General features: G+C 41.7%; 1 protein-coding gene across 2 annotated transcripts; it reads right to left on the bottom strand.

The window, feature by feature from the left end:
• Positions 1–31145: 31145 nt before the first annotated feature.
• On the bottom strand, positions 31146–31988 carry LOC147896861 (protein CADMIUM TOLERANCE 3-like). Of its 2 annotated transcripts, none has more exons than XM_087382077.1 (3): positions 31830–31988; positions 31569–31683; positions 31146–31406 (listed from the first exon to the last, which is right to left on the bottom strand). In XM_087382077.1, exons 2-3 carry the CDS (start codon positions 31670–31672, stop codon positions 31322–31324), a joined length of 189 nt encoding a protein of 62 aa, XP_087238203.1. In that variant the 5' UTR covers positions 31673–31683; positions 31830–31988; the 3' UTR covers positions 31146–31321. The 2 variants fall into 2 exon arrangements, with proteins under 2 accessions (XP_087238203.1, XP_087238204.1); XM_087382078.1 differs by having other exon boundaries at positions 31569–31684; positions 31860–31988.
• Positions 31989–144179: the final 112191 nt, after the last annotated feature.

Below are 144179 nucleotides of genomic sequence, written 5' to 3'. Positions count from 1 at the left end.
TCCACAAGTGGGATATGGCTCTTGTAGAGGCAGTATGGATTGGACATGCTGTCCAAATATGGGATGATAGGCTGTAAGCCTATTTCAGTTTCTTTGGAGCAGAATGTGAAGTTGAGCGCAGATGCAAGTGAGCTTCTGGAAGACCCTACTATGTACAGACGCATAGTAGGAAGTTTGATTTATATGACTATTACCAGGCCAAATTTGAGCTATGCTGTTGGGTTGGTAAGTCAGTTTATGCAAGCTCCAAGGAAACCGCATTTGGATGCGGCTAGACACATACTGAGGTATGTGAAGTCCACATTACAGTTTATGAGACTAGGGTTCAGATACAATTCCATGGATACACTGATGCTGATTGGGCTGGTAGTATTTCTGATAGATGATCTACCAGTGGATATGTGTTCTCTTTTGGGAGTGCTGCAGTCACTTGGAGCAGCAAGAAACAGCCTACAATTGCCTTATCAAGTACAGAGGCTAAGTACAGGGGTGCGGCAATGGCTGCATGTGAGGTAGCTTGGTTGCGTAAGCTACTTTATGATATGCATCAATCTACAGATGGGCCAGTTGTCATTTATTGTGACAACATGAGCATTATACACTTGGAAAATAACCCAATCTATCATGCTAGAACAAAGAACATTGAGGTGCATTATCATGATGTGCGGGAGAAGGTTCTAGTAGGTTTTATTGATCTAGTTTATGTCAGCACAGAGGATCAGGTAGCTGACATATTCATGAAGGCATTGGGTGCACAGAAGTTGCGCAAGTTCAAAGACCTACTTGGTGTGTAGGAATTGGGATTGAGCTCGAGGGGGAGTGTTGAGATATCGAGCTCCACTCGTGATATGCCAGGGTGACTGTTGTGCATTTATGTCATCGACTTGTTAGCTACAGATGCGGTTGGTACACCGCCCATGAATAATAGCTGGATGAAAGCTATCTTTATGTACTCTAGTTAGTGGCTTAGTTAGTATGCCACCTAGGTTAGCTAAGGTTGGTTTGAGACCCACATATAGGGTTCACCTATTCCTTTTGTAATTAGAGAGAGTTCTTTTGATGGCTTTCACAACTAAGAAGAGGAAAAATCTTTTCAGCCTCCACCTTTGTGTGTATTCCCCCATTGTGTATGTGAGAAAGCTGCAAGTGAAACTCCTTACTTCTCTCCCACTCTCTTCATAGACCTAGTGTCACTTTTTGCCCTTATTAGCACTTTCTTACACTTTTGACCTGGTGCCTCATATGCAGGGGACAATAAGAGGACCTTATAGTCCTATGGGAGTTAAGAATTTCTAATAATTTTGACCCAAAACTCATCGTATGTAGGGGAAAATATGAGCACCTCGTAATTGAGCATAACCTTCTTCATAGAAACTTCTTTCAAGGCACTGGGAGAGAGAATTCAACTTGGTGGTGAGCTCAATCAAACACAACATTTGATAGTGGATAGGGAACTCAATATGGTGGTGAGCTCTAGCACTCTAATGCATGCTCTCAATGTGTTAAAGTTGATCACCAAGTTGATCACCAAGTTGAGTTCTCCTTCCCCAGTGCCGAAGGTTGTGCTCAATTACGAGAGGCTCATCACCAAGTTGAGTTCTCTCCTAGTTCCTAAAGGAACAACAATGACCCGTTTCCCTTGGCTCCCCATCCTGCAACTCCCTCGGTTATGGCTATGGCTGGTGGAGTGTTGTAGGATGGAGAGCCAAGGCAAACAATGGATCCCATGACTTGGGAAACATTATGAAGGGGCATAGAGGTTGCAATAGAAGATTCATAACAGGGGTGCCTTTATATAGCTAGACTTCCCTCCCTTCCACTATTTTTCCCTTTGCTTCTTATGTAAGTTTGTGTGACTCTAGGTGCCTATCATTGCTAAGAGCACACAATCCACCCACTGAATTTTGTTGGTAGCACAGCCTAGCATAGGTAATCATATACATCATCATCTAGCAAAATGACGTGTAATTAGATGGTTTCCATGGGAGAATTTCTCAAACATCGGAGCCAAGATCATAATAATTCAATGGGATGAGGAGGGAGGAGCAGTGGCACATGCACCTAGCTTGCTAGAGCCTAGCCTAGCATAGGCGATCATATACATCATCGTCTAGCCATGACGTTTGAGTAGATGGTTGCCATGGGAGATTTTCTCGGTCATTAGAGCCACGATCATAATAATTCAATGGGATGGGGGGGGAGAAGAAGTGGCACTTGCACCCAACTTGTTGGTAGCCCAACCTAGCATAGGTAGGCATATACATCATTGTGTAGCCATGACATATGATTAGATGGTTGGCATGGGAGCAATTCTTGGTCATCAAAAAATTCTAATAGCTTGATATGTTCTTACAGTCTACCTCTAGCTTAATGCTAATATGAGCATGCAAATTAGATGGTCCCTTGTGAAAAGTCATTGTTATTATAGCTTGACTCCGACTCAATGCTAATCTAAGGCTGTGAACTAGATGGACCCTCATGCAAATTCATTGTTATAACAACCAATTGAAGAAAGTCAAGATCAAAAGAGGACATCATATTAGCATTGAGTCAGTTCATTAGACTGTAATAACAATGGTCTCTCAATAGTCTGTGGGGGTTAAAGAAGATTGTGTCTTTACCTTGGTTATGTATAATACTCAAATGCATATATAAATGAATGAAAAAGAAGATAAGGGTGGTTCTGCATCCACCAAAACTTGTGTGGCTCTCTATTTCTCTCTCTCCCTCTTCCATTCTTGCTTCCGTTGAGAGCACTCTCAACTGGTATCAGAGCCCAGGTGATCTAGTTGAGCGTATGTGAATGCTTGGAAGCTCAGCAGCTCTATGGGAAGCATTGTGGGTGACTTTACTTGCATCTGAGTGTGTAGAGACCTTGGAGGAACCTTTGGAAAAGTCACTTTGGCTTTGTGAAGTGGTTTTGAGAGCTTGTTAAGTGTTTTCAAAGAAAAAGTCGTTTTTTGAGCTTTTCCCTATTCCGTTCGATGACAGAGACTCCATATCGACTTGTAGAGGAAATTATTGCTTGCTTTTGGTGTCCACTTCACTTCAGAAGCTTGGAAACACCTTCATTCTTGAATCTCGGATCATTTCATTGGATTTCTGACTCATTGTGTCAGTTTTTGCGTTTTTCTGCCCGAGTGTTAGAACTCAAGTTTGGAGCAACCATTTGCAGATCTGTCAGTTCCAGTGGACTCAGGAGGTCCCAAAACTTCTATGTTGCTCATCATTCACACTCTGGTGGAGTTTACAAATAGCTCTCTTTCCAAAAACGTTTTTTAGTCTGTGTGTTGGACCCAGTGATTGAGACCACGGTTTCCAAAACCGTCTATCCCATTGCATTTTGGACGCCTAAAAACCCCTACCTGTCAGTTCTTGCACGATTTGGTGAAGGATTTTCAGAGTTATAGATCTCTGTGTATTCGATTTTGTCTCTCTGTCATGCATTTTTCATTCTAAGGTTTTGAAACCTTAGATTTATGCCACATGGCAGTGGATAAGTGTTGCCTTCCATTTCTCACTTATCGGTTGGGATTTTGGAGTTCTGGCAGAAGAGAGATATTTGCAGATCTTCTTGTTGAGTTCGATTATGCAATGGCGCCCATTTTTTGAGGCATCTCAGGATCTATTTTTAGTAGTGGTCTTTTTCGTGGGACCATGACTTCTTGAGCATACCTTATGCAGATCACTCTGGTTGTAGTTTGAGCCATGTGCACTCATTCGTGGTCTGCATTGGGTTGCAGTGGATGATATATAGGCCATTTGGATGCATTGCGATCCTTATTAGATGCGCTGATAGGCCCAAATTGCCTTGTGGGATGCTATTTTTATGGACGCTTTGCACATGGATGCTATATTATGCTGAGGGACAGCTTTGACACATTGCAAGTGATGCATTGATAGTGTTATGCTCTCTTGGATGAGATGTTATTGATGCATATGCCCATGGACGGTGTTTATGCTTGAGCCATTTGGCACCTATTGGAATTTTGGATTGCCATTGCAGTTGGCATTTTCTTTTGGGCCAGATTTGCTCATATGGATGCACAGTACATGCACATGAGTTAGCTGTATCTTTTGATGCTTTGAGCTTTGAGTTTTGGTGATATTTCAGTCTATTGTGGCATACGCATTTGGGTGCACCTGGTATTTGGTGTGATTCTCTCTTACAGGCACTAGCATTTGGGATTTTGCTTTATTTGCATCATGGCATCCTCTTCCATGTCTGAAAAGGAGTTTCTCAACATTAAAAATTTTGATGGGACAAACTTTTCTTTGTGGAAAGAAGAGATAAGGGATGTGCTTATTCAAAAGAAGCAGATTAAACCCTTGGTAGGGATTGAAGCTAAGCCTACAAATATGTTTGAGGATGATTGGAATGAGTTGGATGCATTAGCAAAGTCTACTATTAGACTTCATCTTGCAGAGTCACTTTATTTCACCATAGTAAATGAGCAGACTACGGAAGATTTGTGGAAAAAACTGTGTGCCACTTATGAGAAGGAAACTGCCTCTAATAAATTTTACCTCATGAAGAGGTTTTTTGAGCTGTAGATGAAGGAAGGGGTCTCCATTGCTTCTCACTTGAATGAATTCAATATTATTTTCAGCCAACTTCAGGCTCAGAAGATGAATTTTGATGTGGAGACTCAGGCAATATTTCTCTTATGTTCATTGCCATCCTCATGGGATACCTTCCATACAGCTGTCAGTAACTCTGCACCTAGTGGAGTACTGAAATTTCATAATGTTGTGGGTAGCTTGTTGGCCGAGGAGATTAGACAGAAGTCTATGGACGGCAACAAGCAGGATGCAACCTTAAATGTGCAAAGGGGCAGATCACAGTTCAGGGGGAAGTCCCAATCAAGAGGGAAGTCTCGTAGCAAATCCAAGGCACGAAACATTGAGTGTTACCGTTGTGACAAGAAGGGCCATATGAAAAAGGATTGCTACAAGCTGAAAAGAGAGAAAAAGGATAAGAAAAAGAATGCAAATTGGGGTGCACATCAGAAGGAAGAGAGTCCAAGGGTGGACAAAGGAAAAGTGAAGATTGAGGAGATCAATGCTACACATGATAGTGACAATGACGTTCTCTTCATGTCTACTTTATCTGCAGAGTTGCTTACCACTTTAGATGATGCATATTCCCAGGATTGGATTTTGGATGCTGGTGCTTCATTCCATGTTACTCCCCATAGGGAATGGTTCTCCACCTATGATGGTGGAAAGACAGGTTGTGTGCATCTTGGAAATGACTATGCATGTGACATAGTGGGAGTAGGTGACAAAGTTTTCTTTTGCAAATGGGTCTGCATTTGTTTTGAAACATGTGAGACATGTGCCTAAGCTGACCAAGAGTCTTATTTTAGTGGGTTAGCTAGATGATGCTGGTTTTCACACCACATTTGGCTTTCAGAGTTGGAAAATTCAGAAGGGCTCTATGCTTTTGGCCAGGGGTGCCAAGTGTGGGACTTTGTATCCCTTACGTGTATCAGGGGTCTTTGATCATGTTGTTGCAATAACCGAGTAGCCAAGTACTTCTTTGTGGCATTGCAGGTTGGGGCACATGAGCCAGAATGGAATGAAACTCTTATGCCGTTTGGGTTATGTACCGCATTTGAGTTTACCTGATTTTGAATTTTGTGAGCACTGTCTCTATGGGAAGCAAACTAAATCAGCCCATAAAAGAAGGGGAAAGAAAGAGTCTCAAAAGCTTGATTTGGTGCATTCAGACGTATGTGGTTCCATGCCTACACGACGGTAATTAGGCGGGGCTGAATACTATGTGATATTCATTGATGATGTAACTAGGAAAGTGTGGGCTTATGCTATAGCTCGAAAGAGTGATGTGTTCCAAGTATTTCAGAAATGGCTAGCCTTGGTTGAGAATCAGTCAGGTAGAACACCTAAATGCCTACGGACTGACAATGGTGGAGAGTATCTCTCTCATGACTTTCAGCATTTTTGTGATACATGTGGGATTAAGAGGGAGCTCACATCCCCTCGTACTCCAGAGCAAAATCCAATTGCAGAAAAGATGAATCGTACCATTCAAAAAAGGTTGCAAAGCATGCTTTCCAATGCAAGTCTTTCTAGTGGTTTTTGGGCTGAGGCAATGAAGACTGCAGTGCATGTGATCAATAGATCACCTAGTAAGAGTTTGGATGGTGGTATTTCTGAAGAGGCATGGAGTGGCAAGAAGCCCTCTTACTCTCATTTGCGTATATTTGGGTGTGAGGCATATGCACATGTGCCAAAAGAGCTTCAAAAGAAGCTAGATCCTAAGTCTAGGAAATGCATCTTTCTGGGTTATGGTGAAAGTGGAGAGATGGCCTATCGTCTCTGGGATCCATAAGCAAAGAAGATCATATGTAGCCATGATGTAGTCTTCAATGAGAAGACGATGCATAAGGCACCCATGAGGGATGTGGAAATGAGGAGAATCACTTTCTAGGATGTGAATCCACCTGCATATGTTGATAGACAGCAAGCTGTCCATGCACCAAATGTGCAAGAAATGGTACCACCAAGTACTCCCATAGGTATACAATCAAGGGTAGATGATGGATCATCTATTGGTGGAAATGATGAGCCAAATGTGGCTGATATGCAGGTGGGAAATCAAGTTGAAATGCCCTTGAGAAGATCATCTAGAGTGTCTAGACCGCTTGATAGGTTTGTTCCAGGGGTAGACTATGTGATGCTTACTGATTGCGGGGAGCCTTCTTGCTACAGAGAGGCTATGATGCGCGAGGATCAATGCAAGTGGGAGTATGCTATGCAATCAGAGATGAGTTCACTTATGAAGAAAAAACTTGGGACTTGGTTTCTTTGCCACACGGAAAGAAAGCATTGCCATGTAAATGGGTCTACAAAATGAAGGTCATAGGTGATGTGCCTAGGTACAAGGCCCGTTTGGTCATTAAAGGTTCAAGCAAGAGAAGGGTGTGGACTTTGATGAGATATTCTCTCTGGTTGTCAAGATGACCACACTTAGATGCATGCTTGGACTAGTGGCATCAGAGGATATGGAGCTTATGCAGATGGATGTCAAGATAGCTTTCTTGCATGGGGATTTGCATGAGGAAATTTACATGGTGCAGCCGAAAAAGGGCAAAGAACATTTAGTTTGCAAATTAAAGAAGAGTCTCTATGGTCTTAAGAAAGCACCTAGAGAATGGTATCAAAAGTTTGATGCTTTCATTCAATTCCAGGGTTTTAGAAGGAGTGAAATTGATCACTGCCTCTACACTAAAAGGGCTAAGAATAATAGCCTGATAATCCTGGCACTATATGTGGATGATATGCTATTAGCTAGCAAGAATACTTATGAGCTAGATGCATTAAAGGCCAAGTTGCATGAGGCCTTTGATATGAAGGATTTGGGACTTGTAGGTCATATTCTTGGTATGCGCATCACGCGTGATCGGAGTAGGAAACTCCTTTGGCTTTCACAGAAGGAGTATGTTACAAAAGTATTGGAGCATTTCAATATGGAGGGGGGGAAGGCAGTGACTACTCCATTGGCTCCATATGTGAAACTGAGTCATACAGATAGTCCCAAATCAGATGAGGAGAGGGCCATGATGGCCAAGGTTCCTTATGCATCAGCAATTGGGAGTCTTATGTATGCTATGATAGCTACTAGACCAAACATTGTATTTGTAGTGAGAGTTGTTAGCCAATATATGGCTAATCCAAGAAAGAGGGCATTGGGAGGCAGTTAAGTGCATCATGAGGTACATGAAGGGTACCAAGGAGATGTGCATCTGCTTTGGTAAAGGAGACATTCATGTAAATGGTACACAGATTCAAACTATGCAGGGCATGTGGATAGTAGGAGATCCACTTCTGTTATGTGTTCATCTTTGCAGGTGGTGCAGTGTCGTGGATGTCTCATGCACAGAAGTGCATTGATTTGTCTACCACAGAGGCTGAGTATGTTGTAGCCACAGAGGGTTGCAAGGAGGCTATATGGCTTGATCGACTAGTGGGAGATTTGGGGACTCATACAGGTGTACCGACATTGCATAGTGATTCCATGAGTGCCACTCAGCTAGCACGGAATCCGGTCTTTCATGCAAAGACCAAACACATTGAGGTCATGTACCATTTCATCAGGGAGGTACTTGAGGACAAGCGCATAGAGCTTGTCAAGATTCATATAGATGATAACCCTACAGATATGCTGAAGAAGAGTCTACCTAGTCAGCGGTTTGAGTATTGTCATGTATTGATGGGTGTTGGATAGTATGCTCACTGGTTGTTCTCCCTTAAAGGCACATTGTCCTTTAAGTGGGAGGTTGTGGGGGTTAAAGGCCACTGTGCCTTTACCCCAATTATGTAGAATACTCAAATGCATATATAAATGAATGAAAAAGAAGATTAGGGTGGTTCTGCACCTCAGGGGGATCACTATGTATAAACCCTCTATATCACGTGCGTTCAAGGCCTATATTTAAAGTCCCTTATCTGTAAAAAATTTCATTAATAAAATGTACCCCTTTTCTATACAAATCTGTAAATTTTTTCCAAAACTATTTTAAATAGTCCCTTATGTATATTTATTTCTGTAAATTTTAGAAATAAAAAAAATCCTTCTGTTGAACTCACGTGATAGGGTTACATATGACGAGTGACCCCCCCGAGTTCTGCACCCACCAAAACTTGTGTGGCTCTCTGTTTCTCTCTCCCTCTTCCGTTCTTGCTTCCATTGAGAGCACTCTCATAGTCCTCGGTCATAAGAATGATAACTATTGTAATTATAGCCTAATGAATTGACTGAATGCTAATTTAAGCTTGTGAACTAGATGGTCTACCATGCAAAGTCATTGTTATTACAGTCTAATTCCGGCTCAATGCTAATATGAGCCTATAAATTAGATGGTCCCTCATGCACAATCATTGTTATTATAGTCTGATTCTGACTGGATCCAAATGTGAACCTATGAATTAGATGGTCCCTCATGCATAGTCATTGTCACTAAAACAAGTTTGGTGGTTGTTTGGCATTAGTATACTGTTTGGGATTTACCCTTTCCCTTGTTTGGGATTTACTAAAATAAGTGTTGTGGTTGTTTGGGATTTACTAAAGGTTATATTTTGTGAGGATTGCAATTAATCCTAGACCAACAAAAATTCATTTCCTTGCCATTGCCTACCTCCTCTAGCCTCGACTATCATACAACTAACGTGTCATGTTCATCAATGTAATGTGTGGGGAATCTATCGGTACACGGGTCATTAGAAAAAAAGGGAGCTCATTTTGGGGCCTTTTAGAAGAGAGAGAAAATAGGCTCTCAACCAATCAGGAGTGGGCCAACGTAACGTTGAAAATTCAACAAAAGAAGATGAAAATAAGAAAAAGAAATAGTACTATATGTTCGTAGAAGCATGTCACATTAATGAGGTGATCTAATTTGAATCTTTTAAAAATTTATTTTCTATGCAGAATTTGGTGATTCTGACACCGCAGACGCGTCCGGAACAGGTGCCAGATCGCGTTTTGCTGCAAATCCCACTTTTCGACCTTTTTTGGCCGTTTCTGGGCCTCCGGATGTCTGATTCCAGCGTTTCCAGTGCCGTTTTTGGGGTTTTGGGCCGTTCTGGACGCATCTGCGGTGTCAGAATCACCAAATTCTGCACAGAAAAGTGTTGCTTTTATATGAACATTGAATGTAAAGCATGTGAAAGAATATATTTATTCCTTTTCACACTGACATTTCTCACGCAAGTATCCATATTTTCTTGCTTTTGTAGAGAGAGAAAAGAGAAAATAGTGAATTTCTTACAGGGCCCCAAAATGAGCTCCCTTTTTTCCTAATGCTTTGAAGATGGAAAATATCTCACTAGATTACATCATTGAGCATGTCAAGACGGCTTGATTTGCTAGATTAAAATATGTGAACAATTACAGCTTGGATAGTAGGAGAGAAAACTAGTTTAAAAACCCAACAGGTCTCAAGTGAAGGAATAGCAGAGGTACATCGATGGAAAGCCATAGCAGCAATGACATTTTTTTTGCCACTTGTCCTGAGCTTGATGAAGCCATTTCACAAGGGGTCCCTCATCAACCCAAGGTTTTCCTAGATGAGGTTGATCTCTTGGAGGAGGAACATAGAGTTCCCAAGATCGTCATTCACAAGATGGTCATATTGCAAGAGCAACTATGGGAAGGCCTTCAATACTATAAGAAACCACAGTTTGCAAAGTATGTTGTTGAAGGCTCCCACTGTGCAAAGTGTTGAGCCCTTGTCCTGGAATCCTTGCATAAATATAAAGTCCTTCAAAGATCTCAGACTTGATCTCTTGGAATCTTTTATATATATTACACGGGACGTTTTTTAGGGACTGACCACCCCTCTAATATATTTGGCTTTTCAATATAACTTGAGTTAAGTAGTAAATTATCTTCTTTGAAAAAAAGAGAGTAGTAAATTGTCTTTGTATTTATCCATCCTTAATACAATCGTAGTCTCTTTTTGAAATGTAGAAGAGTAAAACTTGATTGTATACTACCCAAGTATATAATTTTAGGGGCCAACTATACATGTGCTTTTCTACGAGTTTTCTACACAACTTCAGTTTTAAAGTAATAATTTTTCATTTATCCATCCTTGGATATGACTGCTTTACTTAGCTGGACTTTAAAATTTGAAAATGTTGCATTTAGTTGGATTTGAAGGTTCTATTTTCTTATGATTGCATCACTCAGTTGGACTTTAGAATTTGAAAATGTTTCCCTAAGTTGGACTTTATAATTTGATGGACATTTTCCAATAATACTCGGATCGAGATGATCGAGCATTGCTTCCTCTCTGTGTGCATCTCTCAAGGTGTTGGTAGGGCTATCACTCTATGAGCTTTAGGCTGTAGGCTAAATCTTGTAAAGACTTGAGACTAGTATTTACCTAAATGGCCTGATGTCGCTTCCTCCAATGCTATCACCAATTGTGACATCACAACTTGTGTTCTTCGCTCTTATAACAATCACTGAATGTGTGCATCTGCAATTGTTTGATGTTGCTACTGCTATGCAAGGAGTCTTCTGTACCTTATGCCCTGACCAAGCTTTTCGATATTTCTATCTCGTAGCCTCTATCTACTTGTTTTGCAAGCCATGGCGAGCTGCATATTGCCATGACAACAATCAATGAAAGACGGCAATGCCAAACCAAAACAGAGAGAGGCTAGCTTGTGAGGCAAGCAAAGAATAGAAGACAACTTTCCTGAAAGACAACAATGCCAAACCAAAGATGTAACAAGGTCATGTCAAGGTGCATGCGGGTTGCAGGGCGGGGGTGGAGGCAGGTTGCAAGTACTTAGTCTTCTAATAATTGATGGGCGTGAGGTGTGGAAATTTGAAATTCATGGAAGTAGCAAAATTTTCAGCAGTCAGTTTCCCCCCCTTCAGTGATACACATCAGTAGAATTGGATGTCCCAAACAAGTGCAATGTGGCTTCAAATGCTTCAAAAAACAAATAGGAAAAAGGGCACGCTATTGGGTTTGATGCTATGTATCATGAAATGCAACGACCTTTGGCATGCTTATGAGCCATATAGCAAGCAAGTACATGGAAAAAGAAACAATTCAAAATTGTAAATAATGTTGGATTTATTAAAAGATCTTTGCACATGTACAAATTGCACATTTTCAACTTCTTTCATTTTAGGGTGAATCTAGATACCAACACCAACAACTATCAATGTTTTAAGGCCACCATGCACTAGTCCCACTATTTTGGATTCCAAAATTTTAGTAATAAATAAAAAAAAGTTATGCAACGTGCCCTCAAACGGGTGTGCATCATTTTAGCACAACCTTGGAGGCCCATTAATCCATGCCTAATGTTCTGATTTAGGTGTGTCCATGGGTTGAGGAGAATCTCACGTAGTACACTTTTGAATGATTACTTGGTTGAATGTATGTACAGAACAAAGTTTTGATGTTTTTGAATAAATTACTATATCCTATAGTTTTCAAGATGCATGCTTCACATGCAACATAGCACTTGTGATGCTTTAACGATCTCGTTTCAAATTCTTATTCCATAATTTTTTGGTTTCATGTTCAAGTTTGGAATGTGTACTATAGCTTAAAGACAAAGTTTGCCGAATTTCTTTGAGCAGTTATGGGTCATGCAAGATACCTATATACAGATAAATCCCTAAACCTCACCAAAAATGGCTACTCCCAAGCAAACAATGACCCATATATATGTATATATATATACATATAGTTTCAATTAAAAATATAGTGTACCTCTTTAATGAAAAAAGAAGTCGTTAGAATTTAAACTACATTCATGAGATCACAATAAATTTAGTGTTATATATATATAGATAGATAGATAGATGTATATACATATAGCTACACACACACACACACACAAACACACACATATAGATATAGATACATATACATATACACATATATATATATACATATACCTATAGATATAGATACATATACATATACATATACATATACATATACATATATATAGATACATATACATACATCCATATATATATATATATATATATATATATACATATATTTATGTATATATGTATATATATATATATATATTTACAGACACACACACACACACAGAAGAAGAAGCATGGCAACCTTGAGAAAATTGAACGGGTCCTATGATGGAATGTAATGTTCAGTCCTTCTTCGATTCCCTAGAATCATCATCTTGAGAGAACGCCTACTTCATGATGTTGATCGTGAGGGAAGGTGTTGAGAGTTCATGCTCAACATCTTGTGATCATATGTGAATAGCACTAACACTTATAGAGTGCTATAAAGGAAAGGGTTAGATGCCCTAACCCTAAGCCTAAATGGGTTTGTATATATTCTACATTTTCAACTAAATCTAGTGTATAGTTAGTCGTTTGTGATGTGGGCTCTATGCATGTTAAGGTGGTATAATTAGTGGTGTCTGGGACACCACTATTAGTCATGCTATTATGTGACAATCGAACAAAAATGGAAACAAATGATGTGCTTTGAAGACTCTTTGTAGTTTAACTAGTGGTCTAAGAGCTTTTAGATTTTTATGAATACCATTGGAAATGCCTTAATAGTGGAGATTTAGATGTGCTAATAGACCATAATAGTGTACCACCTTAACATGCTTTCACCCTGTGCTCTCTAGCTATGCCCTCTCTCCTCATATCCACTCTTCTCCTCTCCCCTCTTCATATTTTGTCATGGTATCAAAGCATGGTTATACCTTCTGCTGAGGCACCATCCTTGTAAGAGTGATTGAGAGATTGAGATATCCAGAGCGATTGAGAGTTCTTTCACTTACATTGAGTGGTAGAAAATTTTCGTTCATTGAGAGATTCTTTTTCTACTTCAAGCAAGAGAGGGAGAGAGATTCATGAAACATTTTCATGCCTCTTGAGTGATCGTCACTTCATTGTGAGACATTTTCATCGTTCTTCAAGGTCACGTTCTCCATCTCTAGAGCTACAAGCTCTATTGAGTTTCAAGTGGGCTTCTACAGCCCAGAATATAGCCATGGCCTCTTCTCCTACCACTTCTGAGTAGCTCGAGCTGTGAGGAGCTCCCTCACCAAGGCCTACAAACAAACAAGCAAGTGAAGCTACTACGAACTCGCTCCTTGGCGGCTACACCAGTGCTAAAGCTACCCCTATGGCTCATGGTGCCTTCAACACAAGGCCAGGCCATCCACCAGCGCCAACCACCACCAAGCTCCTGTTGATAGCATCAACACGTCTTTCTCAGCCTGCAATTCTGTCATGAGACTTCCTCCAAGCTCAAGGCATAGCTCCGCGACCAGCCGACGACGTTCGTCTCCTTCAATGCTTTAGAACAACAGATGGCACTCCTCCAAACGGTTCCCTAACGCCAGCCTTAAGACTTCTACAACAAGAAGGGCTCCTTCAGGAGCTAGCTCCCAACCGGCACCTAAGTCTCATGCGAGACTTCTCCATCCAGCAACAACGCCCGGCTCCTATGACAGCCGCTCTGCAATGATAGCTCTCCAATGAAGCCGCTCCTATGACTTAGAGCCTACGATCATAGCAGCATACGAGATGGACACTCCATCAACAGAACGACAAGCCCGCCTTAGCAAACAACTCCAGCGGCCACACCACCTTTGCAAACTGCGCCTCCAAACAGCCCATGGCCGTTGGACTCCCTCGCATGATAGCAAGCTCCAGAGCTTAAGGCTCTAGCTATAGATGGCAACGTCTTATGCAACGGAGCTCCTCAGTCCATCCTGATATACAGAAGCAAAGCTCCAACAAGCCACCAACAAGAACGTTCATGAAAGTGACCTCGAAGCCTCACCTTCGATGCTGTTTTTGGTCTCCATCGCCATCTCTCTCTCTCTCCGGATTGATCCGTGGCAGATCTGTGGCTTCTCCAAGGTTTCTAAACCTTAGAAAAAGCTACGTGGGAGGATAGGACTATACCATGGTTCATTACTATGGTTAGCCCATGTAACTCAGGTTAAGTTCAATGGCCATAGCTTAACCAAGTTCAGGTTCATACAACCATGAGTTAGGAAGGTAAATCAAGAAATAGACACGTGGCAGCTCCATTGAGTCTTATCCAACACGTCGTCAAGCTTAACACATGGCACCACCCTTCCCATACACGTGGCACCTACCTTATTCTGCCACATCACCTTATCTTGCTGACTGTTTTGCCACATCATCATCCACATTAGCATTGCCACATCATCAGTGCCCAATCAACAACCACCTTAGCAAGTGCCATGTGGCACTCACCGTCTGCAATCACACACAGTGCTCCACAGGCACTTGCATGTGCACACAGGTGCCACCTCACCACAGTGCTCAACTAGCACATCTCCTTCTAAGAATAGTGCCACATCATCACTGCATGTGACTCACAATGCCACATCATCATTGCACATTTCACTCTTTTTTGCCTCCACCTAGATCAAGCCATATCTCTTGATCCAAGAGGAATTTAAGGGTGCTATGAAAGGTAAAACGATCAATTTTTTGTGCTCTACATGCTCCTCACATCACACACACATTTTGGTGCAAGTATCACTCACATTTGAGCCTCACTGAAAATCCACTTCCTACATGTACATCAGCCTCTACATCGATGCATCTGACCTAGCACATAACTAGAACAAAAAAAATAAATTATTTGTTATTCTTTCATCGATCGACAATTAGTCTAGATCTAGATTAGAGTAGACTAGACCACCATAGAGGAGACACTTTGAATTTCTCCAAGTTGCCAATCTAAGCCATGCCCAAAATTCTCGACTAGTTCCTACTCGGAGTCACTCCCTACGCTTACATACGGTTGTGAAGAGAGTGGGAGACAAGTAAGGAGTCTCACTTGCAGCTTTCTCACATACACAATGGGGGAATACACACAAAGGTGGAGGCTGAAAACAGTTTTCCTCTTCTTAGTTGTGAAAGCCAAAAGAACTCTCTCTTAATACAAAAGGAATAGATGAGCCCTATATGTGGGTCTCAAACCAAACTCAGCTAACCTAGGTCTCATACTAACTGAGCCACTAACTAGAGTACATAAAGATAGCTATCATCCAGCTATTATTCATGGGCGGTGTACCAACCGCATCTGCAACTAACAAGTCGGTGACATAAATGCACAACGGTCACCCTGGCATATCATGAGTGGAGCTCGATATCTCAACACAAAGGGTTAGATGCCCTAACCCTAACCCTAACCCTAAATGGGTTTGTATAAATTCTACATTTTCAACTAAATCTAGTGTATAGTTAGTCATTTGTGGTGTGCTCTCTAGCTATGCCCTCTTTGCTCATCTCCACTCTTCTCCTCTCCCCTCTTCATATTTTGTCATCCTACACGGGAAAGAAGATGAAGAACTGTATAGAAACAATTCTCAGATGGTTGCTCGATCAATCTAACGAAGAAAGATGGCCAGCTACTAAAAAGTCTGATAAAAGTCCTCACTGGCTAGGGAGAAAAGAGACAAGGGAATGGGGAGAGAGCTCTAAAATGAACTTAAAACCTTAGCAAGACAAAACGGGTTGTCTCTTACCTATGAGAGAATCACATTTTCTAAAGCATGCATGATGCCAAACAATCTTCTTGGACTTTGTAAAACAAAAAAACTAGACTAGAGGTGCATGAACCAACCTTTGAAAGAGAGATGAAGAGATCCGAAAAGCAAGGAGTAAGAATCCTTCGGAAGTGGCTGAGATGAACAGCCTGACCACCAGATAGAGAGCAATGGCCAACGTGTCATTGCTCTAGAGAGCAGAGAGAAGGCCATAACAGCCACCACTATGGAGAGCAGAGAGAAGGCCAAAACAAATAAGAGATACCTAGTGAAAAAGAGCAACAACTTGACCCAAGCCTCATCGATATCCTTTGGTCTTATCCACAGTCAAGGTGCCCTCGTGGTGCTCTACAAAGGACTCTTGGTTCATCTCCAAGCTCCACTTGACTTATAAGAGATTAACAAAATAGCGAGCCTCTGACACAAAATTGAGAGCAATGGCCAATGTGCATCTCAATGTATGCCACCTCTCTAGAGAGTAGAGAGAAGGACAAAACAACCACTGCAGTGAAGAGCAAAGAGAAGGCTAGAACAAACAAGAGAAAACTAGAAAAAAAGAGCAACAACTTGAGATCCCAGGCTCATCAGTCTCCCATTCTCTCTTGTCCACAGTGGGGTGGCCTCATGTGCTCTACAAAGGCCTCTTGATTGGTCTCGAGGCTCCACTTGACCCATAAATATATGGACATTCGGTAGGCCAACCACCATATTGAGAGTAATGGCAGTCAAATGAGCACACACACAAAAGGAGAACATCATGCATGCAATGACTCAACCCTCATCTCTGCCTCCCCCCTTCCGAATATCTTAGACTACAATGCATCGTCCCTACAATGGGTTTTATTGCTAGGTTTGTGGAGGAACCTCTCATAGTTGTGGTTGTTGGTCTTTGGTTTGTGCCTCTAGGATTGCTTGTGTAGCTTCCACGATCAAATGCAAGATGTTCAAGACAAAGAAGGAGCACCCCATTGAGCACTCTCATGAAAGCTCTATCAGAGCACTCAGCACATGGAAGACCACAATGAATCATGACGGCTCCACATTCTTACTTCATTAAAGGAAGAGCCAAACATCAATAAGCTCTCTTAAATCAAAAGCTAACCTACACATAAAACACCAAGCATGAACAGTCAATGGGGACTCATATACAACCATAATAGATATATACAACAGTAAATGCAACTAAGATAATATATCTATGTATATATATATTTACATAGATATATAACATGGAAGTTTAAGTGACCAAATTGACTACTGCCACAATTGAATGTCATTAAAAATTGTAGCATCAATTGCTAATGCATCCTTTGGTATGATCCTCTCATTAGTATCTAGCTTGTAAAGCCCATTGTATAATGTGTTGTGGCTGTAATAACATCCCCATCACTATGATCATGCATGATACACCTTCCATCCTCAAAGTGAATGAATAGATGGGCATGTGCAATTGCCAGAATTGAAAAGAGTTATTCTTTATACCTAGCATATACAAGCCATCATTCAACATGATAACTCTCCCATTGGCTACACATATGAAGCATTCTTTGCACATATGACTAAATGCTTCTTGGGAAAGTAACCCTCCACATGACTCGATGTACTAAAAAACTCCACTTTTGAAATGTCATGTCTCTAGCATGATTAATTGATAGGCATACTTGTCTATGAGATGGCTAGGTTTCCTATGGTAGTTACATCTCTTTTTCCTCTTCCTTTTTTCCTTAGTTGTGACCCTAGAATCGAATAACAATGCTACCTTGCTCTAGGATTTTCACTTGACTGCTAGTGCCACCAAGAATATTTTGCAATGATTAAGCTGAGTGAATGCAAGGCAAAAACAAAATAAGCTGTGGAAATCCAATGCCCATTGATAAGAAGGCCATATATAGTTTTCCATTGTGGTAAATCCATCAAAATATGTTGAAAACCAAAAAGAAAACTGTGTAGAAGCCAAAAATCCCTACAGAACTAAGCCCAATACTAATACCTTGCCTGCTAGTGCCTGAATGCAGCCTGAATGCAAGGCAAAAACAAAATAAGCTATGGAAATCCAATGCCCATTGATAAGAAGGACATATATAGTTTTTCATGGTGGAAAATCCACCAAAATAGGTTGAAAACAAAAAAGAAAACTATGTAGAAGCCAAAAAACCCTACAGAACTAAGCCCAATACTAATACCTTGCCCAAGGCCACGCAGAAAATTCTATGAAGGGTGATCGATCGAAGATTCTGACAGGTTGAAAAGGAAGCGCAACCAACAGTAGTAGTGGAAAACTATTTCCCCAAGCAATAAATGAAAATGAGGCCATTAATTAGCCAAAGGGACCAAGGCATAATTATAATTATTTGTTAAATTTTTATAAAAATAAAATCTTTGTTTCAATATTTCAAATGTCAATAAAGATTATAACCTGCTTTTCTCGTGAAAATGGGAAAATCAATTTTGGATTCGCATGTGGCAAAACCAAAATTTTAACATACTTGTGGATGATAATAAAAACCCCAAAGGATAATAAAATCCTTATCAAATCCAAGCACTAATTAACTAGGGTGGAGGTCTAATAAGGAAGCGGGAAAATCTGAGAAATTATGGTGGTGGTGGCAAGAGGGAGAGAAACTTTGAGAAAGTATGGTGATGATGAGAGGGAGAGTCACGATGGGTGGCGAGAGAGAGAGAGAGAGAGAGAGAGAGAGAGAGAGAGAGAGAGGAGAGGGTGGTGGAGGGGGTGAGGTAGACTGCATGGCAAGAGGGGACTAGAAGGGAGAAGCTGAGGTGTTAACAAGCCAATGGGAGAGGTTACAGGAATATTAGAGAGAGATTAGAGATGCTAGGCAAATAAAAAACACCCGATAGTAAGGGTTCTCCTACTCCAGTAGATAGGCAAAAATGTTTTTTTTTCCTGCCTACATAACAAAGCACAATAGTACATTATTGCCAAGCCTCAAGACAACCGGTCCTCTAAGATCATTGAACTAGAAATGGATGTTTAAGATGGTCTTGGCTCTCTATGTGTCTAGTGGAAGCTCTACCTCATTCTTAGTTGAAGAATTAAAATTAAATTGAGGTGTTTGAAGAATATATGCCACAGGACTAGAGAAATTAGTTGGCCAAGTGAGGTGGCATAGTCGCATGCTCCAATACCTTGTGGATGTCAATCTACCACTTGTACTATGCTCCTCAATATCAAACCTCTCATATACACACATCATTGCAACTGAGCCTTCCGATTCCTCAAGCTAATGCTGGCCAAAGTCCTGGTCATTGAACCGCTTGATTGGAATCTTCCCTTCCACATCTTTGTCATGATGCCTCCGATAGAGCAATTGGCACATTCTTAATGCAAGAACATATGAAGAACTAGTTCCATCCGGTGTACTACATGAAATGCCAAAAGTCAAATGCCAAAAGCCAAAGAAAAACTACACAATGATGGAGAAGGAAGTGATGAACTACTCCACCAATAAGTTCTAGCACTACCTTCTCACAAACCACTTTTTCTTCCACATGGACCATTTGGCATTATTATTTGTCATTAGTAAGCCTAAGTTGGCAGAGGTAAGCTTGCTCAATGGATGATGATATTGCAAGAATTTGGCTTTTTTGATTGTTCATACTCTAGGAAGTTCACACATGGTGGTTGATTACCTGTCCTTGCTTGATGACAGCGAGAACCCTGATCCCTCGTCATTGATGATTTCTTGGATGCGGATGTGTTTGAGGCAATGGTCAGAGGACACACTCTAGCCAATGTACCAAATCAAAGCAAAACCAATGGTGTAGGACGAGGGAGATGTGCAAGACAGCACCCCAATTTTCATACTGACATGGTACGATTACATGTATTAGTTTTTGCAAACTAGCATATTTGGCCATCACATGTCTCGAGATAGGCGCAAGCGCCTCACATTAGGAAAAGAGGGAGCTCATTTTGGGGCCTTTTTGCAAAAATGAAAAATATATGTCAACCAATAGCCATAGGGCCAACGTAACGTGGGGAAATTTGTAAAATTTGGAAAAAATTTTGGAATGTCAAAGCAAGAAATAGTATTTTATGCATGTACAACTATCAATAACAAATAAAAAATTTGGTCGAGGTACTGACACGATTCTACTATCTGGCAATGTCTTATTACAAAAAGATCACCAATTAAAATGTTCTTTCCCTCCCAATCTACTCTCCCCTCCCAAATTACTCTTCTCTCTCTCTCTCTCTCTCTCTCTCTCTCCCTCTCCCTCTCTCTCTCTCTCTCTCTCTCTCTCTCTTGGTTGCTTCCTCATATGCGTTCCTTTGACCTCTAGATTAGGTTGCCTTCTTCACATTTTTGGTGGTGACAAAACAATACAAAGCATCCATAGTTGTGCACACAGATGCATTTCCTTAACTTTTAAAAAAACTTACGGGTGTGTCTATTTGCACATCTATTAGCGCGTCTATAGGCCCGCATCTATTAGCACATCTACAGACCCACATCTATAGGTGCATCTATGTAGCAGACAAACGTGCATATAGACGTGCCTATAGATGCGCTATTAGACGCTCTATAGAAAAACAAAAAGATGTCTTCTTAGATGCACTTATAAATGCTTTGCATATTTTTTTTAAATAAAAAAAGTAGAATTTTGTGTGGTTGAATAGAATGTTGTGTATGCTTTGTGGTTACAAAAATCCCATTTCCACAATGCGCAATTCAATTCTTACAGCCAACCACATTTTAATTAGCATGGTTGGCATTTTAATTAGCATGATTCTAAGCATGTCTATAGATGATGATTACAATTCCAAATAAAACATTATAACTCCAAAACATTTAGTTCACAAGGCATTCATTGATAGAACATTGCACAAGGAAATTGAAAGCCAAAAAGATAAAAGGAGTGTATATTAATTCATAGCCCAAAAAGTGCTTGTATGTACATATAGCACGAAGCCAAGCCACATCCTGTGGCTTCAAGTACAAAAAATAAGAGCAGTGTATATAAAAGAGAGGCCAAAAGCCAAGCCAATGGCTTCAAGTACGACTAATATAGCACTACTTCTACGACTAATCTAAGTTAGCTGCATCCTCACTTCCTTCTTCATCGCCTTCTTTCTCCTTAGTATCCTTGTCTTCTTCCTCCTAAATATCCCTAGGGGCCTGTAAACAAGGGACAACATGTATCAATGTATGAAAAATCAAATCTTTATTTAAAATATTGACAATATTTAAGTACTTTTAAATACCTAGGGGGGCACTCCAATAGCCTTGATATATTGCTCCTCGATTTCTCCCACCTGATTGTCGTAGATATGTCACCCCTTGGAATGAAGTCCCCCCATAGTCACTCATTGCATGATATTGGATGAGAATTTGGGACAGTTCTAGGACTCCTCATCCACTTGGCATGAGTCAGTAAGGCTTTGTAACTATTGTGTGCTATATTGAATGGAAATAAAGATTGCACGCTAACACCATCTTTTGATTAGATACTCCATATTTTATCGATGAGTTATCCACTACCATATTGGTCCCACCTCAAGATCAATCACCTTCTTGATCCCATGCATATCTTCAAGAATGTGGTGTCTACCATTTGGGAACATCAATGTAAATGGGTGAAGGAGGGTGACAAAATATCTATAAAAGGAGCCCTACTCTCCCTTGTTCATTATCTCTTCCACCATTAGGCCTCATGTTGCTGTAGCTCTAGTCTCCTCAAGCCTCTTCCATGAGACTTCTCTCCCTCTTGTATATATTCTCTTATGTAGACTCTTGAGTCCATCTCTCTATAGTTCATTCTCTCTCTATGAGTGGAGCTTCCGCTCCCTCTTGTATGTATGAAACCTCTTCTTCTCCCTTGTGTTTGTAGTATTTTGAGTTGCATTGGAGTGGAGTCTCACTCTATTGACAATGAAGATCTCTTCATATTCCCTCTCTTGAGTTTCTCTTCCCTTTTCTCTCTTCCAAAGTGCTCAAAAGTGTTGTCTATTCAGCTGCTCATTGCGCATACATGGTTTATCTATTTCCCAAGCCACAAAGGGAGCTCTTCCTTCCCTCCTAGGTGACCTCTATGGGACTTGGATCGTTGATGAAGTCTAAGCATGGAGAGTGTTTTGAGCTAATTGTAAAGGTATCTATGAAGGAGGTGCAATGTTTCCCCGGAACCTACCCATCCGACCCAACCTGCCCCTTCAAAGACCTCGATATATATATTAGTTCATGTCATGTTGAGTTGCAAGATCTTCTTTCAACAACGTATCACTCTTCTCTTTGGTACAGACTGGCTTGCTGAGATTATGGCCTCTGCTGGTCCTTTCCTTCTCCCTATGCTTGAGTACAACATCACTTGGGATGTTACCATCTTCATTCTCATCTAAGGGAGGAAAGTATGGTGTGGTCTCTTGGTATAAAAGCTTATTTTTAATTTCCCTTTCCAGTGAAGATAAATATCTCTATCACTCAATTCAAAAGTAGTAGTAAGTGAAGAGGTGCATGAAGTTTATTACCCCCAACTTCATGTCACAATGCCCATGCTCATTTGGCACTAAAGAATGAGCTAGCGAGATGATAGTTGTCCATAGAGCTATCTATCGAGTATTGGGGCACTCACACACTCAAGAGCTCTGGGTCATCACTCCGTTTTTCAATAATGGAAGTATGCATGATATGCTGATGTGTCTCCTGTAGTGTTGCGGGACATATGTGAGATGGGTTAAGACCACACATCCTAAAGAAGAATCTCGCTTTGACTGGAACTCTCCACTCACCATCTGTGCTAGCTGAATAGCACTCATGGAATCACTATGCAATGTCGGTACACCTGTATGAATCCCCAAATCTCCCACTAGCTGATCAAGCCATATAGCCTCCTTGCAACCCTCTGTGGCTGGAACATACTCAGCCTCTGTGGTAGACAAAGCAATGCACTTCTGTGCACGAGACATCCACGACACTGCACCACCTGCAAAGGTGAACACATAACCAGATAGCCGATCAAGCCATATAGCCTCCTTACAACCCTCTGTGGCTGCAACATACTCAGCCTCTGTGGTAGACAAAGCAATGCACTTCTGTGCACGAGACATCCACGACACTGCACCACCTGCAAAGGTGAACACATAACCAGAAGTGGATCTCCTACTATCCACATGAGCCAGAATGGAATGAAACTCTTATGCCGTTTGGGTTATGTACCACATTTGAGTTTCTCTGATTTTGAATTTTGTGAGCACTGTCTCTATGGGAAGCAGACTAAATCAGCCCATAAAAGAAGGGGAAAGAAAGAGTTTGAAATGCTTGATTTGGTGCATTCAGACGTATGTGGTCCCATGCCTACACGGTCATTAGGCGGGGCTGAATACTATGTGACATTCATTGATGCTACTAGGAAAGTGTGGGCTTATGCTATAGCTCGGAAGAGTGATGTGTTCCAGGTATTTCATAAATGGCTGGCCTTGGTTGAGAATCAGTCAGGTAGAACGCTTAAATGCCTACGGACTGACAATGGTGGAGAGTATCTCTCTCATGACTTTCAGCATTTCTGTGATACTCATGGGATTAAGAGGGAGCTCACATCCCCTCGTACTCCAGAGCAAAATCCAGTTGCAGAAAAGATGAACCGTACCATTCAAGAAAGGTTGCAATGCATGCTTTCCAATGCAAGTCTTTCTGGTGGTTTTTGGGCTGAGGCAATGAAGACTGCAGTGCATGTGATCAATAGATCACCTAGTAAGAGTTTGGATGGTGGTATTCCTGAAGAGGCATGGAGTGGCAAGAAGCCCTCTTACTCTCATTTGCGTATATTTGGGTGTGAGGCATATGCACATGTGCCAAAAGAGCTTCGAAAGAAGCTAGATCCTAAGTCTAGGAAATGCATCTTTCTGGGTTATGGTGAAAGTGGAGAGATGGGCTATCGTCTCTGGGATCCATAAGCAAAGAAGATCATACGCAGCCATGATGTGGTCTTCAATGAGAAGAAGATGCATAAGGCACCCATGAGGGATGTGGAAATGAGGAGAATCACTTTCTAGGATGTGAATCCACCTGCCTATGTTGATAGACAGCAAGCTGTCCATGCACCAAATGTGCAAGAAATGGTACCACCAAGTACTCCCACAGGTATATAATCAAGGGTAGATGATGGATCATCTATTGGTGGAAATGATGAGCCAAATGTGGCTGATATGCAAATGGGACAGCAAGCTGAAATGCCCTTGAGAAGATCATCTAGAGTGTCTAGACCACCTGATAGGTTTGTTCCAGGGGTAGACTATGTGATGCTTACTGATTGCGGGGAGCCTTCTTGCTACAAAGAGGCTATGATGCGTGAGGATCAACGCAAGTGGGAGTATGCTATGCAATTATGAGATGAGTTCACTTATGAAGAATAAGACTTGGGACTTGGTTTCTTTGCCACATGGAAAGAAAGCATTGCCATGTAAATGGGTCTACAAGATGAAGGTCACAGGTGATTATGTGCCTAGGTACAAGGCCCGTTTGGTTGCTAAAGGGTTCAAGCAAGAGAAGGGTGTGGACTTTGATGAGATATTCTCTCCGGTTGTGAAGATGACCACACTTAGATGCATGCTTGGACTAGTGGCATCAGAGGATATGGAGCTTATGCAGATGGATGTCAAGACAGCTTTCTTGCATGGGGATTTGCATGAGGAAATTTACATGGTGCAGCCGGAAGGCTTTGAAGAAAAGGGCAAAGAGCATTTAGTTTGCAAGCTAAAGAAGAGTCTCTATGGTCTTAAGCAAGCGCCTAGAGAATGGTATCAGAATTTTGATGCTTTCATTCGGTCCCAGGGTTTTAGAAGGAGTGAAATTGATCCCTGCCTCTACACTAAAAGGGCTAAGGATAGTAGCCTGATAATCCTGGCACTATATGTGGATGATATGCTATTGGCTAGCAAGAATACTTATGAGCTAGATGCATTAAAGGCCAAGTTGCATGAGGCCTTTGATATGAAGGATTTGGGATTTGCACGTCATATTCTTGGTATGCGCATCACGCGTGATCGGAGTAGGAAACTCCTTTGGCTTTCACAAAAAGAGTATGTTACAAAAGTATTGCAACGTTTCAATATGGAGGGGGGGAAGGCAGTGAGTACTCCATTGCCTCCATATGTGAAACTGAGTCATACAGATAGTCCCAAATCAGATGAGGAAAAGGCCATGATGGCCAAGGTTCCTTATGCATCAGTAGTTGGGAGTCTTATGTATGCTATGATAGCTACTAGACCAGACATTGCATTTGCAGTGGGAGTTGTTAGCCGCTATATGGCTAATCCAGGAAAGAGGCATTGGGAGGCAGTTAAGTGCATCATGAGGTACATGAAGGGTACCAAGGAGATGTGCATTTGCTTTGGTAAAGGAGACATGCGTGTACTTGGGTACACAGATTCAGACTATGCAGGGCATGTGGATAGTAGGAGATCCACTTCTGGTTATGTGTTCACCTTTGCAGGTGGTGCAGTGTCGTGGATGTCTCGTGCACAGAAGTGCATTGCTTTGTCTACCACAGAGGCTGAGTATGTTGCAGCCACAGAGGGTTGCAAGGAGGCTATATGGCTTGATCGGCTAGTGGGAGATTTGGGGATTCATACAGGTGTACCGACATTGCATAGTGATTCCATGAGTGCTATTCAGCTAGCACGGAATCCGGTCTTTCATGCAAAGACCAAACACATTGAGGTCAGGTACCATTTCATCAGGGAGGTACTTGAGGACAAGCGCATAGAGCTTGTCAAGGTTCATACAGATGATAACCCTGCAGATATGCTGACGAAGAGTCTACCTAGTCAGCGGTTTGAGTATTGTCGTGTATTGATGGGCATTGGATAGTATGCTCACTGGTTGTTCTCCCTTAAAGGCACATTGTCCTTTAAGTGGGAGGTTGTGGGGGTTAAAGGTCAATGTGCCTTTACCCCAGTTATGTACAATACTCAAACACATATATAAATTATGAATGAAAAAGAAGATTAGGGTGGTTCTGCACCCACCAAAACTTGTGTGGCTCTCTGTCTGTCTCTCTCTCCCTCTTCTGTTCTTGCTTCCGTTGAGAGCACTCTCAGACTTTGCCTCCCAACATTCCAGAACACGCAACAAAAAGCCAATGCAACCAAGGACAGTTGGCACCACCACTTACCTCGTTGTTGCAACACTACCTGCTAACGTGGGAAGCCCAACTTCACGTGAGTGAAGTACATGCCATTTTGTTCCATCTGTGCTCATAGTTGTTATATCATACATAGTGTACTCATTATCCAAATTGTTTGTCTGTGTAGTTTCTGTGACGAATTGTTTATGAATATATGTGAAGTCATAGGAGATGAAGGTGTAGAGGGGGGTGATGGTGTAGAGGACCCTTGAGTGGTGCACTACTAAGAAACCCTATATATCACGTGCGTTTAAAGGGTATAAAAAAAACCCCTCAACTAAAATATCTTCCACAATAAAAAAACTCCTCTTTACTTATGAACTAAGTGAATTTTTTCAAAAATTGAATTAAAAAACCCCTCTTGGTATTGTAGTTCTGTTAAAATTTTCCTAAAAGTTGGATTAAAATACCCCTCCTTTTGAATGCACATCGTACACTAAATTTTTTTAGGTGAACCCCCTAGAGAGGACCCTCCATAGCCTGTGCCACAAAAGTGCATCGCAAGAAGATCTCACCTTTCCGAGCATCATAGTGCATGATGCTACGTCTGAGTATCAATGGATGATGAGTGAGAATGAACGCCTACTTGTTGCTGAAGTTAATTGCTTGAATGCAATGCTCCAACAAGCAACACAGAGGCAAGACTGAGGAGCAATGCTACATCTTTGCTACATATTCTGAGCAAGCGCGAGATGCACAAGCTGCACTCCAACAAATTGAAGACAGAGGTCACGTTCGTAACTTGGATCCTAATCTTGTGGGCATGACTACTAGAAAACCCTCCACCCTTCCGTTGCATATCAATTTATATTGGTTATTCAATTGATTTTGTCTTAGTGTAGTGTACTATATTAAATGCTATATGGTGTGAGGGCAAGCATTTTTGGACACAACCGATTGATGATAAGAGAAACACACAAGATTGTGGTGTCATTGCTAGCTTTGAGGGAGCCAATGGAGCCATGGGTGATTATTGTGGCATAATCTAAGATATTATTAAGCTTGACTTTCGGCACTTCTTTGTGTATGTTTTGGATGTAAAGTGGTTAAAGGGCGTGGTGGAAAGAGGCCCTAATGCAACAATCAAATGCAATGCAAGTGGCTTTGTAACTATTGATTCCATAAAGTTTTGGCAAGGCAAGAAGGACACACTAGTACTACCGCAACAATATGTACATGTACTATACACATATATAAAAATACTCTTTTTAATATTTGATACCTTCGATGCAAGAAAAATAACATGTTTGTATTTGTGTTTGAATTAGGTTGTCTATCAACCAATGGTGGATAATAAGAAGTGGTGGCATGTCATACCTATTACGCCACGTTCCAAAGTAATGTATAGTATATTTACTAATGTGGAGCATATGGAGGAATATCATGGACATGAAGGTCATGATGATTGTGATATGAGAGAGGAGGAGGATCATGAGATAAGATATATAGATATTCAGGCCATTACCTATGAGGACGAGCCTACCATTGGTGATGTTGATTTCGATGAGCACAGTGGCACAAGTAATAGTGGGTTGAATATATTTGTAGATCTCCACATTGGTTTGGATATTGAAGTAGATAGTTTGGCAAGGGTTGATCTCATTGAGGATGAGATCCGAACCATAGCCCATCATTGTCTCATCCAAATTTCTTACATATTGGCAAAACTATTTTATATATTGTCTCATTCTCCTTGCCTCACTTAATTTTTGTATTTGAGCATTTGGCAAAAAACATATTATCGTGTGTGACATGTGCATAGCATTGATATATTTTTTTAAATTATGTGCTTTGGTAATCATGGGCAATGTTTGGAAAGCAGTGATGCATATTTATCAACCTGCAGTAAAATTTTAAACTCTACTGTACATTTATAAACACGTCAAATATACATTGTAGATGCACTATTAGATGCATTAATAACCACACTAATAGACATCTTAATAACCATGCTAATAGACGTGCTCATATTTTCATTAGTTCTATCTGTGCTTATAGACGCACGTGTCTATCATGCATGTCTATAGTTTCTTTGTCTTGTTGTGATTGGATGTAAATGCTTATGCCCTCGAGCATCGATGTCTATTGTACAATAACTCATCAAGTGTAAATGCTCATACAATGATAAGATAAAAGTACAAGCATAGCTATTGCTATTCTTCGAAACTGCAAGAGCGAGTTTTTCGTGCTGCTACTCTATTTAAAGGTTTCTTATTTATGCATATCTTCAGTACCATTGTTCTTTACAACGAAGTTAAAGTTTGAAGAAGTCATTCTTTGTGGAAAAGAAAATGGAGGAGAAACAAAAGGATAACAGAGAAAAACATGCAATAACAGAGGATGAAAAAACAACCAATAATAGGAGAACGATAAAAAAAACAAGAATGGCAAATTATGCATGCAATCGTTACTACTTTGTTATTTATTATAAATGAAGGATTGTTACTATTGTTTTTCATGGATTTAATTAATCTAACTTATTAGATTTATTAATACCTGCATTTAGGTAAAACAAGATATGATTTAAATATCTTTTTTTAAATTAGTAGTGGAAAATTACGATGTGAGTAAAATAACTTTCTATGTGGAATGGACCATGCCAGAAACCGAACTTTCGATTTGGGAATAATCATTTTAGAAAGTAAACTTTTCATTTGGGAAGGATTTTTAAAATAGTCCAAATTAATGAAATGTGTGAACTAGAGGCCAATAGTGAAAGAGCAATGAAGATAAACAAAGGAGACAAAAACTCATCAGAGTAAAGGCAAGGACTTGCAAATAAAATAAACTCTTGTACAACGGACTAATACTTAGAACACATATTATCCTGGCTAGCAAAAACCCCTTACCATAAACTAGTAAGCAAGTATTGGCTTTGCATGAAGTGAGAGTCTTTATTACGAACTTACAACCTACACTACGTGAAAGGAAATGCATGTACACAAAAGCCCTCAACACTCAACCAGTCCATGTAGATAGTTCAAGAACATCCATTATGCAAAAAAAGCCAAAATTCTGTCCATTGTAATACTAAGACCCACTAGAAGGAACCTAGTTACGTCAAGTACATGCATGTGTAGTAAGATGGAAGTAAGAACACGCCCTTTTCTTTTTCAGAACAAATCGGCCGAATCAAATTAAAGGTTGTCTTTGGGCACCAATACTTTAGCATCGTTTATGCAGATCGTATTCGACATCATGCAGGAAAATTGATAGTGGAATGGTTAGGAAGGAGTATTAGGAACTGTTACAAAATGATGGCCAGCAGAAAAGTAGAATGTAGGCAATGTGGGAGGTCGAGGTGTCTCGCTTACAACTGTCAAGAGAACTACTGACACTTGCTTGATGTCCAATGGGAACTCAAAAAACACGACAACGAATACGCCGAAGAGCTTTAGCGATGAGCGACATGTTCGATTTCACACAACCTTGCATACTTAAGCGTAAATTAAGCACAGAAAGGAGAAGAAAGGGATGACGCAAGACATTGACGGAAGAATACCTTGAACGAGACCAGTATTAATCTCAATCGATACATATACATATAAGCCAGTATTGAAAACAGATTTGGCTAAATTGCTGTTTAGGCAGTATCGTTTCGCATCTCTAGTCCAATTGCTACTAACATATAACCTTATCTAGTTGTATATAACTAACTTATGAATGCTTAATTCCCCCATAATTAGCATCCTCCCGCAAGTCAAGCATCTGGGTATCCTATTAGAGAGCGTCTTTCCATCTAACAATCCCACAAACTGACTTTTAGAAGAGCCACAGAGAGTCTAAGTTTCAAGGTAGTAGCTGCATTAACGGATATCTCCAGCTTTCACGATAACCTTCATATGTTCTGCATTCAGGGTTTGCTGCCATTGCGCTCCCTTACTTCTAGGTCCTGGTCTTCTCTTTTTCTAGCTTTAGGTAATCTCGAGTCACGATCTTCGATAGATCCTCATCTTGGATATTCGACTTCATACATATCTTCCATTATCTCCGTTAAAGGGCTTATATTCCAAAATTTCAGAGGCATATTGTTGAAGAAGCACGATCCATGGGTCTTTTTTGATTGTCACTGGCACGGAAACTCTTGAAAATGCCAATCTTGATGACAGAACAGGATGGGCGCAGGATTAAGAACAAACTTGTTTTACGAGGGCTTCACGAATTAATGAGGCTCTAGGTTTGCAAACTCATGTTATTTCTCTTCGTTTAGTGTATACTAGTACGCTTCACCACCAACATCACCACTGTACTGGCTAGTAGTGGAATAATTCATCCTCCATGGTCAAATATCAGCATATTATATGGTATCATTTTTCGTTCACGCACCCTTTATCTAGTCTTTCTTTCAGGTCAGGGTTCAATTTCAGACCATGATGGATACTAAAGCACAAGTTAGGCACACAAGAAGGCACGCAAGAGATAAAGAGATTCTGAGAAACTGGATTTACGAACGTCGGAATTAGAAGACCCGAAAGAAGGAGACTACTACCTTATCTTTGCGCAATCAATACACACATATAGGCCAATCTTGAAAACACTAGATGTTCGCGTTACAACTGAATTGCCGCTTATAACACTGAATCCTACTAGCTTCCGGATGCTTGACTTAACATTATTCTAATTCGAAAAAGGCTTCTTGTGCTAACGCACATATCCTGAAATTGATGGAGATGGTTGGGAATGCTAGCTTCTGTTAGAGCAAGGTTTAGAAGAGGTTATATTGGATACCTTTGAATTCACACATTGAAGATATGCAGACGTAAAATTCAGGCCAAACGCAATTCTCAACTTCAAGTACGACATCCCTGCACATAGATGAGTACACCGCGAAATAACAAATAAACTCAATTTCAAACACACTCGGTGCTCAAAGAAATTTAACTCAAGATCGGGAAGCCCACGTTTTTTATTATATGTTAAGAAACACGTGAATCCCTAGAGCTGATGAATCTCTTCATGTTCAGCTTCCCGTATGTAGTCCTCTACTAAATGTAGCTAATCTTATTGACATGAGTGGACCAACTGCTACATTTTCCACACACACTCCTTCCAATCGGAAGCAAAAGCATAGACGTCCTTGCATGCCCTTTGCTCATCCTGTGCAGCAGCAATACAGGATGTCCAGGCAACATTCGCACGTCTCATAGCAGCAGAAACAGCAACAAAGAGCGAAGACGCTGCAAAAGGAAACAATAAATGACATGAGCGAAAAAGAGAATTGAAACATCAAAATCCACAACGATCTTTCGCTAGCTAGTCCCGTGGCAGTGATATGCAGAAAGATTGAGTTCGGCGTCAAGCAAGTGCTACACCAAAAATGCCGCATCATGGCCACCAACCAGGCGTAAAGACATCCTTTGTCCTCGCTGCGTTTTGAGATGAGATCCATGTATGACATGCTAATTTGCTCCACGGTAATTTGCTCCACGGTCGGCGCGTCCATGGCGTTGAATCCTGCGAGCGCGGCCAAAAACAGGTCACAAGATTCTGCTGAGATCGCAGACAAAGACGTAGCCGAATGGATGAGTGACAAGCTCAACGCCCATGAAACTAAAAATGAGAAAAAATCAATCAGGAGAAGCGATTCTGGATGCACATACGGAGCGTTAAGCAATAATCCAGAATCCCCCGAGCAGGAAGCTACTAATCAAAATGGAAGGAGAGATACAAAGTGTTGATTATGCAGAGTCGAAGGTGAAGGTTTCATGGGTGCTATCACTTTTTTTCTTCACTTTTTTCCTTGCATGCCCATGTCATTCCCTTTGTAACTTTCTTTTGCTCATTTCATTCCATTGTTTGTACCTTTTGTTGCCACATGTTTCTAACCTTTTTTGGACAACCATGTGCTAGGCAAATAAGCCCCGGCCCGCCATACTCAAAGGGACCCAACATTTTGATGGCTTCTATGAGAAGCACTTGGTCCCTTTTCAAAAACGCCATGCCTTGGTCTCATACTTGGTCCCCCATAAACTCTATGCCTTCTGCTTCCTTTGAGAGCATCCTTGCCCATTTCATTCCATTTTTTGAACCTTTTGTTGCCACCTTTTTCTAACTTTTTCTGGACAACCATGTGCTAGGCGACATTATCAAGGGGACCCAACATTCTCATGGCTTCTATGCTTGGTTCCCCTTCAAAAAAGCCATGCCTTGGTCTCATACTTGGCGCCCGGGTAGAAACTCTATACCTTAGCCTTCCTTTGAGAGCATCCTTTGAATATATATCATACTCTGTAATCAATTTGCTTACCTACATAACTATGCCTTGGGGCTTGCTTTGAATACATATAATATTCCAAAGCCAATTTGCTTAGCTACATAAATGGCTCTTGAAGCAAGTTCAATAAGCTTCTCTTATAATTCAATTATTTTCTTACCCTTAATGATGTTGAGTTAACATATGTTAATTCCCCAAACCACAATCCAAATTAGTATGGTAGGTAAGAATGGCTAACTTAGGCCACTTACGAGGTAAACGTAAGGGATGTCCACCTCTTATACTTTAACACCTTAGTGACATTTTCCCTTATCAGATTTCCCTCTAATACCTCCCTCTCCAAGGCTCCCCTTCTCCCTCTCCTGTTGAGTGCCTTCGCCCACTTCCCCTTATAACTTTTAGCCATCTCTTCGCTTAGTAAAAGAAACCATTGTATCTGCAAAGAAAATCCAATTTGAAAAGCTAAGAATTAAAAGAAATGGTTCCAAACATAGAAATACCCTTTGTCTTATGATAGGCAAAGATTATTATCAACATGTTAGGTAGATTAGTATAGCATAAATGAAGTATAGGGATGGGAAGTCTTTCTTTATGCTTCACTTACCCCCTTACATTCTATTAAATATAGCATTACCATGCTATTGGTTTTTGTCACCCAATAAATCCATTGCCCTTCTAACTTTTTCTCCAATTAAGGGCCCTATATAGTGCACATATAACAAAAAAGGCAAGGAGCTCACAATTCCATTCCTTCAACACTGTGCACTCGATAAGGACAAGCACATCAATGTACATGGATCACCAATTTCACGTGTTGTTTAAAATCATGTTTTATCAGTCCAAGCCATCCCCAAGTTTCTTAAAATACTCAACAAGTCAAATCATTTACTTCTCTAGAACCATGAAGAGAACTCATTAGTTCTAGAACATGTCAAACTTTTTTATTATTCATTATGCTATAATGTGCTAATTTCAAGAGTCCACTAATTAAGTGATATCATAGGAACCTTTAGAGGTCTAAGTTGTACAAACAAAAAATATTTATATGTAGAACATTATGGATACATTTATATGTAGAACACTTTCGGATGCTTCAAAATTTGAGATATTTTGTGAAACCTATCTTAATCCACCTTGGTGATAAATTGTGTTAATAGTATAACTTTGTGGGCACTTTGTCATCACCTGTGATGCTTTTTTATGTTCCTTATTTTTGTTGGAAATAGTCTTATGAGTCCAACTTAAGCCTAAGACAGGCAATACTAAAAAAAATATATAGATCAAGTTGTGATTTTTTTGATAGAACATCAAAAGGGAACTTTTATGTCCTATCTCACTACTAGACTAGTGTTAAAAAAACCATAACTCTCCCATAATGTCTAGATGATTCTTATTCCAATATTTTTCTTTGGTTAACAATTTTTGGTTGATATGTTCTTTTCTCCTTCTAGGCTTTTCTTTTAAAAGAACCTTTGTAGCTATAATGTCCAACATGAGCTGGAAGAGTTAAAGCTATCACACTAGACATCATTATGAATGCACTTTAGTTTTTACTTTTCTTCCATTTAGTGTGTGCATCTCTATTTTTCTTGAAAGTATATATATGTCATCTCATTAGAATTGATTCAGTCTAAAGAATAATTGGCTTGATATGTATGTATGTGTATCGATGGGTGCACTTTAACATATGTCCCTAGTGAAGTCGTTTGGAATTATTTGCTATCTTTGTAGGATGTGATATAAAGAAAGGAATGATCACATATGGAATCCTTCACGGTAAGTAGGTACATGTTTGATTTTTGACTCTTTCCAATCTTATAAAGGGTAGTCCTGATTATGTCTCAACTAGAATCAATATAGAAGCATAGACAATTTGATGAGAATAATGAGAACCTTGTAGCTTCAGAGAATTGATGTCTTATCCATAGGTATGATTGTAATTATCGGTGGAGTATCCAAACTTATTTTCATCATTGTGGGGCTGATTTGAAGTTTTTATTAGTTAAAATAAATTATGTAACTGATAGCATATTCCCAGATGATCACCCTATCTCATGTTTAGACTTCAACAAGGATAAGATGTATGGTTAAGATAACTCTTTTTATAATCACATGCACTCATTGGGTGGGGTGATTTGAACACAAGAACATTTACATGTGAATACTATTTATTGGATTCTAGATATCCCATCTATCTTTGCACATGTGCTAGCGTAGTTGGGATGCATTCATGCTTATCATTGGGCACCATGAATTCAACTTCCATGGGCTCATCTGATGTGGGATGCCAACAAGAGGGAGTGATTCCTAACTATGTGAGTGATGGGAAAAGGGGTCAAACTATTAAAAACTTAATAGTATGGTTTAATTATGTATTTGTTTTTGAAATCTCTATGGGTTACACAATACATAGGGGTCCTAGCTTGGCTAAAGGGGCTACCAATATGCACACATGGGTTTGGGGTTTTTCAAAGTATTTCACTTGCACAACACAAGTACTAAATGAGTACTTGCATAGTTCCTCACAGAGTTCTCTTGTATTTCACATGGAGCTAGCATGAGGGCATGCAATATTTCACTTACCTATTTGTGCACTATGGCCCAAGTGTCATGGGTCACTGTCATGGGTTTCTTCACATAAATATGTATACTCAGGGGGGGCGGGAGGGTCACTATGTATAAACCCTCTATATCATGTGCATTCAAGGATTATTTTTGAAATTCCTTATCTATAAATTTTTCGTTGATATAATGTACCCCTTTTTTATAGAAATCTATAAATGTTTTCCAAAACTATTTTAAATAGTCCCTTATGTATATTTATTTCCATAAATTTTAGAAATAAAAAATATCCTTCTGTTGAACTCATGTGATAGGGTTACATATGACGAGTGACCCCCTGAGTATGTATATGAGAGAGAGAGAGAGAGAGAGAGAGAGCATTAGAGAGATGACTCCATGAGGGATCCGACAGACAAATTCAAACCCTCCAAGATCTCTTAGCACAAGAGTGCGCCCTCACAGTCACCATGCAAGCAGAAACAAGACTCACATTGCACATGGTTGAGTACTTCCTTTAAAAGACATATATGTGTGTATGTGTGCACGTGCATGTGTATGTGTACGTGACACACACACATGCACACGCACACGCACACCTAGGTCAGCCATTGGAGCACACGGGCTGATTTCTCCAACTTTGGCTTGGTGATTTCGAAGAAGTCAATGCATCCCTTGCTCTTCTTCCAGTCATAGTTGCAGACCTGGCTGAGGGCTTCGTGCAACTTTTTCTTTTGGAAGTACTTTTTTTAAATGATGGGGAGGCCGAAGGCGATGCACACCATATCCACATTGAGGTGGTAGAAGTGAGGGGTTCTTGTTTTGTCGCATAGGATGCCAATGTTGGTGTTCGAGTTGTAGGCCTAGTTGCATTGAGGTGAGGGCATGTGGGAGGGTATGCTGGATCTCCTCTCAACAACAACAATGAGTTATTTCAGCTAATGTATGATTGCTCATTGCTTTGTACTCACATTTCCTTGGAACAATGGTCACAGTAGAATCTAGAGTGTATTTTTCCTTTTCATCTTACCATTGAGTCTTAATGTCCATTCAATTTACACTCAACTCAATTACATGCACTTAAATATACTCAATACACTTTTTTGTGTGCACTCATGGTGTTGATTGAAGATCCTTTTGTGGCTTGCATCATTGAGATAGTGGTTTATGATCTATGTGGGTGATACATGGGTAAATATCCATTATACAAATAATCGTATGAATATTTTATATTTTGTTATAGCTAGAGTTAGTTAGTTTCATATGGCAAGGGATGCCAACTATTGGGTGTTGTACCCTTGAGTTCTCTAATAGAAATATGAGGAAGACATTTACAAGTTAAGCACAGATGTTGTGTAAGAGAGGATTTTGCAATATTCATATTCATTGTATTTGTAACTAATATATAGATGCTTAGTGTTCTATCATTCACAATCTATCTGAAGAATATACAACAATGTGATTTCTTAACATGCACCATGAAGGAATAAGTATTGCACAAGAATCTCAAGAAGATTTATGTATACACGATAACGCAATCCAAAGACCCTATCCAAGATCCCATTTCAGAGGCACCACATGATTGAGGGAGAAGGAAATGCATTGGAAGGAAGGGGAAGAGGCTCACAATATGGCTTTGTAGTAACAGATTGAAAAATGCAACAATCCGGCAAGAAAATAGAAGAATGGCAATTGGTTACACTCATATTATGGGAACCCAGACTGTATTCTCCCCAAATGAGTGCAAAACCACAAGAGAATCTAGAGGTGAGTCCCACAACTCATGCATGAGAAAAAAAGGAAGCTCATTTTGGGGCCTTTTAGGTTTTGGGAAAAATGTCTCTCAACCAATGAGGAGAAGGCCAACATAACGTAGAAATTTCACAAAAAAAGGCAAAAATATGAAAAAGAAAATAGTACTTTATGTTGCTACACACGTGTGGCATTAATGAGAAGATTTTTTTTAAAATTCTTTTATGATTAGCTTGTCCTATCAAGAGATGTGGACCCAAAATCAAAACAAAGCTCCATTTTGAAACCTTCCAGTGTGGTGACCCAAAACAACCATCCACTTTCTCTTGTTCCCAAGTGCCATTCTCTATTCAACAAGCATTCCTCTACTTTCGCCACCATGAGCCATTCCATTCTCTCTTCGACAAGCATTCCTCATTGGATTACTATTGTTGTGATGCTCTTAAATTTTCCAAACAATAATCTCCTTTCACACCTTTTATTTGCTTGTTCTTAGTTTCATTCAATTTTGTTAATGTCTTACTATTTTGCTGTGTCTTTCTTTGACTTCATAGGTATCAGAGTGAGGATTTCAAATGGCAACCAATAACTTTGGTGGTGCCACTAGGAAATAGTCTATCACTCTACTTGGCAAAGATGTGGATGTACAAAGTATCTCTTTTCCATGAAGACCTACATGTAACACCTATTTCATTAATTTTGGACTTTTTGTGTTGTTTTTGGACGAAGCCCAAAAATCCTTCCCAAATGAAAACTTTACTTTGTGAAAATATCCTTCCCAAATCAAAATTTTACTTTCTGAAAATATTCTTCCCAAATCAAAAGTTCACTTTGTGGCACTATCATATTCACATAAAAATATTGTTTTTTCAATCTATACTTTTGCACCAACATGCAAGAATTTGAAATAATCCTATATTAGAAATTCTAGCTATATCTAAGTTATTTGTTAATTTAATTATTTTTAATATTTTTTCTTGATGTTTTTCCTTCCCAAATCAAAAGTTCACTTTGTGGCACTATCATATTCACATAAAAATATTGTTTTTTCAATCTATACTTTTGCACCAACATGCAAAAATTTGAAATAATCCTATATTAGAAATTCTAGCTATATCTAATTTATTTGTTAATTTAATTATTTTCAATATTTTTCCTTGACATTTTTCGTTGACGTGACAAATTTATAAATCCATGAAAGGAGACTTAAATATTTCATGAAAATAACATTGTCACTCGGCAATATGCACAAAATTTTTAAAACTTTTAATAAATAGAAAGAAGACATGATGCCATAAGACCCAAGTTTTGTATTGAACCAAAGAGGTATAATAGCAATTATAGCTATTATTATATGATTACATTGAGAGACGTTGCTCTCAGCTAGAGTCTTTATATCCAAAATGATATAGATTGAACATATGTTTACAATTTAAATTGTTGCTCTTAAAGAGCCTCAATTCGTGCCATCTGCATAATTTGACTCCCCATTGTCTTATTGCTCAATGTCATGACAGCCCCTTGCCAGGTGCCATCTGCATAATTTGACTCCCACTTGTCTTGCCAAGCCTTGCCCCTTGGGTGCATTGACTCCCCATTGTCTTATTGCTCAATGCGATAGTCCCTTGCCAGGTGCCATCTGCATTAACTCCCTATTGTCTTGCCAAGCCTTGACCCTTGGGTGACATCCAGTGCAAAATACAGGTGCCATCTGCATTAACTCCCACAAGTTATCTTGCCAAGCCTTGCCCCTTGGGTGCATTGACTCCCCATTGTCTTATTGCTCAATGTGATAGTCCCTTGCCAGGTGCCATCTGCATTAACTCCCTATTGTCTTGGCAAGCCTTGACCCTTGGGTGACATCCAGTGCATATTTTGACTCTCATTTGACATAGGAGGTGATGACTCTGATTATAATTGTCTTGGATTGGCTCCTTGCCTAGTACCCAAATAAAATCCTTCAATGGACTTCAATACAAAGCTTTAATCATGGACATTCTTCATTTGTGCTGTCTCCTTCTACTTCCTCCATGGTGAGCATCCTTAAAAATTCGTGTATATGCAAAATAGTTTGCTGTGGTATTTTTATTTTTCCTTCTACCTCATATCCCATGCGCTTCTTTGATTTCTTTGCCCTTGAATGCCAAGACACTATGATTGTCTCCGTCAAAACTTGAGAGACCGCTTCATCATTTGGGACCCACTCCTTCATTATACAATTAGTATATAATGTGTTCTTATCCATATTCTCCTTCCTGGCCTTTGGCTCATACCATACCACTGTAAATGTTGTAGCTCTCCCTTGGTCATCTCTTTGCACATCAACTACTTTTGCAACCCAAAACTTCACATTCTTATATTCATCATCCGATGGCCGAACCACAACAAAACAATCGACCTCTATATCTACTTGTGGCATAAACTCTCTCTTCTTCGGTCCACAATATGGACGTGGGAGTAATGATACAAATTCATTTTCAAAGACTGGAGCTGGGCACAAATCGTTATGAACATTTGGCCAAAACATATTGCATTCTTCCTTGACATCCTTTGAGCCTCGCATTCTCTCAAGGTCCTTTATTAAATTTCGTGTCTTGTTTATTACAGTGGGAGTGTGTTCTCTCCAAGTAGGCTTCGAATCAAGGTATCTCCGGAGCATTTCCTCTTTTATGTAATAAATGCTTTTAATCCTTCTATTTCACAATTAGACCTCTCATTAAATTCTTGTATAGGAGCCCATGTTGGATACCTTTCCTTGCTGGGAATTGAAGTTAAGAGACTGTAAGGTTCTTCAGGTTCCCATTTTGTATCATGAGAATACTGTTGCCATTGCATTATGGGTTTTTCATCTTTTAAAAAAAAAGAAAGTAGTGTGGATTGGTATGACCTGTCAATGCATCACCACAAATTTGTATGAAAGGTAGAATGAAGCTCTTCCAATCATACATTCTTTCGAGCCTCTCACATATTGTACTTTCCTTACGACCACCAACTTGCCTGCCACATCTTCTTACCAAGTCATCTATTGTCTCCACATCCTTGCATTTAAGCTCCCTTGAGACTGTGCTAAAAACTTGATCGATATCCTCATGTGTATGCCCAACATACAAAAATCCACATTCGATCTCATTGAAGATTCGATGAGCAACTAGCATGGAGCAGAATGCAAACATGAGTACATTCTTATTTTCTCACCAGCAATTATCAACTTGTATTCTCAAAGTCGGTGGTAGGCGACCTTTTTCTGCATGTACATTGCGAATTGCTTTCATAATAGATGTTACAACTTGATTGCTATCATGTAGATGCAAGGAATCAATCCATATATCTGCAAAGAACTTAATTCCATACACTAACACTCCACATAGATGTGTCTTTAGAAAGTTCTTTCCTTGTAATTTAGGTGGAGTAGCAACAAAACGAGGCAATGTTGCCATCTACAATAAGGCACATGTAGTCATCAAGATGCGAAATAGCTTGCTCCTTCCAAAATGCATATTTTTGTCTGGAATGTCGAATAAGGTCATGATGAGATTTTTGGTTTTTTTTGTATAATTCCCTTTGATTTGGACATGTTGCACTCTCAATCGCTCGCTTTAAATCATCACAGACATTGCACTTTGACATTTTTTACCTCCTTGGGATTTTAACATATCCAAAGTTCTTCTTCCAAAGAGTATACAAAGTATGAGAAGAAGCTACGGCATCCCCTCTTTGCCTTTGCTTTTCTGCAATAGAGTCAAATACTTCGAGCTTTGTCAAGCCCATTGGAAGGTGCATTTCAGTGATCGCGTCACCGTTAGGGAGTTTGGTAGATATATGGGGTTGAGGTAAAGCATTTTCATGTATGAAGTCTTGCAAAATTGCTGCTGCCCTGACAGTTGAGATTCTTGATTTAGACCTTCCTCTATTACCATGAATGCTAAATTTGTTGCCACCCTTTGCCTTGGTGACTAAATCCCAATATGTACCATGGGATAATCCAGTAATATTGCGATATGCCTTATTGCAAATCCTTTTTCCATTTACGAGAGGTTTTACCTTTTGTCTTGAACTTAGCCTTTTATTGCCATTCTGAAGAAAGCAAGAGAGACTTGTGAGAAGGTATTCATTTCTTTCGCTTCCTCTTCTTTGCCACATGTGTCCTCTACATTCCCTGATGTCTGCAAGGTCAATGAAGCGCATACATCTTCGCTTGCAACATAGATATCCCAATGCATTTAACATGTTCTCCTCCTTCATTACTCTCTTCCTCTTTGGTTGCTTTTGTGGATCTGCCTAGATTCGCTTTCTCTTCATGCATATGTATGACCATTTTCGTTCCTCGTGCACGTTGTTATCTGTATTTATGCACTTCTTCTCCTCACATTTGTTTGTAACCAAGCATCCATGATTGGTCGTCGCATCCTTATCCATATCACAATCAAAGTTAAATATTGAATAATCCTCTGTTGACCTTATCCTCGTTTTTAACATACTCTTAGGACCATTCAATGAATTCAATATTCTACGAGAGTATTGAGAACCTTGAAACTCTTCCACTCCTGAGAGAACATCACTCATTGGGACATCTTGCATGGCTCTCACAAATCCACAAGCTTGATTAACACCAGGTTTGTTAATATGCATGAACTCATCCACACTTGACAAGACATCGCTATTGAAACCTTTGCCCTTCTCACTGTGCAAGAATTCATCCACCCCAGATAAGGCTTCGCTTCTAAAATCATTTTGTTTCTCGGAACCAATGAACTCATCCACTCCAGATAAGATGTCACTTCTATAATTGAGTATATTAAAATCATCCACATTTGAAGTGATAGAGCTTGGCACATGGGCACGCTTTTTAGGTCCTTTGATATTGTAGTATACGTTGTCTTTATCATTGAAAACCACGTGCCTCTTTCTCATGTTTAAAAATTGCATGCTCCATCTCATATTCTTGCCTACCTCATAGTAGGGATCACATAAGGATGTTATGTTATCAACCATACCATCATCAGTGACTTTTAGAATCCTCATCTATGCAAATGACCATTGCTCCACTTGTTCAAATCCCAATACTTCACCTTCTGCTACAGTCTTATTTGCAAATGATCTCATTTGTAAAATGTCCCCTATAGTAAAATCCAAGGTGGTGCACTTTGTATTCTTGATAATGTCTGTTGCATAAGTCTCATCTTTATCCCATGCTATAAATTATTTATTGGATGTATTGTAGGGCATAACATCTCCAAGTGTTTCCATATCTCCACATTTATACTTTAGCTCAACATGTGCGCTAAGAATCTTTGATACAATAGCTGCCACCTTATCTTTGCCAAGTCTTCGAAAGTGGCAAACTGAATTGGGATCACTATCATGGATTGTAGCAAATGCAACTACTTCTCTTTTGCTACATAAAATCACATCCATCCCTGGAACAAAACCTATAGCCATCTCCTTTGTGAGAGTCCTTCGCAAGCAAGCTGCAGTAGCAACAATTACATAAATATTAGTCTCTTTTTAATAATCTACTCATTTACTATAATTTTTAATTAGTACTTAATTTATTGGTGGGAGAAGTTATCCGATCAAGTACTCATCAGATGACATGCCAAGGTATCCTTTGCATGGTCGATTGAGCATTAAATACTATTTTTGCTCTAGTGTCATGCACATCCGTAAAAAAACATGAGCCTACTAGGTATGTTATCCAATCAAGCACTAATGGGATGCACGTGCCACTTTGCATGTAAGTCAATTCCACCTAGTTGAGGGTGTGTGCAAAGTATTGTGCCCATCGGATATGCTTTGCATTGTCGATCAAGCATAAAACACCGTTTTTGCATTAGTGTCATGCACAACCATGAAAAAACACGGTCCTAAGTGTGTTAATCAAACAAGTACTTATTGGATAGGGGCTCCACTTTTCACGCAAGTTCATTTCAACTAGGTTGAGATGCATGCAAAGTATTGTCACCATCGTATATGCTTTGCATGGTCGATCACACAATATACACCATTTTTTCCCTAGTGATATGCACATCCGCAAAAAAACACACCCTTAGGTGTGTTATCTGACCAAGTACTTATCGGATGGGTGTGCCTCTTTGAGAACATTTCAATACCACCTAGGTTGAGGTGTACGAAAAGTGTTGTGCCCATTGGATATGCTTTGCATGGTTGATCGAGCATTAAATACTATTTTTGCTCGTGTCATGCACATCTGTAAAAAAAACACGTTGCTAGGTGTGTTATCCGATCAAGTACTTATGCGATGGGAATGCCACTTTGCATGTAAGTCAATTCCACCTGGTTGAAGGTGTGTGCAAAGTATTGTGCCCATCGGATATGCTTTGCATTGTTGATCAAGCATAAAACATGATTTTTGCCTCAGTGTCATGCACAACCATGAAAAAACACGGTCCTAGGTGTGTTATTCAAACTAGTACTTATTGGATGGGGGCTTTAGTTTGCACGCAAGTCCGTTTCAACTAGGTTGAGGTGTGTGCAAATTATTGTCACCATCGGATATGATTTGCATGGTTGATCACACATTATACACCGTTTTTTCCCTAGTCGTATGCACATCTGCAAAAAAACACGCCCTTAGGTATGTTATCTGACCAACTACTTATCGGATGGGTATGCCTCTTTGAGAACATTTCAATACCACCTAGGTTGAGGTATAGGAAAAGTATTATGCCCATCGGATATGCTTCGCATGGTCGATCGAGCATTAAATACCATTTTTGCCTTAGTGTCATGCACATCCGTAAAAAAACACGCTGCTAGGTGTGTTATCCAATCAAGCACTTATGCGATGGGAATTCCACTTTGCATGTAAGTCAAGTCCACATAGTTGAAGGTGTGTGCAAAGTATCGTGCCCATCGGATATGCTTTGCATTGTCGATCAAGCATAAAATACCGTTTTTGCCTTAGTTACATGCACAACCATGAAAAAACACGGTCCTAAGTGTGTTAATTCAACAAGTACTTATCAGATGGGGGCTTCACTTTGCACACAAGTCTATTTCAACTAGGTTGAGGTGCGCGCAAAGTATTGTCACCATCGGATATGATTTGCATGGTCGATCAAGCATAAGACACCGTTTTTTCCTTAGTGTCATGCACAACCATGAAAAAACATGGTCCTAGGTGTGTTATTCAAACTAGTACTTATCGGATGGGGGATCCAATTTGCACGCAAGTCTATTTCAACTAGGTTGAGATGAGTGCAAAGTATTGTCACCATCAGATATGCTTTGCATGGTCGATCACGCATTATACACCATTTTTTCCCTAGTGATATGCACATCCGCAAAAAAACACGCCCTAAAGTGTGTTATCTAACCAAGTACTTATCGGATGGGTGTGCCTCTTTGAGAACATTTCAATACCACCTAGGTTGAGGTGTACGAAAAGTGTTATTCCCATCGGATATCCTTTGAATGGTCGATCGAGCATTAAATACTATTTTTGCTCTAGTGTCATGCACATCTGTAAAAAAACACGCTGCTAGGTATGTTATTCGATCAAGAACTTATGGGATGGGCATGCCACTTTGCATGTAAGTCAATTACACCTAGTTGAAGGTGTGTGAAAAGTATTGTGCTCATCGGATATGCTTTGCATTGTCGATCAAGCATAAAACATTGTTTTTGCCTTAGTGTCATGCATAACCATGAAAAAACACGGTCCTAAGTATGTTAATCAAACAAGTACTTATCGGATGGGGGCTCCAGTTTGCACGCAAGTCCGTTTCAACTAGGTTCAGATGAGTGCAAAGTATTGTCACCATCAAATATGATTTGCATGGTCGATCACGCATTATACACCGTTTTTTCCCTAGTGGTATGCACATCCGCAAAAAAACACGCCCTTAGGTGTGTTATCTGACCAAGTACTTATCGGATGGGTGTGCCTCTTTGAGAACATTTCAATACCACCTAGGTTAAGGTGTACGAAAATTATTGTGCCCATCGAATATGCTTTGCATGGTCGATCAAGCATTAAATACCATTTTTGCCTTAGTGTCATGCACATCCGTAAAAAAACACACTGCTAAGTGTGTTATCCAATCAAGTACTTATACGATGGGAATGGCACTTTGCATGTAAGTCAATTCCACCTGGTTGAAGGTGTGTGCAAAGTATTGTGCCCATCGGATATGCTTTGCATTGTCGATCAAGCATAGAACACCGTTTTTTCCTTTGTGTCATGCACAACCATATAAAAACACGGCTGTAGCTGTGTTATTCAAATAAGTACTTATCGGATGGGGGCTACACTTTTCACGCAAGTCTGTTTCAACTACTTTGAGGTGTGTGCAAAGTATTGTCACCATCGGATATGCTTTGCATGGTCGATCACGCATTATACACCATTTTTTTCCTAGTGATATGGACATCCGCAAAAAACACGCCATTAGGTGTGTTATCTGACCAAGTACTTATCGGATGGGTATGACTCATTGAGAACATCTCAATAACACCTAGGTTGACATGTACGAGAATTTTTGTGCCCATCGGATATGCTTTGCATGGTCAATCACGCATTATACACCGTTTTTCCCCTAGTGGTATGCACATCCGCAAAAAAACACGCCCTTAGGTATGTTATCTGACCAAGTGCTTATCGGATGGGTGTGCCTCTTTGAGAACATTTCAATACCACCTAGGTTGAGGTGTACGAAAAGTTTTGTGCCCCTCGGATATGCTTTGCATGGTCGATCGAGCATTAAATACTATTTTTGCTCTAGTGTCATGCACATCCGTAAAAAAACACGCTACTAGGTGTGTTATCTGATCAAGCACTTATGCGATGGGCATGCCACTTTGCATGTAAGTCAATTCCATGTAGTTGAAGGTGTGTGCAAAGTATTGTGCCCATCGGATATGCTTTGCATTGTCGATCAAGCATAACACACCATTTTTGCCTTAGTGTCATGCACAACCATATAAAAACACGGCCATAGGTGTGTTATTCAAATAAGTACTTATAAGATGGGGGCTCCACTTTGCACACAAGTCCATTTCAACTACGTTGAGGTGCATGCAAAGTATTGTCACCATCGGATATGATTTGCATGGTCAATCACGCATTATACACCATTTTTTCCCTAACTATGTTGAGGTGTGTGCAAAGTATTGTCACCATCAGATATGATTTGCATGGTCGATCATGCATTATACACCGTTTTGTCCCTAGTGGTATGCACATCCGCAAAAAAACATGCCCTTAGGTATGTTATCTGACCAAGTACTTATCGGATGGGTGTGCCTCTTTGACAACATTTTAATACCACCTAGGTTGAGGTATAGGAAAAGTATTATGCCCATCGGATATGCTTTGCATCATCGATCGAGCATTAAATACCATTTTTGCCTTAGTGCCATGCACATCCGTAAAAAAACACGCTGCTAGGTGTGTTATCCGATCAAGCACTTATGTGATGGGAATGCCACTTTGCATGTAAGTCAATTCCACCTAGTTGAAGGTGTGTGCAAAGTATCATGCCCATCGGATATGCTTTGCATTGTCGATCAAGCATAAAATACCGTTTTTGCCTTAGTTACATGCACAACCATGAAAAAACACGGTCCTAAGAGTGTTAATTAAACAAGTACTTATCGGATGGGGACTCCACTTTGCACACAAGTCCGTTTCAACTAGTTTGAGGTGCGCGCAAAGTATTGTCACCATCGGATATGCTTTGCATGGTTGATCACGCATTGTACACCATTTTTCCCTAGTGATATGGACATCCGCAAAAAAACACGCCCTTAGGTGTGTTATCTGACCAAGTACTTATCGGATGGGTGTGCCTCTTTGAGAACATTTCAATACCACCTAGGTTGAGGCGTACGAAAAGTTTTGTGCCCATCGGATATCCTTTGCATGGTCGATCGAGCATTAAATACTATTTTTGCTCGTGTCATGCAGATCCGTAAAAAAACACGCTACTAGGTATGTTATCCGATCAAGCACTTATGGGATGGGCATGCCACTTTGCATGTAAGTCGATTCCACCTAGTTGAAGGTGTGTGCAAATTATTGTGCCCATCGGATATGCTTTGCATCGTCGATCAAGCATAAAACACCGTTTTTGCCTTAGTGTCATGCACAACCATGAAAAAACACAGTCCTAAGTGTGTTATTCAAACTAGTACTTATCGGATGGGGGCTCCAGTTTGCACGCAAGTCCGTTTCAACTAGGTTGAGATGAGTGCAAAGTATTGTCACCATCGGATATGCTTTGCATGGTCGATCACGCATTATACACCATTTTTTCCCTAGTGATATGCACATCTGCAGAAAAACATGCCCTTAGGTGTGTTATCTGACCAAGTACTTATCGGATGGGTGTGCCTCTTTGAGAACATTTCAATACCACCTAGGTTGAGGTGTACGAAAAGTGTTGTGCCCATCGGATATTCTTTGCATGGTCGATCGAGCATTAAATACTATTTTTGCTCTAGTGTCATGCACATCTGTAAAAAAACATGCTACTAGGTATGTTATCCGATCAAGCACTTATGGGATGGGCATGCCACTTTGCATGTAAGTCAATTCCACCTAGTTAAAGGTGTGTGCAAAGTATTGTACTCATCGGATATGCTTTGCATTGTCGATCAAGTATAAAACAACGTTTTTGTGTTAGTGTCATGCACAACCATGAAAAAACACGGTCCTAGGTGTGTTATTCAAACAAGTACTTATCGGATGGGGGCTCCAGTTTGCACGCAAGTCCGTTTCAACTAGTTTGAGATGCGTGCAAAGTATTGTCACCATCGGATATGCTTTGCATGGTCGATCACACATTATACACCATTTTTTGCCTAGTGATATGCACATCTGCAAAAAAACACACCCTTAGGTGTGTTATCTGACCAAGTACTTATCGGATGGGTGTACCTCTTTGAGAAAATTTTAATACCACCTAGGTTGAGGTGTACCAAAAGTGTTGTGCCCATCGGATATCCTTTGCATGGTCGATTGAGCATTAAATACTATTTTTGCTCTAGTGTCATGCACATTTGTAAAAAAACATGCTGCTAGGTATGTTATCCGATCAAGCACTTATGGGATGGGCGTGCTACTTTGCATGTAAGTCAATTAGACCTAGTTGAAGGTGTGTGCAAAGTATTGTGCCCATCGAATATGCTTTGCATTGTCAATCAAGCATAAAACACCATTTTTGCCTTAGTGTCATGCACAACCATGAAAAAACACGGTCCTAGGTGTGTTATTCAAACAAGTACTTATCGGATGGGGGCTCCAGTTTGCACACAAGTCCGTTTCAACTAGGTTGAGATGCGTGCAAAGTATTGTCACCATCGGATATGATATGCATGGTCGATCACGCATTATACACCATTTTTTTCCTAATGAGATGCACATCTGCAAAGAAACACGCCATTAGGTGTGTTATCTGACCAAGTACTTATCGGATGGGTGTGCCTCATTGAGAACATTTCAATGCCACCTAGGTTGAGGTATACGAAAAGTGTTTTGCGCATCGGATATCCTTTGCATGGTCGATCAATCATTAAATTCTATTTTTGCTCTAGTGTCATGCACATCCGTAAAAAACATGCTGCTAGGTATGTTATCCGATCAAGCACTTATGGGATAGGCATTCCACTTTGCATGTAAGTCAATTCCACCTATTTGAAGGTGTGTGCAAAGTATTGTGCCCATCGGATATGCTTTGCATTGTCGATCAAGCCTAAAACACCGTTTTTGCCTTAGTGTCATGCACAACCATGAAAAAACACGGTCCTAAGTGTATTATTCAAAGAAGTACTTATCGGATGGGGGCTCCACTTTGCACGCAAGTCCGTTTCAACTACATTGAGGTGCATGCAAAGTATTCTCACCATCAGATATGATTTACATGGTCGATCACGCATTATACACCGTTTTTGGCCTTGGTGTCATGTACAACCATCAAAAAACACGGCCGTCGGTGTGTTATTCAAATAAGTACTTATCGGATGGGGACTCCACTTTGCATGCAAGTCCGTTTCAACTATGTTGAGGTGCGTGCAAAGTATTTCCACCATCGGATATGCTTTGCATGGTCGATCACACATTATAAATCATTTTTTCCTAGTGATATGGACATCGACAAAAAAACGCGCCATTAGGTGTGTTATCTGACCAAGTACTTATTGGATGGGTGTGCCTCTTTCAAAACATTTCAATACCACCTAGGTTGAGGTGTACGAAAAGTGTTGTGCCCATCGGATATCCTTTGCATGGTCGATCAAGCATTTGATACTATTTTTGCTCTAGTGTCATGCACAATCCGTAAAAAAACACGCTGCTAGGTATGTTATCCAATCAAGCACTTATGGGATGGGCGTGCCACTTTGCATGTAAGTTGATTCCACCTAGTTGAAGGTGTGTGCAAAGTATTGTGCCCATCGGATATGCTTTGCATTGTCGAGCAAGCATTAAACACTATTTTGGCCTTAGTGTCATGCACAATTGTCAAAAAACGCAGTCCTAGATGTGTTATTCGACTAAGTACTTATGGGATGGGCACTCCAATTTGCATGTAAGTCAATAATACCTAGGTTGAGATGTATGCAAAGTAGTGTGATGATCGCATATGCGTTGCATTGTTGATTAAGCATAAATCAGCGTTTTTGCCTTAGTGTCATGGACAACAACCAATAAAAAACATGGTCCTAGGTGTGATATTCTAAAAAGTACTTATTGAATGGGCGTTCCACTTTGCATGGAATACCATACCACCGCTTTTGAGGCACGTGCAAAGTATTGTGCCTATCTGATATGCTTTACATGGTAGATTGAGTATTAAATACCGTTTTTTGCCTTGGTGTCATGTACAACGGTCAAAAAACACGATCGTAAGTGTATTTTTCAAACAAGTACTTATCGGATGGGGATGCCACTTTGCACACAATTCAATACTGCCTAGGTTGAGGAACGTGTAAAGTCTTGTGTCCATTGGATATGCTTTGCATAGTCGATCTCACATGATACACCATTTTGTTCCTAGTGTTATGCACAATCGTCATAAAATACGTTTGGAGGTGTGTTATCCGAACAAGTACTTATGAGAGGAGTGCACCACTTTGTATGCAAGTCAATAAGACCTAGGTTGAGGCGTGTACAAAGTTTTGTGCCCATCGGAGAAATGTAGATGCGATAATATTAGAAAATTCTCGGTATGTGTATATGTGTGTGTGTGGCAAACAATTTTGATACAAAGTAAACACCTAGTGCACAAATTATGCACTTCATACCTTGAGTAAGTAAGCTTGTTGATGAGGATAAATATGCCCTTGAATAAAAGCACAGTTGTTGTATGACCACAATAGGATCGCTTTGACACCTGTGATTTTGCCCATATGTAAGTTTGCAAATAGTATAAAAAATCATATAATAATATATTAATAGTTTGCAAATGTGTATAGCAAGTGAGTAATGGGAAGTGGAAGTGGGAGTGAGGAGGGAGGAGTGGAATGGGAGAGGGAAGTAATAAGGGTGTATGATAATAAGTATAAAAAATAGTATAATAATATATTAATAGTTTTCAAATGGCAAGTGAGTAATGGGAAGTGGAAGTGAGAGTGGGGAAGGAAGAATGGAATGGGAGAGGGGAAAGTAATAGGGGAGTAGGATAATAAGGGAGTGAAATGAGTGAGGGAGTTAATAGGGGATGAAAAAGAGGAGGGTGAGATGGGGAAATATGGGATTTTGGGAAATGGGAGGAGTATGGGACGTGGTGGAAATGTGGGATGGGAGTGGTGGCAATGGGGAGGAAGAAGAAATGGATGGATGGGGGGAGGGCTAATGGAAGATTGGGATGAGGGATGGGGGTCCAATGGGAGAGGGGGAGTAATGGGAGCCAATGGGAGAGGGGATAAATGAAGAGCCAATAGGAGAGAGGGGAGGAATGGAAAGCCAATAGGAGAGGAGGAGGAAAACCTAATTTTTCTTATATATAGTCTTCCTTCTTCATTCATTCTCCCCTCATTTCATTCACTAAAGCAAGAAAGCAAGGACGATCAAGAGAGCAAGGAAGGAAGAGCAAGAAAGCAAGAAAGAGCAAACTTACAAACTTTTTCCAGGTACTTGCAAGTTTTTTTTATTAATTTTTTTTCTAGATTTTTTTTAAAAATTTGAAGAGAGAGGAACTAGAGACAGAGGTTCAGGGGAGGAGAAGAAGAGGATGGAGGGACTGGAGGGAAGGGAGGAGGAAGGGAGGGAGAGGGTGGGGCTGAGTAGAGGGAGGAAAGGAGGAGGGAGGGGGGGGGAAGGGGGGACTGGGTCTCCCATGGAGGGGGGAAGGGGGGAGGGGGAAGGGGGGGCTGGCGGCCAGGAGGGGGGAAGGGGGGGGAGAGGGAAGGGGGCGGGAGGGCCTAGCGGCGCTGGTGGGGGCGGTGAGGGGGGTGGGTGGGGGGGAAGGGGGTGGGAGGGGTGAAGGGGGTGGAGGGCTGAGAGGGGTGGCGGCTGGCGGCCACGGCCGCCAGCTCGGGGGCGGGGAGGGGGGTGGGTGGGGGGGAAGGGGGTGGGAGGGGTGAAGGGGGTGGGAGGGGCTGAGAGGGGGGGGGTGGCGGCCGTGGCCGCCAGCTCGGGGGCGGGGAGAGGGTTGGGTGGGAGGGGTGAAGGGGGTGGGAGGGGCTGAGAGAGGGTGGCTGGCGGCCGCGGCTGCCAGCTCGGGGGTGGGGAGGGGGGTGGGTGGGGGGGAAGGGGGTGGGAGGGGTGAAGGGGGTGGGAGGGGCTGAGAGGGGGGGGGCCTGGCGGCCGCGGCCGCCAGATCCGGGGCGGGGAGGGGGTTGGGTGGGAGGGGTGAAGGGGGTGGGAAGGGCTGAGAGGGGGGGGGCTAGCGGCCGCGGCCGCCAGCTCGGCGGCGGGGAGGGGGTTGGGTGGGGGGGAAGGGGGTAGGAGGGGTTGAGAGGAGGGGGGGGCTGGCGGCCGCGGCCGCCAGCCCGGGGGAAGGGGGGTGGGGAAGGGGGGGGGGGGGGTTGGGGGGTTGGGGGGGCCACGAAGGGGGGGTGGGGAAGGGGGGGAAGGGCTGAGAGGCGGGGAAGGGGGTGGGAGGGGTTGAGAGGAGGGGGGGTTGGTGGCCGTGAGGAAGGGGGGTGGGGAAGAGGGGGGGGAGGGCTGGGGGGCTGGGGGGTCACGAAGGGGGGGTGGGGAAGAGGGGGGGGAGGGCTGAGAGGGGGGGGGCTGGCAACCACGGCCGCCAACCCGGCGGGGGGAGGGGGGAGGGGGGGGAGAGGGGGTGAAGGGGGGGAGGGGGGTGCGAGGGGGGGCGCGAGAGGGGGGGGGCTGGGAAAGAGGGGTGCGAGAGGGGGGGGTTGGCGGCCGCGACCGCCAGCCCGGGGGCCGTGAAGGGGGTTAGGGAAGGGGGGGGGAGGGCTCAGAGGGGGGGGGCTGCGGCCGCGAAGGGGGTTGGGGAAGAGGGGGGGGAGGGCTGAGAGGGGGGGGCTACGGCCGCGAAGGGGGGGGTGGGGAAGAGGGGTGCGAGAGGGGGGGGCTAGCGGCCATGGCCGCCAGCCAGGGGGCCGCGAAGGGAGGGTGGGGAAGAGGGGGGGAAGGGCTGAGAGGGGGGGGAGAGGGGCTGGCAGGGGTGAAGGGTGTGAGAGGGGTGCGAGAGGGGGGGGGCTGGCGGCCACGGCTGCCAGCCCGAGGGCCGCGAAGGGGGGTGGGGAAGAGGGGGGGGAGGGCTGAGAGGGGAGGGGGGGCTGGGGCTGGCGGCCGCGGCCGCCAACCCGAGGGCCATGAAGGGAGGGTGGGGAAGAGGGGGGGGAGGGCTAAGAGGGGGGGGGTGGGCGGTCGCCAACCGCAAGGGAAGGGGGGAGGGGGGGGGAGAGGGGGCGGGGAAGGGGGGTGGGGGTGGAGGGAGGTGCGAGAGGGGGGGGCTGGGGGGCCGCGAAGGGGGTGTGGGGAAGAGGGGTGCGAGAGGGGGGGGCTGGTGGCCGCAGCCGCCAGCCCGGGGCCACGAAGGGGGGGGGGAAGAGGGGGGGAGGGTGAAAGGGGGTAGGGGGGAAAAAGGGGTAGGGGAGGAAGGGAATTAGGGGGGGGAGGGTTGGCAGCCGCGCCAGCCCTGGGGAAGGGGGGAAGGGGGTGTGGAGGGTTAAGGGGTTGGGACGAGGCCGGGGGAAAGGGGGTGGGATGGGGACGGGAGAGGGGGAAGGGGAGGGGGGGAGCGGGAGGGGAGGGGTCGATGGGGGGAGGGGTTTTGGCGGCGGAGGGAGGGGAGGGGAGGGCGGGGGGTCGAGGGAGGGAGGAGTTTTGGCGGCGAAGGGAGGGGAGGGAAGGGGAAGGGAGGGGAGGGGAAGGGGGGAGGGCAAGGGATGGGAGGGAAAGGGGGGAGGGTGGGGGTCGAGGGAGGGAGGGAGGGAGGGAGGGGAGAGGAAGGAGAGAGAGGAGAGAGAGAGGGAGAGGAGAGGAGGGAGCAGAAGGAGAGAGAGGGGAGAGGAGGATTTGACTTACTATCACGAGCAAGAGCGACAAATAAGATTTGACTTACGAGAAGAATGAAAAGGACTTACGAGAAGAATGAAAAGGACTTATGAGAAGAAAGGAGAGCACAGAGGATGGAGATGAGATCAAGGGTTGATATTGAAGTGCATATTGGATGGCATGTATTTTAGTGCCTTTTGTATCCACCTCCTCCACTAGATCTTGATGGAATCAAGGGCCCCAATTCTAGCACCTTTTTCTTGCATCTCCACCCTTGGATCTATTTCTTGATGGATGGCTCAAAATGACCCTCCTTCTATTTTGATCTCATCCATTAGACCATTCATTTTTCAAGGGTTTTGGATTTAATCTCTTTATCCTTTGATGGTATCCCTTGGATCTAGACCTTGATCTGATGGCTGGAAGTGATCTACCCCAAATTTGAATGTATCCCTAGGAGTGAAGATCAAGGTCTGAACCATTGGTGAGATATCTACCCACCCATAAATGCTCAACATGGCCTTTTGTACACATCAACATACCATTGCCCCACACAAAGGGGCACTCTCATTGGTACACCTCAAATCTCTCTCTAACCCCTTGAAATGAGGAAACACTAATTAGAGGCCCTTTTGAGACCCCATTTCTCCCGTAATGATTAGAGGCAAAGGTATGGTGTAAGAATGTATTGAAGTAGCCACCCTAGGATGTGGACTATATGATGTGAACATGTGGATCTAGGAAATCCACAAGGAGAGATGTGGATCAGAGGATCCCACAAGTGTTGACTATTCTAAAGGCTCTCTCTATATAAGAAGCCTATCATGTATTGTTGAAAATATACATATACACTCAAGATTCTATTTATGAGTCCAAGCTAATCTATCTCGAAACCTAATTGGCTTGAGGTACATGTCATGAGCATTCTCTTCATTGTGTTTCCACATAGGTTCCATCCACCTTAGAGTGCTCCATATATCTTGAAGCACGCATGTTTTAACACCATCTTGGATCCAATTGATCCAGATGAAAGACCACCTACGTTAAAGATACAAATTAGGTGCTAGTAACTATATTCATTTATGCTCAAGTATAAATATATATATACATGAACATCTACCAACATTTGTTTGAAAATGAAGATATTAGCTTTTAATCAATTCATTAGTATGTACCTACTCACAATGCTCTGGAAGAACAAAAGTATCACTTTCATTAGTTGAGGGTCTGGTGGAGCCAATGGCAAACAAACCACAATTGTCTCTCTTGACTATAGCATTGGGACCATTGTAGATAGTTCTAAATCATTTGACATCATGAATGAAAATACTAAATCATCTAAAATCAACTTCATAGATGTCACATATGGTCCCACAATAATCTAATTGTGAGGAGAGAAGGTTGGTATCAGAAGAACTTGCTATGCTATCTTGTTCAATGCTAACCATGACTCCACAATCATATGTGACTCTACTTGAATCAATGCGTTCCACACAAAAATGCCGTCCATGTGACCACGATGCAGTGTACTTTTTGTACTAAAAAAGAACATGATTAAAACAATGAGGATGCATTTTGTAGCAATTGTGATCATAAATACCAAAATTAAGTTGAAAAGTAAAAACTTACACGTGGCATACAAGCTCCCGCTCTCAATCGGTGGTTACATCCTCTCCATGTTTAGGTTCATGAAGAGAATTTTGTAGCCAATCACGGGACATGTGTCTAGGGAGAAGAGGAAGGTTTGGTGGATATAGCACCCTCTGCCTATGCATGACTCTAAATGTCATCCTCTCATTTATCTTTTTGCTTTGGCCTCTTCATATCTCTCCACCCATCTTTGCATCCCGGTACTATTGAGGACACAAAACTTATTAAATTTCTCTCTTTTCTCTTCGCTCATCTTTCTCTCAACCCCTTTACCCTAGGGAACCTTTGCAATGACACGATCATCATCCTTGATGTTCCAAGCATGTGGCATATTGAGATCCATGGATGCAAGAAACTCTGTGATGTATAGTACTGACTCTTGCACAAGCATCCCTCCACCATGCTTGCTTTGGGTCTAGATCTTTGCCTTACAAACACCTTTAAGGTTTTCAAACCGTTCAAGGAAAAACATCCAATGACTATGAACGGTTCCTGCAATGGCAACCTCATCAAGTAAATGTATTAGTAAGTGCACCTCAATCATCATATTGATTGAGGGAAAGTTCTTCTCAAGAAAGCACACAACTTTAATAGAGTCCACTATAGCCCTCTCGATGCTTGATACCAAGATCTCTTTTTGGGAGATCCACCTATTCCACATGCACTTGTAAGATTCAATATTTTATACCCATCATTTAACATTGTATGAAATATAATGAAGGTGATTTGATAGTAAGCATAGCTAACAATGCCACTGATCTTTTAGAGATAGCAATTCTAACATCCTTTGATAAGCATCCTCTCAATGTAATTGGGAGGATAAACTGCCCAAGTAACAAAGGAGTGATAACAATGTGTCACAATCATATAAGATAATTAATCAAAAGAATCAAAATTCTATCAAAATCTTAGTTATACTCTTCTTTCAAGCTAACATGTAGAAAAGCTGTAAGACCTTGTGCCAATCATGGGACTTAAGACCACTAAGCTTATTGTCCCTTGTAAATGCTCCCCTTAGGTAATGCATGTGTCCCATGGTTGTCCAAAAACATCCAATATCCACCTTGACCCTTGCCTCCTCTACCTTGGAAAGGATCCATTATTGAGCCTTTATTGTGGCTCTTGGGTTCTTGAACCACCCTCCTAAATTATAGAACCATGCTCTTGAGTTCTACGCACACACTCTTGGGGCCACAAGGGAGGCATCCTACCCATTTCGTGCAAGTCTTCTCTCCCTCCCCTTGTGTCTTTGTCACCGACTAAGTGTGCCCAAATAGAAGCCCCCACATTCTTTAAGATATGCATGGGATCTAAGAGGTGATTGATTTGTAGCTCGCCCCAATATGGAAGCTCATGAAAGATAGATAACCAGTCCATACCAAGAGGAGGCTCCTCACTATTAGCTCTCCAATTCTTAATCCAATCGCTTGCCTTCCTATGGACCGGTGGTGGATCAAGTTGAACTTCACATGGAGGATGATCAAGTAGAAGATATTGAGCATGACCTTCATAAACCATCTTCCTCATATATTTGGAGTGTCATGCATTCAAACTAGGGCCACAAATAGGACAAGCATGGTACCCTTATTTTTTAAGGCCTACATATATGCATGCACAAATAGTCATTAGACATGCATAGATCACACCACAATAAAGCATAAAGGTATCAATAGGCATGCAAAAGCTCATAGTTTTGTCATCCTCGCACCATCATACAAGTGTGTTGATGCCAAACGTTACATCACAGTCTCATGCTCAGATATCTCACCCCCATCTCCCATGGTACCTCCAAAAAAAATATCCATCATGTTCGCCATACCCTCGTTCTCCTCTAAAGGATCATCCTCTTGATCAAACTATGGTGGTGGTGCACATGCTCCCTTGCTTCTCTCTCCTCATTTTGTATAATATAATGATGCAAGGTTAGTGCATTCAATAAGGACATGCAATACTAAAGTGGAATCAGAAAATCTTGTTGACTTCTATACATGCTTGATTGTGATTGTACCAAGGGGAAAGTAGGAAAGAACGAAGGTGATGACAAGCTTTAAGATTGTAAGGGACATGTATCAAGACTATACAAGCATACTTTTTCGTAGTGCTGAAGTTTTTAATTAGATAAAAGAAGTATGTCTTGCATGTGAGAAGGGAGATGTCACATATGAGGCTCCATCAAATCTGACAAGGCAAAGAAGAATGAGAAAAAAGAGATGATGGCTCGAATGTGGAGGCCTATAAGAAACCTTCCAGACAAATACGAAAGTCTTGCTACAGAGAAATTAATGTCCAAAGAATGGTTTTTTGGGAACAGGGATAAAGATCATTGCATGGAAGATTGCATCATCTAGCAGGTCAAGTGTGATGCAGTATAGAGTGCAATTGAATATTTGCTGGTAGAAAAAAATATTCCAATCAGTCAATGTAAAAATGATCATAGTATGGTGAGGTAAATGGCATCAACTTTACCGTCAGCTAAACAGAAGGCTTGGGCACACAAATCAATGAACATAGAGGAGGATGGGTCTGAGGTTACTCCTTCTATGGCAAATGACATTTCAGAAAATGTGCATGCATATGCACAAAAAATTCATCAATGACCACACTCTCAGAAAAGCAAAAACTTTGAACAAGGGCTTTTTTTTTCATACATGAGCTCATTTCAAAGTCTGGAAAGAGATTTGAGTGCAAGGGAGTTTCATTGAATGATTTCTTGTCCAACGACACTGCTTGGGAGAGGCCTCAGCTTTTCTTTGTCTATGAAATATCACCCGATGATATTCATCAACTCCTTGACAAAATATTACATACCACCATTGGTAGAGTGGGACTATGTAACATCGTCATATCTATTGATAAAAAAGACAAGGAAAAAATGTTTGCTACCCTAGAAAAACAAAATGGCAATGAGCTTAAGATTTACAATGGTATATGCAGCTCTTTGGAGAGTGGTCACAGAAGAATTAAAAGTTTCCCATATGGTCCTAGCTTTGAGCAACATCTCTAAAGTGGAGGTGATCTCTTGTAGTGCATGAATGTCAAGATTAAGTCATCTTGACTTAATCAAATATTCTTTCTCGCTCTTAAAGATACAAATGCATGCAGAATAGTAGTGAAATTGAGGCACATTCATGAAGGTGTCACAAGTAATTTCTCCTTTGTTGTATGCATCTCTAGAACGCTCATTACAAGCATAGGCATAGTGCTGACCATCTATTGTCTCAAAAGTGCATCGAGCTAAGAAATTTCTCTTGGCATCCTTTATATGTCATTGTGAATCATTCACTAAACTTTGCCCTTCCTGAAGTGAGGGAACTTGTTTTTCAAGGAACTTAGTGAATTCTATCTCAAAATATCGAGGTTGCAAGAAAGAGATGGATTGACTAGAATCTCCTTTGATTGGCCAATATGCCCTTGGACGGATTACCAAATTAGAAACAATTGGTTTTTTCCCATTAAGCAAATCCTGAAAAATCTTTTCAGCATACACTGTATCTAAGGTCCTGCTATTGGTGGTGAAGATGCTTGATTTGACCACCATTGAAGCATGTACAACTTGAGTCTTCTAGCACCATATATATCCTAGATCCTCATTTGTCACTACCTCCTCATTCAAGCAAAGATTTAGGTTCTTCATTGATAACATTTTTGCTTCTAAATCTGAGTCCATTTCAAGGCCCTCTGCATCCTCTTTAAGTTCTGCCTCTTCTCTTCTTCGCCCTTTCTTGTAGATGAATGACCTCCTTTTTGAGTACTTGTAGCTATCATAGGACTTGGAACTGTAGCTCGTGAAGTACTCGACTATTGCATTTGATGTTAGGATTTATTTTTTAGGGGCTCTATCTGAACCGTTCTAGATTGCCCTACTTCTTCTTCTATTTCCTCCACTTCAAGTATATTTAAGGGCTGCACTTGTTCTGTTAGCCCATCAACTTCATGCGTTACACCATCTAAGTGAGTAATACCATGAATGAAAGATGCATGTGCATGTCTCATCTCATCTGATGCATGTCGTGTCTCAATCAATTCAAATTCTTATCTCAAATGTAGACCCCTTGTAAGAATCCAAGTGTACAAGACCCTCATCCAACGCTACATGTTTTGTCTCATCGACTCTAGTTCTGCTCTCATTTGTATTACCTTGAACCAGGTCTCCATAGAGTGTCTCATCCCTTCCTTTCTCATGTGTGGATTCTTGCACCTTAGGTGTCTCATGTGTGGATCCTTGTACTTTATGTCCCTCAAATGAAGTTGAACCTTGTTCAATGGCACCATGAAAGTATTCAAGGATTATATTTGACTGCATTTTTTTTTCTTCCTTAATGGGAAACTCCTCTTGCACACATTGGAGGATCTCCAATGCAAGAACCAATTCAAGAAATCTAGGTGCTTTTGTAGGTGACATCACAAAGTGCATGCATCTTTCTTTGAAAGAAGAAACAATCTGTTGCTCATTCTTGACTTTGTGCAAATCATCATTGTATTGCTATCTTTTTTAATTTCTATTTGTAGTAAGGTGCCTCCTTGAATCAAATTGCTCTTTGAGAAAGATACATCTGATGCCTGCTCATCTTTCTTCAACTTTCTCTTTGTCATCACTAGAATGAGATTTCCTTTGCTAATAAGTACCAAGAACCATGCTTTCTTTGTGGTGTCAACAATGGTCCAGTTTGTGAAGTCCTTTGGGGCATAAACTCTTCCATTGTATTTTAGTGCCATACCTTTGACAAATGTTGTAGCCTTAAGATCCATCCTATATTAAAGCATAAACAAAATTTTAGGTATAAATAATATAATCCTTTGCATGAAAACTATAATTACTTTTATAAATCAAAAGTACAATGAGTCCCATTGATACACCTCAAGTTTTCATTCTCCCCAATGGTATGTGTCAATTTCATGGTTTGGGAATAGCCTAAAAGGCTTTACAGGGTTTAGATACATGCATAAATGTGGGAAAAAAAAAGATTTACAATGAATTGGTGGATAGCGTAAAATGAAATAAAGTACAATCGGATACAAATCTGAAGTCTGTCTAATACAAGTGCAATATGCTCTATCAATTCCCACAACTGGTATAAATATAATCTACTCTTTCCAACCCACAACTAATACAACTGTAATCTCTCATGTCCACTGATACAACTTCCAACCATCTTGAAAGATTTAAAACCTTGATCGTTGCTTAAATGGTAGGGTTGTTGTGAGTGTGAAATTGCACGTGAACGAATGGATTGACTCTAATTAGGAACTAGTCGAAAATTTTGAGCATGGCTTTGATTGGATTTTTTGGAGTTCTCTCCTCTAAGGATAAACTAATCTATGCTAATCTAGACTACACCAACCATCGAAGTGAATAAAAGCAAGAAATCATTTCTTTTCCATTGTTCCTTTTAATATACTTAGGTTGCAAGTTTAGAAAAGACAATTACTATTGAGACAAGCAATTTAAAAATGAGACAATATTTTTATTTACAAAAACTAATTTACTTACAACTCATAAGAATTTAACATTCACATTAATAAGAAGTTAAAATCTCAATAAATTTAAATTTGACTTTGTGAAAAATAATAAAAATGAAATTGACTGCAAACCCTAAACCCTAAACCCTAACCCCAAACCCTGAACCGTAATTCTAAACCCTTATCCCAAAACCCAAAATCCAAACCCTAAACCCTAACCCCCTAACCCTAAACCCAAACCCTAAACCCTAAACCCAAACCCCTAATCCCTAAACCCTAACTCCTAAATCCTAAACCCAAATCCTCAAACCCTAAAACCAAGCCCCTAAACCCTAAACCCTAACCCTAACTCTAAACTCCTAAATCCTAGATCCTAAGCCCCAAACCCTAAACCCTAAACACCAAACTAAAACTCGCAAACCCTAAACCCTAACCCCCAATCCTAAATCCTAAACCCCAACCCCCAAACCGTAAACCCTAAATCCTAACCGATAAACCCTAAACCCTAACCCCCAAACCCTAAACCTTAAACCGTAACAGTAAACCCTAATTCCTAAACCTTAAACCCTAAACTTGGCCTTCTAAACCCTAAATCCTAAACCAAAAACCAAAAAACCAAACCTTCAAATCCTAACCCCTAACTCCCAAACCCTAAACCCTAAACCCTAATGCCCAAATCCTATATCCTAAACCCTAAACCCTAGACCCCAAATTCCCAAACCTTAAACCCAACCCCCAAACCCTTTTTTAATTCACATTAATTTCACCTCTCCCGATCGCCCCTTTCAAATGTTCAACTAGCTGATGATGAGTCGACGACCCGCTGTGAACACACCTAGGTATTAACATTCTTGCATAACCAATTCTATAGTCAATGTAGATGGAGTATTATAGAACCAACAACATCAAGCATGACAAGACTAAATGAGGGAGATACTACAACAAATAGAATGAAAGGTCAACCACAACTCCAATTGCAGCACAATTAAACAATGGGATTCTTGTAGAAAGACAATTGTCCGACATGGACACACTGACATGGATCCACCAACATGGACACAATTACTCTGCAGTCCAACCAACTTCATAACAATGACCAGTGGTCTAACCATCTTCACCGACCCCAACGCAAGTTCGACCATCTTTGCCGACCCCAACTCAATTCTGACCATATTCGCTGAACCCAACTCACATCCGACCATCTTTGCACACTCAAACGCTAGTCTGACCATTTCCAGGATACCCGAACATAGTCCAACAAGCTTTTGACCACCCGATGGGCTAACCTCATCCACTGACTTCCTTCCCACCACAATCGATGCCTGAACACCTTCTACCATGCCAAGGTTCATCATTACCACTACAAGTGCCCTGTGTGACCATACTCCACAACTCGCAAGATCTCCTCAACATTGCTCTACCATCATTCGCATACACATGTAAAGCCTCATACTGGCCAACGAAAGAATCTACAAGAGTTCACCAATCACACTGCTAGACAATAGGTTCTTCCCTTGCACCAAATTTAGCATCACATAGCAAAGATGATGACAATAGGGAGATATTGTCTACTTCCATGTGCCATGGACAATACCTTCATCCATAGACCAGGCTCTCACATGCCTACTCCCAGAGCTCCTCTCCTCACCACTGGCAACGAAGATAGCAACATGGGATGCAAGCGCCTAGCCAAGAAGAGTTCCAAAACCATCCCAACCCAAGCTAGTGCATGTAGGATGGTAGAGGTGAAAGCCATTCCAGTTGTCAATAAGTTGACAAATGATGAAATAGAGGATGATACGCTGCTAGTCACACCAAGAAGAAGTTTGTGCAAAGATGAGAGAAAACTTCCGTGCCATTGTCATCGTTGAAAAATGGTTCGTATTAGCCTCGATATCAAAAGACATGGTGAATGGTTCTCAACAATCAGGTTGATGAACTATGCCACAATCCCTTGGCAAGTATGGAAGAGCTATCCACATCCTGGAACATTATGAAAAATTTCAACGCACAGGTGGGATGCTTGCATCCAGTGTCATGGTGAATCAAGGTATCATCTCTCAAGTTTTCAAGTTACCTCTATTTGATGAGCAAGATATGGTAGAAAAGGAAGTCGAGGCAGATATGCTGTGGGAATTTGGGGAACCCAAATCTGCAAAGAAATACTTCTTACTATACAAGGTGGACCCTGTTTGTTGACAATAGCTGGAATGGTATCTCAAGATGATGTAGCTACTCGTGAAGATGAATACGATGTCTTGGGAGAGATATGCCATTATCCGGGCTATAAAGAAGGGCACTCAAATTTCATGGGCCAATGTCCTCTACAAATGGTTGATGGCCAAAGTTACCAGGAAGGAGAAGTTATCTACCTTCAACCAACACTCTAAGATCAGGCCATATATTTTAACTCTCTTCAAATTCCGTTGGCAGTCCTAAGTGTGAATCAAGGAAATTCCCAACACGGAGGTGCGCTCCATGAACAAACAAGATACAGACAAAGAGGCCAAAAAATGGTAGACAGTGAAAGGCCTCACAACCACCACTTACAACACCAAACAAGTGCATCAAATGGTTATCAACATACCTTTAGCAGAGTCCTTGTGGGAATTAGCGCTTGGAGGACAAGACATCTTGACAAAAATGCTAAGCACCAAGAAAAGAACTCTGTAGCAACCAGCCTTTAGACCTGAAAACCCAATAGCCCCATCCCCACCTGCAAACTCAACACCGACAATTGATACTAGCTTACCCAACACAGTGTATAGAGTAGAGCTTGAACATGCAATGGGAATTGTCCACAAATTTCACAAGCAACAGAACACCATCCAGGACAAATTCCTTGTGCACATGTAGACCCTAACCAATGACTGAGGAAGATGCAAAGATTGATGGTGACTTTGTGTCACCAATAGAGCTGAACGATATGAGGATCCAACTATTGGAGACCTCATAGGAACTCTGGGATACCATCAAGAGAAGAATGATGGTTATTGCTATGAGGAGTTCTCCTCGGCTACCTATACACATGACATCATGGCCTCACAGATTACTAAACTGAAAGCAAAAATCCATCATCTTATTGATCACCTTACAAAGATAGAGACACTACAATAGACTGATTCTACTGATTCAAACAAGCTAGAAGTGTTAGCTGCTTATGTCAGAGCCCAGAAGGATAACAAAGAGGAGAATATACACATCAACATGCTCATGGTAGAAGAGCCACATACTGCAACATGGTAGAAGATCCTCATATGGCAAAAGAGCCACATACTGCAAATACAATTCATAGCCTGGACACCATGGCAGATATGTGACATGATTCACCACCAACTCAAGGGAAAGAGATTTGGAATGCCACAAAAGGTCTTGTAGATAACAAACTTGAGTAGGCCCACCTCGGATGGGGGAGTGGAAGACACAAATTCAATGGACCAAAGCATGGAGATAGAATTGTAGGGTGAACCCTTTGTTGCAGCATTCCCACATCCCGTGGACCTATTGAACATGAAGGAAGCCCTTAAAATCATGTGTACCAAGACAATTGACTTGAAATATGTCAAGGAATGTTTCATGTAAAGAATGTTCCATGAAATTGAGTCCACTAGGAGTGCTAGGTGTTAGGGGATAATTGAGCAACAAGTGGAATGCACTTTTGTAATCAACATCAGTAATAGTTGTAGTGGGGAAAACAACCATATGGGCATTTATAACTGTTTGGACTGTTACAAAACATAGCCATGGTAATATGTTAAGTGTAACAACTCTCTTTCTCTTCAATAGTTGAATATTATGAGGAGAAGAGCAAGTTGTTGAAAGAAGAAAGATTTTTGCTCCTATCTTTCTCTGTTATGTCTACTTTTACCTTGAATGATACATTTTTGAGTTAATACATAGTCCAAATTGTGTCTGACTACCTTCTATTTCTGCATTTTTATGTTGCCTTGCATAGCTAATACATCTTTTTGTTATGGATAAGTTTAGCACGTAAGGTGGAAGCATGTTGGTCACTATGTGCTTAATATCATGTGCTAAAATAGCATAATTTTAGCACTTTTCAAGAGGTGCTTGCTTGTGACATATCCACTAGCCATGTAAATTATGATTGGGCATTTTGCACATGTGTCCCTTGACACTCGTAATCTTGTAAGCTTTCATTTTAGTTGTAACTGCTACTTCATCCATCGCACATCGTCTCTCTCATTTCCATTGTCTCCCACGTAGGTCCTCCAATGTAAAGAGAGTGGGAGAGAAGGAAGGAGCCTCACTTCGGGCTTTCTCACATACACAATGGGGGAGTACACACAAAGTTGGAGGCTGAAAATAGTTTTCCTCTTATTAGTTGTGAAAGCCAAAAGAACTCTGTAAGTACAAAAGGAATAGGTGAACCCTATATGTGGGTCTCAAACCAAACTCGGCTAACTAAGGTGGCATACTAACTGAGCCACTAACTAGAGTACATAAGGATAGCTGTCATCCAGCTATTATTCATGGGCAGTGTACCAACCACATCTGCAGCTAACAAGTCGGTGACATAAATGCACAATGGTCACCATGGCATATCACGAGTGGAGCTTGACATCTCAACACTCCCCCTTGAGCTCAATCCCAACTCCTACACACCAAGTAGGTCTCTGAACTTGCGTAGCTTCTTTGCACCCAATGCCTTCATGAATATGTCAGCTACCCGATCCTCTGTGCTGATATAAACTAGATCAATAAAACCTACTAGAACCTTCTCCCGCATGCTCATATTGTCACAATAAATGACAACTAGCCCATTTGTAGGCTGATCTCGGGGGGGTCACTATGTATAAACCCTCAATATCACGTGCGTTCAAGGCCTATTTGTAAAATCCCTTACCTGTAATTTTTCCATTAATAAAATGTACCCTTTTTCTATATAAATTTGTAAATTTTTCCCAAAATCAATTTAAATACTCCCTTATGTAAATTAATTTCTGTAAAATTTAGATATTAAAAATATCCTTCTGTTGAACTCATGTGATAGGGTTACATATGATGACTGACCCCCCCGAGAGGCTGATGCATATCATAAAGTAGCTTATGCAACCAAGCTGCCTCACATGTAGCCATTGCTACACCCTTGTACTCAGCCTCTGTGCTCAACAAGGCAACTGTAGGCTGTTTCTTGCTGCTCCAAGTGACTGCAGCACTCCCAAAAGAGAACACATATCCACTGGTAGATCATCTATCAAAAATACTACAAGCCTAATCAGCATCAGTGTATCCATGCAATTGTATATGAACCCCAGTCTCATAAAATAGTCCATACTACAATGTGGACTTCACATACCTCAGTATGCGTCTAGCCGCATCCAAATGTGGTTTCCTTGGAGCCTACATAAACTGACTTACCAACCCAACAGTATAGCTTGAATCTAGCCTGGTAATAGTCATATAAATCAAACTTCCTACTATGCGTATGTACATAGTAGGGTCTTCCAGAAGCTCACCTGCATCTGCACTCAACTTCACATTCTGCTCCAAAGGAACTGAAATAGGCTTACAGCCAATGATCCCATATTTGGACATCATGTCCAATCCATACTGCCTCTGCAAGAGCCATATCCCACTTATGGATTCAATCACCTCAATGCCCAAGAAGTAACGTAGCTCTCCCAAATCCTTCATCTCAAACTTCTGCTTCAATAGCATTTTCACATGAAGGATATCTTCATCACTATCACCTGTGATGATCAAATCATCAACATAAATGACAAGCAACATAATGCCTTTCTCTATTTTTCTTAGATAAAGTGAGAAATCTGCCTTGGAAATTTGAAAGCCAATAGTGACAAGATACTGTCCTATCTTGTCAGACCATGCTCTAGGTGCTTGCTTCAAGCCATACAAGGCTTTCTTCAACCTGCAAACAAACTCAGGATAACAGCATGAACATAACCTAGTGGCTGCTCCATATAGACCTCTTCTTGCAAATCACCATGTAAGAAAGCATTCTTTACATCCATCTGATGTAAAGACCATCCCTTTGATGCAGCCATAGCAATGACTTCTCTTACAGTTGCCATCCTTGCAACTGGACTGAATGTTTCTTCATAATCAATGCCATATGTTTGTGCATACCTCTTGACAACTAATCTTTCCTTGTATCTGTTCACAGAACCATCGGATTGTGCTTCACCTTATAAACCCACTTGTAGCTAATCGCATTCTTGTCTTTAGGCAAAGGCACCAATTCCCATGTAGCATTTGCTTCCAAGGCATCCATTTCCTCATCCATGGCTTTCTCCCATTTTTCTTTTCCCATGGCTTGCTCAAAAGAAGTGGGTTCTAGTTCATGTAATCACTTTGACCATATAGGCATAGTGAATGGCTGTATATCCATCATATTTCAGCCTATCCATAGGATACCTAGCTCCAGTAGACCTATGCAAAATAGGCTCACTACCAGGTGGTGTGACGCCAAAAATTGATATTTTTAATTTGGCATTGGTATTGTTCTTCTCTATGTTTGATAAGAGTTTGAGTATCAAGTGATAGCCTAGCAGCTCTCACTTATTTCTATTTTCTATGATATTGTATGGGATTGAGAGGATGAGTGGAATGGCTCATTGTAAATACCATAGGTATGAATTATAAATACCTTGGTATGGGGTGAGAGTTATTTGTATATGGGATATTATGAGTTTTTTAGAAAATAGGAAGAGTGAGTCATATAAAGAGGTGGGCTCATGTCCATGTGTTCCAATAATATAAGAGAGATCACATGCCAAGCATGTGGAAGGCATGTGGAGGAGTGTGAAGTCAAGAGGAATCCTTCTAGAACTCCTATGTGGAATAAGGAGGATGTGGACATGTGGAAAAGAGAGGGTCCCTATGGGCTCCATGTGAGGAGACTCTTGACTTTCTCAATATTTTAAGAGTCATGAGCATCTTGTGATGGGACACATGGCAAGAGTAGCCAAAAAGGACATGGATGGTGACATACGTGCTTATGTGATTGATGGGGAAAGGAATCTACAGGCAGCAATTGTAAATGGGTGAAGGAGGGTAACAAAATCTCTATAAAAGGAGCCCTCCTCTCCCTTGTTCATCAGAATCTCTTCCACCATTAGGCCTCATGTTGCTGTAGCTCTAGTCTCCCCAAGCCTCTTCCATGAGCCTTCTCTCCCTCTTGTAGATATTCTCTTATGTAGACTCTTGAGTCCTTCTCTCTCTAGTTTATTCTCTCTCTATGAGTAGTCTTGGAGCTTTCGCTCCCTCTTGTATGTATGAAACCTCTTCTTCTCCCTTGTGTTTGTAGTGTTGAAGGGGATTCTCACTCTATTTGTAATGAAGGTCACTTCAGGTTCTCTCTCTCTTGAGTGTCTCGTCCCTTTTCTCTTTTAAAGCCTTGAAAGTTCTTTCTATTCGGCTGCTCATTGTGCACACATGGTCCCTTTGTTTCTCGAGCCACCATGCAAACTTCTTCCCCTCTTCTAGGCAAAATCTATGAGGGGTGGATCGTTGATGAAGGTGGAGTCTTGAGGGAGCATCCTGCTCAGGCGAAATTAGCCTGGGTGGAGGGTAGTTTTCATGACAGTTGACCCCCTGTTAGTGTTTTGCTCATAACTTTCTGCTCGGTAGTCCGATTATAACGAAATTTATATCAGCGCGAAGCTCTCTTCAAGACGCATGTTGGTATTGATCAGATCTTGAATCAAATATTGCCGCAAAAAGTTATGAGTCTCTGTGTTTGACAGTCTGTTTTCATGACAGTTTTTACCCCCGTCTAGTAAACTGTCCATAACTTTTTGGCCGCTTCTCTGTTTCTTACAAAACTTATATCAACGCGAAGCCCATTTCAAGGCGCATCTCTTTGTATACTTGATTCTCTGATATCATGTCTCTACTGAAAGTTATAGGCCTTTGCGTCCAATGATAGTTTGTAGAGTGTTTTGAGCTAAGTGTAAAGGTGTCTATGAAGGAGGTGCGATGTTTCCTCGGAATCTACCCATCCGACCTAATCAGCCCCTTCAAACTCCTCGATATATATCAGTTCACATCATGTTGAGCCGCAAGATCTTCTTTCAATAACGTATCACTCTTCTCTTTGGCACAGACCGGCTCGCTCGCTAAGATTATGGCCTTTGCTGATCCTTTCCTTCTCCCTATGCTTGATTACAACATCACTTGGGATGTTACCATCTTCATTCTCATCTAAGGGAGGAAAGTATGGTGTGGTATCTTGGCATAAAATCTTTTGTCTAATGTCCCATTCTCAATGATAAATATCTGTGGCTGTCAGTTCGAAAGCAGCAGGAAGTGAAGAGGTGCGTGAAGTTTATTACCCCCAACTTCATGTCACATCTTTTGGTGGAGACGCGGGGTATGTTTGGTATTGGATTCATCCCACCTTACTAAACGGTCTCGGGTGTACTTGATTGCATGTTATGCCTAGAAGAGGCATTTGTTTTGATGAGATAAAGAAGATGCCTGGAAGAACTACATTAGAAGAGATTGCAACCCGTTTAAGAGAACTTGAAGAGTGTGAAGGTGATGCTCAAGCTATTCGCACAGTCACCATGATCATATCCTTTTGGTGCCGTTTACCTCGGATGAGATGCTGGAGGCCTTGATGGCTATCGACGGACAGAAATGCCCAGGAGAGGATGGGCTACCCCGAGCATTCTTCACCTCCTTCTGGGACCAGATCCATCAGCCCCTCCTTGCACCTCTGCAGGGGATTTTCAGTAGCGGTCAGATGCCAGAGAGCCTCTCTTCGGGACTGATTTGCCTCATCCCGAAGGGAGGAGATAGACAGGAGATCCGCTAGTGGCGTCTGATCACTCTTCTTACCACCGCCTACAAAATCCTCGCCAAGATGATCAGTGCCAGAGTTCGGCCTCTACTCCCAGACCTCATTCATGACACTCAGGCAGGCTTTGTCTAGGATCGCAGTATCCTGGATAATGTCTTCACCTTTTCAGAGGCGGTGGAGTGGGCTCAGCACAGTGGATCACACCTTGCCATTCTACTTCTCGACTTTGAGAAGGCCTACGATCGCGTGGACTGGTCCTTTTTGGAGGGGACTCTGGAGCGGCTAGGTTTCCCGGCAGGTTGGATTCAGGGTATCTCAGCTTTGTACAGGACAGCGTCTAGCAGGGTCATCATTGGAGGCAGGATGGGTGAGCGCTTTAGCTTGGAGAGATCAGTGCGTCAGGGCTGCCCCCTTGCTCCTTACCTGTTTCTTTTCTTCGCCGAGGCCATGACTTACTACCTTCGGGCGAGGTCTACTGGGATATCAGGGGTGTTCGCCTTCCACTTCGGGAGGACACGGAGCTTCTGGACTCGGAGTACGCAGATGATACAGCCCTTTATGTCCAGGACGATGAGAGGATGCTAGAGAGGGTGCGGATGGCCCTGGAGGTCTTCTGCTCGGCCGCTGGTGCGAAAATCAACTGGAACAAGTCAGTTGGTTTTCTCACAGACCCTGGGGCGTGTTCTCAGTGGGGGCGATTTCTAGGATTCAGATGGATTCCACGGGGACAGACAGCTAGATACCTTGGCTTCCAGGTTGGCCTAGACATCACGCCAGCTCAGCAGTTTCTCCCGGTGCTAGACTCCATCCGACGGAAGCTGGCTTTCTGGAGCACTGCTAAGCTGTCTCTTGCAGGTCGTGCCCTGGTAGTTAACCAGGTCCTCCTAGCCACGGCTTGGTATGTGGCTTCCTGTTGGTGCGTCTCGATATCCAGTGGGGCACAGCTCAGGAGGTTGGTTCGGAACTTCCTTTGGTCTGGGGAGGATGGTCTTAGAGATACCAGAGCCAGGGTTGCTTGGCAGACAGTCATTCTTCCGCAGGCTGAGGGTGGCCTCGGGGTTATCGATCTAGAGCTTCAGAGTCAGGCCTTGTTAGGCAAGCTTGTCATCCGCGGTTTGACCCCGGGGGGGCAGACGTGGAAGATGTTACTTCAGCAGGGAGTCGGCTCTTGTGTCCCGCGCCGAGGTGGAGAGTGGCTACCGTCCCTCAGGTAGATCTTCACTTCCGCCCCGCTCACTCAGCCCCGTTCCCCACTCGTTCATAGCCTCCTCATGGTTTGGAGGTGGCTCCGTCTTAGTCTCATTCAGTCCCCTCCCAGCTGTCAGGAGGAGATCGATTGCCAGCCGCTCGTCTGGAATGGTCAGGTCAGAGACGTCGAGGGCCTTCAGTTGGGGGAGAGATCACATATCAGGTGGGATGGCTGGATGAGGGGGCCAGCCCCCGGTCCGGTCCCTTCGAGTTTGGAGGGATACGTACAGACATCTGGAGATGGCTGATCTTGCAGACACAGCTGGAGGTGCACGCGGAGTCCAGGCGAGATGCACGGAGATCGACGGTGCGATCCCAACGGCTTGATTGGTTCCACCTGAGCCTCAGGTCCTCATGCCTGGTGACACCCGCTGGCTGGGACAGTTCACCCCCCGTGGCATCCCACTGGTGGTCCAGGACGTATGGATGACTCCTCTATCTCCTTCTTCGCGGTTTCAAGGGATGGACGACTCAGGAGAGAGGATGCGCTTATCGACCCCCTACTCCCGTGGCAGAGGGTTAGGGTCGTAGGCCTTTTGGGGAAGGTCTGGCATACCGACCCTAGTATCGAGCAGGACCAGTTGCAGCTTTGGCGTCTTTGGCTCTGGGAGGGGCGGGCCTTGTCAGAGCTTGATTGGGACCCAGGAGAGTGGTGGTGGCCAGAGATTGTGACAGGACAGGGGCCGACTTCCTTCTTCGCCTACAGCACGACTCTGGGCAGGCGAGTTCTCGGGAGGATGCAGAGCCGCCCCCCCACCCAGCGACCCAGCTGGTATGCACAGGGTATTTCCAGGTTCTTTTTGCAGGCATTCTGGAAGGCCTTGTGGGAGAGCTGGCGGCCGCGGAAGATCTCATACTTCCTGTGGCTTCTTGCCCACAAAGGTCTTCCAGTGGGGAGCTGGTTGAGGCAGATAGGCCAGGACGGATGCTGTCAAATTTGCCATGCGGATGAGGAGTCACCAAAACACTGCCTGTGGAGCTGCACTCGCGCCCAGGAAGTGTGGAGGTGGACTTTCGGGCTTCTTACTCGCGCAGCACCAGAGCTAGGATTGATCACTTGGGGCGCGTTCTGTTGGTGCAGCACCGCACCTGGTCTTCATCACTTATTCGAGGCATGCCAGCAGGACCCCACTTTCCTTATCACACAGGGGACGTGGGGGCCGCTCGAGGGTATCCCACAGCACCTAGCAGAGGCTGATACAGGAGTTCGAGAGAGGCAGCCAGTCTGGGAGATTATCAGCAGCATTACAGGATGGCACATCTGGACCTCGCGCTGCGCGCAGATCCTCGGTGGCACCGCCTTATCGACTGCCCAGATCATGGCGGAGATTTGGAGTGAGATTATTCATACCCTCAGAGGCCAGTGGGACCAGATTCAGGGAGACTCCTGGGCTAGTCAAGAGAAGCGGAGACGCTTCCTCCGAGCTTGGGACACACAGGGCCTCTTCTTCGAGCAGACTTCGAGCAGACTACGCAGGGCCTTCGGTGGCACTACTCACCACCCCGATGGCTGTTCATTCACACTCAGCATATCCCTCCATGAGAGTATGATTTATTATGCTACCTTTTAGGGCTGCGTCCGGTTTGTGAACGCAGCCCATCAGCTATAAGCTGACCTCTTGTATCTTGTTCTCGAAGTAATATAATTAGCACTGTTTTTTCGGCAAAAAAAAATGTACACATCCATATTTTTGGCCTTATACTTCCCTGGCACAAGTAGTGTAAGCATGAGGTGTCCCTTGCTTATTGTTAGCCATGGTGGGATATTTTAATTCACCAAGACTATGGGCCATGTCGACCAAGATCTCGAGGATAACTCGAAAGGGTTCATGCCATCCATGGCGAGAGCCCAAGATGTAAGTTGTGTCGCTCCCTCGCAAAGTCCGGCCACTAATTGTCTATGTGCTTCCAAGCTACACAATCTATGGGAATCCTCAATGTGTCATCAGTGGACCAATGAGATGCATGCCAAGTCATCAACTCCGCTATAGATTTGCATCAGAACATGTGCTATATTCTTGCAATGATGGCTCAAGACCTTTACTAGTATTTGCTCACCGTGCAAGTCATCTACATACATGATGATTCTCAAAACAAACAATATCCAAATAATGAGTCAAATTAATGCGGGAGCTAGCCTCAAGGCCGAAACACTTGTATCTGACCACCCATACTTTGCTTGCAGATTCAAGATTGAGAGACAAGCCCGTAGTTTTGACATCCTAGCACCCTTGTACAACTGTATTGATTGCAACTCTCGCATATTAACCTCAGACTCGGACATCACGTGTACATGTGATGTAGTGTCCCTAAAAATAGAATCCATCATGTCCACCATATGACGTTGATGTCATACTTCTTGCTTGCAATGAGTGCAATGACAATACAACCTCTCTCTAAGCCACTCTACACTCCCGAGAGTTGGTGCATCATCTGATGAGCTTCCACTCATCCCTTCCATCTACACACCTCCAAAATCACAACATGAGCTACAAGGAAATCTATTAAGATCCAAAAAATAGCCACCCATGAGCTCCTTTCCTCTCTTCAAACAATAAGTGCCTTGAACCGTCACTATATAGCAATGTTTTGTACTATTCTATGACTATATAGCGATGCTTTTAGGATATAACCGTCACTATATAGCGACGCTAGGTGCTAAAGCTTGAAACCCCATGCGATGCCGTCTTTCACATCTCTATTGTGTGAAAAGAAAAAATAAATCCTCCCACCTTATATTCAATGGTGTCGCTTTCCTCCTCTCTATTCCCCACACTCCTCATCCCTACCCAGCCCCTCTCTCAACACTTGTGCTCCCTCTCCACCCTTCTCCCTCTCTGCTTGTGTGAAAGGAAGTTTTTCAAGAAGGTGTACCTATTTAAGCAATGTAGGTTCACTTTTTGTGAGATTTCATTTTGTGAGTGTGGAAGCATGTTTCTCCTTGTATTGCTAAGCCTATGTGCTAATTTTCATGCTTGATTTTGAGGTTAAGGACAAAAAATGAGATTTGGTGAAAGAAAGAAGACTCATCTCTTCTCTTTTTAGTATTTCTCTTCCTCCTCAATCCAATCCCTTTGAAAAGTTGCTTCTCCAAACTCCTCCTTCCTCTAACTAGTTATCTGAAAAATGGTATGTTTCCTCTCTTTTGTAGGGCCAGTCCACGAAACACCGAGCAGAAATTTTCCAAGTAAGAGATTGCTTCCTATTTTTTCCTTTTGTTATTTTCGTTATTTGCATTGGCCTGCAGCTAGTGCCTTAAATGCTAGCTGCAGTGATGGGCATAGGAACCCTCTCTTCCCCTCTCTTCTCTTATTCCCTCTTTTCCTCTTTTCCTCCCTCTTTCCCCCCTCTTTCCCTCATATGCTCATGCATAAGTATAAGCATATGATTTCTCTCTTTTTCTCTTATGCATATGTTTTTCCTTCTCTTATGCTTATGCTCTTTTCCCCTCTGTCAATCTATTTTCCCCTCTTCCTTCTCTTCTTTTCCCCTCTCTTTTTTCCTCTATTTTTCTCTTCTTTTCATAAGCATATGCCTACGCCTATGCTTATGCTTATGCATGAGCTACTCATGCATAAGCATAAGCATATGCTTTCTCTCTTTTTCTCTTATGCATATGTTTTCCCTTCTCTTATGCTTATGCTCTTTTCCCCTCTTCCTTTTCCCCTCTTTCAATCTCTTTTCCCCTCTCTTTTTTCCTCTCTTTTCCTCTTCTTTTCATAAGCATATGCCTATGCCTATGCTTATGCTTATGCTTATGCTTATGCATGAGCATATGCTCATATGCTCATGCGTAAGCATAAGCATATGCTTTCTCTCTTTTTCTCTTATGCTTATGCTCTTTTCCCCTCTTCCTTTTCCAACAAATTCCTCTCTTTTCCCCTCTCTTTTTTCCTCTCTCTTTCTCTTCTTTTCATAAGAATATGACTATGCCTATGCTTATGCTTATGCATGAGCATATGCTTATGCTTATTTTTCCTCTTTTCTTATTTTCATCTCTTTTTTCATATCTCTTCTCTTATTTTCATATGCTTATACATGAGCATATGCATCTGCCTTCTCTTACGCTTATGCTTATGCATGAGCATATGCATTTGCCTTCTCTTATGCTTCTCTCTTTTTCTCTTGTGCATATGCTTTTCCTTCTCTTATGCTTCTCCTTCTCTTTTTTCCTCTCTTTTTCTCTTCTTTTCTCTTCTCTCTTTTTCTCTTGTTTCCTGTCTTTTCTTCTTTTCATCTCTCTTTTTTCCTTGTCTTTCCCCCTCTCTCTCTTTTTTTCTCTCATTTTCTCTGCTTTTCTTATGCTTTCTCTCGACTTTCCCTCATATGCATTTGCCTATTCTTATGCTTATGCATGAGCATATGCGCATATGCTCATGCATATAATGCATAAGGATACTTTCTCTCGCCTTTTTCTTAAATTCTTTTCCTCATATGCTTTCCCTCATATGCATTTGCCTATGCTTATGCGTCTTTCCTTCTCCTTAGTCGTATTCGGTTCTTTTTTCACATGCTCCTTTGCCCGTATTTGGTTCTTTTTTTTTTCAAATAGATTCCAAATGGAACAGCCACGTCCTCACCCATGGGGGTGTCCTCCAAACCCCAACCCGGTTCCCTATGTTGCAGGGATTATAGACATAGCTTCTCTGCTAGCTCGTGTAAAAGAGAAGATTGTGCAAGAGAGCGACTGGGTGAAGTACAATGTAGGGGTGCGTACGCTTGGGTGGGGTCCAAGCCGAAGGGTAGTGGAGCAGGGGTGACTAAGGAATGTAGGACATAACCTATGGGATCTCTATAGGTTATGGAGAGACCACCACGAGCGGTGGAGCTTGAAATATGATTGTGTAAAGAACATAATGGATTGTGTGGAGGCATTCATGGATTGCAAGTACATAATTTGCTGAAGAGCATGACCGTATATTAGAAGAAGTGGAGGATCCCTAGTGACCCGCCTAGCAGCGTGGAGGAAAGTACCTCGAACAGTAATGCAGAGCAAGAGACCTCCTCCACCATTTTGGCATTTTTGGAGAATGTCTCTTTTGGAGACAAATTTTGCTTAAGCATACTTTTGGAGACATACTTGTAGGCGATATTTTTTATATATAAAAATCTTCTTGGATTCCACTTGTCTTTCATAAATATTTATCATTTCAAAACTGGCTTTTCATGATTGTCTTAAATAAATAATTATCCTTTATGCGTTGATGCCATTTCATAATTTTCACAAGTGATTAATTGCCTTTTCATAATTTCATGAGTTTGAATTTCATAATTGTCTTAAGTAATTAATTGTCTTTTCGCTTCTTACCCGCTCTTGTTTTTTGTTTCTTGTCTTCGTGTTTGTGTCTACGTTTGCCCAATCCCCCCAAATTAGACATGGGATCACCTCGCACATCCGATGAGTATGGAAACCCTTGTAGGAGGCGACATCATGATCTCTACTCTCCAAAGGACTTTGATTCCACTCATGCGACACCTCAGGGGCCTACCCCTACGACTACCCCTAGTCTGACTCCTCTCAGACCTAGCACTGCGACTACCCCTAGGGGAACTCCTTTGCTAGCAGCCCATGGCTTTGTCGGGAGTCTTAACGAGTTTGTCGCACAGATGACCGATGCGGAGGCATCGAGATTCTTCTCTCTACTATCCTAGAGGACCTCAACAAATCCCTCTCCTACATTGATGGCTGGACCTACTATCCAGACGTCCCCTCTAGCCCCTTCGACTGAGGGGTCATCACCTGGGCGTGCTCGTCATAAGGGAAGGAAGAGTAGGAAGGGTTGCTTATGTTGTGCTAACTTGGGAGATGTAGACGAGTCAACACACTCACATCCCTATAGGTCTTCACTTGGTCCCGAGACCCTGTACCAGTCAGGTCCCTTGCCCTCTCCTACTCCCACTGCTACTCCTCGCTTCGCAAGTGCTCACAATAACACCACTCGCTTTGGCTCTACCACTACCATGAGTCCTCCTTACCTAAGCAAGGACTTGTCCTATGAAATCACGGTTGTTGGAGAGATAATAGAAAATAAAAAGGGCTCAATAGAGTGATGGCCACCATGAGGCGATTGATGCACCACCACTTTAGGAGCGGCATAGCCTACTGACTGGTAGTACTAGGATGACCAAAAGAAGCAGGTAGTCATCGATGAATTAAAAAGACAATACCCTAACCCCCCAAACTGAGAGTTCCATTTGGATTACATTTGGATTACATGCGAGAGCGCATGGGTGGGGTCTTGAAGCATCGTAGGTCAACCTTGTGTACTTCCATCACAAAGGGGAAGGCTAAACCTAGCTAGGCAGACAAAGCTGACTGGAAGTTTTTCAAGTAGTATAAGGACCATCCCAAACTATTCGAGGGTCAGAGGAGGGTTGCGAGGAGATAGCTGGACTTCGTATATACTTCGCACTTTGGTGCAGGTGGATGGTTGGCTTTCGAGGCAATCGTGGTAAGTCTCCTTCTTCTCATTTAATTTATTTTTCTATTTGTTTTATTATATATTGCATGCACTTTATCTAATTCTTGTAAGCAAGCTGCAATGGGTTGCCTTCCAACAGATTCAGAGACGAGACACGGGTTCCACATAGGAACAAAGTAGTGGTTTATTGAGAAGGAGGCACTGGGAGCGGCGATCAATTGGGCTAAGATGGCTGCTCTCATGGTATAAGTCTACGCCTACTTGTAATCTCACTTTTGAAATTGTTTTATTCTTTAAGTTCCAATCTAATTTCCAATTAATATGGTTTCACTCTTAGAATGCAAGCTTGAACGTCCCATCAGCGGAGGTGAGTGGTGATGACGAGGGATTAGGCTTACATGGCTTCGACCAGGACCAGTGATCAGGCGCAACTCATGAGGGCTAGGGATCAGGCTAGCGTGATGAGGACGAGGACGAGGACGACAATTCGGATGAGTAGTAGTAGTAGTAGTAGTAGTTTGTATATACTTTGGCATGTATATGCTTCTATGTGTCGGCTCGTTTGAGTGATTTTGTATCACCCTTTTCGAAAGGGTAATTTTGTAACAAACAATGTTGTATATCTTTGGCATGTGTATGCTTTTGTTGCTTGGCTTGTTTGAGCGATTTTGTATCACCCCTTTCACAAGCGAAATATTATAACAAACAATATTCTTTTGTAATTACTACAAAAAAACCATTAGTGGGGCAAAATAGGGCTTGTTGTGGCCCTATTTAGCCCTATTAATGTTTTTTAAAAGCTTCTGTTAATCGTTGCTATATAGAGACGTTTACCAGTGTTGCTATATAGTGACCGTTCTTTTTCGACGCTAATAGTGACGTAAATAACAACTTTTGCACCCATTTAAAAGGAAAAATTAGTGTAAAAAAGGTCGGTATTTCTTGTTAGATATCAATGCTCCACTCTCATGTAACTACGCGGGACCCAGCTAACTCTACTTGTAAGCCCCCATATGAGAGGAAGGCATTTGAGTAGCTCGGTTATCCGGTAGGTCCTAGTTTGGACACCAGATGGGGGCCATGTGTGGCCTGATGGCTAGACAACTTCAGATAGAGTTGGCACACTGCCAACTAGGCTACATGCAAGTGCAGGAAGGCATCCCATGATTGACCGCACTAAGGGTAGACGGAGCATTTCCCGAGGTAGCCCACTCTCGGGTTGTGGGGCTCGTTTGGAGCCCCAGATGGCTTTGGGCCGAATGGAGACTGCAGGCTAGTTGCTCTATTTTGTGCCACGGTTCTATCGTGTGGTTGGTGGCCTATTTCAGGACCGACCTCCAGTCGGCCATTTCGGGTTGACTAGGTTGGCAGTCTCCCAATTGAGTCTAACCGACTACGACTGGTGGCTATATAAGAGCAAGCCCGTGAAGCCCATATTAATCACTGGCTACAGCAACCCTGTTACTTAGCATCTAGCCTCCATCCTCTACTATTTTCAGCATGCCATCGAAGCTTCTCACACAGGAGCGCACGGCTGGGAGGCAGCACCATCTATTGTATTAGTTTTACAGTAATCAAATTTTTTATTTTCCATACTATCTGCTTTTCTCTCTTGCATACGAGATCCTATTATCTGTTGAGCACAGACGTTGTATTGTTTTCTTACATGCTATCAAAGCTTGGGCTCTAGCAAGAAGATTTGGTAGTGTGTTTTTATTTGTGAGCAGATTGTGAGAGATGGCCTAGCCCGCAAGACTGTGAATCCCACCGTTCGGCGAAAGCGGAAAGTTGGACAGCACTAACTATCCACTCTGGAAGTTCAAGATGAAGACCATCCTAAGTGCATACGAGCTTTGGGATACTGCTATCGGGATGGACGTGAAGCCAGTTGTGAGACTGAACGAGATCGAATCCAGCCAATGTAGGACAACAAATAGTACCAACTGCGAATCAGATTCTCGCGTGGACAAGAAGAAATGCAGATGCGCTGTGTTCTATTGTCTGCAGTGTAAGTGATTCTGTCATGGCATTAATTCAATATGTCACCACAATGGAGGAGGCATGGACGGTCTTGAAAAATCAGTACGAGACCTTGAATCAAACGCGGATTCAGAATCTGGAGACTCAACTCGCGAACGAGAAACTGTTTGAGTCTAAAACGGAAGAGAAGTTCATCACCAGGGTGAAGGATCTACGCGATCAGATGACTGCAATTGGCATCACCATCACCAACAAGAATCTAGCATGAAGGTGCATACGGATTCTCCCACCAAAGTACGACGGTCTTGTTACAGTGTTGAATATGTAGAATAGAAATCCACCCCTCAACTTTGAGGATTTCAGCGCAATGGCTCTGGAGGAGGAGATGCATCAAAAGACGAGGACTGGAGAAGATTCGACTTTCTCAGCTGGATCAAAGAAAGGTAAGGGTAAGGACTTTGGTAACCCATCTTCTTTTGATAATAAAAAGAGAAAGAAGAAGATCAAGTGCTTCTATTGCAACAAGGCAGGGCACAAGCAGAATGAGTGCCGGAAGAAGATTGCAGATGAGAAGAACGGAGTAAAGTAAGAGTCCAACAATAGCCCACAGGCAGTACCAGTAGAGCTGTTTGTAGCAATTGAGGAGATTCGCACAAAGGCAGTTCATGTACCTATGGATGAACCATGGATTATTGATAGTGGTGCATCACGCCACATGACCAGTTGGAAGGATTGGTATACACCTCTACATCCGGTAGGGAATGACATCCGAGGAGGAAGGTGAAGAAGTTGAGATTAGACAGAGGTGGAGAGTTCACCTCAAGTGAATTCGAAAGTTACTGCAAAAGTCACAGGATCAAGAGGCAGAAACCCCCGCCACATACATCACAGCAAAATGGAGTAGCAGAGCACAATGCACGTCATCTGTGAAATGGGCAGGAGTATGATGAAAGGGAAAGATTTACCAAAGACTTTCTGGGCTGAAGCATGTAACACGGCAGTTTACATTCTGAATCGTAGCTACATGAAGGCTATGAAAGGGATGACTCCATTGCAGGCCTTTTCTGGTAAGAAACCTTCAGCTGCACATTTCACAGTTTTTGGATGTGACTGTTTTGTGCATGTCCTTGATGCTAACAGGACCAAATGGGAACCGAAGAGTCAGAAGTGTATTTTCTTGGGCTACAGTGAAGAGGCGAAGGGTTACCGTCTCTATAATCCTGTTACCAAGAAGGTAATAGTAAGTCGCGATGTGGTCTTCTCAAAACAGCCGCATCAATTGGAGGAGGATGCTTCCTTCCCAGACCACCAGGACCAGGATATCCATCCAGGACAACCACCAACAGTAGACCGAACTCCCCCAATGGTGCTTGGGAGGATTCAAGATAAAGAAGAGGAAGAAGAGCCTGCAAAACCACAACAAAAATGGCCATTCCCGAAGTGGGTAAAGTAGCATTTGGACGGTAGAGAACCTCCAGCCATTGAGGAGGAACCATCCGAACACTACCGGTCCAAGAGATTAGATGAGCAAAGAAGGGCGCAAGAACACTTGGTCAAGTATGCTTTGATGACAGAGGTGATCCATTCTGAAGAACCCAAGTATCTTGAAGAGGCATAGGGTGATGATAGGTGGATGGAGGCTATGTAGTCGGAGTATGGCTCCATAATGAAGAACAACACTTGAGACCTTATGGATCAACCACCAAAACGCAAGGTCATCGGCACCAAGTGGGTGTACAAAACCAAGTACAAGTCCGACAGATAAGTACAAGGCTCGACTCGTGGCAAAAGGATTCGCACAAGTACATGGTTTTGATTATCAGGATACTTTTGCTCCCACAGCTCGACTAACCACAATTTGCAGTGTTTTGGCTTTAGCAGCACAGGAAAGATGGCTCATGTTTCAGATGGATGTAAAATCCACCTTTCTGAATGGAGATCTCAAGGACGAGGTATACATGGAACAACCACTAGGTTTTGTGATCCTCGATTCAGAAGGTAAAGTCTCTAAACTAAAGAAGGCACTTTACGAGCTGAAACAGGCCCCACGAGCGTGGTACCAGTGGATTGATGCCTACTTTTGGCAAAACGGGTTTAGGAGGAGCCCATGTTATGCAAATTTGTATAACTACAGAGAAGGAGGCAGGTGTATGATCGTGGTCCTTTATGTCGACGACCTTGTCATAACAAGGAACTATGACTTCAGAAAAGATCTCGCAGAGATCTTTTCTGAAGAGAGTTTGAAAGCAGTTGCTAGGAAGAGAGTTTGAAATGACAGACCTCGAACTGATGCATTTTTGTTTGGAGATTGAAGTTTGGCAAGAGCCAAAATAGATCTTCATCTCATAGCTGAAGTATGCTGGAGAGATACTAAAGGCATTTGGCATGGCTGAGTGCAAGACAGTTTGCACCCCTATGGAGGTTGATGTGAAGCTCTCAAATGAGGATTCATCACCACTAGTAGATGAAGTGAAGTACAGAAGGCTTGTGGGCAGTTTGATTTACTTGTGCAATACACGGTCGGACATCAGCTTTGCGACTGATGTACTAAGCAGGTTTTCCAATAAGCCTCGGGAGAACCATTGGAGGGCAGGGATGCGGGTGCTGAAATACATCAAAGGCACACTTGATTATTGCATCACCTATACCAAGGGCAACATCTTGACAAAATTTTGTGACTCGGATTGGGCAGGAGACGTGGACAGTAAGAGATCAGTGACAGGTTACTATTTCTCACTTGGATCTAGAGCTGTGTCATGGGTCAGCAAATAGCAACCCATAATTGCTCTTTCTTCTACCGAGGCTAAGTACAAATCATCATGTTTTGCTTCTTGTGAGGCAGTGTGGTTGAGGAGGATTTTAGGGGACATGGGTGCAATGCAGAACAAGCCTATGCAGTTATCATGTGACAATCAGAGTTGCATGGCAATTGCCAAGAACCCTATGTTCCACACTCGCACAAAACACATTGAGATTCAATATCACTTTGTACGCAAGCTCATCATGGATGGAGAGGTCAACTTGGTATACTGTCTGACTACAGAGAATGCTGCGGACATCTTCACGAAGGCTCTTGGAAGAGACTTGCTGGAGAGGCATCTTCATCGACTTGGCATTGGGCCGAAAAAGTAAGTTCACTTGCGGGTGGACATTGAGGGGGGGTGTTAGATATCAATGCTCCACTCTCATGTAACTATGCAGGACCCAGCTAACTCTACTTGTAAGCCCCCCATATGAGGAGAAGGAATTTGAGTAGCTCGGTTATCCGCCGGTAGGTCTTGGTTTGGACACTAGATGGGGGCCATGTGTGGCTTGATGGCTGGACGGCTTCATATAGAGTTGGCACACTGCCAACTAGGCTACATGCAAGTGCGGGAAGGTATCCCATGACTGACCGCACTGAGGGTAGACGGAGCATTTCTTGGGGCAGCCCACTCTCGGGTTGCGAGGCCCGTTTGGAGCCCCAGATGATCCCGGATGGCTTTGGGCCGAACGGAGCCCGCAGGCTAGTTGCTCTATTTTGTGCCACGACTCTATCGTGTGGTTGGTGGCCTATTTCGGAACCGACCTCCAATCGGCCGTTTTGGGTCGACTGGGTCGACGGTCTCCCAATTGAGTCTAACCGACTACGACTGGTGGCTATATAAGAGCAAGCCCGTGAAGCCCATATTAATCACTGGCTACAGCATCCCTGATTACTTAGCATCTAGCCTCCGTCCTCTACTATTTTTAGCATGCCATCGAAGCTTCTCACACAAGAGCGCATGGCTGGGAGGCAGCACCATCTATTGTATCAATTTTACAGTAATCAAATATTTGATTCTCCATACTATTTGCTTTTCTCTCTTGCATATGAGATCCTAATATCTGTTGAGCACAGACGTTCTATTGCTTTCTCACATTTATGTCAAAAAATGGCGTGTGCCTTGTAGTGTGTGCTAATAGGAATTCCAGGTGCTAATTAGCATAGTTAGCAGGTGCACTTACTAGCATTGTAGGTGCTAACAAGATTTCGAGGTACAATAGGCAATGCTAACATGCAATGCATGTGATAATTAGCATAGGTAGTAGGGACACTAACATGCACATTCTAGGTGCTAACATGCACTAAAGGTGGTAATTAGCATAGTAAGTTGGTGCACTATCATGCATTGCATGTGATAAGAGGCACACTTAGTAGGGCCACTAGCATGCATTGCAGCAGGTGTTAATAGAAATTGCATGCACTAATAGCATTGCATATGCTAACTAGCATATGTCAGTGGTAGATGATAGTGCCAATTAGTAGATGCTAACAAGCACCAGAAGGTACTAGCATATAATAGTTTTAGAACTGCATGTGCTAACTAGCACATGGTAGTGGTGCACTAACAAGAATTCCAAGTGCTAATTAGCATAGTTAGTAGGTGTACTACTTGTGTACTAACAAGCATTGCTAGTGCTCATGGACACTCTAGGTGCAACAGGCATTGCATGTGCTAATAGGCATTCCAGTTGCAAACATGAATTGTAGGTCCTAATTTGCATGTGCTAACAAGCATTGCAAGTGCTAATCAGCACACTTACTAGGGGCACTAGCAAACATTGCAGTTGTTAACAGGCATTACATGCACTGACAATACTACATATGCTAACTTAAGCACATGTTAGTGGTAGATGAGAGTGCTAATTAGGAGGTGATGTGACAAGCACCTGCTGGTGTTAATGTTTAATCATTGCATGCGCTAACTAGCATATGGCAATGGTAGATGCGAGTGCAAATTAGCAGGTGCTAACATGGATTGTAGGTGCTAATAAGAATTATAGGTGCTAAAAAGCATTGCAGGTGTGCTGGCAAGAATTACAGGAGCTAATAAGTATTGCATGTGCTAATTAGCAAATGAGAGTGCTGATTAGCAGAGCTAATAAGAATTGCATGTGCTAACACAAGTTGCACGTGCTAACAAGCATTGTATGTGCTAACTAGCCTATGACAATGGTAGATGAGAGTGCTAATTAGTAGGTGCTAAGAAGCTTTGCAAGTGCTAACTACAATTGCATGTGCCAATTAGCATACGACAATGGCAGAAGAGAGTGCTAATTAGAAAATGATAATTCTAACTAGCAAATGGCAGGGTCAAAATTGAGTGGAAACTAGCCCATGTTAACATATGACACTAGTAACTATAGCATGTCAATGGTAATCAACAAAGTAGGCACTATCAAGCACAAGAAGTATTTACTAACATAAGATAGTGGCAACTGGCATGGAAGGTTCTAACCCATCAAGTGCTCATGCATGTTACACACCTCATGTAGAATTGTAAATCATTCTCTTGAAATGCATCAGGTAACACCTCATGTAATTATATCTAACTGTACTACCCATGTAGAAATTGTAAATCTTTCACTGTACAGTCTTGTAACATCCTATGGAACAAGATCATAGGATGTTGTAAAAGTGTACTAGGAAAGATTTAGACTTTTGTACATGTACATGATATATTTTTCTAGATTGTACCTAAGGCTCATTGAGAAGGTGCACCAGGTGTTTGATGTAGTTATTTTTGCCAACTCTTTTTTGGCAAGCATCCTTCTTGTTGGGGGAAACACGTGTCTCAACCTCCCAAAATGAGTGAACAAGTTCCTTTTTTTCATCAATGATTGGGCTAGTGTGGTGTTTCTTCTAACATGCAGCCAATGAGAGCAGTCCATTACCATCATCATCCCGAACATACACTCTTGATGTTGCCTCATGAATACAAGCTACAACTAGGCACTTGAAGTAATCTTGAGACCTTTAATTGCTAATGGAATGTGCTAATTCAAACCAGTTGCTGTTGTGGTGAGCATGCTTATCAAGGGTTCAAGAAACATCGTTTGTGAGGAAATTTGTCAAGGCTCACATCTTGCAAGAGTGTAGACCTTGGATTGGTTTGCTCCCCCTTGCTTGGACATTTTCGCAGTGTTAGCACCATGTTGTGTCATAAGGTAGAATCCGGTCCTCGATGTACTTCAAGGTCATTTTTTAAGGTTTGTTTTGCCTAAGCCCCATACTTTTGAGATCTCAGAACAAATAGTACAATATAACTACTAAAAGAAATTAAAGTTCAAGTGGACTATTTAAACATCTGTAGCTTTAGTTCCTAAAGTTTGACTATGTGTTAATATGTGTTAGAATGCGTTGGCTTGAACCTTCACATTTATGCACTCCAGCCCTTGACATTTTGTGGCAAAGCCATGGGTGAGTAGCTAGTATCATTTATCAATGAGATGATAGCCCATGTGTGATAGACGCATGAGTTGAGAAGACATATTGGCTCTAATCTTCTCTTCTTCTTTTCAAAATGCTCCAGCCCTTGACATTCTGTGGCAAAGCCATGGGTGAGTAGCTAGTATCATTTATCAATGCGATGATAGCCCATGTGTGATAGACGATGTGTTAGAATGCGTTGGCTTGAACCTTCACATTTATGCACTCCAGCCCTTGACATTTTGTGGCAAAGCCATGGGTGAGTAGCTAGTATCATTTATCAATGAGATGATAGCCCATGTGTGATAGACGCATGAGTTGAGAAGACATATTGGCTCTAATCTTCTCTTCTTCTTTTCAAAATGCTCCAGCCCTTGACATTCTGTGGCAAAGCCATGGGTGAGTAGCTAGTATCATTTATCAATGCGATGATAGCCCATGTGTGATAGACGCATGAGTTGAGAATACATATTGGCATTAATCTTCTCTTCTCTTCTTCTTTTCAAAATGCTACATTGCCCTCATCGACGGAGGCAGTGGTGCACACTGCATGCCCAAGCATTTGTCGCCAACTGCGTGAAGATACTAAATTTGGGTGACACCTATCAAGAGTATAACCGACTGTCTCTTTCTTTCTGGATTTTACGCCCCACAATCGTTCTGGTTCTTAGTTCTCATTTGGACGCTGCTGCAAACGTTCGCTGTTGGTTCGTTCTCAGTGCAGCTTGCATAAATCTGCATGATTTGCGCTTACGCATCGTTTTTAGAGATTGTCTTTACGCTCATCTTTGTGTGTTCCAGTGCTGATCGTCTGTTCTGATTCAATGCAATATGCTTCTTGTTGTTGGTTCTGAATTGTAGGCTGCGGGCTGTCCAGTGATTGCATGTAAGTGATCCCACGATCTGACTTGCTGGTTCGTGTTATTTTCACTGGTCGCGATTTTGGGTTCTTCCTGTAGTTTTTGCTGAATTAGATGCTTTGGGATGGACCGAAATTATCTATATTTTTTGCTTTTGGTGCAGTTTACGTAGATATAACTGTGTCGAAGTGTTGGTGCTGTATTTATACAGTTTTGGACTTTCTCATGACGTGGACATTGTTGGCGTGTCTGCTCCTGCAGAGGTGTGTTCTCTCCCAAGATGTATCCACCCGGCGGGCAACAAGGAAATCTATCCTACACGGACCACATCGCGAAGCGCCATGAAGACAGAGGCTTTCTTTATGCCTGGTCGGTATCAGCTTTGCTCCGCAATGTGTAGATCGTTCACTTCCTTCTCGGCTCTCACGTTGCTTGACTTCATGCCTGATAGCCCCCTGTTGTTCTTGCAGTCTCTTCAGCCTCTGCTGCTGCTTCTGCTGCTACGAGACTTGCGAATATTGCCTAGACATGCTCTGCTGGTGCTGCCCGGGATAATAAAAGAAAATTCTAGTGTTATTCACGACTTCTTTTTGTTTAATGTATAAAGGATGTTGGAAAGACAGTTTTCAAAGGTTCCGTTGGAGCTCGTAGTAAATTAAACACGTTGAATACCAGTTGAATGGAACAAGAATGGTGTCGGATGACATTCTCTTACATGCCTACTAATTCTCGTGGACATACTACATAGGAGTCGTATTAGTGCTACATTTCCAAAATTTAGTAATTCCATTAATTTTTTTAAAATTGCTTGTTAGGTCATTGAACTAAAGGAAGATAAATGGATAGCTCTTTCAAAACTATATTCGAACGGAAATTTCATCTAAGTGTTGATAATCTTGCATAATGTTTTGCATGATCTTGTAGATGAGAGCCATACTTGGTCTTTTGAACCCTCATTTATGCAATGTATTAACTTTTTCATATATCAGTCCTTTTTTTCCCCTTATGGAGTAAGGGTCGCCTAGAAAGAATGTGACTATCATGTGCACTCAATATAAGGGTTTTTTTAGGAGTAAGGGTCGCCTAGAAAGAATGTGACTATCATGTGCACTCAATATAAGGGTTTTTTTAATTTTTGATTCTAATTTTCAAAGACATACCTTTTATAAAGTCACATAATGTTATTGCCCCATATGGAAAAGAGCACCATGCCATTGAGCTCAAGGAAGATGGATGGATAATTGTCACAAGCTATGTTTGATTCTAATTTTCAAAGACATGTACCTTTTATAGTGCCCCATAATGTTTTTGTATGTCCTTTTATAGTGTCGTACAATGTTTTTTCCCCCTTATGGAATGATAGTATTTCAAAGTCTAGGCATATAATATAATTTAAGCCCCATATGGAAATCTGTGCCGATATATGGATAAAGTGGAGTGTTCAGTGCAACGTGTTCACATTTTATTGCTCGCTAACCAACTAACCATTGTACAGTAATTCACGATGAGCTTCTAATTTTACATTTCATTCAATTTATTAATTACTAAATTGCAATCACCTGCATCATTTAAATAAAAAACTAATGACACATGATGTGGAATATGTAGACGGTAAAGACCATACACTACCATTAGTGATGGTTTCCTTTTTGTCGCTTTTTGCAACACTTTCTATGCAATTAGAATTGTTTTTTACCTTACATGATGGAACTTCAAGCATTAAAGCATGATCAAGTGTGGCCAATTCTTAGCATTTCATTCTCTCTCCCTTACTTTGCATACCCACGTGTGTTCGACTCACCTAATAGAAGCATAGAAGCATGTTCGTGCATGGGAAAAGAACTATCATGTAATCCTATAGTTTGTGCTATCAAGGAAGCAAGTAATTGTGCAAAGACACATGTGAGACTGCCATGCTTAGATGGTTTGTGCTTATACAAGTGAGAAAAAGGGATATAAGGCATTGGAATTCCATTGTATAAAGAGGAAACCAAAGCCCGTAATCAAAGTACAAATAGGTCAAAGTTTTTCGATGGCCTCTAGCACTTCGAGTTTATTTGTAAACTTGAGACTAAAAAATTGCAAAGGCAACATTGCCTCTAGATTTGGTAAGTATTATTGTGACCTTGTAAGCAACCTTGTATGCCGAGAGGGATGTGTTTATTGGCATTCACATTCTTTGTGAGGATGAAGTTTATCACATTGTTTGTCACCTTGTCTTGTCCATTGTAGGAACGAGGATAATGTCTAGGCAAATCAGCATATTACCATGAACTTTTGCACCAAAATATTAAAACTAAAAATTCATGAAATGGGTGTCTCAGTTTGTGAAGAACACGATCAGGCATCGAACCTAGAAATGATGTGTTCTTCTCAAGGTGTTCATGTAGAAAAAATGTCACTATCATGTGCATTAAACAAAAGTATAACAATTTTAAATCATCCTTTTAATAGAAATATATTTATAATTTTTTTTGAAAAAATGTTACATATTTGTATAAGAAAAGACTGTCTTGTAATCTGCAAATAGGCAATATATATGGTTTATGTACAACGACTCCCTCAAGGTGTACTTAAATGAATTTGTCCATGATTGAATTCCATGTATCCCTTCATAATTATTCCTCCTTACAAGGATACCTCATCAATAGAACTCTCAATATTTAATTTTACAATGTTATTTTTTATTTTTGTCATATATTGTACTAAAGAAAAGCTTAGGCAATGTTTCAATGCCACCAATATCACAAAGTTAGGTAGATATGTTGATCAAGCAAAGCCATTCTATTCTAGCTTCTTGACATAGATGAAAGGGTGCACCAATGGGAAGATTCCCTACAAGAATGACGCCAAATGATGCCTTGTGTCTCTTATACTGAATCTCATGACTAAGTTGTTTGTTGGCCACATACATTAGGGGAGAAATGGGGTCTCTAAAGGGCCTCCAATTAGTGTTCTCTAATTTCAAGGGATTAGAGAGGGATATGAGGTGTACCTTGAGAGTGCACCTTTTTGTGGGGCAATAGTATGTTGAGGTGGAGGGATGTCAGGCATGCAAAGAGCCCCTATTGGCTATTCCTCTTACATTGGGGACCACCCAAACTATCCACCCCCCCTTAACCCATGTTTGACCCTCCTCACATCTGCACCTACCCCAGCTTACTAGCCCCAAATCTCATTCAAGCCTCCGTGGGCCCTTTTGGCTGAATTTATCTTCTCCTTTGGTGTATTATAGGTCTGCCCCCTCTGGTCTAGTCTAAATATTGTATTTCTCCATTGTGGGCCCTTATGGACGAATTTCTTTTGTCCTCTAGCCTATTGTAGGTTTCCCCTCTCTTTCTCTTCCCCTCTGCTTTGGTCCAATTGTTCTCTACCTCCATTTTTCAAAATTTGGGCTACAAGACCTCCTACAGCTGCTTTGCTCCCTCTTGCTTTTCCCTCTTTTCTGGCTCCTCATGCTCTATTTCGTCTTGCTCTACCTTTGCCTCCTCTTGCTATACCCCCTCTTTCTCTTCCCTCTCCTATAGGTGCTCTTTCCCTTCCTATAGTTCTCAGTCCCCTCTTTCTTTGGCCTCTCCTACAGCAACTCTTTTCGCTCCTACAGGTGCTTTGTCCCCTCTTGCTTTGCCCTATCCTATAAGCTATAGCTACTCTTTCCCCTCCTACATCTGCTCTTTCCCCAATAGGCATGGTTGAGAACAAAGTGATACAAGAAGGTTCAATCTTGTGATCTCCAGTGTGTCTTAGAATACTAAAAATACATTGGATGAGTGGATGACTTGAACTTACAGTTTCAATGGCTAGATAGTTATGGAAGAGCTTGCAAAGGGTCCACAAAAGCTTCCCAAGACCAAGAGAGGTGATTTTTTTCATGATTTAAAGGGGCCCACCTCGAAGTTTGAGTTTGGAGAGGAAGGATGTCTTACCAAGTCATAACATGTGTACATCGCAAAGGAGACGTGCCTTCTTTTTAGGATGCCATCACATTGTAGTCATTATTTTTATGTGCATTCTTTGTTTACTTTCTTTACTTGCGAGTGTCAAGAGTCTATTTGTAACTTTATGTTGATTTTGGAAGAAAAGTTATTTATGGGAAAAATATTAGATTTGAGCTTTGAGGAGTGGGAATTACTGGAATCTTTGTTGATATGTAAGTTCACAAATCACTACCATTGTTGAGGATTTAGATATTACTTCTCTCTATGTTATGTGAACGAATCCTTGTTAGTCATGGACAATGGTATGCCAAATTGCTTGAATTTTACTTGAAATGGTGACAAGGTAAGCAAGCATCTAGAGAATTGCATGACTTGGAGGACATAAAAAAAAGCGGTATAATTTATATTGATGGTTTTACTACATGGTTTCATGTCTCAAATTTTTAGATAATATGTTGCATTTGTTTTTAAAGAGTTAATATTTATTAGTTTTGGGTATATAAATGAGTTATAGAGGCACTTTTGCTCCACTTTTCTTGTAGAAACTATCATTATGCTTTGGTTGCATCATATAAAGGTCAATGAACATTGGAGTAGAGGAAAAAATCCAGAGAGCAATCATGATTAAAAGAGAGGAATCTAGAGGGAATGCATACTAGAATTTTAGACTCAATAAAGGGCCTCTTGATTAGGCCCTTAAGAAATCGAGATTAGGGATTGGCTAATACGAAGGCTTGAGCATTTAAAGAATGGATGGTTTTGAAGCTCTTGCAGTTGATGAGACGACTGAGAACCGAGAAATTTACGTCTCTTCACTTTGGTAAAAGTCTTCAAATGGAACCATAGCCCTTGGATCCTCTTAGAGCATTTGAGGGTGGGTAATCACAGATGTTTTTATCAAAGTTGTTCTTATTTATTAATATAAATATTGGCAAAAGTTTATCAAGCCCATTTTTTTAGTTTCACAATATTGATAGGATGCAATCCACTTTTATATATATTCTTTGGAATTTTGAAGTAAAAAATATAGATCCTAGTGAATCTTTAAATGTTTTTTCATGAATGTTTCAAATCTTGGAAAATCTTTCAAATGTTTATTTTTATTAGAGCCTACAAACTTTCAACACCAATATAAAAGTTTATCTTCTTAATGAAACCAAGTTGAAAAAATCATCCATGTGGGTAATAGACCATAGTTCAAATGGATCCCAACCCTTGAGAGTGTCATATGTGGAAGTGATCCCCTAGCTTGTGGAACCCATGTTAAAAAAGATAGTTAATGAGCCTACCGGACGCATGTGAGCCCTTGCATATAGCCAGAGATCTAATGGTATAGAAGAGGCACCTCACACGCATCCTTGCATGAATTTGAAATTGGATGGTTTGCATTCGGTGCATCCTGCGAACAACAATGTCCATTTGATCAGGTGGACATCCAATGATGTGCAGTCGTTGTTGCAGCGGCTAGCAAAGGCTTTATCTATTGCGGTCAGGCTTCAAGCTTCACTGTTGGATTAGTTTGTAGATCTAATAGTGTTAAAAAAGTGCCATATGTGTGTTGTCGGATTGAGATTAGTTCAATGGTCCACTGCAGGTGCCTTACACAAGCCCTTAGATTGGAGTGAAGATACAAGGGTGGATAATTATGCCTTCTTGGAATTTTGGGAGCCATTGGATCAATATGTGATCCAACGGACTAGAAAAGGTACTCAATGCGAGCCACTCAATCACAAATTTAGATCTACGGTGAGGAAGAGGCATTTACGTCTCACCCAACGCTTTTCCCTTGAAATTAAGGAATAATCTTTTTTCCTAATCTCCCCCTTATGAGGTCCTTTTTGAGTTGAAACTTTCCCTAATGAAATAAGACAATGCTATAATGTTAAGAAACCTATTTATTAATTTTTCTTTTATGGTCTTTCAAGGTAGTTTCGCTGGCGAAACTACCTTGGACAACACTTTTAAAAGTGACATTTCACATCCAATGTCCAAATATAGTCATTCAGCCACTCAAATTGATCGCAAAACCCCATTTGAGCACATCTATGGGGTTATATTTTGGAAAATATTACATGTATTTTATGAGAGCGATATATAAGCCCAAGTTAATACTTATCTATAGTAATTTAAACTTTTGTAGAAACATGTCCATAAATATCTTGTTATTAATACTATAAAAACAGTTGAAAGATATTGCCATATGATATAAATGTGTTTAATAAGTAATTATTTATGTATAATATTATTATATTGAGAGTTATTATGAGGGACGTTTCTTAAATGAATTATTTTTCAATACTATTTTAAGGTAATAACAAGGGTACAAAGGGATCTCTATGAATAAGAAGATTTATGTTGTGTAAAAATGAATGAGTGACTAGTCTGTATAATTTTATGATAAAGGGATCTAGTTCTAATGAAAATAAAAGTGTAAAAACCATGTTTCCTAAAGAAATACTATTTTTAAAATCTCTTGAAAAACACGCTCATATAAACCTGCTCATAGGTTTTTGCTCATAAAATTGATGCATCCCCAACCAACCTTACCAATCTTCAGCACCTGAATTGCTACCAAAATCATTATCTCAATGGCTCCACTAAAAGTTGGCAACCACCCCTCGCTCTTTCCTTTGGCTCCTCACTTAGACTTTTTACTAGCGTTCCCTTAAGTAGTTTTTATGTAAATAGATGAGTGGATGAATGACCACCCAAAAATAAGCTAGCAATGATATTCCAAAAGGTATATCATAGGTTTGCAAAAATAATATACATATTTGTTGATCCATAGATAACACCACTCAAGCTAAATGTTTAGTGAAGCCAAAGAAAAGGAAACCATGCCAAGAAGATATAGCAACATGCAATAAGATCATATAGGGGCCTAGCTTTTGATAGCCAAAGTGGACTAGAGCCTACCTTTGAAGTTCACAAAGAAGCACTCAAGACCCCCGAGCAAATAGGTGCATCTCACAGGGGATGGCAATACTACAAAAAGAAATAAACTATACTCCAAACTCACAAGACAAAGTGAGTGAAGGTGAACTTTTTTGCAAGAGAATATGCATCTTGACCTCTCTTGTATCCGATGGTCCCTTCCACCCAAAATAATCCTCCTTTTCATAAAATGCATGATCTATTTGTTTAATATGTGTAATTTTTGGCTATTGCAAGCAATTGAACCATGCTTAGATAATGCAAGCAAGCAAGGTGCACAAAGCCCAAGAAAAATAAGTAGCACATTTGGAAAATAGTAACATTGTTGCAATGCACAACTACATGGAAGATCATATGTTGAAAAAGAAGTTGTGATTGTTCCTAAGAAAAACAAGAAGCTCAGAATATGTTTGAATCTCAAGAACGTCAATATAGCAACAATCAGAGATCATTATGCCCTATCATTAATTGAAACAGTTTTAGAAAGGGTAGCAGGATTTGAAGTGTATAGCTTCCTTGATGGGTTCAGCGGGTACAACCAAGTACAAATTGCACCTCAAGATCAGGTAAAGACAGCATTTGCCACAGAATGGGGTATTTTTGCATATACATTCATGCCATTTGGCTTATGCAATGCCCCATCTACTTTTCAAAGGGTAATGTACATCACCTTCAAGGAATTTAGTCTCTCGACATGGGATTGCAACAACTGACATGGACAAAATAAAGATCATCATCAAATTTCCCCCCTGCTAAATGCCAAGTGAATTCAAGTCTTCATGGGACATGCTGGATACTATAGAAGATTCATACTAAGGTATGCCATGATTGCAAGGCCCCTATACAATCTCCTACTCAAATTCATTTGGACAGACGAATGCAAACAAGCATTCGAAACCCTCAAGTGGAGATTGATCACACAACCCCTGTTCTAATGGCACCGAATTGGGACATAGACTTTCATGTACATACTGATGGCTCCAATTATGTAGTAGGGAGTGTGTTATGTCAACTTGGCAAACACAACAAAGACTACCCAGTATACTTTGCAAGCAGATAGCTAAATGATGCGGAGGTGAATTACACCACAACAAAAAGAGAAGCCTTGGCAATGATCTACAGTGTGAAGAAATTTTGATACTATCTATTAACTACTGACTTTATCTTCTACATAGTTCATCAAGCCTTATTAGATCTTGTGAATTAGCCATCTACCACAAGCTGGATCACTTGATGGCTTCTACTGCTACAAGAATTCAATTTCAAAATCGTGGTGAGAAAGGGAGCTCAACATTTCATTACCAATCACATGTCACGATTGAGGACAGGAGAAGAGCCAGAAGGGATAGAAGATGACCTACTAGATGCCGCATTATTTCAAATAGACGCTATGCCTAATTGGTGTGCAGACATCATTGGGTATTTAATGGCAGGAATACCACCTCCTGAAATGAAAGCAGTGGATGCTAGGAAACTAATTCTAAAAGCTGCACCCTATCAACTCATTGCAGGACAACTATACAAGATGGGCAAGGACCAGGTTTTAAGGAGATGTGTGATGCCACATGAGATCATGCCAATCCTCAATGATGCACATGAAAGCATTGCAAGTGGGCATTTCCAAGGGGAAGCAACAACAAGAAAAGTCCTTCTCGCATGATACTGGTGGCCAACACTTTGATCAGATGACTATGAATATGTCAAAAGCTGTGATGTATGCCAATGAACTTCTAAACCACAACATAAAGACTTCAATCCCCTAACAACAATCATTGCACAAAAACCCTTTGAGAAATGGGGGATTGATTTTGTGGGTCCCATCCATCTAGCATCAAAAGGAACACAGGCATGCTACATCATTGTGGCCATAGATTACTCTACTAAGTGGGTTGAAGCTAAAGCCATTAGAAAGGCAGATGCCAGCACAGCAAGGTTCTTGTACGAGAATGTGATCACCCGATTCGGATGTCCCATTGAAATTGTGTCAGATGAAGGCACACATTTTGTCAATGAGGCCATCCGAGAACTCTTGTTTGGCTTTATGGTGATCCATAGAAAGAGCACACCTTACTACCCCCAAGGGAATGGACAAGCTGAATCCACCAACAAAATTCTATGTATTGTCCTCATCAAGGTAGTAGAACCAAAGCACTATGATTGGGAAGAGAAATTAAATGTAGCCTTATGGGCATATAGAACCACACTCAAGGTCAGTATAGAAAATACACCTTTTCAATTGGTATATGGCCTTGAAGTTGTGGTCCCACTTGAATTTGTAATACCTAGTCTACACATAGTAGTACAAGAATGGATGGGAGATCATGAATCGTTGAAAGAAAGACTCTACCAATTAGAGAAGCATACAGAGACCAGATTAGTTGCCTACCATGCCATGATAAGAGAAAAACGAAGAAGGAAGGCATGGTTTGATAGAAACCTCAAAGACAAAGACATTAAAGAAGGTGACCTAGTTTTGCTATACAATACCAAAGTCCATAAGGGCAAGCTCAAATTTCTAGGTTAAGGACCCTATAGAGTCGAAAAAATGAATCCCATCGCAGCTGTGCTGTTAGAAACACTAAATGGAGTTCACAACAACAATAAATGGGAGCCGACTAAAGTGCTACTACATCAACATGCAAGCCATCCCCAACAATAATGAAGATTTGGGGGTCCCAAGTCTTCCATAGTTAGGACTAGATTGTTTCATGAGCACTCACTAGAATATGTATGCCTTCACACATATAGGTAGTTTCAATTGATTTCAACCTAGGGCTTAGAGGTGATGACTATGTCCTAGTTGCCCTATGATTCCCTTAGCAAATGAAGCATATAGGAGGAGTGCCTACCTCACTAGTCATGCATAGTGCACCCACATGTTTCGAGCACCACGAATAAATTGCACAAATAAAAGCCCCAAGAGATACTTGTTTTAAATCCACACACACAGCACCCTCATCACAAAAAGAGTAAAATGCATTAGCCACTCACAAAAGAAACATGCACTCTTGGCACATGACACTATATTGGCACTGTCAAGCTGGGACCTGATTCATGTGTGCAATGCCAGGGTGAAGATAATCCAATAAGATGGGAAAAAGGTCTACAATGCCATCGACAAAGAGACACCATGCCAAACAGCCTAAGCCTCAACCTCAACAGCCCTTCTCAAATCACCAACCTGAAGGACACGGTGCAGAATCACCTACCCAGAGGTCAGCACCAAAACGACCACGGCTAGTGATTCTGGACAGTGATACTGATCAGGGATGATTTTTTCATGTTAGTTTCGTTAATAAGCGAAAGTTTTATATGGCTTGTGAAAGTTTATATGCTTTTATAAAAATAAAAGCTTAGTATATTCGCCACAATTTGAAACTAAAATTAAAAAAAGAGCTAGGTTTAGCATTTAAGATTATAAAATTATAAATAAAGTCCATGAAAATTCGCCAAAGTTTTATATAATAAATAAATATATTTGGAAACTTTCGCCAACATATTATATATACAATTTAAAAATTAAGCACCAAAAGAAGACTTGTGCAATCAAGAAGACTTGTGGCCTTATATTCAATGTACATTTGGCTAACTTAAGCCTATGGTAGGCCCATCACCAGCACTATTCATCAAGTCATATAATAGGGATATATCTCTTCATGCTTCTATCTTCAACAAGGACATGGAAGGACATTACATACATAGGTAAACATAAGCAACAAGTAGATTCTTAGCAAGAAGAATCAAATGATTAAAATGACACAAAATTAAAGAATGAAATTTCCTATAATGGCCTGGTAGAAGGTGTCTTGTTAGATATTTTAAGTATTTCTTTAGTCGTAGTTTATGATCGCAAAAAGTAGGTAAAAATTCAACTAAATTAATGAATAGAGCTAAAGTAGTGAATATGCAGTAAGTCACATATTTAGTTGTGTGTGTGTGAAAATCTAACTTTAATTTCATCATCTACTTCTATACATTTAGAAATTTAGAAAGTTATCACAATGCAAAGAACTTGCCAGTCAATAGAGGCTTTAAATATAAATCTACCCCTCAAGCATTCTCATACATTTAGTACACTTAAGCCGTGTATCCAGTCTTAGAATCTTGTATAGTGGAAGATTCTACAGATTTATGACAAGAAATAAGAAGAAATGAACTAAACTAAAATGCCACATGCAAATACTTAAATGTATGTATCAATGTATAGGGGGACATATTCTCTTGCTATTTTTACACACACACACACGTCGTTGGTCTTCGCATTGAAGTCCCATATGAGCAAGACCTCTCCTAGCTACATGCACCTCTAGATGTCCTTGTGGAGTGCTAAGGAAGGTAAGATATGTCCCTAGAGATTGTCCTAATATAATCCATTGTCTGTGGGGATACATAACATGTTGTAATCCCCTCTCTCCCAGCTCACTTAATTAGGGATGCACATTGATGAATGAGCAAAGGGTGATAGTGGAAAAAAGGACGAATCAAGAAACCCCCTAATCTGCCATGTCTATATTACGTTCCCAACCCAATACCATACCCAAATTAGCCATCCAACCCTTCTATTTGGGATGCAATTTGGTTGTGGCATCAACCCTTCTATTTGGGATGCAATTTGGTTGGTGGGGGCCACAAAAACTTGGGTGTCCAAAATGTAGGAATCGTGCCTTAGCTTAGAGAGGGGTAGTGCTTCATGTAAGAGCATATCCAAGGCTAAGGGAAGTGGCTTGGCATCTGGTCGGTTGTGCTTACTTCTGGAGGAACTCCATCCTTGGGAGTCAAGTTTTGCTGGCTCAGATTTCACTTGCTTAGAGTTGGAGATGATGTGTTCTAGGGGGATCTTTTGGAAGCACTAAATTGTAGGCTCTACAAGGGTGCTTGTTGTTTGGTTCCCATAGAGCTAGAGCTCAGTTGATGTGAGGTTGCTCATTGCACAAGGATCAACACTCAATTTGAACTTGAGCGCTATGCCTAGGAGCTTGTGGCCACATCATGGTCCTGAGGGTGGGGAGCAATATTGATGGAATTGTCCTCATGTTCTCTTAGCATGAGTGCAAACCTAACTCATTCAAGCTACTCATATGTGGTAGAACCTCATGCACTCATGGGGAGGAATAGACGTCAATGTAAATACTTGTTCATGCTATCAAATAGATGCAAAAGCGTATGAAAGATTTCCATGTGTGGGATAATTGTGTGCAACTTACAAATGAATGCGAGAAATCAAGAAAATACATCCTAGATTGATTACTCATGTATATTCTTGGGCATTGTGACCTGTAAAATTTATACAAGTAGACATGCTCTACTTGCGCTCGTGCACAATAATAGACTGTATGCATGCACAATTGTTTCACTGTAGCTTGCACTCTTGTTTATTGATCGAGTGTCTGACCACCTCTATTGAACCTTAAGCTTCTGAGCCATTGAACTAAACTCAAGTGATTGCTCTAATTTTAGAACCTCATTTCAGATGTGCACCTCATAATCAACCTTGGACTTTGAAATTTGCCTCTGGGGCTTCAAGAAATGTTTCTTTGTGAGATTCATGCCACAGGTTGAGAACCCACTTGGTTGACTAAGGTGGCCATGTGCTGACGATCTCATGAATAGCAACATATAAAAAAGATTCTACCTATCACACACATGACAATCTATGAGGGGCATACCTCTTAGGATAACTAGCTCACATGGGTGAACGCAAAAATCCCATGAGTTGTTGTTGCTCCATGGCAAGCCTTGTTAAGGTGTGAAAGGGTTTTGCAAATGCGAGCAGCCCATTACACACCGAGTGCCCAATGAATGAACAATGTGCCGGTCGCACGGTCCTCCAACAAAATTAGAAAACTACTCACATCTCTCAAAAGAGGAGGGAAAGGAGAGGGAGAGAGGGGCTGAGTGGGCAGGATAGAGGGGAGAAAACTCTACCTTGCTAAGGGTAAAATCACGGTAGGAAGTGTGTTTTAGACTGGCAAGTTTGTGTGGTTGCTATGGAGTGGGAAATTGTGAGCACGTGTTAACAATTCATGTAGCAATTGTTTTGTGGCGGTCTGTAAAGAGCCTCAATTGAGTGAGTGAAGAATTAGACTCTCATATGTGGTAGTAGATTTTGCCCTGCCCATCTCATGTTTCATAACAATCCCCACTATAATGCATCGACAGCGAGGACCTCCTGCGCTCGCAAACTTTGCATGCTTTTCGAGACCCACATCGTTGTTTCGCGCTCAATTCACCCACCCCAAATTCAAATCTCACAGCATTCTGCTCTTCTCCGGTGTTCCGTTCGCTTCTCCAGGTTCATCTTGCTCTCCCTTTGCCCATTCGTTTCTTTCTTTTGAATAGAGTCGTAGCTCTATTCACTACTAACTAATTTCTTTGGCAGTTTGCCTATGCTTGCTTGCGTTGTCGGATCTCTGTTCCTGATTCCTACGGCTATGTTTGCTTCACACCTGGCTCCACGTTGGATTACTGGGTCTTGTGGCTCGTCCCGCATCATAGGTTTGTCTGGTGATTGGAACTTTGATTTTGGGGAAAGTGAATCTATGCCAGTCGGCACGATGCATTGACATCATTCTTGATCGGTTGAAAAGGAGAAATCTTGTGTCTTTGAATGGGTATCGTAGCTTGCTGTATTAAGCGCTGCCACCTGTTTTCACCGTTTGTTGCATTCAAATCGAGGCTTACATGGATGCAATCATTCTTTCGAAAAATGAGTGTATGGGTGAGTTAAACCTGGTGAACATTTACTTGTGTAATCTACACTCGTGCAAAACCCGTGGCTTGCCATGGACAAAAGCCATGAGAATGACAACGGAATGACAGTCACAAAAGTGACAAAATTCCAGGACTCAGGGCTATTCAAGAACATCAGCTTGCCGAACACATCGCTCGACAAAACGTCTCAACTCCTTGCAGTGAACATACTTTTTGGATGAAACTGCAATGCAAGAATTTTTCTAGCAACATATGGGTATTGATCCAACGTCAAGAACACATGTTGCTTAGGGATTAGATCCTGCAGAAGCTTGTAGGCCTGCAAAAGTAGAAACAAAACAAATAAGGTGTAGGAAGAAGGGCACATGTTACCTACCTTTATGAAGAATTCAAAGCCCTTACCTGCTCCTTTGTATTTACATGCCTACTCAAAAATGTCATTTGCTCCATTGAGTTCATTTGAAACCTCGTGTAGCAGTATAGGAACACTATTGTCCTTTTTGCTGAATTCTGTTTGGTCAACTCTGCCACAGAACTTCTCAAACAAGCGTTTATGGAAACACAATACCATAAACACTGATCTGCTTTCAGCACATTCCACTTCCTCATATTCCTAATCTACTGAAATACAAATAACATGATCTAGCTGATTTGGACAAAGGGTTCAACACAGTATCACAAATAAAGTCTTCTGATTTGGACAAAGGGTTCAACACAATATCACAAATATAGTCTTCTAGGCAGTGATTGAGCTTCTCCCTGCTCTTGCTGTGCGCCCCGCTCTCCGCCATCGCCAAGCCCCCCCACCACACCTCTGTCTCCTTGTGCCCATGCCCTCTCGTGCTCCTCCATCAGGCCCCTGGCCTCTTCTGTGGTTGTGCATGGGATTCGCTGCTGTGCGCAGAACCGTAGGGATCCTCGACCTCCTTTGCGGCCTCTCCTCGCGGGTTCGTGGTCCCCTGCCCCCCCTGCCCCCCTGCCCCCACCGCCTGGATTGTGGGCTGGGACAGCAGAGTGCAGCTGCTCCACAGCAGCTGACACTTGGGGCTTCCCCCTAGGTGTGGTGAGGCAGGGTGCAGCACATTGCTACCCATGGACTTCCCTTTCGAGGACATAATGAGGAGCAGCCAGCCCGCAGGTTGGTTTATCAGAGCCAAGGAGAGCTTGGTGAGAGCATGGTGAGAGCTTGGTGAGTGTGGCCAGCAAGGTTAGAGAGGAGCAGCCCGGTGGCAGCTTCAGGAAGAAACACGAGAACCAAGCAAAGCTATGATTTCTCTGCATTGGTGCCTTCTGTGGAGGAGGAACATGAAGTGGGTAGACATGGCAGCTGTAAGAGCAGCTTGTTTGCTCAAGGATTGATGGCAAATCTGTTTGTCACTCACGCATCGTCATTGGAGGCCCTGAGCAGTGGTGCATTGGCCACAACTAGTGGGAACTGGGCGATACTCTGTGTTCCTCTACAAGGCGTCTATTTGTAGAAACCATTACTGTCATATGCAGCACGATTTGGGAAGTGATTGCTTGTGTTCGTGTGCTCTTTGATTTGTTGGGTCTAATGCTGGTTGGCAAGAGTGGCACAAATTACTGTTCAGACATGCTGCAGGCCTTTATCAACCGCTAGTGTCAGCAAGCTAACGAACATCAGACAGAGGGAGGTCTATGTTTCTACCAAGTGCCGATGCAGCAGCAACTCGCAGAAAGAGCACTTACGTTCTTCCTCTCTAGTATCAGAGCACATGTGGCAGAATCCTCTGCTATGAAGCTTCACAGTTTAAGATGGAATATGGCTGTCCTTCCCCCTCTTCTGGCTTTGTCGTCCAAGGTTGGTTGCGGCCACCAGTGAAGACCACCTCAAAGAAGGTTTCACCATATCTTGAAAAGTCAAGATCTGACACGTCAATATCTTTGGCAACAAGCAGCTTATTACTTCCGACATGGAGGTTAGCATTGTAGGGGACTTTACAGATCATGAGGTAAAGACGACAAGTCTGCAGACATTTAGAAATCTAGATGGTATTTCCCTATTACTGGTATAGGCTATTGCAAAAGGAAGAGATGTGAGCAAAGGAACAAGAGCATCCCAGCACTAGCAGCAACTCCATCCCATGAGCAAAGGAAGAGCAGCCCAGTGATAGCAACAACATCCACTTTGGAGAAGAGAGTTCTTTTTTTTAAGTCTGAAAATCTGACAGTAAAAGTGAGCAGAATGCCATTTTCGACAGCAAGTATTTGCAAATCCATAAGGATTTAGGCTCGGTGCCCAGCAGAGGAGTCGGAGAACTTTGGAAGGGCTACATTTTCTCTGTTGACAGCTCGGTCATCCGAGTTTACAGTACAGAGTTATTTACTGTCCAAAATAGGGACAGCTCGATGATCGGTGTGCAGACAGCCATTTTGCAGACTGCATATCTTTTCACCTGTGCAGAATCAGCCGCTGTGTTCAACTAGAGAGTTGTAGATCCTTCAAAATACTACAACTTTGCTGTTGGACGCAAGTTGATCTAACTTTTGGATCAAAAGATATTGCTGTTTAAAGACAGTGACAGCACAAGTACAGTGCCATTTTTCTTTTGCATTCCCTTGCATTCTTATGATGTACAATCGCTCCGGAGCCTTTCTCTCCCTCGTCATAGGGCTGGGCCCTCTCTTATCTAGTATGCTAGTACGTGCATAACTTCTTGCAGATGTCACAAGGGTACAACGGATGCATGATATTGTCGCTTATTTGGATGCCTATGCTCAAAAGTTGGATGCACAAATGCTATAGTGGTACATGCCATTTGGATGCCATTTTGGTTGTCAATTGACACATTTTGGATGCATCATTCCTCACATGCTGTGAGAGGGCTCAAGGTAGAGGAGAAAATACAGCTTTGGTAACATTTGTGAGGTGTCTTGATGCTGAGTTCAGTGACATTGATAGTCACTTTGCATTGATTTGTTGGGTTGATTTACATCTTTTAGACAACTTTGGTCCTTCAGTTTTATACTGACTTTTCATAGGGGAGACTCTGACAGATTTATGACAGGCATTTGGTACGCTTTTATGCATGAAAGTGGATACATGTTCGAGTTGGTTTGTGCTCATTGACTTGCAGGATACTTGATGTATGCCCATAGTATTTCTCATGATGTCACTTGGCAGCAGTCTGATTGAGGCCATCATTTTTGAGGTGTAAGATAGAGACAAGACTGGAGGTTGGTGTATAGTGGGTAACACCCCATCTATTGCACTCTCCATCTAGCTAAGGAATAGGAAAGCAAGATGAACTAATTCCACAACCATCAGCACAAGTAGCGGAATTTGTCCGTCACCAACATCCATGGTACCAGAAGGAGATGCCTTAAAGCTTGGGTGCTACTAAAACTGGTATGTGCAATCTCTATTTGGTCTTTCATACACCATAGTCAGTAGCTGTAGAGGATTGACTACAGTAGGGAAAGAATCAAGGCTGACATGTAGACAGCAGATCTGCTGCCACATGGGTAGCAAGTCTTTTTTAATGTATTTTATTGGTGCATTGTATAGAGTAAGTTGAAATTGATTTGGCATGCTTTATGTAGTGTAGTATTATGATTTCAAACATGAAATAAGGGCTTGGTTCAGGAAGTGGTGTCTGGTTCCTGCGCTCATAAGGCAGGGGACTAAGAGGCACCACGACCTAGGACCAAGTTTCTTAGATCTAGTTGACAAGCTGAAGAAATGTATGCTTATTTATTTTTTAAAAGTTTCTGTTGTGAATATGCATATGCATCATTGTCTGTGATGTGCTCTTTTTTTTTTAATGTATTTATTGGTGCATTGTATAGAGTAAGTTGAAATTGGTTTGGCATGCTTTATGTAGTGTAGTATTATGATTTCAAACATGAAATAAGGGCTTGGTTCAGGAAGTGGTGTCTGGTTCCTGCGCTCATAAGGCAGGGGGCTAAGAGGCACCACGACCTAGGACCAAGTTTCTTAGATCTAGTTGACAAGCTGAAGAAATGTATGCTTATTTATTTTTTAAAAGTTTCTGTTGTGAATATGCATATGCATCATTGTCTGTGATGTGCTCTTTCTTTTTTAATGTATTTATTGGTGCATTGTATAGAGTAAGTTGAAATTGGTTTGACATGCTTTATGTAGTGTAGTATTATGATTTCAAACATGAAAGAAGGGCTTGGTTCAGGAAGTGGTGTCTGGTTCCTGTGCTCACAAGGCAGGGGGCTAAGAGGCACCACGACCTAGGACCAAGTTTCTTAGATCTAGTTGACAAGCTGAAGAAATGTATGCTTATTTATTTTTTAAAAGTTTCTGTTGTGAATATGCATATGCATCATTGTCTGTGATGTGCTCTTTCTTTTTTAATGTATTTATTGGTGCATTCTATAGAGTAAGTTGAAATTGGTTTGGCTTGCTTTATGTAGTGTAGTATTATGATTTCAAACATGAAATAAGGGCTTGATTCAGGAAGTGGTGTCTGGTTCCTGTGCTCACAAAGCAGGGGGCTAAGAGGCACCACGACCTAGGACCAAGTTTCTTAGATCTAGTTGACAAGCTGAAGAAATGTATGCTTATTTATTTTTTAAAAGTTTCTGTTGTGAATATGCATATGCATCATTGTCTGTGATGTGCTCTTTCTTTTTTAATGTATTTATTGGTGCATTGTATAGAGTAAGTTGAGATTGGCTTGGCATGCTTTATGTAGTGTAGTATTATGATTTCAAATATGAAAGAAGGGCTTGGTTCAGGAAGTGGTGTCTGGTTCCTGCGCTCACAAGACAGGGGGCTAAGAGGCACCACGACCTAGGACCAAGTTTCTTAGATCTAGTTGACAAGCTGAAGAAATGTATGCTGGTAGAAAACAATAAGAGAACCATATTTTTTACATGTACATAAACTTGATTCAGAATCCAATGCTAATAACTTAGTGCAAGTTTTGATCCAAGCTTTAAAAGAGTTGGAGGCGTGACAGAGTCTGAGATGGTCAAGAAACTTGTTTGTTTTGCATGTGATGGTGCTTCAGTCTTGCAAGGTTGTCGGAATGGTGTCTTTGTACAAATAGAAACAAAATATGCTCCTTACTATGTTGGGATACATTGTATGGCTCATCGCACAAATCTAGCTTACAAAGTTGTGTCCACATTTCCATCAGTACAACGAATCGAGACGTTGGTTAAAAAAAGCTACTCTTACTTTTGTAAGAGTCCAAAAAGATACAATCAATTTAGAGTTATTGCAGAAGCACTGGATACAAAAGGGAGGAAGATTTTGAAGAATGTGGATACTAGATGGATATCTTTGGTTCAGCCAGTGAAAAGATTATGGGATGAATACAAGACTTTGGTCTATTTAATGCACATGGAGGCAGAAGAAGAGGTTGAAAAGGCAGATATTTTGTATCATAAACTGACCAATATAGATTTGATATTGGGATTGTGTGGAATTATTTCACTTTTAGACAAAATGAATATGTTGAGTAATTTGTCGCAATCGAAGGATATTTATATCAATGAATATGTCAAGGCAATAAAAATCACTAATAACAGCATACGATAAGAAGTCAAGCTCCAGTTTTCAAGACGAGAAATTGTTTGAAGATTGGAAAAGTTTAATAGACCTAGATGGGGATTCCTCACTTTTAACATGTGACCAGGAAGGATATGTTTGCCTTCGTGCAAACAATCAGGTTTTCAGGATGACAAGAGAAAACAAACGACACAAAAGACCACAATACATTAAAAAAGAGGCTTTTTTAAAGAAAGTACAAACAGTGAAAAATGTCCTTAGTGAAGTTGCAAGTGCAGTGGTAGATGAGATTAGAAGTAGGTTTCCACAAAATGACCTAATGGAAGCATTTACCATCGTATTTTCACATTTTTGGGTCAATGGATCTTATGAAAGTATCAAAGCAAGTCTAAAGAATCATTTGGATACTCTCAAAAACCACTTTGGACGGGACATTGACATGGACAATATAAAGTACAATGGTTTGTTGGATTTTGGAAAGCTTTATTCACAATCTTCCCTTTTTGGAGAAGTCATGCACCAGTAAAGTAATTTAATGGGAAACGTTTAAATGCAAGGTTCAATGGTTCGGCTTTGGAAGAGCTCTCTCACAGTACATTCCTACAAGATAATATTTCTGAGCACTTCAAGCTTGAAAATTTATGTCAAACCTTTATTCTTGGCTTAGTTGAGGATGAAAGGTGTTTTAGTACTCTCAATTACTTGAAGAATAAGCTTCGTAATAAGCTAGATGATAACTTAGATCTTAGCTTGAGATTATACTCTTGTTCTTATGATGTTAGTAGCTTTTTGTATGATAGAGCATTAGCACTCTGGAAGTCAAGCTGTAAAAGAAAAGGCTATAATTAGCTTTTTTGGACTATTTAAACTAGACTTTGAGAATTTTCTTCCCTCATTGATTTGAAGGATATTCATTATCCTTAAACAATTTTATGTTTTGCATACTCTACAGTATCCTAAATGCTAGCTATTTCATGTATTTTGAAATTATGTAAAACGGAAAAGACAGAGTTTTTAATATAACTAGTTTTTAATATATTTGTGAAAATTGAAAGTTTTTTAAATGTCCTAGAATATTTAGCCAAGTTTTGAAACAAAAATTATAACAAAAGATATAATTCGCCAATTCTTTGAAACTTTTAAAAATAATTTATGAAAAATTTCGCCAGTATATTATAATATTATATTTCTATACCTTCGATAAAAACATCCCTGATACTGATGAGCAAATAAATGCAACATGCCAAGAAGAAATGCCACAGAACCAAGGGATACTAGAGGCAGGAGAAATTGAGCCAGAGCAATTGACTATGCAAGATGCAGGTGCAGAACACCTTGAGGACCAATATAGCTTGTATGGCCACGAGTCTCAACATTCGCCATGTCACCCAATGCTTACAACTTCTTGCAATCAAAGGGACCAGGTAGTCTTTTTAAGAAGCTAAGATCCTTCTCACCAACACCTGCTATGACAGAATACATTTTTCAATTCATAACATCATATAAAAGCAGAGAGTTGGAGAAAGATAAGTATGGAACAGTAACATATAAAGAAAAGACCTTACAAATCTACCTCAGTAGATCCACTATGCAAGAGTCTTTCTCATTTTCAAATGCACAAGAAGAATATCCAAAGAAACATTCTGATGCAAAATTCTCTTAAATTCAGGATTTATTCCCACCTAACACAAAGTCACAAAGCGAGGGAATACGCCATGATATGATTCTGGACCCCATATGCAAAGAGGTAGCTAAGTTTTTGGCTGACATTTTCAATCATTCAGGAGTAAGAAAAAACTATATGTTAGTAAAAACTCTTACACTCCTTGGTAGAGCAAAACTACAAGATTGGGCTCAACACATATCTTTGCTGCTAACCAATTATGCATCCACTACCCATAATGGCAAAAGCTACATTGCCCATCTATTGGCCATAATAATTAGGGTTGGAATAAAGCAAGAGGATGACTCTACACCCCTCTCAACACAAGATATAGAGGACTTTGAAGCATTGATATTATCTTCAAAATGGGAATTAGACCCTCCACCTACTCTCAATGAGGATATCATGGAAGGGCAACAATCCGAACAGACTCTAGAGAATAATAATGTGGAACTTTGCCAAATAATATTGCAACTCAGTTCAGTCTTGCTCCCGCAACAAAAGGACTCAAGCATGGAAATCCAAGAGGATACCTTGGAGCAGATCCGGCAAGTCGATTCCGAGGCCGCTTTGCTCCAAGACAGTGTTACAGCCATAGCCTACTTGGCATAGACCAAAGCTGCTTAATGAAAAGTACCTCCTTGAATACATGCAGGCTCCATCTTCCTTTCACATGCATCCCACATTTGATGCGGTGCCCTATCACTACTGGTGGGATGCCAATCATCATGATCTAGATAATGCAGATGCTCCTCACAATTGGCTATTAATCAATAGAAACTCTAAAATCAAATGGACAAGCTAGGAAACACTCATTAGAGCCTTGGACAAAATGCATCAATTATGCAAAGCAGTTATGACAAAACACTCAAGGAAAGTGCAAGGTATAGTGAAGCCTTAGCAGTCATCCTGGAGGTGTCCTAAAGGATGCTCATATAGGTTTGATTCATGGTAACCTGAACCGTGAACCTGTGCATACTATTGTATATCCAAATTAGACCATTGGATGATCCACCACCAGTAGTAGCTCTACTCCACCTTTTGTCACAACACCACTAGCGGGATCTATAATGGCATCTACAGCTACACACGCAATTTCTGCACATGTAGCTGATCCTACCATTGCTCGAGCTCAGGCAGAATGGGATAAGAAAGACAAGTATGCCTATCATGTGATCAAGCAAAATGTGCAAGATGTCATGCTAGGATAGCTCAACATAGTCAAGACATCCAAAGAAGCATGGGATATGTTCGCAACTCTCTATGAGTCAAAGAACACATCTAGGATTCTCACATTGAGAAACCAAATCAGCTAGAGTTTTTGCAATAGCAGCGAAACTAGTCATGCTTATGTACTTTGGATAAAAGACTACAACAATCAACTTGTAGACTATGAACCCCGCAGAAATGGTTCAAGTAATCCTGAATGGACTAGGAGAGGGATACGAGAATCTAGTCTAGAATATTTGCCATTCAATGGCAAATTCCAACACTGGAAGAACTTCAGTCAGTCCTACTTGGTGAAGAACTCACGATGCAAGCAATTCAAGCACGCAAAGGTCATTCTAATGATTAGGCATTCACAACTTCAGATAAAAGTAGAGGCAGAGGCAAAGGCAAAGGCACAAGTAGATCATCCCAGAGAAGTGGTCATCATTAGCAAAACAAAATCAAAGTCGGCATCAGCATCAACATCATCCTCAACAACATCAGAAATCAACAAAGAGGAAATCATTCCAATCGAGGAATATTTCAAGGATGAGGGAATGCATCCACCAACGTGTCAAACATCTAGTGCAACTACTGTCATAAGTTTGGACACTATGAAAGAGATTGCCACAAGAAGCAGTACGACCAAGGTGGTCAATCCAGTAATAATCAAGGGAATTTTTGAGGTAGAGGAAATCATCATGGTGGACATTCTAGTCACAGTCATTTTGCAAATGAACATGGGAATATGTTTCTTGCAAGCAAGGAAATGCAATATACTGATACAGTGTACCCAGATACTAATTACAATCCAAAGAGGACTTTAGCTATCCAGTTGACCAAGCGGAATAGGATCCTTGGTACATCAATAGCGGTGCATCATCTCACATGACAAATCATCAGGAATGGTTCACAGAGATGAAACCATTAAACGGTCAGAAAAATGTAATCTACACAGCAGACAATACACCGAATCTAGTTCAATGGACAGGTGTTATCCCTGGAACAATTTCACTGGTATGAAAGGATTGGTGAAAGATGTGCTCTATGTTCTGAAACTCAGAAGATCCTTTTGTCAGTAGGTCAAATGATGGAACTTAACTATCGAGTCATCTTCGATGGAGATGAATGCACTATCAAAGACAAATCCAGAAGATGTCAACTAGTAGCAAAAGGTGTTAAGGAAGGGTGCTTGTACAAAATGCTAGCTACAATACTAGATAAACATGCCATGTCAGCTCAACTACAACAGATGCCACTATCTGCAAAATGACACAAGAGATATGGTCATGTCAATTTCAAGTACTTGTTAGATCTCAAGAATCAGAATATGGCAATTGGGATTCCAAAGCTACAGTTTCTTGGAAAGGTTTGCAAAGCATGTTGCTTCAGCAAACAAAAGCAAACCAATTTCGATAGAAGTACCTCTCATGCACGAGGTATTATTGATTTGATACATACAGATGTATGGGGTTATGCCCAAACCCACAGCATCAATGGTTCACTTTACTACTTGACTTTCATCGATGACTACAGTAGATATTGTTGGGTCTATGCTATGCTCAAGTTGAGGTGACATGACATCAAAAGGGTCAGTAGACCTTTTCTTTTCAAGGATCAATGTTTGTATTATATTTTTTTGGGCTTTACGTAAATGATCAGAAAGAAATCAAAGTCAAGGTCCTTGGTGAGGGTGATATGGCACTAGACTAGGTGGATCTAAGGCTAAGGTGTCTAAATGCATTAAATGTGCCAAGGGGCAAGTGATTTCAATGATATCCCAAGAGAGGGGTAAATGATGCATTTAGGAGGTACCCTAAATTGTAGACATGTGGCATACTATATCTATTTAGGTAGTTGGGGCTCATTGGCAATTTGACAAGTAGGAACTTTCACGTAAGTGATTGTGTGCGCTTGCTACCATTGAGGTTGGCTAGGACAAAAATACGTGCCTATGCCCGTGATTGTGAAGAAAGTTAGGCCTTTGAATGGTTAGTCATAATATTTGGTATCAGAGCTGCAGATGATTGGGAAAAAGGGGATTGAGAGAGGTCCTGGACTGGTTGGGCGTATGACTAAGCTAATGAGCTAAGGAGGAGATGGACGACATCATGTTATCTATTCACAGTATTTGTGAGTATGCAGTATATCACAGGCAATTTGTTAATCAAAAGGTTGGGTGACACCCAAATTTGACGACGAATAACACGAAGCACAGATTGTATTTTGGCATTATATGCTCATGGACGTCATCACAATTCAAAGATATCAGGATATTTGCGTGACGGATCATCGGGTTGTTTGTGTTTTCTAGTTTACGTTATATCCAGTAGTTCATCAACATTGGATCTATGTGTGAAAGGATAGCAGGATCACATACAGTCGTAGGTTCATAATTTGGTACCTCCAGGGCTTTTTGGCATCGTGTGAGGAACTAGTTATTACACGTAGACTGATTGGCTGGCATTGTGACGGGCTAGTGAAAGTTTGGTTAGTATTGAAGACTGGGGTGAAATATTATATGGTTGGGAGCATTCGAATCATAGATCAATTGCTGTGCGAAGTCCGTGAGTTAAAATAGTGCATTTATGAAAATGCTTTACTGCAACCCCATCTATCAGAAATGCATCTTTGGATAGGTTTGACTAAAAAAGAAGTATTTAACTCTATTGGAGAAACATAGAGGCAAAGAGGGCATGCACCGGCATCTTTTCATACTTTGTATACTCTTTGGAAAAAAGCTTTGGACATGTTAAAATCCCAAAGAGGCAAAAAATGTCAAAGTACAACGACTGTGATGATCTAAAGCGAGCACTTGAGAGTGCAACATCTCCAGAACAAAAAGAAGCTTACAAAAAAAAGAGAGAATTTCATCATGGACTTGTTCGACATTCTAGAATAAAATATGCATTTTGGAAGGAGCAAGCTATTTCTCACCCAAATGAGTACATGTGCATTACCCAAGTCCGCCCGAGGAGTGCACACTGTTGCTAAAGAGGTGAGCACAACTTGAACAAATGGACCCAAGCAGTAGCGACATATTCTTTGATGACATCGTCACAAAATACAAGCAGCAAAGAGAGCACCTACAACACATATGCCTTGCAAGTGATCATGGCACACCGTTGACATAAAAAGTAGCAAGGAGACACAGCCGCTTTATTTTCTTCAACTTCAATTGGAACAAGGACCCTGAAATTAATACTGAGAGCATGCTATACCTGCCATTTGGCCATGACAAACACCAGCTTAGCAATAATTTTCCCACTTGGCATGACATGTACATCACTAGTGCAGATACAATCTCAATGAACCAAGAGAGATTTGACAAGGCCTTTGATAGCACAACAATGCCATCAAGCACCACAATAATGTGTTTGGCTTTGTCCACCAGTAGCACAGGTACAATGAGAATGACATGTTTGACCTTGGCTGAGATGAATCTACGACACTCTACACCCACAAAGAAGGGACCATAGCAATGCAAGGCAACTTATATGACAAAATGATGCATACCACGACACAGTGTACTCCCTGAACATAGAGCAGAGAGAAATACTTGATGAAATTATGCTCAAGAAAACATTACAACTGCAAGCTCGAATCCACCTTTTCCTCTTGGGAGATGCAAGAACCAACAAAACATATGCACTACTAATTTTGGTACAGGCACTGCCCCAATTCTACGCACACATGGAAACATCTGACGTGGATCTACCAAGAGTGATACTACCAGCCTACATTGGTAGGGTTGCACATGTAATCAATGGCATGACAATGCATGTTGCTCTACACCTGCCACTACTAGCATCCACATACACAGCCCTATCCGCAGAGACACTGCAAACACTCTCCGAGCTATACAAAAATGTAGAGTTGATAGTCATCGATGAGATATCACTGGTTGGGATAAACACATTCGTTGCAGTAGACATGCACTTGCGTGAGATTAAGCATAACCATTACAATCCATTTGGGGGAATAGATGTTTTAGAGTGTGGAGACTTGCACCAGGCAAGCCCAACTAAGGACTCCTGGATATTTCAAGAAAGGTGCGCTGTGGCAACCCTTCTCGATTCTTTTTGGGAAATCACAAATGCACTCCCACGAGCTGCACACACCAATCCTACAAAGGGATCCCAAATTCTTGTGATTACTTAACAAGATCTGGAGCGGGGAACAAAGAGAAGCAGATCTGGATGAGCTAAACACAATGAACATGGGAGCACTGCCAATTAAACACAAGGTGCCACACCTCTTCTACACATGCCACGAAGGATAAGCACAATGAATATGTCTTCCAAGCACTCAGTAGAGAGGCAAAGATCTTCTATACAACGGATACCAAACACATAACAGGCTCCGAATGCTTAAACATACCAACAGACACATGCTTAATAGCTAGGCTCCATAAGGAGCAACGCCTAAAACCAGGCATGATAGTAGAAATCTGCTCAGGAAACCTCAACATAGCCGATGGCATCATCAATGGTGTAGATGGCACCTTCCGGGATGGTGACAATAGCCACCAACACCCCGTCATCTAGGTCGAATTCCTAGACACAAGAATAGGTGAAAAGCACGTTCAAACAACACAAACCTTTACAAACAAGGGCAGTGTGATGCCAAAAATTGATATTTTTTAACTTGGCATTGATATTGTTTTTCTCTATGTTTGATAAGAGTTTGAGTATCAAGTGATAGCCTAGCGGCTCTCACTTATTTCTATTTTCTATGATATTGTATGGGATTGAGAGGATGAGTGGAATGGCTCATTGTAAATACCATAGGTATGAATTATAAATACCTTGGTATGGGGTGAGAGTTATTTGTGTATGGGATATTATGAGTTTTTTAGAAAATAGGAAGAGTGATTCATATAAAGAGGTGGGCTCATGTCCATGTGTTCCAATAATATAAGAGAGATCACATGCCAAGCATGTGGAAGGCATGTGGAGGAGTGTGAAGTCAAGAGGAATCCTTCTAGAACTCCTATGTGGAATAAGGAGGATGTGGACATGTGGAAAAGAGAGGGTCCCTATGGGCTCCATGTGGGGAGACTCTTGACTTTCTCAATATTTTAAGAGTCTTGAGCATCTTTTGATGGGACACATGGCAAGAGTAGCCAAAAAGGACATGGATGGTGACATACGTGCTTATGTGATTGATGGGGAAAGGAATCTACAGGCAGCAATTATAAATGGGTGAAGGAGGGTAACAAAGTCTCTATAAAAGGAGCCCTCCTCTCCCTTGTTCATCAATCTCTTCCACCATTAGGCCTCATGTTGCTATAGCTCTAGTCTCCCCAAGCCTCTTCCATGAGCCTTCTCTCCCTCTTGTAGATATTCTCTTATGTAGACTCTTGAGTCCTCTCTCTAGTTTATTCTCTCTCTCTATGAGTAGTCTTGGAGCTTCCGCTCCCTCTTGTATGTATGAAACCTCTTCTTCTCCCTTGTGTTTATAGTGTTGGAGTGGATTCTCACTCTATTTGTAATGAAGGTCACTTCAGGTTCTCTCTCTCTTGAGTGTCTCTTCCCTTTTCTTTCTTTCAAAGCCTTAAAAGTTCTTTCTATTCGGCTGCTCACTGTGCACACATGGTCCATCTGTTTCCCGAGCCACCATGCAAGCTTCTTACCCTCTTCTAGGCGAAATCCATGAAGGGTGGATCGTTGATGAAGGTGGAGTCTTGAGGGAGCATCCTGCTCAGGCGAAATTAGCCTGGGTAGAGGGTAGTTTTCATGACAGTTTGACCCCTTGTTAGTGTTTTGCTCATAACTTTCTACTCGGTAGTCCGATTGTAATGAAATTTATATCAACGCGAAGCTCTCTTCAAGACGCATGTTTATATATGATCAGATGTTGAATCAAATACTGCTGCAAGAAGTTATAAGTCTCTGTGTCTAACAGTCTATTTTCATGACAGTTTTTACCCCCGTCTAGTAAACTATCCATAACTTTTTGGCCGCTTCTTTGTTTCTTATGAAACATATATCAGCATGAAGCTCTCTTCAAGACACATGTCTCTAGTTCTTAGATCTTGAATCAGATACTGTTGCAAAAAGTTATGATTCTCTGTGCCTGACAGTCTGTTTTCATGATATTTTTTACCCCCTTCCAGTAAACTGTCCATATCTCTTCAACCGTCTGTCTGTTTTCAATGAAACTTATATCAGCGCGAAGCCCATCTCAAGGCGCATCTCTTTGTATGATTGAATCTCTGATATCATTTCTTTACTGAAAGTTATAGGCCTCTGTGTCTAATGATAGTTTGTAGAGTGTTTTGAGCTAAGTATAAAGGTGTCTATGAAGGAGGTGCAATGTGTCCTTGGAATCTACCCATCCGACCTAATCAGCCCCTTCAAACTCCTCGATATATATCAGTTCATGTCATGTTGAGCCACAAGATCTTCTTTTAACAATGTATCGCTCTTCTCTTTGGCATAGACCGGCTTGTTGAGATTATGGCCTCTGATCCTTTCCTTCTCCTTATGCTTGATTACAACATCACTTGGGATGTTACCATCTTCATTCTCATCTGAGGGAGGAAATTATGGTGTGGTATCTTGGCATAAAAGCTTCTTTCTAATGTCCCATTCTCAATGATAAATATCTTTAGCAGTCAGTTCGAAAGCAGCAGGAAGTAAAGAGGTGCGTGAAGTTTATTACTCCCAACTTCATGTCACATCTTTTGGTGGAGACGCCGGGTACGTTTGGTATTGGATTCATCCCACCTTACTAAATGGTCTCGGGTGTACTTGATTGCATGTTATGCCTAGAAGAGGCATGTGTTTTGATGAGGTAAAGAAGATGCCTGGAAGAACTCCGTTAGAAGAGATTGCAACCCGTTTAAGAGAACTTGAAGATTGTGAAGGTGATGCTCAAGCTATTCGCACAGTCACCATGATCATATCCTTTATGTTTGCACTATTGAATATGTTGGTGAATCGACAACGCTGGCAGCAGGCACAATGATAGAATGGGGATTGTTCCATGCATGAGACCTTGCTGGACTCTACCAAGGAGGACTGGGACCAAGTGGTGGTAGCAATGAAGCAGAGATTTGGGGCAGTGGAGTCGCCAAATGCTTTGATGTTGCAGTTGGACCGGTTCTTTCAAGGAGAGGGTGAGTTGGTCTCTGCGTTGGCAATCCAATATGAAACTTTATGGACAAAGTATGAAAGGGCAGCTTTGCGAGCTGTGGCATCTGCATCATCGGCCCCTAAAAGTCTCTCAGGGATGGAGCACTTAAAGATGAGCAAATTTGTTATGGCTTTGGAGCCTCGTCTTCGCTCAAAGGTAATGAGTAAAGATCCAACAACATACGTGGAGGTGCTTCACATTGCGACCAAGAAAGAAGCTTCTCTAAAGATCGAATCCTCTTTTGTGTCTTCAATAGCTTCAACTTCTAAGGTGGAGGTAATGGGCACTCCTCAGGTACCAAAGTCCTCTGAGCTAGATCATAATATCTCCCAATTGATGGCACAGTTTGTTGATTTGAAATTGCATTTGGTTAATGCACGACAACCTAGAGCACCAAAGAGTGAAGATAGGCCTTGAGATAGGAGTGGGGTCACTTGCTATGAATGTAATGAAAAAGGTCACTATCGCCCCGAGTGTCCTAGATTGAGAAAGAAAGAAGAAAAACAAGTATCCTTGTTAGAAGCTTCTTCAGGGGATGAGGAAAGAGAGGTAATGATGGCTAAACGGGGGTGTGGTAAAGCAAAAGAAGAAGAAGAAAGCAAGGAAGAAGTAGATGAGGAATATCAAGAAGAGGAACACTGTAGTAAGAAAAAGAAGGCATCTAGAAGGAGAATTAGCTAGTTAGACTTTCCTTTAGGACAAGGAATTGGAAGCTATGACTTGTTGTCTGACCTTAAAGAAAAGGAAGCTCATATCACCTTTGGTCAATTACTTGCTTTGTCTCCAAAACTACGGAAGGAATGGGGAAAACTAGCAAGCACAAGAGTGACAAAGAAGAAAAAGAAAAAAATTGCCATTCCCGTCGTTCAAAAGGTAGATATAGATGTTGGTGATGATGTACCTATGGTTGATGTGATCATTGATGGTCAAGTGATTTCTAATGTGTACATTGATGGTGGTGCATCGATTAATGTCATGAGTGAGAAGACCATGATAGATGCTGATTTAAAATACTCTAGTACTACCTCTCCTTATCGCATCAAATTGGCTGATAATACTAGGGTTAAGACCTTGGGAGTTGTGAAGAATCTAGAAGTGGATGTATGTGGAATTTATGTGCCGACTACTTTTCAGGTGATCCCTAACAAGCTAGATGCACGTGCCTATCCATTAATTTTGGGAAGGCCTTGGCTACGCAAGGTGAAGGCTGTTCAAAAGTGGGATACTAGAGAATTGATTTTGCAAGGAAATGATAAGAAGGTGCGCTAACAACATCAGAAGCCACAAAAAGGAAGTTGTCAAGGAGGAGTCTTCAACATCAGAGAGTTCAAGCTCTGACTTAACCGATGAAGAAGAAGAGACAGGGTGTAGCTCCGAGGAGTCCAACTCAGAGGGTGAGGTGGAAGGAGTGGCCTTTGGTCTTTGTCTTGGTGCTGATCGGGATGAGTCAGGAAGGAACAAGGTGGTGGTGCAAGAAGATCCTGTAGAGACACTTCATGTGGAGGATGTGGAGCACACTAAACGATGCCAACGCAATGAAGAGCTTCTTGGTGATTCTCTATCAGGTAGTGAGAAGCTCCAGTACTTGGATATGCTAGATGATTTTCCATGTCTCTTTGCAACAAGCTATTCACAGGTTCGACCAATCTCTCTTGTGGAGCACAAGATTGAGTTGAAGCTAGAAAGCAAGCCAGTTGTGCAATGCTTAAGGTGATTGGGGGTGATCCAAGCTGAGGCACTAAAGAAGGAGGTAACACAACTCCTTGAGGCGGGATTCATCTTTCCTGTTGATGATTCAGAATGGATATCTCCTGTAGTTGTCACACCAAAGAAAGGAAATAAGTGGCGAGTTTGTGTGGACTTTCGTCCTTTGAATGCATGCACTAAGAGGGATCATTTTCCTTTGCCATTGCAAGATGAAATACTAGACCAAGTAGCAGGGCATGAGATGTATTCTATATGTGATGGGTATTCTGGGTACTTTCAAATTCGTATTCAGGAGGAAGATCAAAAGAAAACATCATTTGTCACACCTTGGGGAGTTTTTGCTTACAGAGTGATGCCTTTTGGGTTGACCAATGGACCAGCTACATTTCAAAGGTTCATGAGTCAAGTCCTGGAGCCTTACTTGGGAAAGTTCATAAGGGTGTTTTTGGATTATTTTTGCATTTATTCTCGGCGCATAGATCACGTGGAGAAGTTAAAGATGGCCTTAGCTAGGATTGATGAAGCAAAAGGGTGTCTAAATCCTAGCAAGTGTCATTTGGCTCAAACAAAAGTAGTCTTACTGGGGCATATTGTGTCTGAAGAAGACTTGCAAATGGATCCTGACAAGGTTCAAGCAATCATGGCATTGCCAAGTCCTGAGAGTGTCACTAGTGTTCACAGAATTCTAGGAAAGAGCAAGTATTATCAACGCTTTTGTGATGATTTCACAGAGATAGTGCATCCCATGAACTTGTTGACAAGAAAAGGAGTTTCTTTCCAATGGGGTGTGGAGCAACAAGAGTCTTTCCAGCAACTTAAGGAGGCCATGAGTAAGGGCCCAATATTGAAGCCCCCTGAGTGGTCTCAAGACTTTTATGTAAATCCAAGTGTATCTTTGCATTCAATTGGTGCTGTATTACTACAAAAAGGAGAGGCAGGTAGAATGCAACCCATCTATTATGCCAGCCGATAGCTTACAGATGTGGAAACAAGGTATGAAGAAATGGAGCAACAAGCTCTCTCTTTGGTGTTTTCCATCAGAAAGTTTTGCTCCTATTTATTACCTCGACCATTTTTCTTCCTTACCTCTCAGTCTGTATTAGCATATCTAGTTCGCAAGCCTAATGCTGGGGGGAGATTTGCAAAATGGTTGTCAGAGCTTCAAGAGTTCTCTTTCTCTTTTGTCACTGAAAATACCACTAGGTCCATTATGGCAGATTTGCTCACAGGGTAGGAGGATCTAGGAGGAGAAAAGAAATGTAAGGAGAACATTAAAGATGAAAGGGATACACCACCAACAACTTTTGTTTTGTATTTTGATGGGGCTTTTAGTCCTTCATGCCAACAAGGAGCCGGGGGGATAGTCTTGATGAATCCTGAAGGTCAAGAGGTATGGGCAAGAGGACAAGAGCTTCCAGGTATCACAACTAACAATGCAGCTGAGTATAATGCTTTGATTCTTGGTTTGGAGGGTTGTCTTCAAAGTCAAGTTAAAGAATTGGAAGTAAGAGGAGATTCTCAGCTTATTATAAAGCAAATGCAAGGGCATTACAAGACAAGAAGTCCTCATTTGAAGGAGCTTAATCAAAAGGCTATTGCACTATGTAGTCAGTTTGATTTTTGCAAGTTTGTTCATATAAATAGAAAAGAAAATCAAAGGGCAGATGAGTTAGCTACTCAAGCCATTGTAGTACAAGACCGGGGGGTGGTTTCTTTGGTAGACACTGGATGGCCAGAACTGCAAGATGTTCAGCAATATGTGGAAGAAGGCATGTTTCCTCAAGGGTTAGCTCCACAACAGAAGCAAAGATTGGTAAGGAAGGCTTGTCCCTATACTATTGTTGATGACATTCTTTATTAATTGGGAAAAGATAAGGTGCTCCGTTGGGTGGTCCATCCCATGGAGACTAGGAGAATCCTAGAAATGTGTCATGAATGCTCTGGTCATTTTGCTTCAGCAAGCACAACTAGGACAATTCTTAATGCAAGATACTTTGGGCCACACCTCCATAAGGATGTATATGAATGGTGTCGAAGTTGTAAAGTATGCCAAAAGTTTGGAAGGCGACAGTTGATTCCTGGGCCCTTGAAGCCTATTCCAGCATATGGACCATTTGAGAGGTGGGGGTTGGACTTTGTGGGACCACTCCCTCGCTCATCTCAGGGCAAGCATTATTTATTGGTGGCCACAGATTATGCGACTCGATGGGCAGAGGCCAAGGCCACAGTAAATAGCAAGGCAAGCACTGTTGCAAAATTTCTCTTTGATCAAATTTGTTCACGCTTTGGTTGTCCTTTGGAAATTCTCACTGATGGAGGAACCTCTTTTAGAAATGAACTAATTGAAGATGTGGTGTGTAAGCTAAAGATAAATCATAGCATGTCCACACCATACTATCCCCAATGTAATGGCTTGGTTGAGAAAACAAATGGATTGTTGTGCAATTCAATGGGAAAGCTTGTTGACACCAAGAAAAGGCATTGGGATAGGCACTTGGCAGAAGTTTTATGGGCTTACAGAACCACACACAAGCTAGCTATTGGGTTTACACCATTCCAACTAGTGTATGGAATAGAAGCCATTTTACCCATGGAATTGGAGATACATAGTCTTCGCACAGCTGTTGCAAGAATAGAAGGACAGGAGGATGCCTATGCTCAATGCTTGGTACAGCTAGAAGCCTTGGATGAATGCAGATTACAGGCCTTACAAAACTTGGAATCTTCTCAAAAAAAGGCGCAAGGCCCATTTTGACACCAAATTACGCAAGAAGAAAGATATTGCAGAAGGAGATTTGGTAATGAGATTTGATAGCCGTCTAGACAAGCGGCTAGACAAAAAGTTTATCGGTCGATGGGAGGGACCATATCGAGTCAAAAAGAAGTTCATGAATGGAACCTATCAGCTTGAGCAAGTTGATGGCATGGTGATACCCGGACGCACCAATGAGTATCACCTTAAATTCTTCTATGCTCGACTACCTTGAGGGCCAGCAGACCCTCTCTCTACTAGAGAGGATCTGCTGGGGGGGGAAAGATGTGACGCCAAAAATTGATATTTTTAACTTGGCATTGATATTGTTTTTCTCTATGTTTGATAAGAGTTTGAGTATCAAGTGATAGCCTAGCGGCTCTCACTTATTTCTATTTTCTATGATATTGTATGGGATTGAGAGGATGAGTGGAATGGCTCATTGTAAATACCATAGGTATGAATTATAAATACCTTGGTATGGGGTGAGAGTTATTTGTGTATGGGATATTATGAGTTTTTTAGAAAATAGGAAGAGTGAGTCATATAAAGAGGTGGGCTCATGTCCATGTGTTCCATTAATATAAGAGAGGTCACATGCCAAGCGTGTGGAAGGCATGTGGAGGAGTGTGAAGTCAAGAGGAATCCTTCTAGAACTCCTATGTGGAATAAGGAGGATGTGGACATGTGGAAAAGAGAGGGTCCCTATGGGCTCCATGTGGGGAGACTCTTGACTTTCTCAATATTTTAAGAGTCTTGAGTATCTTTTGATGGGACACATGGCAAGAGTAGCCAAAAAGGACATGGATGGTGACATACGTGCTTATGTGATTGATGGGGAAAGGAATCTACAGGCAGCAATTGTAAATGGGTGAAGGAGGGTAACAAAATCTCTATAAAAGGAGCCCTCCTCTCCCTTGTTCATCAATCTCTTCCACCATTAGGCCTCATGTTGCTGTAGCTCTAGTCTCCCCAAGCCTCTTCCATGAGCCTTCTCTCCCTCTTGTAGATATTCTCTTATGTAGACTCTTGAGTCCTTCTCTCTCTAAGTTTATTCTCTCTCTATGAGTAGTCTTGGAGCTTATGCTCCCTCTTGTATGTATGAAACCTCTTCTTCTCCCTTGTGTTTGTAGTCTTGAAGTGGATTCTCACTCTATTTGTAATGAAGGTCACTTCAGGTTCTCTCTCTCTTGAGTGTCTCGTCCCTTTTCTCTTTTAAAGCCTTGAAAGTTCTTTCTATTCGGCCGCTCATTGTGCATACATGGTCCATTTGTTTCTCGAGCCACCATGCAAACTTCTTCCCCTCTTCTAGGCAAAATCTATGAGGGGTGGATCGTTGATGAAGGTGGAGTCTTGAGGGAGCCTCCTGCTCAGGCAAAATTAGCTTGGGTGGAGGAGGGTAGTTTTCATGACAGTTTGACCCCCTGTTAGTATTTTGCTCATAACTTTCTGCTCGGTAGTCCGATTATAATGAAATTTATATCAGCGTGAAGCTCTTTTCAAGATCATGTTTCTATGTGATCAAATCTTGAATCAGATATGCTACTGCAAAAAGTTATGAGTCTCTGTGTTTGACAGTCTATTTTCATGATAGTTTTTACCCCCGTCTAATAAACTATCGATAACTTTTTGGCCGCTTCTCTGTTTCTTACGAAACATATATCAGCATGAAGCTCTCTTTAAGCTGCATGTCTCTATGTGCTTAGATCTTGAATCAGATACTGCTACAAAATGTTATGAGTCTTTGTGTTTGACAGTCTATTTTCATGACAGTTTTTACCCCCTTCTAGTAAACTGTCCATATCTCTTCAACCGTCTGTCTGTTTTCAATGGAACTTATATCAGCACGAAGCCATCTCAAGATGCATCTCTTTCTGTGCTTGAATCTCTGATATCATGTCTCTACTGAAAGTTATAGGCCTCTGTGTCTAATGACAGTTTGTAGAAGTGTTTTGAGCTGTGTAAAGGTGTCTATGAAGGAGGTGCAATGTTTCCTTAGAATCTACCCATCCGACCCAATCATCCCCTTAAAACTCCCCGATATATATCAGTTCATGTCATGTTGAGCCGCAAGATCTTCTTTCAACAACGTATCACTCTTTTCTTTGGCATAGACCGGCTCGCTGAGATTATGGCCTCTGCTGATCCTCTCCTTCTCCCTATGCTTGATTACAACATCACTTGGGATGTTACCATCTTCATTCTCATCTGAGGGAGGAAAGTATGGTGTGGTATCTTGGCATAAAAGTTTTTTTTCTAATGTCCCATTCTCAATGATAAATATCTTTGGCTGTCAGTTCGAAAGCTGCAGGAAGTGAAGAGGTGCGTGAAGTTTATTACCCCCAACTTCATGTCACAGCAGCCACAATCATGGACCTTGGTACTACCAGTTGCACGGGAGTTTCAAATAGGGAAAAACCACTTGAATAGTGTAACCTGGAAGCAGTTCCTGATCTAGCCACCCAACAGCTACTCGAACTGTTCACCAATCCCAAGGGCTCACCATGGATTTAGTTGCATTTGACCCTATCGGCATCAAAACGCATGGGCTAACATACATAGCCCTCTCAAGGGTCCGTGAGCAAAAAAATCTCTACCTGCTTTCAAAGCTAGAGAAAAGACATATCAAGGTGGATCCAACAGTGCAAGAAGAGATCCTATGCCTACGCACAAAACGCAGATGGGAGTTCGAGTGGGTGGGCTTCAAGACTGAATCGCCAAGCACAAGCACTTTGCAATCACTAAACACAAGGTCCGCCAAATGCCATGCCAACGATATCCTATTATGTCGCCAAATACTAGAAGCAACCAAACTTTGCCTTCAGGAAACAAGGTGCGCAGGGAGTACTGTTATGGATAAAATTGTCTAAGGAAAAAGGCATTAATATGTGTGTGTGTTTGTATATGTGGCAATAGTATAATAAAATATGGTGTGCATAGGGCCCAAGGTTGAGGTGGCAGGGCATGACCATGTGCCACCCTTCCATGTAAGAGGACCCATAATGTGTGTTGTACATAATCCATGATAGTAATATTATAAAATGTAAGGTGGCATGGCTCCTCCATGTGCCACCCCTCCACCTAGGCTGCATTTAGTGAGATATAGCTCAAAGTCCATGGGAGAAGTAATATAAAATAGGTGGAGATGGATATTATATTGAGTTATTCCCTCCATATGGGATAGGCCCATGTGGGGGAGGTATAGAAGGTCCAAGAGAGCAAGTTAAATAATGGGGAAAGTAGGATGAGGTGGCAAGATTCCTTGTGCCAACCCTCCACTTGTCCTCCTAGAGGTTTGAACATATTATAAAATTGGGAAGAGACCAAGGGAGTATCATAGACTTGAGATATAGGGCTTGATTTATGTGGAAAATTGAGGCAAAGTGTTGTCACACACAATTGAGAGTGCGTAACCGCCTAGCCCACATGGGAGACTTTTCCACACATACCATGCATGTGGGAGGATACATTAATTGGGAGAGACCCCCTCTTTTGGCTATAAAAGGAGGGGGCTACTCCTTGATGAGACATGCTCATTCTTGTAAAGCCACCTAGCTGGTACTTTGATATTTCCCTCTCATCCTTTCATTCAAATAAAGTATGGTCTTCTTCCCTTGATGTCTCCATCTCTACATTCCTCCTCCTATCATGTACATGCTTCTCTTCCCCCTCTCCTTTTCCCCTTGTGTCATAGTCTCCCTCTTCATTCCCTCCCCTTCTAATTCCTTTTCCCCTCCCATGATAACATTTCGCCCTCACGATCTCCTTTCCTCTATGGCCCTCGAGCGTCGCCATGCTTAGCCTCTAGCCTCTGGTCTTGAATTCTTTTCCGGCTAATAGTACATGCTTACAACTACTAGGATTTTCAGTAGTGACGACAACAGATGTAGGGCAAGACAACAATGTGCCTACAGACTATTCAACAAAGCCTAACAAAAGGGTGCAAATGCTTGCTTATAGTTTTCCAAACAAGGAAATAGGAACAGCTCGCAGTTATAAACATATACCGCTCCCCAAAAATGAAAACCGCAAGCCTGCTTCAAGCACTGCAAAATATGATGCAACACATTGACACAAACACTACCACATACATACTAGGAGACTTCAACAATCACTACGATGAAAGAAGCAGAGGGATGCACCAACTGCAAGATTTGATGGCCCACTACAACATGGAACAACTTGTAAAGATGCCAACAACAATCTACAGATCCACGATAGACCACATATGGATAAACGCAAAAATAGACAAGCCACTCACACACATCATTTATTTACTGGTCCGACCACTTGCTCGTAATCACGGGGATCGATGCGGCCATTCTAGCACACGATCAAGCCAGCTTGAACTGATCAAGCCCTACCGTAAGGCTAAAACCAACAAGCACAATCAATAATGAAAAAACAAACTAGAAAAGAACTACATGGCAGGCCGCTTGGATAAATCCAACTTGTTTTTGTTGCACTGCCCTAACGGATAGAGCTCTAGCTACTACAAAGTTTCTATTTTAGAGGCCCTTTGAAAGCTGGAGTTATACTCCCCCACTTGGGGGTAGTGCTCTAGGCACATGTGTGCCCTTTGTTTTGTTTTGTTTTGAGAGTCAGATTTGTTGTGTGAGGCACTTACACCCACCAGACATCTCATGGAGAACTCTTTCCTACATCAAGGATTTCGATGAAGTTAGCTATTGAAAATAGGTCGAGAGAAGATTTTATCTCAACACAGCTACATTTGCAGAATTAATATCTATAATAGCTAATATCCTTTCTTCACACTTCTTCAGCTCATCCTGTGGTTGCGATAGTCAACTTCATTGCTTAATCTAAATCAATTGTCCAAAACTTGGAGAGCTCGGTTTTTTTTTACATCAAGTCCTTTAACAATATGAATGTATATTAGGAAAGAAGTCTAGATTAGTGCAATTCTTTGAAGCTTATAAACATTGTGTTATTTTCAATGCCACACTAACTGAAAACAAAGCTTCATGCAAATTCTTATGAGTAATAGGAAAAATTATACAGTAGCACCACTTATAGAGGAATCAGATATATATATATACACAATTGAGTTTGATGAATGGGATTAGTTCTTACTTGTTCTCTTACTGCCATGTCTTTGCCAATCTTCCCGAAGATCAATTCTCACAATTCTACCTGTAATGTATCGACCCGAGAATCCAAGTTGTTGAGCCCTTAAGATTTCCTCCACATTACTCATTGAATCCACATTGCACATTGATTTTAATATGTCAAGTTGTGATGTAGACAATTTCTTTAGTGGTGCTGGTTTTCTCATTAACTGCTTTGTTTGTTTTTGTTCATCATGCTTTGGAAAATTTGATGGCTTCTTCTCGTCTGAGAAAGAGTAACTTTCTTCCCAAAATATTTTCAGAGGAGGAATATTGCTCCATAAATTTTCAAAATGCTTGATAACACTCACAAAGTATCCATACAAGAGATGACCTAGTGTAACTGGACATTGACCAAAGGGATATGCTATGATCATTGATCGAACATTTGAAACGTGTCTCACTTCAAGGACATAAGGCAATATTTTTTCTATGAGGTCAACATTGGCTTGACTCTTAAATGTAAATGGATCTGGAAACAAACAAGTACCAAGAGGATTTATACAACCCTTATATGGGCTATCATCGATCAAGACAGTGTTCGTCTGATATATTGTGAGTATATTGTCCTTTCCACGATTCCCACACATTGGTATGAAGTGGCTTGAAAAATGCATCTATATTCTGCTTGTCTGGTCTAATCAATGGAGGATTTTTCCTTTTATAACATTCCCCTTGTCCCCAATTTATGAAGGAAGGCAACTTTTTATTTGCTACTTCTTCTAGTATTTGAATTCTTTGCTTTATATTCTGCCCCAAGGCACAAGACCATATGCCCACATTAAAGTGCTCAATGAGAATGTGTATAAACTCTATGCATCCACTCCGTAGCAATATCTTCTCTCTCCCAATGTTTAGCATCTATTATCAAAGAAGTTATTATCAACCTTGCATAGAAATAATCCATTTAGGTCTAAAATGATGGCTCATTTATGAATTCTATGAGTCTCCTTTGTATGCGATGAACCCTGTATGGATTATCGCATTGAATAATTTGTTTCAGAGGACCATCACTACTACACACAGATCCTATTGCGATGTTTAGCGTGCACGGGGTGCTAATTGTTGGTATTGGAAGCGCACCTCGTTAAGGGTCGCTATATAGTGACTTTAGTCAAACATCACTATATAGCGACGTTTGACTAAAGTTGCTATATAGCGACTTTTATTAGAATTGTAAGTGTCGTTATATAGCAACACTGAGATACTTTTTTATAGCGACGTTTTACAAAGAGTTTTTTTTCTCATATCCACCTTAAAAGTTAGTTTTCTCCAATGGCAATTTTTTTTAAATTTTAATACATGTTTGATCTTTTGAGAGAATAAAAGTATGAGAGCATGTACATCAAGCCTTTGAAGCTCATATATTCATGTCTAAGTTTGAGATGAAAAAAATCAATGAAGTGCATTTACATAACGGTTATCTCGAGCCAAGTCTAATGCGCCAAACAAGTCTATCTCTAACTCTATACCGAGTTGATCTCCTATATCATCATCGTACTCTAGCATCGTACGTTCATCTAAGAGTACTTGATCATCTTCTTTAATAAAGTGTGGTGATTCTTGATGATCGTCATCTTCTTCCTCAATATCGTGATCTCCATCTTCCTCCCATGTGATGTCATTATGCACATCTTCCTCTTGGCTCATATTGTGATCTTCATCTTCTTCGCTAGGTTCATCTGGATCAATTAAATCGAGATTAAATCTGGCATTGTTAGTGGCATCTCCATATCTATATCTCTATCTTCAAAAATTTACTTACTTTGTGGTGTAACTTGGATCACATGCCACCATCTTGGATCAGAACAATCCGGATGAAAAACCACCTATATTGAAGATGGGTGCCAAATGTCGTCAATTATATATATGAAATTATGCTTAAGTACATGTATCAATGGATCTTTAAAAACAAAAGATTCGATTAATTAAATCATTAGTATGCACCTACTCAGTGCTCGGGAAGAACAAAAGTATCACTTTCATCGGTCCAAAGTTTGGTGGAGTCTATTGCAAAGAAACCGCTACTATCTTTTCTCACTGTTGCATGGGGACCATTGTAAATAGTTCTAAACCATTTTACATCAAGAATGAAAATACTAAATCATCTGAAATCAACTTCATAGATTTCGTGTATGGTTCCACAATAATCCAACTATGAGGAGAGAAGATTGGTATCTAAAGCACTTGCTCGGCTATCTTGTGTGAAGTTAGCCATAACACCACAATCATACATGACTCTCTTTGAATCGATGTGTTCCACGTGATCCATACATCCAGATGATAACTCTTGCTCATGCTCATTTATTGTCTCTCCATTGCATTCGGCTTTACGTAGAGCCAGTTGTAGCCACTCAAGTGACACGTGAGTGGGGAGAAGAGCCAGATCCTATGGATATGGTTGTGATGGCCTGTATATTACTCTGGATCTCATCCTTGCATTTATTCTTTCTACTTTGGCCGCTTCATATCTCTCAATCCACTTTTGCATCTCCTTGCTATTGAGGATACAAAACTTATTGAATTTCTCCATTTGCTCTTCGCTCATCTTTCTTCCGATTATGATTGTATGCAAGATTGTATGAAATGCTTCACAATTATAAAATATGTGAAAGACACATATTGTGTAGCTTGCACCTTTTGTTTCCTTGCCCCACCACTATATGCCAAGCTCTCCATTGTTGCATAGCCTTGATCCTATGCTTTTAACCAAGAGGGGTACTTTTATTTTCTCTAATTTTATAGTTAATGTAGGAAATTATTGCTACGGGGATGAAGTCTCTTTCAAAAAATTTGCCTTGTCATCAATTAATCTTGGAATTGCCTCTTGTGACCTATATAGGTCTCACAATTTCATAGTTAGCAAATTTATTTTATGCTTGGGTTCGCTATTGAAATGCCAATCGAACATCTCACCAATACATGGTACTTCGCATCTTCTTTTACAAAGGAGATAATTATAATCATGGCCAATTCATGCCATCAAACTATGAACCTAATATCCCCTAGGTAGAAACAAAGAACATAGAAGAAAGATGGAATTCGAAATATGTTGATTGTTTGATTGGTTCATATTGTCATGATGAAGCCCATGTTGTAGACGTATTCACAGGTGGAGTTGCCACTCGAGCAGCTCTTTCAAAAAAAGAATATGTCTAGCCCTCACAAAATCAAAAGGTGATGTGGGAGATTTGGAAGCAATGTGTGCACACGTTATTGAGGTTGATGAGTCTTTGAAGGTGTGGATGGGACTAGATATTGCTAAAGACAGGGCATCCGTTGAGGCAACTCCAATAACAAGTGTTGAGCTTCTGAAACAGATATACAATGAAGCAAAGAAACCTCATCTAACATCTCCAAGCAGTTCAGATGATGAAGGACATAGAGGTAATGATACAAAAGACAAAGAGGACACAGACAATGATGATATATGAAATATTTGATATTTATTTTTGGTACATAAGAGGATTTCTATTTTTTCTTAATTAGATTGATATTTGTTGTTGTCATTGCTTTATGTTTGATTTGCATATGTTAGCATAGTCTTTTTAAATCGAATGTTAAACTTTAATTATGTGTTATAAACATAATTTTGCAATGATATGAAGACCACCAAGGAAGGCACATAATCCTTCCACCCCTAGATTGCTTTATTTTAAATGACACAATTTATTTGATAGTTTGTTCAATATATACAAACTTGTATGTATGGGTACTTGACAAGCACTTTTCAATTAATAACTACTCTGAAGAGATGTTTATGAAGATATTGAGATACCTTGATATTAACTTCTCTGAAAATAGATGCTAAACATTGGGAGAGAGAAGATATTGCTACAGAGTGGATGCATAGAGTTTCTACACATTCTTATTGAGCACTTTAATGTATGAAGATAGTGGGAGAGAAGGAAGGAGTCTCACTTGCGGCTTTCTCACATACACAATAGGGGAATACACACAAAGGTGGAGGCTGAAAATAGTTTTCCTCTTCTTAGTTGTAAAAGCCAAAAGAACTCTAGTACAAAGAAATAGAAGAACCCTATATGTGGGTCTCAAACCAAACTCAGCTAACTAAGGTGGCATACTAACTGAGCCACGAACTAAAGTACATAAGGATAGCTGTCATCCAGCTATTATTCATGGGTAGTGTACCAACCACATCTGCAGCTAACAAGTCGGTGACATAAATGCACAACCGTCACCTTGGCATATCACGAGTGGAGCTCAATATCTCAACACTCCCCCTCGAGCTCAATCCCGATTCCTGCACACCAAGCACGTCTCTGAACTTGTGCAGCTTCTCTACACCCAATGCCTTCGTGAATATGTCAACTACCTGATCCTCTGTGCTGACATAAACTAGATCAATGAGACCTAGTAAAACCTTCTCTCGCACATAGTGATAATGCACCTCAATGTGCTTTGTTCTAGCATGATAGACTGGGTTATTTGCCAAGTGTATACTGCTAATGTTGTCATAATAAATGACAACTGGCCCATCTATAGACTGATGCATATCATAAAGTAGCTTATGCAACCAAGCTACCTCACATGCAGCCATTACTGCACCCCTGTACTCAGCCTCTGTGCTTGACAAGGCAACTGTAGGCTGTTTCTTGCTACTCCAAGTGACTGCAGCACTCCCAAAAGAGAACACATATCCACTGGTAGATCATCTATCAGAAATACTACCAGCCCAATCAGCATCAGTGTATCCATGCAACTGTATCTGAACCCCAATCTCATAAAATAGTCCATACTGCAATGTGGACTTCACATACCTGAGTATGCGTGTAGCCGCATCCAAATGCGGTTTCCTTGGAGCCTGCATAAACTGACTTACCAATCCAATAGCATAGCTCAAATGTGGCCTGGTAATAATCATATAAATCAAACTTCCTACTATGCGTCTGTACATAGTGGGTCTACCAGAAGCTCACCTGCATCTGCGCTCAGCTTCACATTCTACTCCAAAGGAACTGAAATAGGCTTATAGCCTGTCATCCCATATTTGGACAGCATGTCCAATCCATACTACCTCTGCAAGAGCCGTATCCCACTTGGTGATCTAATCATTTCAATGCCCAAGAAATAACACAGCTCTCCCAAATCCTTCATCTCAAACTTCTGCTTCAATAGCATTTTCACATGAAGGATATCTTCATCACTATCACCTGTGATGATCAAATCATCAACATAAATGACAAGCAGCATAATACCTTTCTCTGTTTTTCTCACATAACCTTGGAAATCTAAAAGCCAATAGTGATAAGATACTGTCCTATCTTGTTAGACCATGCTCTAGGTGCTTGCTTTAAGCCACACAAGGCTTTCTTCAACCTGTAAACAAACTCAGGATGAACAGCATGAACATAACCTGGTGGCTGCTCCATAAAGACCTCTTGTTGCAAATCAACATGCAAGAAGGCATTCTTTACATCCATCTGATGTAAAGACCATCCCTTTGATGCAGCCATAGCAATGACTGCTCTTATGGTTGCCATCCTTGCAACCGGGCTGAATGTTTCTTCATAATCAATGCCATATGTTTGTGCATACCCTTGACAACTAATCTTGCCTTATATCTGTTCACAGAACCATTTGCATTGTGCTTCACCTTATAAACCCACTTACAGCCAATTGCATTCTTGTCTTTAGGCAAAGGCACCAATTCCCATGTAGCATTTGCTTCCAAGGCATACATGGCTTTCTCCCATTTTTCTTTTGCCATGGCTTGCTCAAAAGAAGTGGGTTCTGGTTCCTATATCACTTTGACCATATAGGCATAGTGAATGGCTATAAATCTATCATATTTTAACCTATCCATAGGATACCTAGCTCTGGTAGACTTGCGCAAAATAGGCTCTGACAAAATATGAAGAGGGGAGAGGAGAAGAGTGGAGATGAGGAGAGAGGGCACAGCTAGAGAGCACACCACAAATGACTAATTGTACACTAGAATTAGTTGAAAAAATAGAATATATACAAACCCTTTTAGGGTTAGGGTTAGGGGATCTAACCCTTTCCTTTATAGCACTCTATAAGGTTAGTGCTATGCACATATGATCACGTGATGGTGCTATGCACACATGATCACATGATGTTGAGCATGAACTCTCAACACCTTCCCTCAAGATCAACATCATGAAGTAGGCCTTCCCTCAAGATGATGATTCTGGGGAATCGAAGAAGGACTGAGCATTACATTCCATCACACCCCTTTAATGGGAATGTCCTTCCTCTGCATCAAACCAAGAGCTAGTCGGTGTTTCTCGAATAGCTCTTTACCGAGTGGTTTGGTAAAGATGTCTGCAACATTCTCTTTGCTATCACAATGCTGTAGTGTGATGTCACCAAGTGACACTCTTTCTCTGATGAAGTGCTCTCTGACATCAATGTGCTTTGTCTTGGAGTGATATACTGGATTTTTGGCCAATGCTTGAGCCGACTGATTATCATAGTATATTGTTGTTGGCTTTGACTCATCAAAGTAATCTGTTTCTGACAATAGTCTTCTGAGCCATATAGCCTCACATGCACCTGTAGTGAGTGCTCTATATTCTGCTTCAGTCAAAGACAAAGAAACAGTTGGTTGTTTGTTTGACAACCATGATATAGCACCTTGACCAAGGAAAAATGCATATCCCTATGTCGATCTCCAGCATAGTCACTGTCACAGTATCCATGCAACCGTGGATGACTTCCTCTGTATTCTATCCCAAACTGTCTTGTACCTCTGATGTATCTCAAGACTCTTTTGGCTGCATTCCAGTGAGATTGTTTTGGATTTGCCATAAACTGTGCTAGTGAGCTTACTGCATAACAAATATCTGGCCGTGTGATTATCAGATATATAAGAGATCCAATGAGTTGCTTGTAGTATCTGTCATTGATTGTAGGCTTTTCTGAATCTTTAGTAAGTTTCAAACTCTGTTCCATGGGAGTGGCTGCAATCTTGCAATCTACCATATGAAACTTCTTTAGGAGACTGTCAACATACTTGAGCTGACTCATGAATGTGCTATCTGAATCTCTCCAAAACTCAATTCCAAGACAATAGTGCATAAGTCCAAGATCTTTCATGTCGAACTCTGCAGATAAGTCTTGTTTTAGTTTTCTGATGAAGCTATCCTTGCTTCCTGTCACAATCAGATCATCTACGTACAAAAGTGCAATAGTAATATCTTCCCCTTGAACTGTGTAGTAGAGAGTATGATCTGCATTGGACTTCGTGTATCCGAGATCAGCAAAATACTGGTCAATTCTGCTGTACCAACTTCTGGGTGCTTGCTTTAAGCGATAGAGACTTTTCTTTAGATGGCAAACCTTGTTCTCCTTTCCTGGTTCAACATAACCGGCTGGTTGTTGCATGTAGACTTCTTCGTCTAGATAACCATTGAGAAATGCATTCTTGACATCGAGCTGATACACATTCCATTTACTGAGTGTAACTAGTGATATCAAGAACCGTATGGAATCCATCTTTGCTACTGGAGCATAAGCCTCATCATAATCTTGGCCATATTGTTGTGCAAATCCTTTTGCAACTAATCTAGCTTTGTATCTCTGAATACTGCCATCTAGATTGTACTTCACTTTGTATACCCATTTGTTGGCTATGGCCTTCTTTCTTGGTGGAAGGTCGCATAATTCCCAAGTGTTACTTTTATACAAAGCATCCATTTCTTCATTCATAGCAGTTTGCCATTCGGGCTTGTCTACTGCGTCTTCGAAGTACACTGGCTCTTCTGTAGCCATGATGGTAGTCATAAGAGCATAGTTGGTGGTTTCCACCTGAATTGCTTTGCCTTTCTGAGCATATGTCAATCTGGCTGGTGGTCTGCTTTCCCTAGTAGACCGTCTGAGCTGCTGTGGCACTGCTTGAGGTGTTGCTGGCAATTCTTGCTCTTCTTCATCAACCTGTTCTGTAGATGACTGTGAAGTCGATGCTTCTATCTCCTGTGTAGGTGAGGTTTTCCATTCTGATTCCTCATCAAAGATTACATCTCTAGAGATAATGTCTTTGCGGTTGATGGGATCATACAATTTGTATGCTTTGCTTTCTTCACTGTAGCCAACCATGATGCATTTGCGTGACTTCGCATCCAATTTCCTGCGATGATCATCATGTATGTGGGCATATGCTATGCAACCAAATATGCGGAGATGCCCAATGCGTGGCTTGTGTCCAGTGAATGCTTCATAAGGAGTCATACCTTGTATCGGTTCGGTAGGAAGCCGATTAAGCAAGTAGTTAGCTGTAGCTATTGCTTCTGCCCAATACTGATTCGGAAGATGTTTTTCACTAAGCATTGCTCTAGCACTGTCTGCTAAAGTCCCATTCTTCCTTTCAGCTCTTGCATTTTGCTGAGGAGTATCTGCACATGTGAATTGTCTTCGAATGCCGTGATTTTTGCAAAAGTTAATGAATGCTGAAGACATGTATTCACCTCCTCTGTCTGATCTCATGACCTTGATCTTTCTGCCTGTTTGGTTTTCTACCATGGCTTTGAATTCTTGAAATCTGGCAAACACTTCAGATTTCTCTTTCAGAAAGTAGACCCAATAATATCTGCTGTAGTCGTCGATGAAGGTCAAGTAATAAAGTGAACCATTGATGCTGCGGGTCTGGGCATAACCCCATACATCTGTATGAATCAAATCAAGAATACCTCGTGCACGAGAGGTACTTCTGACAAAGTTGGTTCGCTTTTGTTTGCCGAAGCAGCATGCTTCACAAACCTTTCCAAGAAACTGTAGCTTCGGAATCCCAATTGCCATCTTCTGATTCCTTAGATCTAACAAGTACTTGAAGTTGACATGACCATATCTCTTGTGCCATTTTGCAGTTAGTGGCATTTGTTGCATTTGGGCTGACATGGCATGCTTATCTGGTACTGTAGCTAGCATCATGTATAAGCGTCCTTCCTTGACACCTTTTGCTACTAGTTGACCTCTTTTGGATTTGTCTCTGATAGTGCATTCATCACCGTCGAAGATGACTTTGTAGTTGTGTTCCGTCATTTGACCTACTGACAAAAGGTTCTTGCTGAGCTTCGGAACATAGAGCACATCTTTGACTAATCCTTTTGTACCAGTGAAATTGTTCATAGGGATAACACCTGTCCCTTGAACCGGATTCGGTGTATTGTCTGCTATGTAGATGACATTCTTTTGACCTTCTAATGGCTTCATTTCTGTGAACCATTCCTGGTGATTTGTCATATGAGATGATGCACCGCTGGCGATGTACCAAGGATCCTGTTCCACTTGGTCGACTTGATAGCTGAAATCCTCTTTGGGATTGAAATCAGTGTCTAGGTGCATTGTCTAGGTGCATTGTATCAGTCTGATGCAATTCCTCACTTGCAAGAAACATATTTCCATGTTCATTTGCAAAATGACTGTGACTAGAATGTCCACTACGATGATTTCCTCTTCCTCGGGAATTCCCTCGATTATTGCTGGATTGACCGCCTTGGTCGTACTGCTTCTTGCGGCAATCTCTTTCATAGTGTCCAAACTTATGACAGTAGTTGCACTGGATGTTTGACACATTGGTGGATACATTCCCTCGTCCTTGGAATCTTCCTCGGTTGGAATGATTTCCTCTTTGCTGATTTGGATGTTGCTGAGGATGATGCTGATGCTGATGCTGATTTTGTTGATGATGACCACTTTTCTGATATGATCTACCTCTGTTTCTGCCTTTGCCTCTGCTTCTGTCTGAAGCTGTGAATGCCTGATCATTAGAATGACCTTTACGTGCTTGAATGGCCTGAGTCCTGAGTTCTTCACCAAGTAGAACTGACTGAAGTTCTTCCAGTGTTGGAATTTGCCGTTGGATGGCAATACTCTGGACTAGATTCTCATATCCTTCTCCTAGTCCATTCAGGATTACTTGAACCATTTCTGCGGGATTCATAGTCTCTCCTACTGCTGCAAGTTGATTGTTGTAGTCTTTGATGCAGAGTACATAAGCATGACCGGTTTCATTGCTATTGCGGAAACTCTGGCTGATCTGGTTTCTCAGGGTGAGAATCCTGGATGTGTTCTTGGACTCGTAGAGAGCTGCAAACATATCCCATGCTTCTTTTGATGTCTTGACTGTGTTGAGCTATCCTAGCATGACATCTTGCACATTCTGCTTGATCAGGTGATAGGCATACTTGTCTTTCTTATCCCATTCTGCTTGAGCTCGGGCAATGGCAAGATCTGCTACTGGTGCAGAAACTTTTTGTGTAGATGTAGATCCCGATGTAGATCCCGTTGCTGGTACTGTGACAACAGATGGAGTAGAGCTACTGGTGGCTGGATCGGCCAATGGTCTAGGTATAGATCCATTGACATACTCCCATTTGTCCTAAAGCACAAGAATGGTCTCCATTCGGTATTTCCATGTACCGTAATTGGAGTTGTCTAACTTAGCAGATGCCTCCAGATTGAGGTTGCTAGTCGACATGGTGCAAACAATGTACTCAAAAGTGTCCTGAAAAACTCTGTATGAATCAACTACAAATACACTGAAGATGCCAAGTGAAATCTCTGTACCGTCGGTGAAGATAGAACTACAGTAAAGAAGATCTGACTTGTGTTACAAGACTTGTGGCAATGATGCCGGGAATAGCCAAGAGGATTTACAAGGCTAAAAAATGATGTGCACGATGCCATGAGATAGCCAAATAGGCTTTACAATGGTGGCATGTGTGTGTGAAATCAAATGATATCTGCCCACTGAATCAATCTGCAATGCCTCTGAACTCTGAAGTCTCCTCACTGAACTGATGAGCGTAAGGTTTCAGGTAATGTAATGATGTGAAATCGGATGTGAGCATATGGACTGACTCCGAGTAGGTACTAGTCGGGAATTTCGGGCATGGCTTAGATTGGCAACTTGGGGAAACTCAAAGCGTCCCCTCTATGGCGATCTAGTCTACTCTGATCTAGATCTAAACCAACCATCGATCGATGAAAGAGCAGCAAATAATTCCTTTTCTTTTGTTCTTTTTATGTGCTGGGTCAGATGCGTCGATGTAGAGGCAAATGTGTGTGAAGGAAGTGGTTTTGTCGGCGAGGCACAAATGTGAGTGTAACTTGCACCGAAATGTGCGTTTGATGTAACGAGCACGTAGAGCACAAAAAAACGAGCGACTTTCCTTTTTGGAGCACCCTCAAATTCTTCCTGGATCAAGAGATACGACTTGATCTAGGTGGAGGGGCAAAAGGAGTGCAAATGGTGCTCAATGATGATGTGTCACTGTGAGTCACATGCAGTGATGATGTGGCACTGTGCTTAGAAAGAGGTGTGCCAGTGAAGCTCCGTGCTGAGGTGGCAGGAGTGTGCACATGCAGTGTGTGCACAGTGTGCCTGGCAAGGGACTGTGCCTGCAGAGGTCAATGCTGAGGTGGCACTGCTGATGTGGCAGAAATGACATGGCAGTGATGACGTGGCCTGGTGACGTGGCCTGATGACATGGCTTAGTGATGTGGCCTGATGATGTGGCCTAGTGACGTGGCCTGATGACGTGGCTTGGTGACGTGGCCTGATGACATGGCCTAGTGACATGGCCTGATGATGTGGCCTAGTGATGTGGCCTGATGACGTGGCACAAGTGACGTGTCTGCCGATGTGGCTTGCTGATGTGGCAAAGTGATGTGGCCTGTTGACGTGGCTACCGATGCTGACGTGGCAGAGCTGACGTGGGATGACGTGGCAATGGTGACGTGTCAACTGACGTGGTGCGAGTGATGTGGCACTGTGGATAAGGTTGCCACATGTCAGATTTATGAGGCGCTTATTTGCCACGTGTCGCTATGTCTCTTCACGGAATCTTTTGAAGATTTTGACGGAATCTAGGAAGATTCCGTTCGCCTGCGGATTTCCGTCGATGTCGTGTAGAGGGTGTCGTTGGCGGAGGTCGCCTGGGTGCGAGGAGGTAGATGCAGCAGATTGGCGGAGGTCATTCGTTGGAGCTATGGCGGCCGATCGTGAGCTTTGAGCTCTTTGGAGGCTGCGTAGGAGCTTGTTGTCGGCAGTCCCGTTAATCGGAGGCTGCATAGCGTAGTTGCCGCTGCGGTGCTTGGAGGCTTGCCCTGCGAAGGAGCCGTGGAGAGTAGTCGACGCGCCTGAGCCGAGGCGATGTGGGCTCGCTGCTGCTGAAGGAGCACCCAACAGACACAACCTTGCTTCAACTCCACTCTCCTACAAGTGCTTTCTACTCATCAAACTTCCTATGGAAAATTGTAGCTCACAAGACTCTTAGGTGAGGAGTATACGGGTGGAGCCTCCCTTTCAAAGAAGGTTTTGCCGTCATATTGAAGAGGTCCATGATGCTTCTGACCATAGCTTGGCTGGCAGAAATCCATGCAGGATTTTTGGAATTGACGATATAACTGAAGAGCAATGGCTTTCTGTGTTTTAATTGTCAAGTGTGCCAAAGTTGGTCATAAGGTGAAGGCTCCTTGGATCTATTTTAGTTCATTTAAGAAACTAGTGTGGCTCTAGTATAAAATATACTAGGAGCCTCTAACAAACCATGAGATCTGGATTCCCTTTGCAAAGGATTTTTATTTGGAACACTGTAAAGCAACATCCATTGCAGAGGACAAGTCACGGTTCACAATCACTTGGACCTCTTAGGTCAAAGAGGTAATGGATATGGTGGAACAACATGGCCATATAGTTGGAAAGATGGGTGGAACCAAAGGACGGAATGCAAGAAGGCTTTTGTGAAAGTCAAGCCCTTGTGTGCGTCTCCTTAACCACTATATTCAAAAAATTTGGACTTTTTCTCTTATTTTGGACTTTTTTTCCAAATAGGTCACCTCCACATAATATTCACCTAGTACACTCAAAAATGATTATTTTTAGAGCACTACATATATTCACTTGCACACAACTAAGGCCTACACTCGGCCTACAAAACAAGAGTAGAGGTATAGTGCATAGGAAAGAGAATGTGAGGAGAAGGAAAATTCCTTTTTAGTATAGTATTTTGCACATTTGATGTCATAAATGAACTCATTGTCCCTTTTCCAATCGTTTTGACAACAAACATGACTACATTCTCAAATTTCTAGTGAAAGTTATGATGGAAACAAGGGAAGGTAAAAAATTGGGGGTTATTACTAACGTACAACCAGAAATCACAAAGTACATAAGCTCAAAGAGACAAGAATAATTTCCAATCAATTTTATATTCTCATTAATTTTGTAATTAATCATTAACTAATTTGCTAATTAATAATATTTGCTAATTAACTTCTCTTTAAAAGTATAATGAATTGTTAATTAATTGTCAAACTAGTTGTTATATAATTTTAATTGCTAAATACCTCCTTAATCATTAAATATCAACTTATTTCTTAATCATTACTAATTAATTTGTTATTATTTATTAATTGAATAGTAAATAAATTAGATAACATGTATATGATAATCCAAGAGTTGTTGCTATCAACATAGAGGTGGTGTAAAGATACACCTTTTTTTGAAAATGATGCATAAGATATCTTCTCTTATGCCACTATTTCCCTTCCAAAGTCACTAGTCTACTTTGTTGCAACCCGTTGATGCACAATTGGAAACTTAATAGCCCATTGATGCACACCTAAACCCTCATGTAGAGTGAAATCCTGCATTCAAAGAAACAAAGGTTAGTAACTTGGGGGGGTCACTATGCATAAAACCTCTCTATAACGTGCGTTCATAGACTATTTGTAAAATCCCTTTTCTGTAATTTCCTCATTAATAAAATGGACCCTTTTTCTATACAAATATATAAAAATTTCCCAAAATTATTTTAAATACTCCCTTATGTAAATTACCTTTTTGCAAAATTTGGAGATTAAAAATATCCTTCTATTGAACTTACGTGATAGGGTTACATATTAGGACTGATCATGAATTAGTTTTAATCTTTTGAGATGTATTGTTCATTGATTGCTTTTTTCCAATATTTGGTAAAAAGAAATGGGCAATTAGAAATGACCTATTTCAAAATGCCCAACGCAATGCCGTTCCACTTCTTGAGCTTTCCCTTGATTTTCTCTTTGAACCAATCAAACCTCTGTCTAAGGGTGACGCTCAACCCCAATGGGGGCCCAATATATCTGAGTATTACTCCATGTCAAACTTCTTGGATATTTAGATCCTTAATCCAATGGGGGTCGTGCCGAAGCTATTTTTGATGATGAGCATCTTGTCTAGGCTACAAACTGAGCTAGAAACTATGCAGAACTTAGAGATAATATACATTAGAGATGCCACCAATGCTTCCTCGTCCTGAGTGAAGCCACCATATCATCCGTGAACATTTGCACATTAAGCTGATCGCGAAAAGGAAGGCGCACCCCTTCAATCCTCCCTGCATTCAATTCCAACAGTCACTGGATTAGTAGGAATGAGCGCAAATAGTAGGGGGGTTACCAGGCACCCTTGCCTGACCAATCTGTTGAGGTCGAACCGGCCCACAATTCCTCCATTGATGCAAAGGATCACTGATGCATTGCCAAAGAGAGCTTGCACTTTTTGCACAAAACCTACCCCGAACCCCCTGTTTTAACATTACCTCAATTAGCAAGTCCCAGCGAATGCAATTGTAGACTTTGTCGAAGTCAAATCCAAACATATGAGCACCTTCTCATGTGAGGCTGCGGTGATGTTGAGGGCTGAAGACACATTTAGAATCTTTTTGAAGATATGTCTTCCTTTGACAAAGCCATTCTATTGCGGGGTTACCATGCTAGAGCAAATATCCTTGATTCTAAGAGACAATGCCTTGGCAATGATTTTATACGAGGTGTTGAGCATCGTGATGGGGCGCCAATCACCCACTTTGATCCTATCCTGCCTTTTTGGGAAGAGCTTCATCAGACCTACGTTTACATCCTCAGTCAACTAGCCCTTGGAAGCCGATGCATTGGCCATCTCCACCAGATCGAGACCATTAAGGGGCCAAAATGCTTTGTAAAACTCCACTGTTAGCCCATCTGGTCTTGGGGATTTGTCATTTTAAGAGTATCTAATGCCTCCTTTAATTCGCGCAACGTGTAAGGCCTAACAATGACCATTCTTTCGTACTCTGACATTCTGCTTTATAGGACTTGGGCAACTCATTGAATTCATGTTGCCATGCTTCGTCCTTGGCGATTGGTGCACCGACTATCGCCCCCAGTTCATGCAGAAAGGTCTGCGCTACATGCCAAAATTGAGTAATCACCTCGCCCTGGGCATTTTGCACTCGATAGATATTTTCCCTGATTTCCTTCCGCTTAGTGGATTGAAAGAATACCTTTGAGGGGCAGTCACCTACAGAGAGCCATAACTGGCAGCTTTTAATTCGGGCCATCTCCACAGCCTGGATCTCCACCTCCTGCAAGGCCGTCTCCATTTCTATGAGTAGCGTGGATAGTACCAAGTCAACTCGATTAGCCACCATAGCCTCTCGTAGAGCCTGCACCTTCTAGCTAAGTGCTGACTCTAGACTCCATCTCTAGTTTTGGAGCATCTTGTCATTGGTCTTTACTATCTTCACGACCTCCCAAATCCCTTTGTCCCATTTCTGACAAGGGTCCCGCACTAAAGCTGTAGCCTCCCGCCAAGTTCTCCAAACCGTCGTCCTAAAGTCGCATGATGAAAGAAGAGCTTTGTTGAATTTCAATGGCACATCTAGAGAGCGTCCCATGCATCTTGGGACGTAGAAGCTCCATCGAATCGGGGCATGGTCAGACAGACAGGTTCCCACGATCATATCCCCCTTCATCGGCCCCTTCATCCACCAACCTTCATCAGAGGCGTAGAATCTATCAAGTCTTCTGGCTCTAAATTCCTCTCCTTTCCTTCGGTTGGACCAGGAGAAGTCTTTTAGCCCTAAGGGATCAATCTTGGAGCAATCCACCAATCCGAGGGATAGAGTTAGATCATCCCAGGCTTCACATTCAGAGTACGAGGGATATGCCACATGGTGGCTCCTATCTTGCTCTTCCTCGGTGAAATTCCAATCTCCTGCTAGTAGGCATATGGACCCGATCACTTTGGAGTTGAGCAGGTGGCTCTGACGCAAGAAAGGTTAGGCACATAGGTACCGGCAATTCGAGGGTCCGACCAGCAGGTGGCTCTGTCACAAGAAAGGTTAGGCACATACATACTGGCAATTCGAAACTCAAATCCCTCCACTGAAATGGCAATGGCTGTTGCCCACCCCTCCTCTACTTTAAACAATAGTTTAGCTTTACAATCTTTTTGGACTAAAATTGTCGTCCCCACTTTTCCTCTACTTGGGCACTTGACAAAAGACTCATATCCTTATCTATTACAAGCAAACCAGAAAAGCTCATCGACCCCACATTTAACTTTTTGAAGCAAAAAGACTGTAGGTCTAATTTTTGAGAAGATTTTAAGGGCTCCTTTCTCCTTATTAGTATCACAAATTTGTCTAATATTCCACAACATGAAGGAAAGGTTCCTAAACTCGCTACCTCCCCTACGTCCCTTCCCCTTATCAATGATCAATGGATTTGTGGGCATCGTGGAAGAAATTGAAGCAGTTGTCTCTAACTGAAGAGGCAGATTGGACCACCTCCTTAATTCTTTTTGCCAATCCGCGCTTGAAAGACCGCGGTGACTCCCTTGGTTCATTGTCCTCCTGCACCATCGTATCTTTACCTTTGTCCTCCAGCATCCTTTTACGATGATAGGCTTCTGGCATTTCCACTTCTTGCACTTCGTCATCTTCAGGTGCTTTCTCTGAGGTCGGTGTTGGGGGATGGTAGGGAGTCGATGGTTGTCCTAATAAGCATATTGTGTGAGACGGCTCTACCTTTCTTTCCCACCACCAACCACCCATTTCCCATAAAGCTTTCAGATTCTTCTTTGTTTAATTTAACATCCAGGTTGACACCATTTGTGCTAACTGTCTAAGGAGCCTTCGCATCAGCTTGCAAATCCATCATCTCTTCAGGCTTCTCATTAGCATACATGGCCTTTGCCAGACTCTGGTGTGATTCTGGAGATGACTCTTCCACAACCTCCTTTCCTCCTGTGGCCAACTTGGCATTGGGGGACTTTTGCGGGCAGTTCCGTGCAAGCTGGCCACATTTCTTACAGATGAAGCAGGCATCTAGGAAGGGCCCGAACACCACTTGATGTGGTAGCACCATCCCCTCTAGGAAGTTGATTTCGATGAAGTCCGGGGTAGGCTGGGCCTTGTCCCAAGGAATCCATACTCGCTTACAGCCCATCGGAGTACGCAATGCCAGTGGTACCAGCAAAATTTTTGTGAGTGTGGTTGCGATACGTTCTAGGGCATCTCCCAGCCAGGGAAGGAGGTTGGGGAATTTGATCTAGACTCGGCAATCATGAAAGATGAAGTCACCTATGCTGAAAGATGGGCTCCAGGGCACCACAAGGGCTGAGGACCCTGAGAATACATAGGACTTGCCAACCATTTTGTTCTTGATCACCTCGAAAATACACTTGATAAGAAAGAACCCTTTTCTAAAAAAACTCACCGAGTATCCAGTTGCGGGGAGATCACACTCATAAACAAGGAACTGAACCAGCTCTTCCATGGATGGGATGTTAGATATGCTCAATGCCCCACCATCCTAGTAACCACCAGTGGTCCATGGTGCTCAAGTTGTAAGACCCCCATATGAGGAGAAGCCATGTGTGAGCCTGAGACACTGGATGAATCCTCACTTGCATGTCAGATGAGGTCTATCAATGAGACTGTTGATGGTAGAAAGGTGATTGTGTGGGAGCCCCTTATTCTTGTTGGGGCCTAGGGGCCAGCTGGCCCCCAACTGGAGGGTCCCAGGGCCATGTGGCGTGACGCACCACTGTTAATAATCCAAGGTTCATCCATAGGTACATGAACTGTCTCCGTGCAAATCTCCTCAATTGCTACGAACAACTCTACTGGTACTGCCTGCACGCTATTGCTGGACTCTTTCTTTACTCCGTTCTTCTCATCTGCAATCTTCTTCTGGCACTCATTCTGCTTGTGCCCTGCCTTGTTGCAATAGAAGCACTTGATCTTCTTCTTTCTCTTTTTATCATCAGAAGAAGATGGGTTACTAGAGTCCTTACCCTTACCTTTCTTTGATCCAGCCCAGAAAGCCAAATCTTCTCCAGTCCTTGTCTTTTGATGCATCTCCTCCTCCGGAAGCATTGTATTGAAATCCTCAAAGTTGAGGGCGGATTTCTGTTCTACGTATTCAGCGCCATAACAAGATTGTCGTACTTTGGTGGGAGAATTCGTATGCACCTTCATGCTAGATTCTCACTGGTGATGTTGATGCCAATCGCAGTCATTTGATCGTGCAGATTCTTCACCTTGGTGATGAACTTCTCTACCATTTCAGACTCATACAATTTCTCGTTTGCAAGTTGAGTCTCTAGATTCTGAATCTGCATCTGATTCGCAGACTTGTACTAATTTTTCAAGACCGTCCATGCCTCCCCTGCTGTGGTGACATGTTGAATTAACGCCATGATAGAATCACTTACACTGCAGACAATAGAACACGGCGCATCTGCATTTCTTCTTGTCCACATGAGAATCTCATCCGCAGTCGGTACTATCTGTTGTGCTGCATTGGCTAGATTCAGTCTCGGAACCGGCTTCTAGTCCACCCCAGTAGCAGTATCCTAAAGCTCGTATGCACTTAAGATGGTCTTCATTTTGAACTTCTAGAGTGGATAGTTAGTGCCGTCCAACTTTTCGCTTTCGCCAAACGGTGGGATTTGCAGTCTTGTGGGTTGGGCCATCTCTCACAATCTACTCGCAAACAGAAACACACTACCAAATCTTCTTGCTAGAGCCCAAGCTCTGATACCATGTAAGAAAATAATACAACGTCTGTGCTCAACAGATTACAGGATCTCATATACAAGAGAGAAAAGCTGATAGTATGGAGAATCAAAATTTTGATTACTGTAAAACTGATACAATAGATGGCGCTGTCTCCCAGCCGTGCACTCCTGTGTGAGAAGCTTCAATGGCATGCTGGAAACAATAGAGGATGGAGGCTGGATGCTAAGGAATCAGGGTTGCTATAGCCAGTGATGAATATGGGCTTCACGGGCTTGCTCTTATATAGCCACCAGTTGTAGTCGGCGGTTAGACCCAATTGGGAGACCGACCCAGTCCGCCCAAAACGGCCGACTGGGGGTCGGTCCCGAAATAGGCCACAGACCACACGTTAGAACCATGGCGCAGAATAGAGCAACTAACCTATGGTATCCGTTCTGCCCAGAGCCATCCAGGATCATCTGGGGCTCCAAATGGGCCCTGCAACCCAAGTGTGGGCTGCCTCGGGAAATGCTCCATCTACCCTCAGTGCGGTCAATCATGGGATGTCTTCCCGCACTTGCATGTAGCCTAGTTGGTAGTGTTCTAACTCTATTTGAAGCTGTCCAGCCATCAGGCCACACATGGCCCCCATCTGGTGTCCAAACTAGGACCTACCGGATAACTGAGCTACTCAAATGCCTTCTCCTCATATGGGGGGCTTACAAGTAGAGTTAGCTGGTTCCCACGTAGTTACACAAGAGTGGAACATTGATATCTAACAGATCCTCCATCAAGCAATGCTTCAGAACTAATGTCTAGGTCGAAAGCTGATGCAATCTTCATAGCCACAATTTGCAACCCATG

Source organism: Dipteris shenzhenensis, chromosome 11 (genome assembly GCF_047967505.1).
Source record: "Dipteris shenzhenensis isolate YYH24624 ecotype China chromosome 11, Dip_SZ_1.0, whole genome shotgun sequence".
In the NCBI taxonomy this organism is placed as follows: domain Eukaryota; kingdom Viridiplantae; phylum Streptophyta; class Polypodiopsida; order Gleicheniales; family Dipteridaceae; genus Dipteris; species Dipteris shenzhenensis.
Note: the sequence above shows the minus strand (reverse complement) of the source record. Positions and strands in the feature narration are given on the sequence as shown.

Excerpts from the sequence above, each read along its gene's own strand:
- LOC147896861 (XM_087382077.1), bottom strand. The coding sequence starts at position 31,672 with ATGGACGCGCCGACCGTGGAGCAAATTACCGTGGAGCAAATTAGCATG. Across the intron at positions 31,407-31,568 it reads AAAGGATGTCTTTACGCCTG|CGTCTTCGCTCTTTGTTGCT; the intron begins GTTGGTGGCCAT and ends TTCCTTTTGCAG.